Source organism: Heterodontus francisci, chromosome 6 (assembly GCF_036365525.1).
Source record: "Heterodontus francisci isolate sHetFra1 chromosome 6, sHetFra1.hap1, whole genome shotgun sequence".
Classification (NCBI taxonomy): Eukaryota; Metazoa; Chordata; class Chondrichthyes; order Heterodontiformes; family Heterodontidae; genus Heterodontus; species Heterodontus francisci.
The window spans coordinates 26,998,777-27,142,955 of NC_090376.1; the positions used below are offsets into that span (position 1 = coordinate 26,998,777).

The 144,179-nt window shown below is 42.6% G+C and overlaps 1 protein-coding gene across 2 annotated transcripts; it reads left to right on the plus strand.

Moving 5' to 3' along the window:
• Positions 1–5,039: 5,039 nt before the first annotated feature.
• Positions 5,040–118,038, plus strand: rab6a (RAB6A, member RAS oncogene family). 2 transcript variants are annotated; one of them, XM_068033373.1, is made up of 8 exons: positions 5,040–5,373; positions 58,041–58,099; positions 72,550–72,603; positions 81,099–81,204; positions 98,375–98,486; positions 103,911–104,004; positions 114,486–114,552; positions 115,765–118,038. In XM_068033373.1, the coding sequence occupies exons 1-8, from the start codon at positions 5,304–5,306 to the stop codon at positions 115,827–115,829; spliced, it is 627 nt and encodes a 208-aa protein (XP_067889474.1). In that variant the 5' UTR covers positions 5,040–5,303; the 3' UTR covers positions 115,830–118,038. The 2 variants fall into 2 exon arrangements, with proteins under 2 accessions (XP_067889474.1, XP_067889475.1); XM_068033374.1 differs by lacking the exon at positions 81,099–81,204 and adding an exon at positions 81,295–81,400.
• The last annotated feature ends 26,141 nt before the right edge of the window (positions 118,039–144,179 follow it).

The following is a 144,179-nucleotide window of genomic DNA, read 5'->3' on the forward strand; positions in this document are numbered from 1 at the left end:
TCATTCGCTGTGAAGCAGCTTGGGACATCTTGAGGAAAATAAAGGCACTCTATAAATGCAAGATCTTTCTTTCTAAAGCCTGTATATCGTACTTGTGTCTTATTATTGAGAGTTAGCCCATCAGTTTCTGAGATTCCGTACGTTTAGTTATAATGTTACAGCTGTTCCTTGTATTTGTTACATGTTTCTTTATTTTCCTTTTGTTAGTCTATTAACTGATCTTTGTCTCTGGTTTCCTATGTTTTACAAATTACAAAGAGCCATTGATAGATTAAGGGAATAGGCAAAACTGTGGCAGATGGATTTCAGCGCAGGTAAGTGTGAGATTATTCAAAAAACAATAGATCTGAGTATTTTTAAATGGTGATAAGCTAGGAGCCATGGAGGTCCAGAAAGAGCAGGGGTCCAGGTACACAGATCACTAAAAGGTTGTAATCAGGTAAAAAAAATGAATCAAAAAGGCTAATGGAATGTTAGTCTTTGTAACTACAGGGCTAGAATATAAGGGGAGGAAGTTTTGCTACAACTGCCCTGGTTAGACCACATCTGGAGTGGTGCGTACAATTCTGGGCAACTCACATTAGAAAGGAGATTCACCAGAATGTTACCAGGGTTCCAAAGATTAGATTATTTGTGTAGAATCATAGATTATCATGAGAGACTCATAATACCAGGTTTATAGGCCCTTGAATATAGAAGATTAAGGAGTGGTTTTATAGAATCATAGAATCTTACAGCACAGAAGGAGATCATTTGGCCTATTGTGTCTGTGCCAGCTCTTTGAAAGAGCTATCCAATCTAGTCCCACACACCAGCTTTTTCCCAATAATCCTGCAAATTAGTCCTCTTCAAGTACATATCCAATTGCTTCTGAAAGTTCCTACGGAATCTGATTCCACTACCCTTTTGGGTAGCGCATTCCAGATCTTAACACCTCTCTGCATGAAGAAATTTCTCTACTAGTTCTTTTGCCAATTAATTTAAATATATTTGTCTTCTGGTTATCAACCCACTTGCCAGAGGAGACAGTTTTTCCCTACTTGCTCTATCAAAGCCCCTCATAATTTTGAAGGCTTCTTCTATTCTATTCTTAGATTGCTCTAAGGAGAACAATCCCAGTTTCTCCAATCTCTTCATGCAACTGAAATCCCTCATTCCTAGTATCTATCTGGTAAACCTGTTCTGTAGTCTCTCCAATACCCAAAATTGTACACAATGTTCCAGCTGAGGCCTAACCAATGAGTTGTAAAGGCTTAGCATGACTTCCTTATTTTTGTATTCAATGTCCCTATTAAAAAAAAACAACTAACCCATTTGCTTTCTCAACCTGCCATCTTCAAAGATTTGTGAGTATGAACCCCCCCCCCCCCCACCCCCCCCAGGACCTTTTGCTCTTGCACCCCCTTAAAATAGTACCATTTAGATTGTACCGCCTCTCCATGTAGATCCTTCCAAAATTCAACAGTTCACTCTTGCGCACATTAAATATCATCTGCCATGTCTCTGCCCATTTCACTAGTTTATGTCCTCTTGAAGTCTGTTACTATTATTCTCAATATTTACTATGTTACCAAGTTTTGTATCATCTGAAAACTTCAAAATTATACTCAAGCAACCCATCCTTTAATTTTTTGTGTGGTGTGTGGCTGATTCATTTAAGTGCACAGACCCTTCAAAAATTTTTCCGCGGCCTGCATGCGTGATAACTTAAAGGGGCCAACTTGTGTGTGGCCTGCATGGGAAATTTTGGGCCGCACAGCTTAGAGGGAATCTTGTACTCAAGTCTGTGTCATTTATATATAACGAGAAAACAATGGTCCTAATACTGACCCCTGGGTGATCCCAATGCATATTTCTTTCCAGTCAGAAAAATATCCATTCACCATATTTAAGGAAGGATATACTTGCCTTGGAGGCCTTACAGCAAAGGTTCACAAGATTGGTTCCTGGGATGATCGGGTTGTCCCATGATGAGAGGCTGAGTAAATTGGGCCTATACTGTCTGGAGTTTAGAAGAATGAGAGGTGATCTCATTGAAACATACAAGATTCTGAAAATGGGGGCACAGCCGCGATCATTTAGGACTGAGATAAGGAGAAATCTCTTCACTTAAAAGGTTGTGAATCTTTGGAATTGTCTACCCCAGAGGGTTGTGGATGCTCAATAGTTGAGTATATTCAAGCCTGAGATTGACAGATTTTTGATCTCTCAGGGAATCAAGGGATATGAGGAGCAGACAGGAAAGTGGAGTTGAGGTAGAAGATCAGCCATAATCGTATTGAATGGTGAAGCAGGCTTGAGGGGCCAAATGGTCTATTCCTGCTCCTATTTCTTACGTTCTATGTTCTTTCTTCTTACTTTCTTATTCTCTGCTTTTTATTCCTTAGACAATTATGTGATCAAGCTACCAATCATTCCTTTAATGCCATGTGCTTATATTTTCTGAACAAGTCTGTTATGTGGTATTTTATCCAATGCCTTTTGAAAGTTATTTACAACATTTACAAGCACTTAAGTGACGTTTTTAGGATTTTGAAAGGAATTGATAAGGTCGAAAATACAGAAACATCGAAAATTTACAGCACAAAAGGAGACATTCAGCGCATCATGCCTCTGCTGCATGAAAAATAGCTATATAGCCTAATCCCATTTTCAAACTATTGTTTGGTAGTCCTTTAAGTTACAGCACTTCAAGTGCTTATCCCACTTTTTGTTTTACATGCGATGAGGGTTTCTGCATCTATTACCCTTTCAGGCAGTGGGCTCCGGATCCCCATCTCCCTCTGGGTAAAACAATTTCTCCTCAACTTCCCTCTAATTCTTCTGCCAATTCCTTTAAATCTATCCCCCCAGTTATTGACGTCTCTGCTAAGGGAAGGAACTCGGCCAGCCCAGGAAACAAAGGAAAGTAGGACCCTGTGGGGAGGAGGTTATCTGGTGACGTGACATATCTCAAAGACAGCTAGTAAAATTAAGCCTGCTTTATCAGCATGAGCATTTATCCCAAGACTTGTGAATAATAGTGCTCGGTGTTTGTGTGCACCTCAGTCCAAATGAGTGTTTTAACAGTTAAATTACAGTCAATTCCAGTAACTATCACCCAGCACCCCATGATTATCTCAACTGATGTTGATCCAGCTCCTTCACACTGTCATTTGGTAGCCCCTCATCTTTTTTCCACTGGTTGGGGTGTCTAGGGCAAGAAGATATAACTTTAATGAAAGCAAAATACTGCAGATGCTGGAAATCTGAAATAAAAACAGAAAATGCTGGAAATACTCAGCAGGTCTGGCAGCATCTGTGGAGAGAGAAACAGTTAACATTTCAGGTTGATGACCTTTCATCAGAATTGACAAAGGTTAGACATGTAATATTAATATTCATTATGAGCCCACCGAACCCCACGGCTACCTCGAATATACTTCTACACACCCTGCCTCCTGTAAAGACTCCATTCCATTCCACCAATTTCTCTATCTCTGACGCATCTGCTCTGATGATGCAACCGAGTTGCATCTACATCTAGTCTCCTCTACATTTGAGAGACCAAATTCAGACTGGGCGACCGCTTTGCAGAACACCTCTGCTCAGTCCGAAAGCATGACCTGAGCTTCCGGTCGCTTGTCATTTCAACACCCCCCCCTCTGCTCTCATGTCCACATCTCTGTCCTGGGCTTGCTGCAGTGTTCCAGTGAACATCAGCGCAAGCTCGCGGAACAGCACCTTATTTACTAATTAGGCACGCTACAGCCTACTGAACTGAACATTGAACTCAATAATTTTAGCACATGACTGGCCCTTTTTTATTTTTGTTTTTTAAAAATGTCTTAATTTTTAATTTTTATTTTATTTTGTTTTATTTTACCATTTGCCTGCCCACTGGTTTTTACATGTTTGTGCTTTTGTTGTTCGTTATTCTGTCATTTAACATCCTCTCTGCACTAATGCTTTGTCGTTCACCACAACATTAGCACACTTTCTTTGACTTTGTTTAATGATCTTGTTTAATGACCTCCTTGTCAGTTAATCTCTCTGGCCCTCTGTCCTATCAACATCTTTATTCTCTTTAACCCCCCCCCCCCCCTTTATTTGCTTAAAACATTTCTAACCTTTGCCAATTCTGATGAAAGGTCACTGCTTCTCTCTCTACAGACGCTGCTAAATTTGCTGAGTATTTCCAGCAATCACAATATTTTGCTTTTGTAGATAGAGAGAAACTGTTCCCGTTGGTGGAAGGTTCGAGAACGAGAGGACATTGATTTAAGGTGATTGCAAAAGAACCAACAGCAACCCGAGGAAAAACTTTTATACATAGTGTATTAGGATCTGGAATGCAGTACCTGAGGGTGTGGTGGAGGTAGATGCAATTGTGGCTTTCAAAAGGAAATCGGATAAATGCCTGGAGAAAATATTTGTAGTGCTCGGGAAAAGGGAGGGGGCTGGCTAAATTGCTCTTGCAAAGAGCTGGCAGGGTTATGATGAACTAAATGGTCTCCTTCTGTGGTTCTATGTCCTCTGATATAGAATATATTCTCTGAACTTGCTCATGAACAGTACACATTCCCTCTGGGTTCTTAGATTTCATTTTGTTCTTTTCTCCTTTTTTGTTTCTATTTTGTTGAACTTGTTCTACTTCATTCTAACTGATATCAAAGATAATGTATTTTAAAATCTGTTCTCTCTGAAACAAAAAGACGAATAGGTTTGAAAGCCGAAGCAGATGTAAAGAAAAACACTAAAACAAAAATGTCTTATCAGGTTAAATGTTGCAACGCCCAACCTTCACTCCAAAGAACAGGGCAAAGATCCCTGCGTGACAGGTGTCGTCACCCCGTGGGTGGGATGGTAACGTGGCGCTGTGCGTGTGCGCAGGTCACTTGCGGATCAACCAAACGCGACTTTATGTCGGGCCCGCCTCTCCCTCGCCGCTGATTGGGTAGATGATCCCATGACGTCACGCACGTCGCCCGGCTCCTCATTCGTTGATTAGCCAATCCGATTGTCAATCAGGTTCCCCCTTTCTCTCCACGGGAACAGGAAGTCTTTTCCGGTTATCAGGTTAGGTTGTCGAGCGGCGGTTAGGATAGTACCGTGGAGAGACAAGCAAATTTTTTGTTGTTGTGTTGCTCTGAGTGACGGTGCCCAGTGGATAATAATTGAGTGTGTATATATACATAGCCGATAGAATCATTCCGAGTTAATCCTATAACTGTGTTATATTTAAAACAAATTACATTCCGGCGGTGCGCGTGAGGGGAAAAAAGACAATTTTTTTTTATTTTCAATTCTGTTTCGTCCGCGCGATGACTTCGGGAGGCGATTTCGGGAATCCGCTGAGGAAATTCAAGCTGGTTTTCCTGGGCGAACAGAGCGGTGAGTAGCGCCGGGTTTTAATGTATTGGTTGTAACGGGCGATCTCCCCCCCCCCCCCCCCCCCTCGCTCCATTCCGGTGACAGATCGAAGGCTGCATTGAAGTTTCTTCCCCCCCCCCCCCCATTTCCCCATCTCTCCTCTTCCCCCATTCCATCCCCACCCACTCTTTGGACACACCTTCGACCTGAGGCCCTGGGGGAATGAGGATGGAGAGAGATAGCGAAGAAAAGCAAGAGCATATTTTAATAAATAGTGTTGAACCTTTTGAGAAAAAAAAGACACAAAAGGCTCGATTGCACAAATCATGCCCGCAGTTTTTTAACCATTCAATTTTTTTGCGGTTGCGTCCATGATAGGTTTTAGACTTGCACAATTGTGTATCCGACGCTTTGCTGTGAGATTTATGTTCGAAGTTTTTTAAACTTTTCCTTCGGTAAGGATATCAATGTGGCGGTTGTTAAATGCCAATATTTAATCAACTTGTCTTTCGCAGATATTTCAGTGTTAAAACCCACTCCGATTCATCCGCGTTTCGCTGCTGTGTGTAGCTGTGCACCAATTTACTGTTGACTAATCAATCCTGTTTACACAATAAGGGCGTTTTAAAAAATGTGCTTATTTGAGTCAATCATAATTGCCCAAAATCAAGATGTAGATTTTGGTATCATCTTTGTGCAACTGATTATACTGTAGTGGGTGAAAAATGCTAGAGGAGATTTTTCATCTTCCAGAACTATAACTGAAGTGATTGAAATCTGGCCTACTAAGTGTAGCGTTATCTTGAGATCCAAACAACCGCACCTTGAATTTTTTTGCCTAACAGCTAAAATAAGTAATCTCATCACTTTCCTGTAAATGATATTGAACCGACTGATTCGTACAAACATTTAACTCTGAGACAAATTTTAATTAAATCATTACAATCAGATTAAGCACAGATAATTTGCATTTTTAGCAGCGCATGTAACGGGCAAAGCTTGAACTGATGAGTGCACATCTTCATTGCGATGCTCGATTATGCAGCAACGTAACCCCCATATTTAATCGGCAGATTAACTAGGAAGTAAATATTGCGTTTGATATGAAACCTCAATATATCGTTTTCCGAAATATGATTTGCTGCTCGTAAAACATTATAGAATTTTATTTCGATAAAGCTGATATGGAAATAGCTTATTGATTTGCGACCAGAGATCGCCACGTTTTAATTTTGATTAAAGGGTATCCTGGGTTTTATGTGTTAACGATGCAGACATATGTTGCCGTCAGATGAAGTTGAGGAAGAACAATTGTACAATTAAGGCACGGCCTTTTTCATAAATCACCTCTCCGACGGTTATTCAGTCCAAGAGTCGTCATGAATGTTTAGTTATAAAATCTTTATATATTTTGGTTGAAATCTGCTTTTTTATTAGACTTTCTGTGTCGCGTGTAGCGATCCTATTGTAAAATGTTGACCATTAAAGTCTTAAATTGTGTTGTAGAAGAATAATGAAAGTCAAATGTTCACTCGTTACTGTGATTTAAAAGAACCCAGATAACTAGAATCTGGGCGTGGTGAGTCAGTCTCCATCATACACCGCACAGAATACAGTAGCGCAGGTCGATATTTTATTGTTTCTAGATACTAAAACGAACCACAACATTGTGCACTAATGTGCCATTGATTTTGTGTACTCTATCAGACTGTTGTGTTTCATATTTGTGTGAAGCTTTTAAAACTAAAAAAAAAGGTTTTCATGCACGTTAACACTTTGCAATAATTGTGCAGTTTGGACAATTTGTGGAAATAGCCCTGTTTAATCAATTACAATAACTGCTCTACATTAGTTTTCTCATACTGTAAGAAATGCTGGGAATTCCAGACAATTGGATTAACCTGCCATTTTGGATAAATGGTATTTGAGTAAGGAGCTTACTGCTGTAATCTTTTCTGAATTTTTACACTCTACAAAATTGTAAAATCATCTGTGAAGGGTAAGGGGGAAAGCCGACATGTAGTCAAGGCCTCTCTGCTACATAACCATTTGTCATATCATCTTGAGCTGGCATACTTGTCTGATGGGAGCTTCACTTGATTTGTGTTAAAATTTACTGCTTTTTTTTTCAGTTTAGTTTGCTATATACGCACAATATCAAAACAACTATTGGTATGGAGCAATAGATTGACACAGAACAGTCATTTCTTGCATGCAATTACAAGCTGCACAATCTCAGTTAACTACGTGTTTCAATGAGCCAATAAAAAATTAATACATTTTTATATTGAAGCCATTTTGTGCATATCCGTGCACTGTTGCTTTTTGCCTGAACAAATAATCACCAAGCCAAAGATCATTCTTATCCAAAGTTCAGAATTTGAAGATCGTCAAATGATGCCCCACGCAAGTTCAATAAACGTTACCCCTCTATCAGATGAATGTGGGAGAAAAAGCAAAATATTTTGGTTATTCACCATTACTTCATTGTGAATAAGCCAAAGACCATGTCAGCATCATTAATTTCATCGAACACAACCCATTACTTGGCCCAATGCACTTGAACAAGTACTCCATGCAGCACACAGCTTAGTTCTAGTTGCAGGAAAAGGCAACTCCCAACCTTGCTATAGTACAGACTCTGTTTTGCGAGCTTCTGTTTCTATGGGCCACGTATGTACCATGGAGCCCCAAGAGACACATTTAAAGTTTAAATGAATGTTCACAGATCTCAGGCAACTGATTAGGATTTATTTGCCTCTGAAGCAGCAAATGCTCAGCAGCCGTTCAAACCTTTCTTCTTTCTTTCTTTGGCCTCCTTATCTCGAGAGACAATGGGTAAGCGCCTGGAGGTGGTCAGTGGTGTATGGAGCAGCGCCTGGAGTGGCTATAAAGGCCAATTCTAGAGTGACAGGCTCTTCCACAGGTGCTGCAGAACAATTTGTTTGTCGGGGCTGTTACACAGTTGGCTCTTCTCTTGCGCTTCTGTCTTTTTTTCCTGCTAACTGCTAAGTCTCTTTGACTCGCCACACCTGAGCCCTGCCTTTATGGCTGCCCGCCAGCTCTGGGAACGCTGGCAACTGACTCCCACGACTTGTGATCAATGTCACAGGACTTCATGTCGCGTTTGCAGACATCTTTAAAGAGGAGACATGGACGGCCGGTGGGTCTGATAGTGGCGAGCTCGCTGTACAATGTGTCTTTGGGGATCCTGCCATCTTCCATGCGGCTCACATGGCCAAGCCATCTCAAGCGCCGCTGACTCAGTAGTGTGTATAAGCTGGGGATGTTGGCCACCTCGAGGACTTCTGTGTTGGAGATACGGTCCTGCCACCTGATGCCAAGTATTCTCCGGAGGCAGCGAAGATGGAATGAATTGAGACGTCGCTCTTGGCTGACATACGTTTTCCAGGCCTCGCTGCCATAGAGCAAGGTACTGAGGACACAGGCTTGATACACTCGGACTTTTGTGTTCCGTGTCAGTGCGCCATTTTCCCACACTCTCTTGGCCAGTCTGGACATAGCAGTGGAAGCCTTTCCCATGCGCTTGTTGATTTCTGCATCTAGAGACAGGTTACTGGTGATAGTTGAGCCTAGGTAGGTGAACTCTTGAACCACTTCCAGAGCGTGGTCGCCAATATTGATGGAGCATTTCTGACGTCCTGTCCCATGATTGTTTTCTTGAGGCTGATGGTTAGGCCAAATTTGTTGCAGGCAGCCGCAAACCTGTCCATGAGACTCTGCAGATACTCTTCAGTGTGAGATGTTAAAGCAGCATCGTCAGCAAAGAGAAGTTCCCTGATGAGGACTTTCCGTACTTTGGACTTCGCTCTTAGAACGGGCAAGGTTGAACGACCTGCCCCCTGATCTTGTGTGGAGGAAAATTCCTTCTTCTGAAGACTTGAACGCATGTGAGAGCAGCAGGGAGAAAAAAATCCCAAAAAGTGCGGGTGCGAGAACACAGCCCTGTTTCACACCACTCAGGATAGGAAAGGGGTCTGATGAGGTGCTGCTATGTTGAATTGTGCCTTTCATATTGTCATGGAATGAGCTGTTCAAACCTCGAGGCCCATAATAACACCACCAACCAACAAATATACATGCAAATAGGATTAAGTTAGCTGGGATTTGGTGGGCTACATTGGCAGAGCTTGGGGCCTGGAATTTGGATACTTCTGGTATGGACCTCCAAACAGCAAGCATAGTGAAGCACCTGTTAGACACATTCTAATTCAAACCAATTATATTTGGGCTTCATCTAGAACTGGAGAACTTGCAAGCCAGTTCTGAACAAATCCTTTGCACCAAGCTACATTGCAAAAGGAGAAAGCATATCTGCAGCAGTGACTGATCCATGGCTGAGCAAGGCAGAATCCTAACCAAAAGAACTATATATAAGCAGGACCCCTTTTTCCTCAATTCCATAAGTCAACAACAATCGGTTTCTGTTCTTAAACTACATTATTCCTGGTAAAAGTACAGCCATGCTCTGAAACTAATCTTCCAGATATACTCTTTGTGTTAGACCATGTGATCAAAATGTGTAGTGACATTACAATACATGTACACTTGCCAAATTTGAAAAGAAATAAGCATATAGCCAAAGAAAAGGTCATCCTTATTTGGTCAAGTGTGACCTCTGCAATAATTTACATTAATGTTGTTTCTTGAGCCTTGCAGCAATGCATAGACTTGAACGATGCCGGAAGAGAGGTTGCTTGGTGCAGCTTTCTTTGTCAATCTGGCTGAATGGAAAACACTTTTTTAAAGTGATATCTTCAATCAGCGTTGATCAATATTGGGATTTAAACTATTATTTCACAATTGAATCTGAACCTCTTTGGAGCTGCTGTATCAATTTTTTAACTTAAACTAGAATAAAGTCTAGTATTGCCTGACTCTGCACATAAACTTGAAATGAGTTCTATTTTTGGACACACAAGATCATCTTGAAATATTAGCAGAACTGTGATCTGCTCAGTTACTTAAAGTAGTGATTTCAAATATGTGATTTGTTTGATGCTGCTAAACTCAACCCAGTAACACCATTGGTTAGTTATGAAACCTTTTTTAAAATTTTAATTGACAGTATTGAAGAATGGCAAGATGTAGGCTTGTCTGAAGCTTTGAATTTTCTCTTTGTAGAGACTGAATTAATGGTTGTGACATTCCCTGAAAAGAATAATTCACAGGACTGCTTGCAGGAAACTAGCTCGATTATTGTCTTGGTCAAGACTTTGACACTGGTTACTTGACAATCCTCTTGGATAAACAATTTCGCAATGGAGTTAGCAAAATGCTAACAAGTCTTTGCAGATGCTGACCTACTGACTGTGTATCTCCAGTATTTTCTATTTTTGTTTTAGATTTTCAACATTTGCAAATTTTGTTTGGGTGATTTGTCTGACATGTATAAAAAGCAATTTTTGGGCTTGCTTTTGCAATGGGATATATCAACTGATTTTTTTTTTTGATGCATACATGTGCAATATTTCAGTCACCTTGGAAGATTATGAATCATATAGCAATTGGATTATTTTAGTTTCATCCTAACATTGTATTTGCTCTCTTAGATTTAATGCTGAGGTGTACAGATGATTACTTGCTAAACAATGTTTGGATCTCCCATGGACTTGGTCTTTACCATTATTGCCAGCATGTTTTTTCTTTGTCTTTTTGTGTTTTTGTCAATCATTTAAATGCCAATTTAGTAAGACATCTGTTCGCATTTCTAGCTGTCTCTGGTTGCATACTTGGTGATAAAGATCTTTTGGATGTTGCAGTCTTTGATTAGCCTTATACAATAACATCAAACTTTGGAATTCCTCCAAAGGACTGGAGTGTGGTGAATGATACCTCATTGGGGAAAAAAAGGAAGGGATAAACCAAATAAGAACAGATCATTTAGTGTCACTTATGTTACGAAAATGTTTCCATTTTTCTTAATTTTTTTGAGGACTTGTGTTAAAACTGAAGATTCCATGGATATGTGTTTTTTTTTTTTTACAAAGTTCATTGACAGGGCAAGATGCTGTTTGGAGGCCACTTGTGATTTGGGCTCAACAGAACCCTTGCTGATCTGGGAATAAAAAATGGTTACAGAGAAGCCACATGTCAAAGGTTATGGAGGTCAGGAGATTGACTCACTGTTTGGGGTTTGAACATTGTTTTCAGTTTTAGTTGTGGTATAAGCTATTTGAAGACAGTTGGTGTTTTCCTGCCAAGGAGAAAATAAATCACCCAGCTCACCACCCTCTCTACCTTTTTGAAGAAATCCTGCCAAGATGCAGTGTGGGGGGAAAAAAGTCCCTGGTGCCGTATAGCTCCTGGGAAGCTAGAAAAACTCCAGCGATTCAAGTGTGTGCTGGTAGAAAAATCTTGATGCCACATTTCTCCTAGAAAGCCTACTAGAATAATTCTCGAAATCTCCAGAACGATCAGCTTCTGAAACAAACTCATTAACCTGTCTCTGTATGTCCGGATGCCAGACCAAAAAGGGACAACTGACTTCCTTCCATATCATTCTTTTTTCATCAAGAATTACCAAGTATTTGACCAAAGTAGTTTTTTTGTTTCTTTTTGTAACAGATCTCTGCAGAGTGAATTTCTGTATTTTTTCCAATGCATGTGTGTGTAATTGGGGAATTTAAAAAAAGGGAACTTTCCTATTTTAATGTGTGTTAATGCTTTGCTTCGTTACTGGTTAAGTCTTGTTTTATAATCTGATAATTTTGTTTATTAAAGAAACCTGGTTGGTGTATTTTATTCTGGGATTAAAAATTAGCGTATATGATTGGCTGTATCTGTAACCGGGTAAACATTTAAATAGATGTTGTGACATTTGGAGAAGTGGAACTAGAAAGGACAGTACACTCCTCCCGCCGTGGTCGTAACACTTGGATGATGAGAAAACTGCTAGAAACAATGAAACAGTAGCTAGTGAACTCTTTAAAGCTGTGAGCTAAATAGGGGCAGTTAACATAGATTGGTCATGCTTGACTAATTCAGTTGAATTTTTCAAGGGAATTAACAAGTGCATAGACAAAGGGAATTCTGAGTGTGGTATACCTGGACTTGAGTGTCACAAGAGACTTGTTTTTATCAATGCCAGTGGTATTAAGGCAAAGAGATAGGTGAAAAGAACGGGGTAAATCTTGAATTGGTAGGATATAGTTGTGTTGTGGCCCAGGGATCCAAAATATGCTTGCTATACAGAAATAGAAACTTGGCAAACGTGAATGCAGGACATACAGAATGTGCATTGGTTAGGGAGCGGACTGATAATTGAAAAAATATAGCTTGACATGGATAAGTGTGTAGTACATTTTGAGGAAAATTCTTTTGGGCCTCCTTATCTTGAGAGACAATGGATATGCGCCTGGAGGTGGTCAGTGGTTTGTGAAGCAGCGCCTGGAGTGGCTATAAAGGCCAATTCTAGAGTGACAGGCTTTTCCACAGGTGCTGCAGAAAAATTTGTTTGTCGGGGCTGTTGCACAGTTGGCTCTCCCCTTGCGCCTCTGTCTTTTTTCCTGCCAACTACTAAGTCTCTTTGACTCGCCACACCTGAGCCCCGTCTTTATGGCTGCCCGCCAGCTCTGGCGAACGCTGGCAACTGACTCTCACGACTTGTGATCAATGTCACAGGATTTCATGTCGCGTTTGCAGACGTCTTTATAGCGGAGACATGGACGGCCGGTGGGTCTGATACCAGTGGCGAGCTCGCTGTACAATGTGTCTTTGGGGATCCTGCCATCTTCCATGCGGCTCACATGGCCAAGCCATCTCAAGCGCCGCTGACTCAGTAGTGTGTACAAGCTGGGGATGTTGGCCGCCTCGAGGACTTCTGTGTTGGAGATACGGTCCTGCCTCCTGATGGAAATATACATAGTAGAAGTATATCCTAAATGTAACATTGTCAATGGAGCAGAGAAACAGATTTGAGTGTGGGTGGGAAAGCCATACAATACAATGGCAAATAGTTTTGGGTTCTATGTCTAGGAACATTGAATATAAAAGTAAGGAGATAGAGTACGCACAAAACATTGTTTAGGCCACAGTTGGAGTACTGTGTATAGTTTTGGGAACTCCATTGTAAAAAGGATAATGGAGCCATGGAAAAGGTACAGCTCAGATTCACTAGCATGATACTAATGAGGAGAATATAGTTATGATTTAAGCCTTGTAAAAACTGGGTTATATTTAGTGGATCAGAGGCCATGAAGGGGGATCTGAGTTTGAAAGGGCCTTGGGATGAATGGGAAGACATTCCATTGGTCTGTGATTTGGTATTGAAGGGGCATAAGCATATAATTAGTATTAGAAGCATTAAGGGGAGATTAGAAGAAATGTTTTTGTATAAAGGCTTGTTAGAGTGTGGAATACATTACCACAAATGGTTGTTGAAGCAGAATTGATTGTAATATTTGAGTGAGCTGGATAAATCCAAAGGAAAATGCACGAGGAAAGAACAGTGGAATGGGATTAGATAAGATATCTCCAGTGCAGAGACAGGATACATTCTGTATGAAAATTTCTGCTTATATGAATTTCACCCATAACCTGGTGTTTGAACACTGAAATTTGAATATATGATCTTTAGACAGATGTTATCAATAATTTGAAATTCCTGTGATTCACAATAGACATTGAGTACATTGTGAAATTGGAACAAGAAAAAATATTAGTTTTATTACATTACTGGAGCTTCCCTGGGAAGAACCCTAATCATAGAAATCATTGAAATTTACAGCACGGAATGAAGCCATTTGGCCCATCATGTCTATGGTGGTTGACAAGTAGCCATCCAGCCTAATCCCACTTTCCAGCTCTTGGTCTGTAGCCTTGTAGGATACGGCACTTCACGTGCATATTTAGTAGATTTATGCCTCTACTACCATTTCAGGCAGAGATTCCAGATCCCCCTCAACCCTCTGGGTGAAAAAAAATTCCCCTAAACCTCCTACTTATCCTAAATCTATGCTCCCTGGTTATGGATCCCTCAAACAAGGGGAATAAGGTTTTCTTATCCACTCAGTCTAGACCCCTCATAATTTTATACACCTCAATTAGGTTCCCCCCTCCGCTGCCTCTTCCAAAGAAAACAACTCTAGCCTATCCAATCTTTCCTCCTAACTAAAATTCTCCAGTATTAGCAACATCCTCATAAATCATCTCTGTGCCCTCTAATGCAATCACATCTTTCCTATAGTCTGGTGATCAGAACTGCATGCAGTATTCCAGCTGTGGCCTGACTAGTGTTTTTTCAGCTCCAGCATAACCTTCCAGCTCTTGTATTTTATGCCTCAGCTAATAAAGGCAAGTATCCTGTATGCCTTCTTGACCATCTTATCTACCTGCCCAGCCACCTTTAGGGACCTGTGGACATGCACTCCTAGGTCCTTCTGTTCCTCTACACGTCATAGTATCTACCATTTATTATGTATTTCCTTGCCTGGTTAGCATTACCTCACGCTTCTCTGGATTGAACTCCATTTGCCCACTTGACTAATCTATTGATCTCTTCCTGCAGTCTACAGCTTTCTTTTTCATTATCAACCACATGGCCAATTTTTATATCATCTGCAAACTTCTTAATCATACCCCCTACATTCAAATTGAAATCATTGATATATACCACAAAAAGCAAGGGACCTAGTACTGAGCCCTGCAGAACCCCACTGGAAATAGCCTTCCAGTTACAAAAACACTCATCCACCATGATTACCCTTTGTTTCTTGCCTCTGAGCCAATTTTGGATCCAACGTGCCACTTTGCCTTGGATCTCATGGGTTTTTCTTTCATGACCAGGTTGCCAAATGGGACCTTATCAAAAGCCTGGCTAAAATCCATATGGACTATATCGAATGCCTTACCCTCATCAACCGTCCTTGTTAACTCCTCAAAAAATTCAATCATGTTAGTCAGACATAAGTTTCCCTTAGCAAATCTGGGCTGTATTTGATTAATCCCTGTCTTTCTAAATAAAGAGTTATCCTGTCAGAATTTTTTCCAAAATTTCCCTACCATTGAGGTCAGGCTGACCAACCTGTAACTGCTTGGTCTAACCCTTTTTCCCTTTTTAAACAATGGTACAATGTTAGCAGTCCTCTGGCACAACACCTGTAGCCAGACGGGATTGGAAAATGTTAGTCAGAGCCTAAGCTATTTCTTGTTTTGTTTCCCTTAACAGTCTAGGATGCATTTTATCCGGGCCTGGGGATTTATCCACTTTCAAAGATGTTAAACCACTTTATGCTTCCTTTCTTTTTTCTCTCTTTCATCTAATATGTCACACATCTCCTTAATTGCGATGTCTGTATCGTCTATTTCTTCTGTGGAAATAGACACAAAGATTCATTAAGAACCATACCAACGTTTTCCATCTCCACCCACAGGTTACTTCATGGTCCCTAATAGGCTGCACACTCTCTTAACTATTCTCTTGCTTTATTTATTTATTTATGTATGTATGTATGTATAAAAAATCTTTTGGGTTTTCCTTGTTTTTGCTTGCCTATATTTTTTCATGTCCTCTCTTTGCTTAATTTCCTTTTTAATTTCACCCCTACTTTTTGTACTCTAGGTTTCTGCAATATTGAGCCCTTGGTGTCTGTCATAAGCTTCCTTTTTCTTTATCCTCTCCTTTAAGCCCCTTGATATCAGTGGGCTTTGGATTTGTTAGTCCCTCCCTTTTTCTTTAAGGGAACATATGTGCTCTGAACCTTCACTGTCTCTTCCTTGAGTGCCTCCCACTGATCTGGAACTGATTTACCTTCAGATAGCTGTTTCCAGTCCACTTAAGGTAAATCAACTTAAAATTAGCTTTTCCACATTTGAGAACTTTTATTCCTAGTGTCTTTGTCTTTTTTTCCATAACGACCCTAAATCAAACTGGATTATGATCACTTCCACCAAAGTGCTTCCCAACTGATACCCCTTCCACCTGCTTCATTCCCTGAAAGTAAGTCTAGAAACGCCCCATGTCCTCTTCTGCTTGCTACGTACTGGCTAAAAAAAAAATTCTTACGGCATTTTAAGAATTTTGCTCCCTCTGTGCCTTTCATACTAATTCTATCGAGTTTTATATTGGGGTATTTGAACTCGTATGGTCCTATAGATTTTACACTTCTGAGATTTGCCTACACGTTTCCTTTTCTATCTCCCTCTGACTGATTACCCCTTTTTTGTTCTTCAGTTCAACCCATCTGACATAATTTGATGATTCTACCATACCATCCCTCCTCGCAGGCAAAATTGTTCCTTAAATCAATATTGCGACCCCTCCTTTTTTTTAATCCTTCTCTATCTCGTTTGAAAAAGCCTTTAACCAGAAATGTTGAGCTGCCATTCCTGTCCTCCTTTCAGCCATGTCTCCGTAATAGCTATAATATCATACTCCCATGTGTCAATCTGTGCTCTCAGCTCGTCTGCCTTATTCCCTAGACTTCTGGCATCGAAGTATATACCATTTAGCACTGCCAAACACTCTCGTATTTTCTAGCCTTTTCTCTGTCTTCCAAACATGCTTTCTAATTTTCTGCCTTCCAGTAGTTGAGGGTTGCTAGATACTGCCTCAAGGAATATTTTTTTCCCAGTGCCTTGGATGCCTTGATTTTATTTGAGGTTTTTAACCTTTTCTTGCTTGTATGAACCTTTTCTTTCCCCCCCCCCCCCCCCCCCCAAATCTGCCAACACCGATGAAGGGCTGCAATCAGAAATATAGTTGACGTTGTAACTCTTGAATTGTTGAATGTGCCCAGTTCCTTGTACTCTGGCACTTTGGTTCCCAAATCTGTAATGCAGATGAGGTAAATTTTAAGTTAACTGCAGTATTTAATTGTGGAAGCAGTTATTAATTGGAGAATGATAAATTTAGAAAGGAGTTCTGCTACACATCCAGTCCTGAATGGTGGTGGACAATTAAGCTAACCGGAACAGGAGGATCCACAAACATCCCCATCCTCAATAATGGGGGAACCCAGCATGAGAGTGCAAAAGACAAAGCTGAAGCACGGCAACCATCTTCAGTGGATGATCCATCTCTGCTCCCTTCTCATGTCCCCAGCATCACAGTTTCTAGTCTTCAGCCAGTTCTATTCACTACACTACACATGATATCAAGAAACAGCTGAGCACATTGGATACAGCAAAGGTTTATGGGCCCTGACAACATCTGCTTGTTGTGCTGAAGACATGTGCTGCAGAACTAGCCATGTCACTACTACAGCTGCAACACTGGCATCAACCCCACAATGTGGAAAATTGCCCAGTTATGTCCTGTCCACAAAAAGCAAGACAGATCCAATTCAGCCAATTACTGCTACATCAGTCTGCTCTCCATCATTAGCAATGTGATGGGAGGTGTCGTTGACAGTGCTGTCAAGTGGCACTTACTCAGCAACAACCTGCTCACTGATACTCAGTTTGGGTTCTGCTAGGACCATTTGACTCCAGCCTTCATTAAAGCCTTGATACAAACATGGACAAAAAAACTGAATTCCAGGGATGAGGTGTGAATGACTGACCTTGATATCAAGGCAGCATTTGACCCAGTGTAGCATCAAGGAACCCTGATAAAACTGAAGTCACTGTGAATCAGAAGGAAAATTCTCCTGGCTAGAGTCAAAGATGGTTCTGGTTGTTGGAGGCCAATCATGTCAGCCCCAGGACATAGCTACAGGAGCTCTTTTTTTAGGGATTACCATCGATGAATCCTCTACCATCAACACCCTGGGGTGGGGGGTGGGTGGTGGTTACCATTGACCAGAAATTTAACTGAACCAGCCACATAAATAATGTGACTACAAGAACAGGTCAGAGGCTGGGAATTCTGCAGCAAATGACGCACACTTGAATCTGTAAAGCCTGTCCACCATCTAAAGGCTCAAGTCAGGAGTGTGATGGCAGATTCCTGATGAATACATGCCTGGATGACTGCAACTCTAACAGCACTCAAGACGTTTGACACCATCCAGGACAAAGTGGCTCTCTTGTTTTCCTCCCCCTTCCACCTCATCCACCACTGTAAACATTCACTCCCTTTAACCACTGGCACACAGTGGCAACAGTGTGTACCATCTATAAGATGCACTGTAGTAACTTGCCTAAACTCCTTCGACAGCACCTTCCAAACTTGTGGCCTCTACCACCTGAAGAACAAGGGCAGTTAGCTCATGAGAGCACCACCATCTGCAAGTTCCTTCCAAATCGATCACCATCCTGATCGGAAATATATCATTGTTCCTTCATTGTCATTGGGTCAAAATCCAGGAACTCCCTCCCTAACAGCACTGTGGGCATACCTATGTCACATGGACTATAGTGGTTCAAGAAGGCAGCTCACCTCCACTTCCCCAAGGGCAATTAGGGATGGGCAATAAATGTTGGCCTTGACAGCAATGCCCATGATGAATTAAAAAAAAAATGAAATGCCAGTATTTTAAATTAATAAGTGTAAAGTTAGGTTGCAAGTCTATTTCCTGCAAATATGCAAGGAACTTTATGGATTTGTGACATGAAGTCACATCTAATCTCCACAAAAAAACTTGACTTTGCATCAAATCATATTCAGCAAAATAATTGCTTATGTCCAGTCACTTAAGTAGGCAAATGTAGATGAATTTAATATTTTTGGCGCTGTTGATTGAAGGATTAATGTTGGGTAGGAGACCAGGAGAGTTCCCAGAGATCTTTTTATGTCCACTTAAAACAAGCAGAGCCAGTCTCTCTTTCATGTCTCATTTTAATGATGGCTCTTCTGACAATGTAGCGTTGTTTTACTAAACTCTAGCATCAGATTAGTTATGTGCTGTAGTTGTTCTGGCTCTCGTAACAGTCCTAACAATAAGCCAAGCTGTCACTGATTTGATCGGGTATTTGAGCTGATTTGTTTTACATGCCTAGACTGGCTTTTAAATGATGGAGGGTATGTGGAGAGAGTGAACTGGAGCATAAATAAACTGGAGTAGAAATGAAAATGTTTTTATTTTTTGTCTTGTACAATATTGTTGTGGAATTGGAATTATTTAAAAACTTCAATTTTGTCCCTAAACATCAGTAAATGTAATTTCTTAATTTTTTTGTGATCAAGTAGGATTTTAAAATTTCTTAAAGTATTTGAAATATCTCGGGTGATTTCTATTTTAACAGGAGAGTTCTGGAGAGACTTGAGCAATTTTGTCTTCACACTGCAAAAATTTCCTGACAATACCTTGTTCTGCCGAATTGTTGAATCTATTTAAAACCAACATGGTATTTAAAATTATTTAAACTTCTAGCATGTTCATAGGATTCAGTGCTCAAACTCTAGGTGACTGAAATACACCAATCTGAAATGATGTTGCAATCGTCCGTCTAGTGTTAAACTTTTGATGAGATTGTAAGACAGTATGGTGCAAGAGGTTAATTTGTTTCCTGAACCTCTTATAAAATTACAGTTATAACTGCTAAGGCTACACAAGGTAAAGCGTATCACCATAGTATTACTCTCTTTGAACTCTCTCATAGCATTTAACTCACTTGGTCTTTTTAAAGTATATATAATGTGGCCTCACCACCTTCTCAGGGCAACTAAGGATACCAACCATAACCATATTCCAATAACAAAAGCAGGCTATTTTTAAATAACAGGTTTAAACCTTACCATGCTGTTTTCTTTCTTTACCCCACTAGCTGCATGCAGACTTGTGTAGCACCCCAGTCCATAATTGAAACGTCTCCAAGCTTTCCAGACAAATTACTTCTGGAGCCTGGTGACTGTTATGTAGTGGCAGTCATTCTGTGTCTTTAACATCCTGCCCAGCAGCAGTAAGAAGTAGGTTAGTAATATTTCATGTTGGAGGTAATAGAGTTAGCCAGAATACTGGGAGAATTCCATGCTTCTGCCTTTTGAATATTGCCCATAGAACCTTTAATGTCCAATTGAGCATGCAGGTGAGATCTTTGTTTAATGTCTCCTTTAAAGGAGGGCACCTCTGGCATATAATTTCACTTGTCTGGCAAAGAAAAAAAATAAAGACAGATAATATGTCTCCCATTTATCTGGGACAAATGTGAGCATCAACAAAGAGTTATCTCATACCCAACCAGTCCTTACATTTTTTTGATGGTTAATAAGCATACTTGAAAATTATTTGAACTTGTGGAGAAATGCACTTGGGTGCCTTAAAGACCTGATTAGTATTATGAATCTGAATGGGAAGGTTCAAATGGGTGCAAGGAGAGGGTTGATTGTAAGAACCCTGCTTATTCACAGGCATGTTGGCATGTCGCACAGCCTTTTAAACCTCCTTAGTAAGTTGGCTATAATTGTTTTATTCTTCGGTGGTTTACTTTTGTAAAATTATTTGCAGTTCAGTCTGAGCTTCCTTGTAGCTCAGCACAAACGCTGAAAATGTTGCAGAATACCAAATATAGTATTCTACAAAAAATTGAACATAGCGAATTTAGTTTTTAAGTGTTAATTCCATGAGTAGTTCAGATGTTTGAAGTTGATAAACTCAGTTTTGTTCTGTTTTGACCTCATTCAAATACCTCCAAGGAAGTGTTGTGTTGTAATTCATTTATCTTCCTTTGCATCTAATATCTGAAAGTACTTTTACTGTCTCCCGTTACCCTCTGACCGGCACTGGGGAGCCGTGGCCTATAAAGAGAAAGTTTGCTGCTGAAGGGACTACATGAGCAGGAGTGACTACGGTTGTGCTTTTGCATGGTGTAGTGTCAGGATGTTTGTATGAAATCATGTTTTAAAAAAAGACAGTGCATTTATATAGCACCTTGCATAGCTGTGGGACCACGCAAAGTGTTTCATAGCCAATGAAGTATGCAATGTATACAATGAGTGACCTCTACGATCTGCCATGCTGGAAGCAAGTGATCATACATTTTTTGTTGAATTTATACGGGGTCTCTTTCCTTTTTTAATGTTCTGTTTTAAGTAGGGTCCAGAAAAAAAACACACAGTATATTGTTTCAAGTCTTTGGGCTATTTTTAAAGAGCAACTAAAGACCTATATAGCAAGACCTATTGTAGATCTTGCTCTGTTACTGTTTGTTATTTCTAGGTGAGTAATGCTTATGGAGCAAGCTTTTAATTAGCATGCTGTACTTTTTATTGAAATATACTGCAAGTCCTGATGGGGTGTTTTTGTTAGCCCTTTATGTTCTCATTACTTCCAGTGGTAAGTTATCTAAAACTGCATAATTTAACAAGTATTTGTAGTTAGAAAAAATTTGGAAAAAATGGACTATAATGTTAAATAAAAACAAGAAATGCTGGAAACACTCAACAGGTCTGGCAGCATCTGTGGAGAGAGAAGCAGAGTTAACGTTTCAGGTCAGTGATCCTTCTACAGATCTGGCAAATATTAGAAATATAAAAGGTTATAAGCAAGTAAAGTTGGGGTGGGGCAAGAAATAACAAAGGAGAAGGTGTAGATAGGACAAGGTCACAGAATAGCTGACCAGAAGGTCATGGAGCAAAGATATGTTAATGGTGTGTTGAAAGACACCGCATTAGTACAGAAAGGGGTGTTAATGGACTGAAAATTGAACAGCAGCAAGTACAAACATGAAAAAAACAGTGGGTAAGCAAACTGAACAAACTAAGATGAAATAAAATAAACACAAAAAAAAAATTTAAAGAGGAAAAGGAAAAAATAATAACTAAAAGTAAAATGGGGGGTCCGTCATGCTCTGAAATTATTGAACTCAATGTTCAGTCCGGCAGGCTGTTGTGTGCCTAATTGGTAAATGAGATGCTGTTCCTCGAGCTTGCGTTGATGTTCACTGGAACACTGCAGCAATCCCAAACTATAATGTTAATTGTTTTTAGAAAATGTGTGTACCTTGAGATACATCAGGATACAAACCCAAGCATGAAGAAGCAAATTTGCTGCTATTTGATTTGCTATTGTAATATTTCAAAGAAGCAATTAATATTCAACATTAATTGTCTGTTAGCCTGCGCTGGCTTTTTGAAAGAGCTACCTGTGAAGTCTGTCTAATCTGGTCTTTCCCCATAGCCCTAATGTTCCAGCAGAATATTTCTTCAAAGTACAGAGTTCTGAGTTGCTTATCTTGCTCTCTTAAAAATGTAAAAGTAATGTATCCCTTAAATTGGCATTTTTGTCTTTCAATCTCCATTTCTTTCAAGTCCAGTGGGTGCAAATGAGATGCACAGCTGTCTATGCCATTCATTGTCAAATCTGGCATGTCCACTTCCAAATTTACTGGGACATGCGCTCTCCTGCCAAAGCTACTATTCTAAGATTATCCTAAGGGCATAGATAACCCCAGGCTCCTTTTGTATGCTACCAATGTTAGGCTGACTGACCTGTAGTTTCCTAGTTTATCTCTCTCCCCTTTCACAGAATAATACAGTGCAGAAGAGGCCCTTCGGCCCATCGAGTCTGCACCGATGCAGTAAAGACACCTGACCTGTCTACCTAATCCCATTTGCCAGCACTTGGCCCATAACCTTGAATGTTATGATGTGCCAAGTGCTCATCCAAATACCAACTGCCCATTAAACCCTTCTCTCTTGCCTCTAATGACAAGTGCGAGCAGTTCAGGAATTTCTTCTTCTCCCAAGTTAGAGACAGTTCATTCATCTACCTCTACTGCTTTCTCATCTTTCCCTTGCCCACCAAGCCAAATCTTTACTGAAAACAAAAAATGTTGGAAATACTCAGCAGGTCTGGCAGCATCTGTGGAGAGTGAAGCAGAGTTAACGTTTCAGGTCAGTGACCCTTCATCAGTTCTGGCAAATACTAGAGTTGTAAAAGGTTTTAAGCAAGTAAAGCGGGGGTGGGGCAAGAGGTAACAAAAGAGAAGGTGTTGATTGGACAAGGTCACGGAGAATAACTGACCAGAAGGTCATGGAGCAAAGGCAAACAACATGTTAATGGTGTGCTGAAAGACAATGTGTTAGTACAGAAGAGGGTGTTAATGGACAGAAAACTGAACAGCCTGGTCCCAAGCACAAACAATGAAAAAAACAGTGGGTAAGCACAGTAGAAACAAACTAAACAAGCTAAAATAAAATAAACACACACAAAAGAAAAATAAATAACTAAAAATAAAAAGGGGGGCCCCGTCATGCGCTGAAATTATTGAACTCAATGTTCAGTCCGGCAGGCTGTAGCGTGCCTAATCGGTAAATGAGGTGCTGTTCCTCGAGCTTGCATTGATGTTCACTGGAATACTGCAGCAATCCAAGGACAGAGATGTGGGCATGAGAGCAGGGGGGAGTGTTGCAAGGGCCTGCAACCAGAAGCTCGGGTTCATGCTTACGGACTGAGCGGAGATGTTCCGCAAAGCGGTCACCCAGTCTGCGCTTGGTCTCCCCAATGTAAAGGAGACCACACTGTGAGCAGCGAATACAGGATACTAAATTGAAAGTACAAGTAAATCGCTGCTTCACCTGAAAGGAGTGTCTGGGGCCTGGGATAGTGAGGAGTGAGGAGGTAAATGGGCAGGTATTACACCACCTGCGATTGCAGGGGAAGGTGCTATAGGAAGGGGATGCGGTGGTGGGGGTAATGGAGTGGACCAGGGTGTTGCGGAGGGAACGATCCCTTCGGAATGCTGACACGGGAGGGGAAGATGCGTTTGGTATTGGCATCATGCTGGAGGTGGCGGAAATGGCGGAGGATGATCCTTTGGATGTGGAGGCTGGTGGGGTGGAAAGTGAGGGCAAGGGAAACCCTCTCGCGGTTCTGGGGGGTGAGGGTAGAGGTGCAGGAAATGGGCTGGACTTGGTTGAGGGCCCTGTCAACCACAGTGGGGGGGAATCCTCTGTTGAGGAAAAAGGAAGACATATCCGAAGCGCTATCATGGAAGGTAGCATCATCAGAGCAGAAGCGTCGGAGACCAAGAAACTGGGAGAATGAAATGGAGTCCTTACAGGAGGCAGGGTGTGAAGAAGTGTAGTGAAGGTAGCTGTGGGAGTCGGTGGGCTTATAATGAATATTAGTAGATAGCCTATCCCCAGAGATGGAGATAGAGAAGTCGAGGAAGGGAAGTGTCGGAGATGGACCATGTAAAGGTGAGAGAAGGGTGGAAATTAGAAGCAAAGTTGATAAAGTTTTCCAGTTCTGGGCGAGAGCAGGAAACTGCACCGATAAGGTCATCAATGTACAGGAAAGAGAGTTGGGGGAGGGGGCCTGAGTAGGACTGGAACAAGGAATATTCAACATATCCCACAAAAAGACTGGCATAACTCGGACCCGTGCGGGTACCCATAGCAACAGCTTTTACTTGAAGGAAGTGAGTGGAGTTGAAAAAGAAGTTGTTAAATGTGAGAACAAGTTCAACCAGGTGGAGGAGGGTGGTGTTGGATGGGGACTGGTTGGGCCTCTGTTCAAGGAAGAAGCGAAGAGCCCTCAGACCATCCTGGTGGGGGATGGAGGTGTAGAGAGATTGGACGTCCATAGTGAAGAGGAGGCAGTTAGGGCCAGGAAACTGGAAATTGTCAAAATGACGTAGGGCGTCAGAAGAGTCACGGATGTAGTTGGGAAGATACTGGACCAGGGGAGAAAAGATAGAGTCAAGATAGGAAGAAATAAGTTCAGTGGGGCAGGTACAAGCTCAAACAATGGGTCTGCCGGGCCAGTCCTGTTTGTGGATTTTGGGAAGGAGGTAGAAGCAGCTGTCTGGGGCTGCGGGACTGAGGTTGGCAGCTGTACAGGGAAGATCTCCAGAGGAGATGAGGTTGGTGACAGTCCTGTGGACAGTCGCTTGATGTTCGGTGGTGGGATCATGGTCTGGGGGAAGTAGGAAGAAGTGTCTGAGAGTTGGCGCTGAGCCTTTGCAAGGTACAGGTCAGTACACCAGACAACAACACCCCACCCTTGTCTGCAGGTTTGATGACAATGTCGGGGTTAGACCTGAGAGAACGGAGTGTGGCAAGTTCAGAGGGGGACAGGTTTGAATGAGTGAGGGGGGCAGAGAAATTGAGATGGCCAATGTCTCGCTGGCAGTTTTCAGTGAAAAGATCAAGAACAGGTAAGAGGCCAGAGAGAGGTGTCCAGTTAGAGGGAGAATGCTGGAGGCAGATGAATGGGTCCGCTGGTCGGGGGGAGGACTCCTGGCCAAAGAAGTGAGCTCGAAGGCGAAGGAAGAAGAGCTCAACGTCATGCCGAGCGCAAAGCCAAATCCTCTCTTTGTCCCATTCTCACCTTCACCTTGAAGTTTCTTCTCCCCGTGTCTATTCTTCTATTCTGTCCAAGCTCATCTTTATCATATGACATATCTCCTGTTCCCTCAAATCCATTCCACTAAATTCATAACCCATTTATCTTCCTGTTCTGTTGTTATATCCTATCCTGCACCAAGCCCTCCTGATCCTTCAACGCTGGCACATTGCTTAACATTTTGTTTAAAATTCTGAATCCTGCATTTAAATTTTTCCATGGCATTGCTATCTCTCTTAACCTCTTGCAGTCCTACACCCCTCCCTTTTTCCTTGGAACCCCTTAGCTGCTCTTGTATTAATGCTTAGCTTCGATATCTGCAGTGAACATTATGGATTCTCTTAAGCCACTGACATTCAGAATGCTTGCTTTTGTTTATCGATGTTGTGTAAATTCTTAGCACTGATGTTTGTGCAAGTGTGCAAACAAATGTTGGATTGGTTCAATTTCCAGAGAGTCAATGTGTTTGGAAAGAATGTTCAGACATATTCCTCTTACATCAAGAAGGATGTCTTGGAGTCTGGAAGAAAATCTGTTTCAGGCAACAGTTGTTGAAAGGAATGATGTAATGAGGGTGTACTGGTTAAATAACATTCTTTGTTAACTCGTTAGGCCTCATGATGAGTAATGAGATAGCTACTCCAGCTGCAGGGCTCTGTGTCTTGCGAGATGCTCATTCCTCAATATAACTAAAATATCAGGCTTTGCTCAGTAGGTGAGATCTTATGAATGGGGTTAGTACTGATGCAGTTGTCACTGCCTTGGCTTCAGTTGCAATTGGTATTGACTGACACGATGACCCAGCCCTTGCTACAGAACTCGCTCTTGGAAGTCTTCCTATTGCAAATACAACAGGATATGGTCAAATCGAGGAAATTTCTTGGAGGAAATGTCTGAAGGTCTTTAATATTTTCCGCTGTTTGATTTAATGCACAGTAACGCTTAACATTGATAGACAAAATAATAGTTGACACTGTAGAAATACCTTGTCTTTTATCTTGCAGCTTGACTCGGTGATGACAAGAATACTTTAGTGATGAGCAGACATGGGTAGGTTAGCGAGGAGGAGGAAGAATTTTTATCCACAGAAGACAGTGACCGTTGTACTTGGTCCTTCCCTAAAGTGTGATTTATGAAGACAAGGCAAAGTTTGGATGAATTTGTGTCTCTGGTTTCGCAGTGAACTCCTTTGAATTTTTTGGACTGGTTATATTTTTGAGTTGAAAGGTGAATTTTGCAGTAAATGTATTGCCTTATGATGTTCCTAATTGACCAGGAAAAGGTTGAGCTTGTTTGCCCCACAGTGTGCAGTGACTTTTATTTAACTTAGCCAGTTGTGTGTATACAATTGACCTTGTATGCTTAGCATTGCCTCTGCATCTGTAAGTTCATGCTGATGCAGATTTCTATGCATCAAATTGATTTGCATAATCAACTGACATTCTGGTCAGTTATTCTGTGACCATTAACACGCCGTTTGCCTTTGTTCCATGACCCTCTGGTCAGTTATTCTGTGACCCTCTGTCCTATCAGCACCTTTTCTTTTGTTATCTCTTGCCCCCTCCCCCCCCTGTATCTGAGATACAGATTCTCAAAATTGAGAGGTTTTAATGAGAGAGAGAACCTGTTCTACTCTTTGGTAAGATGGCATAAATTTATTATTTGAGGGGATGTGAGGGTTTTTGGCAAGGCTAGCATTTATTACCCATTTCTAGTTGCCCTGAGAAGATGGTGTAGGGAAGGCGTTCTGTTAGGAGCTCCAGGAGTTTGGCCTATGGGCAATGAAGGCAACAGCGATGTACGCCTAAAGCAAGATAGTGTGAGACTTGGAGATTGTGGTTTTCAAATGCACCTGCTGCCTTTGTCCTTAGAGGTGGTGAAGGTTGCGGGTTTGGGAGTAGCTGCCAAAGTTGGCATGTTGCAGTATATCATGCAGATAAAGTAGTACAAGTTGCAGCCACAGTGTGGTAGTGAGGGGGTGAGCTGCACATTTAGACTAGTGGATGAGGTGCCGATGAAGCTGACTGCTTTGTCCTGGATAGTGATGAGCAGCTTCAACCTTCAGCACTACAGCCACCAGTTAGAGCCCCCTGCTGTGTTCAGTGCACTCAGCTGTTTCTTAATGTCATGTGGAGTGAGGCGAATTGACTGAAGACTGACATCTGTGATGGTGGGGACCACCTGGAGGAGGCCATGAAGGATCATGCACTCGACACTTATGGCTGAAGATAGATTGCAGACTTTCATTGTATTTTGCAGTTATGCTGGGATCCACCATTGTTGAAAATGAGGATGTTCATTGTCTACCATCATTCTCAATGAGATATGGTAATGCTGTAGAATTTTAATCTTATCTGGTGTTGTAGGATTGCTTAGCTCTCTCTATGCCGCTTTCATGTTTAGCATGCATGCAATCTTCTGTAGCTGCTGCAGATTAGCACTCAGTTTTCATTCAAAGGAGGAAAGGACAGGAAAATGGAACTAAGTACTTAGTTCTTTGGAGCTAGCATAGATGAGATAGTCTGAATAGCTATATTCTTTGATTACCTTAAACGTTCACTCCATCCACCACTGGTGCACCATCCTGCAGGATGTGCCACCTACAAGATGCATTTCAGCTCGTCAAGGCTTCTCCAACAGCACCTCCCAAACGCACAACCTCTACCACCTGGAAGGACAAGGACAGCAGGCACATGGGTACATCACCATTCCTTCATCGCTGGGTCAAAATCCTGGAATTTCTTCCCTAACAGCCCTGTAGGAGTACTTTCACCACAAGGACTGCAGTGATTCAATAAGGTGGCTTACCAGCACCTCCTAAAAGGTAATTAGGAATGGGCAATAAATATTGGCCGTGCTGGTGACACCCACAACCTGTGACTGAATTAAAAAGGAAGGCTAGTTTTGTATTGGCTTACATTACAAAAAGAACACCCCATCAGCTTTCCAAGCTAGGCTTCAGAACTAGTAATAGCAGGTTTGTTTCTACTTAGTTTTGTTTAGTGTAATAGTGTTTATCCTTTCTCTTTAAGTTAAAGCGTCATTTTGAATGCTATTGAATTATTGAACAAAGTCTGTTGAAAAGTGAGATGGTGGATCAAGTGATCTCACCAAAGCCTTTGACCTCGTCAGCAGACGTGGTCTCTTCAGACTACTAGAAAAGATCGGATGTCCACCAAAGCTACTAAGTATCATCACCTCATTCCATGACAATATGAAAGGCACAATTCAACATGGTGGCTCCTCATCAGAGCCCTTTCCTATCCTGAGTGGTGTGAAACAGGGCTGTGTTCTCGCACCCACACTTTTTGGGATTTTCTTCTCCCTGCTGCTTTCACATGCGTTCAAATCCTCTGAAGAAGGAATTTTCCTCCACACAAGATCAGGGGGCAGGTTGTTCAACCTTGCCCGTCTAAGAGCGAAGTCCAAAGTACGGAAAGTCCTCATCAGAGAACTCCTCTTTGCTGACGATGCTGCTTTAACATCTCACACTGAAGAATGCCTGCAGAGTCTCATCGACAGGTTTGCGTCTGCCTGCAATGAATTTGGCCTAACCATCAGCCTCAAGAAAACGAACATCATGGGGCAGGATGTCAGAAATGCTCCATCCATCAATATTGGCGACCACGCTCTGGAAGTGGTTCAAGAGTTCACCTACCTAGGCTCAACTATCACCAGTAACCTGTCTCTAGATGCAGAAATCAACAAGCGCATGGGTAAGGCTTCCACTGCTATGTCCAGACTGGCCAAGAGAGTGTGGGAAAATGGCGCACTGACACGGAACACAAAAGTCCGAGTGTATCAGGCCTGTGTCCTCAGTACCTTGCTCTACGGCAGCGAGGCCTGGACAACGTATGCCAGCCAAGAGCGACGTCTCAATTCATTCCATCTTCGCTGCCTTCGGAGAATACTTGGCATCAGGTGGCAGGACTATATCTCCAACACAGAAGTCCTTGAAGCGGCCAACACCCCCAGCTTATACACACTACTGAGTCAGCGGCGCTTGAGATGGCTTGGCCATGTGAGCCGCATGGAAGATGGCAGGATCCCCAAAGACACATTGTACAGCGAGCTCGCCACTGGTATCAGACCCACCGGCCGCCCATGTCTCCGTTATAAAGACGTCTGCAAACGCGACATGAAATCGTGTGACATTGATCACAAGTCGTGGGAGTCAGTTGCCAGCATTCGCCAGAGCTGGCGGGCAGCCATAAAGACAGGGCTAAATTGTGGCGAGTCGAAGAGACTTAGTAGTTGGCAGGAAAAAAGACAGAGGCGCAAGGGGAGAGCCAACTGTGCAACAGCCCCAACAAACAAATTTCTCTGCAGCACCTGTGGAAGAGCCTGTCACTCCAGAATTGGCCTTTATAGCCACTCCAGGCGCTGCTTCACAAACCACTGACCACCTCCAGGCGCGTATCCATTGTCTCTCGAGATAAGGAGGCCCAAAAGAATAGTGTTTATCCTTTCTCTTTAAGTTAAAGCGTCATTTTGAATGCTATTGAATTATTGAACAAAGTCTGTTGAAAAGTGAGATGGTGGATCAAGTGCACAAATATTATGAACATCTACAAAGCTTAATCCTGTAAAAGCTCTTGGTCCTGAGGCTCAGATTTACATCCAAGGAAATAATTTGTTCCTGGTTCGTCTTTAGGTTGTTCTTCTCCGCTGATGTCAGGCCTCTTGTGTAGACAAAGTACCTGCGAATAATCATGCAAAAGCTTAGATCAACTGTGGTGAAGATGATTATGTTGGGATATGAGTTTCAGCAATTGCAATCTGGCTTTGGACAAATTGGTCAACTTGTAACAATCTTTCTTTCTGTCTGTCTGAGTGTTTTAACTGACCAGTTTTAGTGCTTTAATTAGGCCTCCATGTTCATTTCGGAAACTTCAGCTGCACATAGTTATTTCTCACTGTAGATACTGAATTCTGACCCCTGACTGATAGCCTTGAACTTTTTCTTCGTAAGATTAAATTGCTGAACCAGTTTCTGAAGCATGTTTTAGACTGAGAGTATATGATTTGCTTATTAGCATCCCAAGTCTGTGCTCCCTGCAAATATCCAGATTAAATGCAGGAAATGCTTTTCCTTTCTTTTTACAGCTATATCCTGTTGCACCTTTTACAGATAAGATTTCAGAATTGGGTGAATGCTAAATGTCACCTTGAATCTGTTTTTTGTGGGCGATGGCAGTGTTGGGGGAGGTGAGAAAGGACTGTTGCAGCTAATAAAAGGTAAAAACTATTTGCAAAAAAAAATTTGATCTTCATTCTGACCAATAGTCAAGCTATCACCAGTTGATATAACTAATGTAACAAAGGAACAAGCAATGTCATTCAGCTGCTTAAACTTCAGGACAGTTGCCTCAGTGTTTCATAACTGAATCTAATCTTTTGAATGCCTTCTAAAGCATTAGCAAAACATATAACAGCTTGCTTCTAAAACTGTGCAGGATATTCAAATTGAGTTTCAAGGTCTATTGGCTCATTGTATGGTGCAGTCCATTCAGTGGATTGAAACTGTTATGTCTGAACTATTTTTTCTTGTCGAGGCCTAGCAACCTATCACTGCTCCTGCTTTTTCAGCCTTAAAGATGGAATACTGTAGGCTTTTGGTTGATCCATTTTTGTTATTAGACTGTTGGTGTTATGTTTTCGTGGAGCTTAACTGGTTTTACCATATGGGTATAAGCAGCGATCTACTTGACAGCATGAATGAAAACCGACAAATATTGAGTAGTTTCTCATTTTGTGGAAACCGAATGGATGCTAGGATTTGAATTTTATAGCATTGAACTGCCAAATGATTTGATTCTTTTAACAAGTATTAGCCTTTGCCCAATGGTAGTACTCTTGTCTGAGACAGGTGGTGATTTTATTCATTCATGGGATGCGTGCATCACTGGTAAGGCCAACATTTATTGCCCATCCCTAATTGCTCTTGAGAAGGTGGTGATAGTTGAGTGGCTTGCTCAGCAATTTCAAAGGGCAATGAAGAGTCAACCACATAGGCTAGATCTGGTAAGGATTCAGATTTCCTTTCTTCAAAGACGTTAGTGAACCAGATGGGTTTTTATGACAATCTGGTAGTTTCATGATCACAATTACTGGTACTATCTTCCAGATTTACTTAGTTGATTTTAAATTCCCCAGCTGCTATGGTGGAATTTGAACTCCTGTCTCTGAATTACTAGCCCAGGCCTCTGGGTTACTAGTCTAGTAACATAACCACTATGCTACCTTACCTTATTAGTCATATGCATTATTGAGGGAGTACTGCACTTGCCTTTGGATGAAATGTTTAACCAAGACTTCGTCTACATGTTGGCACTATACAAAGAAGAGCAGGGAAGTTTTTCTGATGTCTTGACCAATATTTAGAAAACCAAAGTACCACGAAAATAGTTTATTTATTGCACTGTTGTTTATGGGGCCTCTTTTTTTCATGTGTGCAAATGGGCTGCATATTTGCTTACAGTAGTGACTACATTTCACAGAATTGTTACGGCACAGTTACCTTTTATAAAGCTCTGGTTAGCCCTCAACTGGAGTATTGCATCCAGTCCTGGTCATTGCACTTCAGGAAGGATGTGAGGGTCCTTGAGAGGGTGCAGAGGAGATTTACCAGAATGGTTCCAGAGATGGAGGATTTTAGTTACAAGGTTAGGTTGGAAAAACTGGGTTTGTTCTCAGAGCAAAGGAGATTGAGGGAAGATTTAATAGAGGTATACAAGATTATGACAGGCTTAGGTAAGTTAGACAAGGAAAAACTGTTCCCATTAACAAATAGTACTCTGACCAGGGGACACAGATTGAAAGTGTTGGGAAAAAGATGCAAGGGGAATATGAGGAAGCACGTTTTTACGTTGTGGTTGGTAATGACATGGAATTCGCTGCCCAACATGGGTGTTGGAAGCAATAAATGACTTTAAGAGAAAGTTGGATGGCCATGCGAGAGAAATAGACTTGCAGGGCTATGGGGATCGAGCCGGGGAGTGGGACTGACTGCATAGCTCCGTGGAGAGCCAGCATGGACTCAATGGGCTGAATGGCCGCTTGTGCCGTTAATATGACTGACACAGAAGGAGGCCATTCAGCCTATCATGTCTGCTCTGGCTGTCGATAGGAGCAATTTACCTAGTGCCACTCCCCCACCATCTCCCTGTAGCCCTGCACATTCTTCCTTTTCAGATACCAATCCAATTTCCTCTTGAATGCCTCAATTGAACCTGCCTGCACCACATTTGCAGGCAGTGCATTCCAGGTCCTAACCACTCACTGTGTGAAAAAATTTTCCCGCATGTCGCCATTGCTTCTTTTGACAATTACCTTTAAATGTGTGCCCTCTTGTTCTCGATCCCTGCACCAGTGGGAACAGTTTCTCTCTCTCTCTCTCTCTCTACTCTTTCCAGACCCCTTATGATTTTGAATGCCTCAATCAAATCTCCTCGCAACCTTCTCTTCAAGGAAAGCAGTCCTGACTTCTCCAGTCTATCCATGTAACTGAAGTTCCTCATCCTCTGAGGTTTTCTCATAAATCTTTTCTGCACACGCTAATGCAGTCAGAGGTGCCCAGAACTGTATTTAATACTCCCAGTTGAGGCCGAAGCAGTGTTCTATACAAGTTCAACATAACTTCCTTGCTTTTGTACTCTATGCCCCTATTAATAAAGCCTAGGATTCTGTATGCTTTATTAACTGCGCTCTCAACCTGTCCTGCCACCTTCAGTGATTTATGCACATATACACTCGGGTCCCTCTGCTCCTGCATCCCCTTTAGAATTGTGCCCTTTATTTTCTAGTGTGTCTCTGCATTCTTCCAACGAAAATGAATTACTTCATACTTCTCTGCACTAAATTTCATCTGCCACTTGGCTGCTCATTCCACCAACCTGCCTGCCCTTTTGAAGTTCTACACTATCCTCACAGTTTACAATGCTTCCAAATTTCGTATCAGTCGCAGATTTTGAAATTGTGCCCTGTAGACAAAGGTCCAGGTCATTAATATATATCAGGAAAAGCAAGGGTCCTTACATCCACTCCTGGAGAACTTCGCTACAAACCTTCCTCCTGTCCAAAAAACATCCATTAACCACTGCTCTGTTTCCTGTCACTCAACCAATTTCGTATCCATGTTGCTACTGTCCCTTTGCTTGCAAGTCTGTTGTATGGCACTTTATGAAATGCTTTTTGGAAGTCCATGTACACCACCTCAACCCCCCTCTGTTACCTCATCAAAAACCTCCATGATTTGCCCTTAACAAATCTGTGCTGGCTTTCAAAATTAATATGGAGTATTTTGGGGCCTCCTGAGGGTGTGAAATGCACTGTATAAATTAATGAGTCAAAAATGTAATTAGTCAAGTGTACCCTTTATTTTTTGTAAATGAATGACCCTGATATTTAGTAATCTACATTAAAGTTAACTCAGGAAAAAATTTGTTAACACTGTACACTGTATCCAAGGCCTTTGCCTCCATAAAACCTAAAGATTAATTTGTGGGGTTTTGCAGAGCTATTACTATAATCAGCTGTTAACATCAGCTGGAAGTTTTGAGAGATTTTAGTCGACTAATGTTTTGCTGTTTTATGCAAAAAAAAAACTTTTGTATCAATGGAAAATTGAGGACAAAAACCTCCGAGGAAACTATTTGTAGGAAAAGCCAGAGTCGAGGAGGCTGATGGCTTCTAACAGCAAATACTGTCATGCCTTGTGAATGTCTAGTCTAGTTCCTTTTTTTAAAAAGGTATTCTGGGCAGCATTGACTGCTTGTCTTGTAGAATCTTTTCAGATGTTGTTTTTGACCATTGATGGCTCTGGAAAGCATCATAAATGCAACCTTTTGGCTCTTGTAAGGCACAGGCCACCAATCTTTTCTAAAATTAGCATTGGTGTCGTATGTGTAAATGAGCTGCTTCATTTTCTTGCAGATTGTAGCTTTTTATCTATTATGTTTAAGTACGAGGGGTTTAACATCCTCACTTTACCAAACTGCATGATGGGCAGAAAAAATATTCAAAATACAGTTGAAGCAATTTCATGGATTCAGCTTCTTGTTAATAGCCGTTTGCTGACTGCCAATTTTTGATTGGAAGCCTGTTGAAATTGATTTGTAATTTTTGTGCCTTTTTGCACCCTGAAAGCTCTTGGGTGTTCAGTTGCAATTTGTTACTATTTTATGAATTTGAAATTTGTTAATTGAACAAAAGTGTGTTTGAATTACAATTTGATACCAAAGTGTGACCAAATGCATGCTAGATGGTGCATATGCTTATTGCACTCGCCAATTTCAGGATTGTTGCATGTACCAAGCCTGTGTCCGAAGTGCACTCCTCTGCAGGCGCAAACCTTGGACAACATATGCTAAGCAGGAGAAAAAGCTGAACAGTTTCCACCTTCGCTGTATCAGACATATCCTTGACATCTCTTGGGACAAGATCACCAACTTGCAGATCCTGGTGCATACTAATTCCGTCAACCTACACTCGTTATTAAGCCAACGATGTGTGTGATGGTTCGGCCATGTTCATTGGATGGATGACAGCCGCATACCCAAAGACCTTCTGTATGATGAACTGGTCGCTGCGTCACAACATGCTGGGCCTCCATACCTCTGCTACAAGGACGCCTGCGGGTAAGGTATGATGATGATGGCGGACATCGCCACGCACTGCTGGGAGACAGCTGCCAATAGCTAAAACCTCTGGAGGCTGCTGTTCGGAGTGGTATCTGAAGAAACGAGGAGAAATGGAAAGGTCAGCTGGCTGAGAAGAGGGCCCAGAGAAAACAGAGAGGCCTGTGAATCCTGCACCTTTTCGTCCCACTGCCTTCATCTGCAACAATTACTGCAGAGACTGTCATGCCAGAGTGGGGCCCTGAGCCACACCAGACGATGTTTTAATACAGAGCTGACCACTAAAGCAAAACCATCGTCTCACGAGTCGCAAGGTAGCCAGGCGTGTGTTGGGTCATGTTGGTGAAGTTCAAGTCATTATTCAAGGTTTAATTAAAGTTTGTTAAAATAAGTAAATGTCAAGGTTGGAGAAAGTATCAATTGGTTTTGCCAAAACTAGATTGCTAACATTATTATTGCTAATGTTATTGCTGATGAATTTCAGACCAAAACAGTGTTCATTCAGAATTTGCCTCGTAATTTGATTGTATTTTGTGACTTCAATTCTGCAGAAAGCTGTTGGTTCAAAACCATATTCTATTCCTGCCATTTATATAAGGTACGTATAGACCACTAGTATTGCTGTATTTGCTCAGAATTATTAAGATATATACTCACTTCTGGCAATCTCCTGGAGGGCTCACAGGTCAACAAACTAAAATTATTTTGTTCAGGCCATTGGGCTGCGAGCATAAGTTTAAATCTCAACCTTATTACTTTTTTTCCCCCAAATTAAGAGCAGGAGTAGGCCACTCGGCCCCTCGCCTGCTCCACCATTCAATAAGATCAGGGCTGATCTGATTGTATTCTACTCAAATGGGTATGTTGAGTATTTTCTCTCCACATCTAGAAAGAAACCTGTGGTTGCCCCAAAGGGGTGGTGCTCAGTCCTTAAGGCTGCCCACTTAAACCCGCCACTAATTTTGTTGTTTGACTCCAATATTGAACCTTATGTTTTGATTGGCACAGTGAGTTATTTTGAATTTCTTGAACCCAAGTAAATGAAATGCCAGATTATCCACACAGGTATTCTGGCACCAACTAGACTGATTGGTCAGCAGTAGGCTGTGGAAGAAAAATGCATTAGAAAATACAGCCCAGCATGTAATAGAGACATAATGTAGGAGGGCATTTATTTGCTGGCCAGTGGTAATTGGATGTCACTAGGAAGAAAACCGATCTACCATTTGGATGTGTTGTTTAGAGGCAATAAATGTTGCTGATGTAAATTGTTCAGGATGTATATTACAGACTGTGTTTGAAATATTCATTATAAAAAGCCCTTGGGAGTACAGGTACCTACTTAGCAAAAATGAAAGGCATTGTTTTGACTTTTAATTTTCCCCTCGCAGTATTTCATTCTAAAAGGGATTATGCTTAATTTAGGAATTTAGATTTTTAGTCTGGCAGCGAGACCATTTTTTAAAAAAACCAGGTATGTTTTCTGCCTAGAAATTGGAGATAAAATATTGCACTGTTGGAGGAGGGATTGATAGTTCATTTCGTTTCACCTGCAACTCTTGGAATTTCTTCAAAAGTTCTTGCCACAGCACTGAAACTGGCCTAATCAGTCACAAGTGACTTTCTATGTGACTTTGACCAAGCTCCACTATCCCCCTGAGAGGTTTTGCTAAACTAGAGAGAAACTGTTTCCACTGGCAGGTGGGTCAGTAACCAGGGAGCACAGATTAAAGGTGATTGGCTAAAGAACCAGAGGGATGATGAGAATTTTCTTCTGAGATGATCTGGAATGCACTGCCTGCAAAATTGGCGGAAGCAGATTCAGTAACTTTTAAAAGGGAATAAAGAGCAAGGGAATTGGTCTAATTGTATAGCTCTGACAAAGTGCCAGTACAGGCAGGTGAGCTGATGGCTTCCTTCAGTCCTGCATAATTCTATGATTCTCGACCTATCAGCAGTCTTTGTGGTTGCCCACAACATCCTCCTCCAACATTTCTCCTCCATTGGCCAACTGAGTAGGACGGCCCTCATGTTGTTCCATGCTTATTTGTCCAGTCATAGAGAATCTCCTGCAATGACTTCTCAACACTCCCCCAGCGTTAACTCCTTCGCTGTTCTATTCTTCATCCCCTCCTATTTTTCCTCTACTTGCTGCCCCTTGGTGACGTAATGCAAAAACACAGTGTCAAGTTCCACATGTATGTGCATGAGTCTCAGCTTTATAATCTCTCTCAATTTGTCTGTATTGTCAGGCTTCTAATTTGACATCTGGTACTGGAAGAGCAGCAATTTCCTCCCAAGTAGACATGGGGAAGACTGTGAAACCATTGTTTTCAGCCCTAGCCACCAATTCCATTTTCCCTTCTTTACCAATGTCTCAAGCTGAACCAGACTATTGGCAGGTTCGGTGTCCTATGTAACCTAGTGCTGAGCTTCTGATCCCATATCTGCATCACCAAGACTGCCTGCTTCTACATCCTTAATAACAACCATCTCTGCTCCTGCCTCAGCCCTTCTGCTCAAAACCTCATCATAGGAACATAGGAATATAGGAACAGGAGTAGGCCTTTCAACCCGTTGAGCCTGCTCTGCCATTCAATTAGATCATGGCTGATCATCTACCTCAACAACACTTTCTGTCCCCATACCCCTTCATGTCATTAGTATCCGGAAATCTATCTATATTTCTGTCTTGAACATGCTCAATGATTGAGCTTCCACAGCCCTCTGGGGTGGAGAATTCCAAGATTCACCACTGAGTGAAGAAATTCCTCCTCATCTCAGTCTTAAATGGCCTTCCCTTGGTTCTAGATTCACCAGCCAGGGGAAACATCCTATCCACATGCACTCTGTCATGCCCTGTAAGAATTTTGTAAGTTTCGATGAGATAATCTCTCATTGAAACTCCTAGAGAATCGAGGCCCAGTTTCCTCAATCATGCTCATAAGACAATCCTGCCATCCTAGGGATTAGTCTGGTGAACCTTCGTTGCACTCCCTCTATCCTTCTTTAGATGAGGAGACCAAAACTAAACATACTCCAGGTCCGGTCGCACTAAGGCTCTATACATTTGAAGCAAGACTACTTTACTGCTATACTCAAAACCCCTTGTGATGGAGGCCATCATACCATTTGCTGTCTTAATTGCTTGCTGCACCTGCATGCTAGATTTTAGTGACTCGAACCAGAACACCCGGGTCCCTTTTAGGACCAAAACACTTTCCAACCTCTCACCATTTACTCTGTCCTTCTGTTTTTGTTTTCTACCAAAGTGGATAACTTCACACTTCACGTTATATTCCATTTGCCATGTTCGTGCCCATTCACATAGCCTTTCCAAATCCCCTTGAAGCCTCCTTGCATCCTCCTCACAACTTACATTCCCACCTAGTTTTGTGTCATCCGCAAATTTGGAAGTATTATAATTGGTCCCACATCCAAATCATTGATATAAATTGTGAATAGTTGTGGCCCAAGCGCTAATCCTTGCGGTACCCCACTAGTAACAGCCTGCTAACCTGAGAATGACCCATTTATTCCTACTCTGTTTTCTGTCCGTTAACCAATTCTAGTTATATTACCAGTATATTACCCCCAATTCCATGTGCTCTAATTTTGTTTTCTAATCTCCTGTGTGGGACTTTATCAAAAGTATTCTGAAAACCCAAATACACCACATCCATTGGTTCTCCTTTATCTTGCTACAAGTAACATCCTCAAAAAACTCCGACAGGTTTGTCACGCATGATTTTCCTTTCATAAATCCATGTTGAGTGCTCAATCCTACCATTATTTTCTTTGTATCTAGTTCTCACATCGTTTATAACATTCTCTCTATTACTGACATCAAACTAGCAGGTCTGTAGATCCCCATTTTTTTTCTCTCCTTCCTTTCTTAAATAGTGGGGTTACATTTGCTACATTTGTTACATCATGCTTTTGTTACCTTTAGATTTGACTATTCCAGTGCACTCCTCGCTGGCCTCCCATCTTTTATCTTCGATGAAGTGGAGCTTATTTATCCAAAACTGCTGCCTCTACCCTAACATGCAGCAAATCCCGTTAACACATGTTCATGCTCACTCTCGCACTCTCGTGCACTTTCTCGCTCCTTCTCCCACTTGTGCTCTCCCTTGCCCCCACCTTTTTTGCTCCCTCCCTCTTTTGCACTTTTTTGGTCTCTTAGATGCTCCTTTTAAAATTTACCTCCAAGTAATCTCTTGGTAGTGTTTCCTGATGTCTCCTTGCTTGGTTTAGTGTCAATTTTTGTCTGATGACTCTTTGCATTGCACTCAACAACTTGCATTTGTAGATGACTCGTGGAAATACAGATAAAGGAGTGTGGGAAGGAAATAGAATCCATTCCATGTAAAAACTGCTGGAAGTGCCTATCATTTTACATTTGAATGCAGTTTTCCTTCATTAACATAAAACCCAGGATAATGGCCTTATTGCATTCTCGGTTTCTGCAGTATCTCACAGGAGTTTGAAAAAGTAGTTGTCTATAATTTGAAATCTAATAAGGTAAATGGATGCTTGCACATTTCATCGTGATTGGAATTGATTGATTTTTATATTGCAGAGCACTTTTTTTGTCTTTGTGGACTGCAGTACCATTTGTCTTTTTTTTCTTGCAATAGACTGCTTTCAATATACATTAAACATTTATGAAGTTCTCCTTTCAGACTGCTGGCCTTTTTATTTGTGCATTTGTATGCAATAGTCACAATATGGTACTGTAAAGGGTGAACAGTCTTTACTGAAAGCACTATCAGGAGTAGAAATGTTGAATAAGTATACATTTTTCTGGTGTTGCGCTATGGAGTGCTTTCGTAATGTCTATGCTGAGTTCCATTTGGCTCTGTTCCACATTCTGTTTATGAATGGCATCTATGAGAAGATGCTGTGATGACTGGTTAATGCTTGATTTTTTTTGGAAGGGTTGGAGTGGGGTAGTAAATGGATAAATGCATTTGATACAAATTAGTGTATAGATCAACTTTCAAGAACTGCAAAGCATCTTGTTTGTTCATAGGATCCACATAAATTTTTGATATTGTGGAATGAATTCCAAATAGAAGTGCCTGATCCAGGCAACACATTTCAAGGTGGTTAATTTCTTCCTGTCCATTATTATTATATTATTCACCTAAGCATACTGTACCTTGCTTCTCTTTGTTCTCTCCCAGCACCCCCTCCCTGAAGAGTTTTTAAAATTGATTGATTCTTAAATGTACCACGTTAAAATGAATCATAAGTCTAATTTTCTGTAATTTGTATGGTTACTTAACACTGCTTCATTTTAAGGTGTTTTCTTTCTTTTCCCCTTGGATCTTGCCAGGTTCCTTACATTGAAACTTGCTGCTAAGAGGTGCACAAGAGCAACCTGGGGTAACAGCTAATTGTTCCATTTTCTCTGTTGGGTAATGCCAGTACTCCACTAGGTACTTTACAGTTGGGATTGCTTTTTAGTATGTGAAAGATTCAACATGAAACTTGTGACTTACTACTCATAGGTACAATGCACTGGGATAGCTAATTTGCTAGGCCTCCTTTTTTTGTATATTACGTGATTGCAGTAAGTTGTCCCATACTCGGATGCTAAATGATATCTATTACTAACTATCTGATCTGATTTCAGGTGTGATGTTCTAGGTTGTGAGGAGACGACTATCTTGTGAAATATTTGGAGGATAGAAAAATAACTCTGATCTTTACTTTCAGACTGAATTGGTTTGTGAATAGCACATGGTACAAAATTATATCAATTATATGAAGGTTATAAAAATTTGTGTGGAACTAAGGTTTCCTTGTAGAATCAGCAGGGCAAAATATTAACGCAGCACTAACACTTTGACTAGCATTACGAAAATAGTTCAATTTTTTGTTAAATTTTGAGGACTTGTTTTTTATTTGGGAAAACTGAAAAGGATTCCATGGATTTTTTTTTTTCCGCTGGGGGTCATTGAAAGGACTGAGAGGTCTTGTTTGCAAGCAGTAACTGGAAGTCACCTGTCTTCAGATAAATACCCGACTGGGGACTTTATTGACTTGGAGAAGATGTTTACAGAGAAGTGACAGGTCAAGATTTATAGGGTTCAGGAAGTTTGACTCTTGAGATTATTTGTGATTTTGCTTTGGACAGTCAGTTGGAGTTTTAAAAATCAACCTGAAGGTCAAAACCCCAGCTCAGCCTGTTCCATCTGTTTGAAAAGCCTACCAGTTTCTCCATCTCTTTGAGAAGCTCTTAGAAGTGAGTGTAAGGAATAGAGTAATTGATGCATTCCTCCTGAAAGGCCTGCCAGAAACCCCGGTTGTCGCATTTCTCATGAGACGCTAGAAAAACCTGCTGGATAAATCCTCTACGCCGCCTGAACGAATTGCTCCAGGAAAGGATCCCAGTGATTGCCGTCTATGTGCGTTTGAGACGCTAAGCCAAAAAAAGGACATTTGCCATCTTTCCATATTTTTTTCTTCAAGAATTATTAACTATTTGGCCAAAGTAATCTTTTTTTTTGTAATAGAGCTCTAAAGAGAGCCTATTTTTTTCCCCGGTTAACTGGTTGTGTGTGTGTGAGGGGCTAAGGTAAAAAGGAATGTTCATATTTCAATCTGTGTTGATGCTTTGCTTCGTTACTGGTTAAGTTTTGTCTTATAATAAACTGACAATGTTGTTTCTTATTTTAAAAAAAAACATAGTTGGTGTATTTTATACTGGGATAAGGAGTAGAGTCTATGATTGACTGTATTGGTAATTGGGTAAATATTTAAAGATATGTTGTGACCTGTGGAGAAGTAGAAGCAGAAAAGTCTGCACTCCTCCCACCTTGGTCATAACACTAGCACTTTAAAGATCAATCAGGATTCAATTGCGTTAAAACATCTTAATATTGACTAAATTGGATAAACCAGTATGGGTTACAAGCATTTGGTCTTGATTCCTGACCTCCACACTTGTTACAGCACTGTTCTACAATAAACATGTTGTATGAAATGAGAACAAATTGCTTTGCAGCAGAACATTTAATCAATCTAATGAGGACTGGACAATTTAAGTAATCAAGTGCTAGTTTGAGATCTGTAGTACACTAATTTTACTGCTAAATCTGCCTGACTACAACGCACTTGTTTTCCCAGGATTCTATAACCTTGAATAAGCTACACCACCACTTACTATAAATTTCTTTTTATAACAATATGACCAGCGACTGCCAGTTTTCATGAATTTTGGAGGTGCTCCTACCCTTCAAATCGTAGTTACTTCCGGGTAGGGATGTGCAAGAGGAATTGGAGTGGACTGAGAGATCTCCAGTTGTGTACTAATTTGTAGCACAGAAGCATAACTAACAGTTAAACCTTTCTGTTGCTGAGATAACCACTATGAGACATGACATTGTGACCATCATCGTGAGCCCTGCATGGTGTGTTGCCTCCCTGGTGCCAGAGTGAAGGTGCATCATAATCTGCAGGGGAAAGGGAGTGAGCCAGAATTTGAGATACAAGTCAGTACCAAGGACATAGAGAGAGCAAGTGTTGTCCTATGGTCAGGTTTTCAGGAGCTAGGGAGAAAGTTAAAGAATAGGACCTTGAGAGTAGTAATTTCTGGATTACTCCCAGTATCACTTGCTGGCGGGAGTAGAAATGGGAAGATAGGGAGGATCATGCGTGGCTTGAGGCATGGTACAAGAGTGAGGGCTTCAGATTCTTGGGTCATTGAGACCAGTTCTAGGGCAGGAGGCACCTCATCAGGATTGGGACCAATGACCTTTGCAAGTGGTTCACTAGTAGGTTTGGGGAGATTTTAAACTAAATTGGCAGGGGGATGGGACCAGCATATAGAAGTAGAAAAGGGGAATAAGGTTCATAAAGGAGTGAATGTGTTGGGTAGTACTAGAGAAGGACGTAGTACAATACAGGGCCACTCAGCTCCTGACCTCATTACAGCCTTGGTTCAAACATGGACAAAAGAGCTGAACTCCAGAGGTGAGGGGAGAGTGACTGCCCTTGACATCAAGGCAGCATTTGACCAAGTATGGCATCAAGGAGCCCTAGCAAAACTGGAGTCAATGGGAATTGGGGGGGAAAACTTTCCGCTGGTCGGAGTCATACCTAGCACAAAGGAAGATGGTTGTGACTGTTGGAGGTCAATCATCTGAATTCCAGGACATCACTGCAGGAGTTCCTTAGGGTAGTGTCATAGGCCCAACTATCTTCAACTGCTTCATCAATGACTTTCTTCAGTCATAAGGTCAGAAGTGGGGATGTTCGCTGATGATTGCACAATGTTCACCATTCACGACTCCTCAGGTACTGAAGCAGTCCATGCAGAAATGCAGCAAGATCTGGACAGTATCCAGGCTTGGGCTGATAAGTGGCAAGTAACGTTCGTGCCAGACAATGACCATCTGCAACAAGAGAGAATTTAACCATCTCCCCTTGACATTCAATGGCATTACGATTGCTGAATCCCCCACTATCAGCATCCTAGGGCTACCATTGACCAGAAACTGAACTGGCGTAGCCATATATATATATACTGTGGCTACAAGACCAGGTCAGAGGCTAGGAATCCTGTGGCGAGTAACTCACCTGACTTCCCAAAGGTCTGTCCACCATCTACAAGGCACAAGTCAGGAGTGTGATGGAATACTCTCCACTTGCCTGGATGAGTGCAGCTCCAAAACTCTCAAGAAGCTCTCCACCATTCAGGACAAAGTAGCCCACTTGATTGGCACCCTATCCACAAACATTCACTCCCAAAACCACTGACGCACAGTGGCAGTAGTGTGTAACATCTACAAGATGCACTGCAGCAACGCACCAAGGCTCCTTAGACAGCACCTTCCAAACCTGCGACCTCTGCCACCTAGAAGGACCAGGGCAGCAGATGCATGGGGAGCACCACTACCTTCATGTTCCCCTCCAAGCCACAAACCATCTTGGCTTGGAACTATATTGCCATTCCTTCACTGACGCTGAGTCAAAATCCTGGAACTCCCTTCCTAATGGCACTTTAGGTGTACCTACCCCACATGGACTGCAGCTCACCACCATCTCCTTAAGGGCAATTAGGGATGGGCAATGAATGCTGGCCTAGCCAGCGTCGCCAACATCCCATGAATGAATAAAACAAATTAGCTAGGAGGATAATGAAAAGGACCAAGAGGATGCAAAGGCAGGCTTAGAATGCATGAGTGTAAACACACAAAGTGTGGTGAATAAGATTGGTGAGCTAGAAGTGCAAATAACCATGTGGGAATATGATATAGTGGCAATAATGGAAACATGGCTTAAAAATGGTGAGGGCTGGGTGCTTAATATTCAAGGATATAAAGTGTTCAGAAAAGATCGGGAAGGAAAAAAAGGGAGGTGGGGCTGCAGTTTAGGGAAGACATTGTAGCTTTGCAAAGAGAGGATGTTCTTGAAGGGGCAAAGACAATCCATTTGGTTAGAATTGAGATGCAAAAAGGGGATGATTATGCTGCTGGGGGTATTCTAAAGGCTTCCAGAGAGATAGAGGAGCAAATCTGTAGGGACATCTGATGTGCAAAAACAAGAGTAGTGATATTGGGTGACTTTAACATTATTCCATTTGATATTTGGGTAATTAGAGTAAAGGGTAAGGTGGGGGAAGAATTTCTGAAATGTGTTTGAGAACTTCCTTGACCAGTATGTTCATGGTCCAACTAGGAATGAGGCATTGCTGGATCTGGTGCTGGGGAATGAGGAGTGCCAAGTATCTGTGGGGGAACGCTTAGCAAAGAATGGTCATTGTATCATCAGGTTTAGAAGAGTAAGAAATGATCTAAAGTAGAACTTATAAATTGCAAGAGGGCTAACTTCAATGGGAAGAGACAGAATCTAGCCGGGGTAAAATGAAACCAAAGGTTGACAGAATAAACTGTAACGGAGCTCTGGGTGATCTTTAAGGAGGAGATATTTCAGATACAGGCGAGGTACATTCCAACAAGGGAAAAAGGTCAGGGAGCCAAAGCCAGGCCTCCGTGGACAACGAGGGCGTTAGAATATGCTAAAACAAAAAAAAAGGTGTATGATGCATGTCAGTTGAATGCTTCAAGTGAGAGCCAGGCCAAATACAATAAGTTGAGAGTGCAAGTGAAGAGTAAAATAAGACTGGCAAAGAGAGAATATGAGAATATGATGGCAGTTAACAAAAGGGAGCCCAAAAATCATCATCTGCATGTAAATAGTAAGCAGGCAGTAAGAGCTTAGGTGGGTCCTGTTGGAGACCAAGAGGGTGATATATGCTTAGAAGCACAGGGCAGGGCTACAATATTTAATTAGTTTCTGTGTTTACTAAGGAAGAGGATGCTGACAAAATATCAGTAGAAGTGGAGATGGTAGAGGTAATGGATGAGGTGAAAATTGATAGACAGGATGTACTGGAAAGGCTGACTATGCTTAGTGGATAAATTGTATGGTCTGGATGATTTGCATCCCAGGTTGCTAAAGGAAGTGGGACAGGCGATAGTGGAAGGGGTGCCATAATCCTCCAACCGTCCCTCGATAAGGGAGTGGTGCCAGAGCACTGGAGAGTTGCAAATTTGACTCTAGGCCTGCTTGGGTCAGGATAAAAACCTCAACGAAACCCGACAGAACCACATTGGACCTGGCCCGAGTCCCTCCATTTTTTCCTGCGCCCGACCCGTCCACCGGAATGTTCACTTTACCTAGAATCCGATTCTTTTTAAACAACCTTTCAAGCCCAATTAATACTGTGTGTGTCCAACCTGAGCCGAGCCCGAAAGCCAGACCCAGAAGTGTGACCCTGACCCGAACCCGACACGTCGTCTGGTCCCATTGGGTTCGGGTCGGGTAGCAGGCCTTTAGATGTGATGCCCTTATTCAAGAAAGGGTGCAAAGACATTCCTAGTAACTACAGGCTAATCAGTTTAACATCTGTGGTGGTTAAGGTTTTAGAAGTAATCAGAAAAAAATCAACAGACACTGGAGAGGTTTGAGTTAATTGGAGAGTGCCAGCACAGGTTTCTAAAAGACAAATCATGCTTGACTGATGCGATTTTTTTTGTTGTTGTTTGAAGTGACAGAAGTTTAATGAAGGGAAAGCAAAAAATGTTGTCTATATGGATTTTTAAGAAAGACTTTGACAAAGTATCACATCAAAGGCTGGTTAACAAAATTGAGGCTCATGGAATAGGAGGGTCAGTGTCAGCTTGGATAAAAAATTGGCTTAAGGACAGAAAATAGCGAGTTGTAGTAAATGGTTGTTTTTCAGACATTAGGATGGTGGATTAGTGGTGTTCCCCAAGGTTCAGTGCTACGACCACTGCTTTTTTTGTTATATTTAAATGACTTGGGTATTGGAATAGAAACTTAGAGGAATGATGGACAGTGAGGATGATGCCAATTGACTGCAACTGGACATAGGCTAGCAAAATGAGCAGGGACAAGTGGCAGATGGAATTTAATACAGAGAAATGTGAGGTGATGCATTTTGGCAAAAGGGATAAGGAGAGGCAATATAGACTAAATGGTACAGTTCTAAAGAGTGTACTGGGACAGAGGGAACTGGGGGTGCATGTGCATAGATTTTTGAAGGTGGCAGGACATATTGAGAGGGTAGTTAGCAAAGCATATGGGATCTTTGCTTCATAAATAGGGGCATTGAATACAAAAGGAGGTAAGTTATACTGAACCTTTCTAAAGGTCTGTTTTGGCCCTAATCAGAGTACTGCGTCCAGTTCTGGTCACTACGCTTCAGGAAGGATGTGAGGGTGCTTGAGAGGGAGCAAAGTAGATTTACCAGAATGGTTCCGGGGATGAGGGATTTTAGCTACAAGGTTAGATTGGAGAAGCTAGGGCTTTCCTTGGAGCAAAGGGCACTGAGGGGAGATTTGCAAGTATACAAAATTCTGACAGGTTTGCATAGAGTAAACAAAGAAAAGCTATTCTCATTAGTTAATGGTACAAGGAGTAAGTGATGCAAATTTAAGGTTTTGTGCTAGAGATACAGGAGGGATGTGAGGAGGAGTATTTTTTACACTATAAGTGGTAAAGATCTGGAACCCGCTGCCTACAAGGCTGACGGAAGCAGAGGTGATGAATGATTTAAAAAGGATATTGGATGGGCACTTGAGGGAAATAAACTTGCAGGGCTACAGGGAATGGGACTGACTGGATTGCTCTACAGTGAGCCAGCATAGACTCTGGGCTGACTGGCTGCCTTCTGTGCTGTATGACTCTGACATGGATGGATTGAAGTAACATCTAAAAGTCCAGCAAAAGTTGCAAATCTAAGACCTCTGCAAACATGTTATCAGACTGCTGTTTAAACAAACCAACACCAGTGCTTTCATTGTCACAAAAAACAGGGTTTCTCAAGGTGTCAGAAAATGTTCACAACTGCCACTTGCATTAATTTGGTCGTCACCGTTTTGAGTCTGATTCAGAAGTTAGTCCTTCACATATCTTCCTGACATAGAAGGAAGTCTGGACAAGCTGCACTAATTACGCTCATGTTGTCAGATCTGCTGTGCAGTGTAAAATAACTGGGGACTATTGCATGTCTGTATCGTGTCTATAGTAGTGAGCAGACATAAAGTAGATGGATTGGCAATTTTATCTTTCAAGTACAAGGTTAAGTTACAAATTTTAAAAAGCATGGGCCAAGGTAATTTTGCTTTCATCCTTTAAACTGCCCTGCATGCAATTTTAATAATTTTAGATATCTTCTTAAAATTAAAGCAGCTTTTTTTTTCCGCCTCTGCAACATTGTCCATCCTTGCAAAAGTCTTAGTTGGTGCTGCCTTCATTTGGGCACTCCCCCCCCCAAACAGTAAGCTTTCCTGCCTCAGTCATTCACAAACCTTAACTCATCTAAGTGCTGCAGTCCATACCCTCTCCTGGATAAAATGCTGCCTTCTTTCCATTCCAAGCTGTACAAGTTCTGTGTTCTCAGCAAGTTGACTTGAGTGTTTTATGATTGCTTTAAGAGAGATGTCCCTTTAAGATTTCTGTGCTAATGAGCTAAGTACCAGGATATAGTCATGTGACTATAAACCAGAGTCACCCTGCAACTGTAACACCTAGATGAAGGTTCTGTAAATAGTTCGTTCTGTACTATAATAAACCTGTTTGAGATCTTCATAACTGGACTCCATGCATCTCATTTATGTTGCATCAGACAACATAAAGAACATTTCAAGGTGGCAGTTGTGGTGAAAAGACAAAGACCACGGGTAAAACAGCTTTGAAAATGATCCTTCCTGCAGCTAAAAGAGAGCTTGCTCAAAAGAAATACTGGCCCAAAAAGTGGAAAGAAGAAAGGACTTGCCCCCAGCTGTAGAAGACTGAGCAGAATGACAGGCTGCAAGTAAATTCCTGTGATTGGGTGAGTCATTGTGCCAATGGTCGAGGCATACTGGATTTAAAAAAAAAAGAAGCTTTGAAGTGCTTAAAAGTTGACTTTCCCCCCCCACCCCCCCAAAGACTCCATATTTTTTTTTAAGAAGGGGAAAACCCGATTTCTCTCCCAGGCTGATTGAGGTCGGCGCCATTACCGAAGGCATTCAGTAGCAAAAAGCGTGGGAAAACCCTGAACACTGTAGAGTCTCCATTCACGCAGCCAAAGTTTAAAAAAAAATCTCATATTAAACCACTCGATTGTGAAGAACATAAACTCTATCAAAAAAAAAGCAATTGAACATCTGTGTAAACAGCCAAGCTTAAGTGTTGCAAACAAGGTAAACAAAGAACACTATCAAACACCTGTTACCCTCCATCCAAGCAGCTAGTCGAAATGAGTTTCTTAAAGAGGAAACAATGCAGAGTCATAGAACAAGTCTTAAAGCAAGTTTTAAATAAAAGGACAGCAGAAAGATGGATACCAAATTTCCCAGCATGAACTGGAAGGCCATTGACACCCAATCAGAGTTCAAATTTTTAAAACAAAATGCAGTTATGCTTCACAGACCAAGTGATTACAGCACCAGAGATGCATGCTCTTTAAAAAAAAAAACTGTTAGCATTGGAAATAAGGGGTTATACAGAATCAATACCTCTGGCTTATCAGAAGAGGACGAGAAAGACCCCACAAAGATATGGAAAGTGCGAGATGATCAGCTCCAATTATTTAGAATTCACCGCCTAGAATTGATGTCCTACAGGCAACAGCCGCAAGAATCGTTAGATTAATTTATCAGTAGATGCTGTAGTAAGGGCAATGAATGTGATTTTTCAGAAACTGAGCTGTTAGAATAACTAATGGAGCTGGTGATTGTCTCAGCACCCATTGAAGCATTTCAGAAAGACCTCTTGGGGGTGGGGGGGGGGGGGGCGGAAACTGAAGGTCACAGCATTGATACGCTGCTCGAAGATGGCAGGAAATATGAAGCCATTGTAGCTGGACAACAGCATCTGCAAGCACTAGTTGGAGCCAATCGTATCTGCATGATAACCAGGTCAAAAAGAGCAAGCACGCTGTGTGATAAGTGTGGTTGGTCCCACTGACCTGCATTTCGTCACCTATGCAAGGCGTGCGGTATAAAAGGACACTGGGCCCGTCTGTGCAAGAAATTTGGCTCCAAAAATGCAGCCAGAAGTTACAGTAGGACACAAACAAACAGAAGACAGGCACAGCAACAGGACAACAGCAGCAAGGAGAATGCCAGAGACCTGCGTAAACGCAAGCCGATACATGAAGCCCACAGCGAAACAGACGTGCGAAGACTCAAAGTGGAGTGATTCTCAGCCAGAAGATGAGCAGGCATTTTACATTGTGAACCTGACACTGTGTTGATAAAGTCAAACAACTGGAAGCTTTTGCTACCATTAACATCATGTGCCCAAAGAAAGTAGGCAAACACATTCCGGGTTAAGATTGATACCGGAGCCAGTGCAAATATCCTGCCAATCCGAATCCTGAAGCATACCTACCGGAGTCATTGGAAATTAACGATACAACCAACAACTGCAAAGTTATCTGCATACAATGGGTCACCCATCCTCATACGAACAAGGCAGTGCAGCTATGGCAAGTCAGCATGGAAACCGCAAATATTTTACCTGGTATACACAAGCGGACCAGCAGTGGCAGGACTACCAGCATGTAAGGACCTCAACATCGTGACTATTCACGAGGTCACGAAGGTACCCATTACAGCAGAAATGACTAAGGGTACTCGCATTGAGTCAGTCCATTGCTCCAACAAAATTACCTGGACAGGTTCGACGCCATAGGAGATTTCAAAGGCGATTCTGTACTGTACCTCAGAGGATGCAATTCTGTCAATTGACTCTGCCAGAAAGTGCAGCAAGTGCATACAAGAAAAGCTTAACGTGAGTTAGATGACATGGAGTGCAATGACATTATCCGTCGGGTGCATCATCTCACAGACTGGTGCAGCTCAATTATGTGCGTATGGAAGGATGGAGTAATTGGGGTATGTCTAGATCCGAGGCACCTAAACCTCTTCCTAAAGAGATGGCCCCACAAGATTCTGACAGAGGAATTGAATCCCAAGTTCACAGGAGCCAAATTCTTTAAGTTGGATGCTAAGCATGGATATTAGTCGGTACACTTAGCTAAGGAGTCCTCAAGAAGTCACCACCCTCAGGACACATCTGGAAGATATCATTTCCAGAGACTACCCTTTGGTTTCTCTGTCAATTAAAAATCTGTTCAGCATATGGACAGAATTATGGAAAATGTGCCTGGATGTAAAGGCCTGATCAGGTCGGGAAAAAGAACCCGACCAAACCACAGCCCGACCTGGCCCGAGTCCTTCCGATTTTGCCCCAAGCCCGGTCCCGACTTGACCCGACTCAAGCCCGACACGACCATCCCTTTACTTACCGAAGCTGCAGTGCATGCGTAATGACGTCACAGTGACTTCACTTGCTCACTGCGCAGACTCAGTTTCGTCCCGGACTCACAGCTCAGGTAAGTTTTTCTTTTTTTTTCCACTTGCCGTTTGTGTCCGACCCGACCTGACCCGAACCCGACGCATGTCGGGTCTCATCGGGTTCGGGTCGGGTAGCAGGCCTTTACCAGGATGTATATGCATTGCCGACGCTATTGAGGTAATGGGCAAAACCAAAGAAGAGCATGATCGAAATCTTAATTCACTGATGGCAGTAGCTCGTTGCGAAGGGCTTGTTTTTAACAGCAACAAGTGCCAAGTGAATATAAGTCAGATCAATTTCTTTGGCTTCGTCTATTCAGGCTGCGGAATCTGTCCTGACCCAGGCAAAGTTGAAGATGTAAGGCATATGCCTACCCCACAAGACAAGGAAGATCTGCAGAGATATCTTTGGTTTTTCAACTTCTTGGCACCATACATTCCAAACTTTTCTGACAAAGCATCATCACTTAGAGTGCTCTTAAAGAAAGATGTACCATTTGTATGGCAGGAGGACCATAAGCGTATGTTTGAGCGTCTCAAACAAGCATTGTCAGCAGAAACCTGTACCCTGCAGCACTACGATCCAAGGAAGAAGACGATCCTGGAAGTTGATGCCTCATAGGGCTAGGAGCGTGCATCCTGCAGGATGGCAAACCAATTGCATTCGGGTCCAAATGTTTATCCTCAGCACAATCCAGTTACTCAAACATAGAGCTTGAAACACTTGCTCTGATGTTTGGGATCACAAGGTTCCACACCTACCTATTCGGTAAGCAGTTCACGGTAGAAACCAACCACAAACCACTGGAGATGATCTGGCGCAAACTATTGACAAGTGGACCACCTCGACTACAGTGACAGTGAAAGTACAGGTGTACGACTTCGTCTGCTACGAGCTGGGTACCAAAATGTTTTTGTACCAAAATGGTCACCTCTGATATGCTGAGCAGATTGCCAAACCTGAGCAAGAATTAAGAAGTTCCACTGGATCTACAAGTAGACAGCATGGACATTGAGGTGGAATATGTGCACAAAATCGATTTTATTACATTTTGGTCAGCACAAATGTGATCAGCTACAGTCGGAAAAGGCAATGACCCACAACTGAAGGCACTGTGGAGAGTCATCATAGAAAGTTGGCCAGACATGGCAAAAGAGGTGCCAGAAACCCTCAGGTGCTTTTGGCCTTATAGAGATGAACTCAGTATCTCAAGAGGCTCACCTTCGAGAAAACAAGTGATTGTGCCCAAAGCTGTCCAACAGGACATCTTGTCACAACTTAAACCAAGGCCATATGGGCATAGAGCGAGCAAGGCGACTGGCAGGAGACACTGTTTATTGGCCAGGGATCAATAATGACATCAAAAGCTTAGTGAGGATGTGTGAGGCACGCCAGAGCCACCAGCCACAACAATGCAAAGAACCTCTACACCCTTGAGATTCCAAAATCGCCACTTCAAGTGCAGTCGATGCAGACACGTTGAATGCCATATTCAGTCTATTCGGTGCACCGGAAGAAATATTTCTGACAATGGGCCACAGTATATGAGCAAACCTTTCAGGAATATATGCACCAAATGGGGCATAAACCATGTGATGTCCTCACCATATTACCCTAGATCTAATTGTCATGCTGAGCAAATGGTTCGCACAGTCAAATCACTTATACTGAAGTGTAGGACAACAGAACAAGATTTTTGTGTTGCCATGCTCCACCTCAGAACTGCACCTATGGATATGGGCTTACCATCACCAGCAGAGATCATGCTTGGCAGACAAGTGCGAAAGATTCTGCCAAGCCACCATCTGTCCAAGTTCTCAGAGATGCAGGAGACACTGCTCAAAAAACGGGAGAAGGAAGATGGTGCATGACCAACACGCAGGGGTGGAACTAGAGGCCTGCTACTCGACCCGAACCCGATGGGACCCAACAACTTGTGTTGGGTTCGGGTCGGGCCCATCTTCCAGGGCCGGCTTTTGGGCTCGGGTCGGGTTGGGCCGAGTCCAAATAGAGTCGGGTTGGGTCGAGCCGGACACACACGGTAAGTGCTTTGCTGGTAAGTATTAAAAATAAAAAAACTTACCTGACCTGGGAGTCCGGGGCGAAACTGAGTGTGCGCAGTGAACGAGTGACGTCACTGATGTTTCGCGCATGCGTTGCAGCTTCTTGCAGGTTCGATGTCAGGAAGGTAAGTAAACGGATGGTCGGGTCGGGCCGAGTAGTGGCGGGTTTGGATCGGGCTCAGGGCAAAATTGGAGGGGCTCTGGCCCGCTGTGGTTTGGTCGGGTTCGGGTCAGGTTCCTTTTCCCGACCTAAAGCAGGCCTCTAGGTGGAACTACCTCAGCTAAACGTAGGACAAAAGGTCAAGGTTATACACCCCACAATGAGAACATGGTTAACCGCAGAGGCATCCAAAGTATGCAGTGAGTCTAGGTCCAACGCCATTACAACATCCTAGCGGAGTGGTGTTGAGAAGGAACCAAAACTAAGTAAGAGAGGTGTGTAGTACTCCAATTGCACCCAGTGGACTCGAAAGAACACACTTCAATGATTGAAGGTGTGACGGAACAACAGGACAACAACCAATACACTGACGACGTGCCTGCAAACCAAAAACAGCCAAGGGTGAAATCCACATCCCCAGAAGGTTACACCATAACCAGATCTGGAAGAGTTGTCAAACCATATATGGACTCTTAAGCTTCTATACTTGTATTTTATAATCTATATCCCGTATAACTAATTTTGATATCTAGTTTTATGTTTTTACTTGTCGTATACGACTTATCTTTGGAAAGAAAGGGGATGTTTTATGATTGCCTTTAAGAGTGATGTCCCTTTTAAGATCTCAGAATGCTAATGAGCTAAGTAGTCATTTGACTACAAGCCAGAGTCACTCTGCAATTAACGTGTAGCGGAAGGTTCTGTAAATAGTTTGCTCTGTACTGTATACAATAGCTTAGCTGTTAATGAATCTGTTTGTGATCTTCATAAATGGGCTCCACGCATCTCATTTATGTTGCAACACATTACCCAGAGTTCTCATCCTTATCAGATCTATTTGGCTTAGTCCCACGCAACCTATATAACTCCTTATGTCCATTATACACCCAATCTGGGGTTGCTCTTCCTTGAAACATTGGCTGTTCCTCCTGCTTGCTATACCTTTGCTTCAGCCTAACTCTCATTCCTTTTTCCATTTTTCATTTATTTTCATTCTCTCCATGCCCCCCGCCCCTCCTGTCCCCAACCTGCTGTGCTATGACTGTATATAGATTCACAAAACCCATCAGGCCTATGGCAGCTATCTACTTCTACTCGCTTTCACTTTTCCTCATACTATTTAAAAATGTTATTTGAATGTTTACAATTATGATTTCTACAGTGGTCTTAAATTAATACACTTTGTCAACTAGTGGCAGTAGCTATTGCCTAACCACCTTATCAAAACCTCACCTAACCTTGAGCACCTCAGAGATCACTTAATCTTTATGCTAATGAAAAGAGTGCCAATTTCTCTAGTTTTCATAGCTAAATCCTCATTCCTTATATCACCTTGGGGAATCTCTTATGCACCCTCTTCATGACCTTCACATTCTTCCTAAACTATGGTACTCAAAATTGGACTCTATTCTGACTGCGGCCTAATAAAAAGACCGACCTCGGGACATCCCAAAATACTTTTTCTGCTGTAGTCACTTGTAATGTGGGAAACATAGTGGCAAATTTGTGCATTGCAAGATCCCACAAACAACCATGAAATATGGCCAGATCATTTGTTATAGGTGCTGGTTGAGGGCTCCAGGAAAATTCCCTAGCTTTTGATGTAGTACCATGAGATCTTTTATGTCCACCCAAGAGGGCAGATGGGGCCTCTGTTTAATGTCTCATCTAAAAACAACACCTCTGACCGTGCAGGATTCCCTCTGTTCTGCATGCAAGTGTCAGCCTAGATTATGTTTAATCCTTTGGAGCAGGGCTTCAACCTCAAGTCAGAAGGTTGTGGTTTTGAGCACTACCATTGACTCAAGCCTGACACCTAATGCTTCTATTCAATGATCCAATTGATCTTGGTTGTTTTTTGGATCAGGTCTTTTATGTTCCTAAGAATTAGGCACTGTTATTCAGTGCTTTCTGGAAGATTTGAACTGGTAATACACAATGATGAATATGCTGTTGACCGCATGTAATTTTAATGAGCAAGTTGCTAATATGTGCATGTTTTTGAAGTGACAGTAGTGATAAATTAATGGGTTAAATCATGGTAAAAGATAAAAATAAGTTTGTTTAGGTTAGAACTTAACTGTTTTAACAAGTTAATTTTGACTTTTTGAAATGTTAGGCCGTTTTTGGGAGGGGACAAGGGAAAAGAAGGACAGATTTCTGGGTACTTGGGGAATTAAGGGAAATGGAAATAGTGCAGGAAGGTGGAGTTGAGATAAAGATCAGCCTTGTTCTTGTTGAAGAACAGGCTCGAAGGGCCAAATAGCTCCAGCTTCTGTTTCTTATATTCTTATGATTAAATCCAAGCTATATTTGCTGCTTTCTTTTATTTCCACCTGCCTGTGTTTTCCAAATATCTAAGCATTCTATTTCATACTGACTACATGTGACATAGGATGGGAGCCACTATCAATGTTTTTGATGGTATGGCAGAAAACTGGTTTGAATTAATGAATTGCTGACTGAGGAAGCTGATTGTGAATGCTTGCCAAGTATAGAATTTTACTATAGATTTTATGTACTTTGTTTTTCCCCACCTTAAGTTTGCTTCACATGTAGATAAACACAATGCAGATATTTATACTAGAAATTAACACTGTACTTTGAATTTTTATATATTCCAATGTATTCCTATTGGATGAGTAATTTTTCACAAGCGTGCATTCTTTGATTACAGTTTAAGGCATGAGGGCTGCCCGTCGTTCACTTAATTCCTAGCTCCCCATTAAATAGCGATCACTTGCATGCTAATGCATTCCAACAACCTATTCAACTAAAATGACTGTTCCATCGTGTCGGGGTGGCAACGCCACCTTGGAGCTTACCCACCACTGACTAAATCTGGAACCAATGTCATGACTTCTGATTTCTGGGAGCGTCTAATACAATTCCCGTTTCCCCCCCCCCCCCCCCCCACGCCTCTCTCTCTGCACCAAACCGCCTCGCTAAATTCTGCCCAGTGTCTCTGCAGAGATATAGTTAGGTTAAGTGAGTGGGCAAAAATTTGGCAGATGGGGTATAATGTGGGGAAAGTGTGAGGTTGTCCACTTTGGATGTGTCGCCATTTCCCTCTTTTGCCAGCTGGAGACTCCCAGTCCCTGGCTACCTCACTGTACAGACAACCAGTGAGGCGCCCAAAGCTTTGATTCAAGGATGCTCGCAAACATGATGCGAAGGACCCAAATGTCAAATGTCGACTGTCGCACCTGGGAGTCTCCAGCTGGCAAAAGAGGGAAATGGCGACACATCCTATGGACTGGTGTGCACTACTACGACAACCAGTTGCAACAGCAGCTTGACAACAGGCGCCAGCATCAAAAACAACTCCTCACAGCACCTTCACGTACAGAACCTGCCTCAAGGATTGTCCTTTACAGCCACCCGTAAATAATGAAAATTATTCTTTATAATTTTGAATGTTAATTTTGAAACCCTTTCTCCACTTAGTAACCAGTTAAATGTTATTGGAAGATGGTTAAAAAAAATCGATAGCAAAGAAGGATTCTGAACTGTTAGAATTGCAAAGGTTCGTTCCAAATGCTGTTGTCACCACTTTCCCAGCCAATAAAAATTGCTACATTTTGATTACTTTTGTACTTGATTTTGATATAACAATTAGGAAAAAATAAGTGACCTGCTAACTTAAATGCCAATCAGACCACCTAACTGTGCTCAAAATACTCTGAATTCCTGCCTATAGCATGCAGCTGCATTCAGTTGCTTTGACTTACAGTAACAGCCACAGGAGGTAGTGGCAGTGGTGAGAAGCGTCCTGGTTTTCTTCACAATTTAGACTCAAATTAGTCACATTTTTGCCCAAGCACATTCCATGTTGTACTTTTATAGCCAGCAAAACAGATTTTCATCCTGGGAGCTTGGGTTCAATATGGTACCAGGTCACAGGTGAAGATAATGTTGCAGCCCTTGATTCCCCAGCTAGTATCTTGGTAAACGTGCTCCAGTTGCTTTTAAAATCACTGAACAGCAACTAGTATACAGTTTTCATGTGTAGTTGGTTGTGGCTTAACACATGTTTAATGAGACACAATTGGATGTTCAGAGCAGAATCTGATGGTTGCTACCTTGCCCCATGGCCTGCGTTTCTAGCAACCCATAATTTTGAAAGCAATGTGGGGGGATGATATTTCAGCTGAGTACTAAACCTTTCTAACTTTCTCATCTGTGAGCGATAAAATGGGACATAGATTCTGTTCCAAAGTTTTAAACATGTTGACTAAGTTCAGAAGGTAGGACTAGATAAAATAACTTGAGGCATAGTCGTCATTACATACAATCCATTTAACATTTTGTATCAATTCAATATTTGAAAGGGATAGAAGAATAAAAATATTTTGAGTTACACACATTTCCAGTTGGGGATTACTGCTTAGTCGAAGAGAGTTCGTTCTAAAAATATACTTTTTGATTCAAGTGAACAAATAGAAGTTGCAAGGTTTATTTTTAAGGAACAAGAAATAAAAACTGAATATTTAAATTGGGATTGTTTTAATTTTGTTAGTTTATTGACTTTGTCTTGGGTTTCCAGTATACACAAATAAAGCAAGAGGACTCCATTTCAACACACTCTAAATATTTTTGCTGCTGCATTGAACATTCACTTTGAGGATCCATTGCCAAGAATATATAGGTTAAGGAATTATTTGTGTTTCTATTTTGTGCCTTTATGTTCAGTTCCAATGATCCAAGAAATTGGGGGCAACTTGTAAATTTTGTGCTTTTTGTTTTTCAGTGGGGAAGACTTCATTGATAACTAGGTTCATGTATGACAGCTTTGACAACACTTACCAGGTAAAAGTTTAATTGTTAGTGCTTTCATTCCAGCTTTCATAAAATATGTCTTAGCTTTTTGATGCTTAAATGATTTTGTTCCCCTCAGGCAAAACTATTTCTGCCATAAACTGCTGACACAAGACTGACTAAAGAAATATGAAGGAATAAGCTCACTGAGGTTTCTGCAGTTTTAAAATGCCTTTCATTTTACCCTGATTTGGAGGGAATGAAACTTTTTTTTGACCCCACACCTGTACTTCCTTTTTTGGGTCGCTTACAAAGTTGCTTTGTAGTCTTGCTTAAATTGGCAAGAGAGGAGGAAGTAGTACTTTTGGGCAAGTTGAAAATATTAGTGCTATCTGTTAACAGTTCTTGACTGACATGAACTTCCAGCCTCCCTTCTGCTACCCCCAGAGAAAAATGGTTTTAGCTATTTAAACCATAAGTTTATTCAGTGAAATACACTTTCCCAAAAAGTTGACTGTCAACCATCCAAAACTCTCAATCGTCAATCCCATTTAATAGTCTGTTACAGGCAGATTGAGATTCTTTGGATTCAAAATTGCTAAAATATGTGTAGAAATATACAAATGCATTATGCAGGTATGTACAACCACCATCCTTCCTGCCTTCCCCAGCCCAAAGAGACACAAGAAACAATTTAAATAGTCAAACCAAGTGGACCAGATGCAGTAAATGGCCTCTATTGTCTGTTGAACCTTTTTGCATTAAATAGCTTCCAAATTTGAAACATAATTGCAATATTCAATTTTAGAAACTAGCCCCTTGTGAAACATTTACAGGCCATAGTGCAAATACAGCCAGCTAGAAAGATGAAATAAGACTCCAATGTGGGCATATGGGCCGGAATTTTACAGTGGGCGCATGGGAGCCAGACTCCGAAATAAATGTTGGTGACAAACCCGCTTCCGTCTAGCCCGGAGATCCGTCCCGTATTTTGCAGATCCCTGGGCTTTAATTGTCCCGAGGCGGGATTTCCACCCACTTGAGGGAGGAGGTCCCGCCTCTGTGAGCTGCCGGCAATCAGCGGGCCGGCATCTCTTAGTCTCAGCAGCGCCACTGGGAGCGGTGGCCGCTGCTGGGACTGCAGCCCAGTCGACGCCATGGATCCGAGAGAGTGGGTAAGTTTGGGTTGCCTCACCAGGGGGATCAGTCATGCCCTGGTGAGGCCAGGGTGGTCGTTTGCGGGGAGAGGGGCGTCTTGGATCCCGGGGGTGGGTTGGGAGGTGGGGGCGGCCCTCAATCAAGCACCCTGTGCCCGACTACCATGCCCCCCCCCCCCCCCCCCCCGGGGCGAGGGAAGGCCGGCAGCTATTGCCTGGCGGCCTTTCACGTCCCCAACACGCCCGCTTGCCACGGGTAAAATACCCGTGGAGGTGGGCGAGGGCCCTTAAGTGGCCACTTAAGGGTCATGATTGGCCTCGGGCCGGTGGGCGGGCCATTTCCCACCCCCCTGCCTGACCTCCATAAACCTGTCCATAGGCGGAATTGGGGCGGGTAGGCCTCCCAGAGCCTGCCGCTTAATTTTATGCCGCCCCCACGCCACCATCCGACCCGCTGGGGTGGCGTAGAATTCCAGCCCGGTCTGTTCAAATCTTTAGGCGAAGGTTGTTGTCTCTGTTTGAATGGGGAAACCATCGGTTCGCTGCTCCCCTTTTGTCAGTCCTAAAGATCCACATCGCAGATAAATTTCCTCTCTTGCTGGTAAGTGAATTTTGGCGACTGTGGGTTATCATGTGGGAATGATTCGACCTCTCCTGTCATCTCCGAGAAACTCGTTTATGTCCTGCTCACTAAATGAGATATTCAACAGAGCATATTTCATCTTCCTGATGTTGATTGCAGCCAGAGTCAAGTAACCAAACCTCCCAATACCCAAGGAATCTTCCAGTCTTTCTTGAGCCAAACTCAGTCTCTTGTATGTCAAAAGCAAAATACTGCAGATGCTGGAAATCTGAAATTAAAAATAGAAAATGCTGGAGGTACTCCAGGTCAGGCAGCATCTGTGGAGAGAGAAACAGTTAATGTTTCAGGTCAATGACCTTTCATCTCATTACTATAAAAGCAAAATATTGCAGATGCTGGAAATCTGAAATTAATAATAGAAAATCTTGGGAATACTCAGCAGCTCTGGCAGCGTCTGTGGAGAGAGAAGCAGAATTAACGTTTCAGATTGTTAACTCTGTTTCTCTCTCGACGGAGGCTGCCTGACCTGAGTGTTTCCAGTATATTTTCTCTCGTATTTGTTGGCAATAATCTTCATTACTTTTAGACAGTAATTTCTCTCAGAAACCCGTGTGTCCAGGATTTGTAGCAATATAGTAACAACATATAGTTGGTCATTTATTCTTTAGGAAAGCTTCATTAATAATCTCAAGCAGCTATGGAGTTGGCGCATATTCACCAAACAACTCAAACAGGAGCAACTGTAGTACTTTTTGATAAGTACATAAAAAGGAAGAGAGTAGCTAAAGTAGACGTTGGTCCCTTAGAGACAGAGACAGGAGAATTCATCATGGGGAATGAGGAAATGGCAGAGGCATTGAACAAATATTTTGTGTCTGTCTTCAGTAGAAGATGCAAGTTCCATACCAGAATAACCTAGGGGCTAAAAAGAGTGAGGAAATTAAGGAAATTGATAGAGGAAAACGCATTGGAGAAACTTGAGGGACTAAAATTTGACTAGTCCCCAGGACCAGATGGCCTGTTTCCTAGGGTTCTAAAAGAGATAGCTGCAGAGATGGTGGATGTACAAGCTATAATTTTCCAGAATTCCTTAGATTCAGGAATGGTCCCATCAGATTGGAAGTTGGCCAATGTTACATTGCTTTTCAAGAAAGGAGGTAGAGAGAAAACTGGGAACTACAGGCCAGTTAGCCTAACATTGGGCATTGGGAAGATGCTGGAAACTATTAAAGAAGTCTTAACAATGCACTTGGAAAGCATAGTATGATTAGAACAAGTCAGCACGGAGCATGGTTTTATTAAAGGGAAGTCCTGTCTGACAAGTTTATTAAGAGTAATTTTGAGGTGTAGCTAGTAGGGTAGATAAAGGGGAACCAGTAGATGTAGTATACCTGGATTTCCAAAAGGCATTCGATAAGGTGCCACATAAAAGATTAATAGGCAAGATAAGGGCTCATGGAGTTGAGGGTAAAATATTAGCATGGATAAAGGATTGGTTAACAGACAGGAAGCAGAGAGTGGGCATAAATGGGGCATTTTCAAGGCAGGCAGTAAATAATGGAGTGTCGCAAGGATCAGTGCTGGGGACTCTGCTATTTATGCTCTATTAATGACTTGGATGAAGGGACAGAGCAATGTATCTAAGTTTGCTGATGATACAAAGGTAGGTGGAAAGGTAAGCTGCAGGGAGGACATAGAGAGGCTGCAAGGAGATATAGACAGGTTAAGTGAGTGGGCAACAAGATGGCAAATGGAGTATAATGTAGGGAAGTGTGAAGTTGGTCACTTTGGTCGTAAAAATAGAAAAGCAGAATATTTTTTCAAAGGTGTGAAACTGGTAAATTTCAATGTTCAGAGAGACTTGGGTGTACTCGTACATGGAATGCACAAAGTTAACATGCAAGTGCAGCAGGCTATTAGGAAGGCAAATGGCATGTTGACCCTTATTGCAAGGGAATTGGAGTACAGGAATGAAGAAGTCTTACTAAAATTGTACAGGGCTTTGGTGATATCATACCTGGAATACTGTGTGCAGTTTTGGTCTCCACATTTAAGAAAGGATATACTTGCACAGGAGGCGGTGCTGCAAAGATTGACTAAATTGGTCCTTGGGATGAGGGAGTTGTCCTATAATAGGCTGAGTAAATTGTGTCTATATTCTCTGGCGTTTAGAAGGATGAGAGGCAATCTCATCGCGACATACAAGATTCTGAAAGGGCTCGATAGGGTAGAAGCTGAGAGATTATTTCCACTGGTCGGGAAATCTAGAACGCGGGGGCACAGTCTCGGGATAAGGGGCTGATCATTTAGGACTGAGATGAAGAGAGATTACTTCACTCAAAAGGTTGTGAATCTTTGGAATTGTCTACCCCAGAGGGTTCTGGATGCTCCATCGTTAAATACATTTAAGGCTGGGATAGATAGATTTTTGGTCTCGCAGGAAATCAAGGGATAATGGGGAGCAGGCAGGAAAGTCGAATTGAAGCCCAAGATTAGCCATGATTGTATTTAATGGTGGAACAGTCGTGATGGGCCTTCTGGTCATCTACTCCTTTTTTTGTGTTCTGGTGTTCTTGATTTTATGTCATCATAGTCAGTAGGGGCAAAGTCATAGTTTGTGGACTATCTTAATGGTGGGATATCTATAAAGCCCATATTGAACAGCTAGCAGTTTCAGTTGTGGCATCCACTGCTGCCAGTTTTCCCCTTCCGACCTGTCTGTTTAACATTTGAGGTTGCCTATGCCCACCCAGGCTTCACCCTATTAGTGCCCACACCAAGGGGCATAAAACCCCACCATCCAGATGTCACTGGTACCAATCACACGTGCATCAAAGATATCACCAGCCAACTTGCTCATATCTTTTTTCACTAAATCCATTGCTTTTTTTTTGGTCCTGGTCCGTTGACCGTTCGTTCATTCATTAGTGTCATCTCCATCCCAGAAGGTTTACTGCCATGATTCTCCTGCCTCTGTCCTGTACTGCACTTGCATGTCCTGCATAGGTCAACTGCATCCAGTCCATTCCATCAGTCATCTGTTTTCTCCTCCTCTTCCCCCTCCTATATTTTCCATCGATCTTTCCTTCCAATAATTGTCTCTGTCTACCTTCTGCTCTAATGATGTGATCAAAATATTGTATCCTTCTCTCTTTGATGTTATACACTAATTTCCCCTCTCCTCCAGCCATTTTCAGTACTTCCACATTAGTCTTTGTCTGTGTAGGATATGCGGAATTTCCTTATATGCCCACATCTCAAATGCATTCAGCTTATCTATAGTCTCTTTCTTTGTTGTCCATGTCTTCAAGGCATATAACATAGATGACAAAATTTAGCACCTCAGTATTCTTTTCCTAAGATTCAGGCTTAGTTTTTTGATAACATGTCCTTCATTTTGCCAAAGCTGGTCTTGGCTGTCTCAACTCTGCTTCAGATCTCACAAACACATCTTCCATTGTCTGTGATAATCTGCCCAAGGTATGTGAGCGCTTGTTTCAGGACTTTTCATTTCCCTCAAATTTTCATTTCCAGGGTTAAGTCTCTGCTTCTCACCATTGTCTTGGTCTTCGCATTCATTTTTAATCTACTCCTTGCATTGACTTTGTTCACAATTTCCTGTAGTGCCTCTTCTGACTCTGCAATCAGTGTAGTGTCATCTGCGTACCTCCAAGTTGTTGATGTTCAACCCGCCGATGTTGCTTGGTAGATCTTCTATGGCCAGAATTTTTCGCTTATCGGTAGCCCCGGGGCCGATCCGCCCAAAGCGGATCAGGCCCCCGATTCCGCTCCGCGTTGCCTGGCTGCCGGCGTCATGCGCTGATCAGCTAATCAACAGGTCCGCTGTGTAATCCTGAAAAGAAATGGCGTGCGTGGGCGGGAACTTCAGCATCATTGGGGGTGGGGCCACATATGCAGAAGGCTGATTGTAAGCCCTACATAAAGAATTACTGATTTGAAACAGAGCACTGAGTTCCCCATTTGATGTAAAGGAAGATACAACTGTGTTAAAGTCTGGAGATTTCAAAGGCTCCATTCATTGAAACCAAGAAAGACTGGGAGACAAAAATATTGCTGTTAGAGGTGATGGAGGGCAGAAGCAATCGCGTTGCCCCCCCGATTTTCTGACTATTCACTGCAGGTCCTCCTCCAGGCCGTTGAAGAGAGGAGAGACATTCTGTTCAGCTCAGATGGGAGAAGGAGACCCTCTGAAGTGACCAAGAGGGCCTGGCTATAGGTTGTAGAGGAGGTCAGCAGCCGAGGTGTTGTGAGGCGTACATGGATACAGTGCCGCAAGCGCCTCAATGACCTGCTTCGCTCTGCCTGGGTAAGGGACATTCCTCATTCATCTAATCGGTTATGTGCCAAGGGAGGTTTTTTGTGTACCCGTGATGCATTGTGGAAGCCCTGTATGATCAATGCCTGGCTGCTGCCTTGAAATGGGACGCATGATGGGCAAGTCTGAGATGAACGCTGATGCTGTGGTGTTAATGTTGCACCCAACACTGTCACAGCAGTGAAATGCAACACCAACCCTTTGGGTGACAGTCATATGCCATCGACTATCTGTAAAATAAGTATCTTTGTTTATTCAGGAAAAGAGGGCACACAATGCCTGGGAGAGGTCACGTACTGGTGGCGGCATAGCCACCCAGGCATTCCTAACCAGGATGGAGGAGGATGTCTTAACTATAGCAGGGGAGGAAGGAGGACACACCGTGGCAGATGGCAAGGCCGGTGTACCTGACCATGAGAATGAGTGTTCCAGAATGTGGAGTAGCACTTCATGGTGGGGAGTGGGTGGGGGGGTCGGTGGTGAGGCTGCACTAGTGTGCCAATGATTCGGTGAATGTCAAATGCACTGAATGTTGCTCTCAGTTGTAACATCACCCAGATGTAACCATGCTGGAGGCACAAACTTGTGCTTAACTCTGGATTGATGATGAAACTGATCACAATGCTTTTCCCAACAGGTGAAATCCAGCATGTGCCAGGAAGCGTTACCGTTGCCTGACCATCCACCTCTGAGGTGGAGGAGGGCGCCTCAGAGGGTGCATTGTCATATCATCGCGACGCACCAAGTACCACAGCAGATACTGACACTTCAGTTGGGATGACTGTGTCTGGGGATTCAATGTCACATACTGGCGTGAGCACAGCACAGTTGCCGGGCCAGATATCAGAGGCAGAATCGGCTGATGCATCACACACTCGGAGGAGAGTGGGATGCCGTGCCAGTGCAGAGCCGCAAGCTGATGACGTGCCTCTGAGATCATCCTTTCGTTGGGCGATGTTGCAGGTGCAGAATGCGGTCCATGGAAATCTGGCGGAGTTGCCTGAGACGTTGCGCGCTATGACTCATACTCTGGAGACATACATCCAGATTATGAGTTCAGCAAACTCACAGGCATTTGAACACCTGGCTTCCTCCATTGATAGACTGGCGGCTGCATTGGAGGGACCAGTTCTTCATGCAATTCGGGACCTCATAGCGACTGTGGCCTCCCTGGACCAGAGCATCAGAGAGCATAATCTGATGCAACTGCGCCAGGTTGAGGACACTCAGCGCTCTGATGTCACCATTGAGGACCACCAGAGCCTCACGAGGACACGGGCAGCAGATCGCATATGGCAGCTCCTGTCACGGCGCTTCTGATGCATCCTGCAGCTCCTTGCTCCCTCCGCCAGGGACATGTGAACCACTAAATCCCGGGGTGCTAGTGGGTGCTCATGATATTTGTCATGAGAACCCTGAGATGCCAGGGCCTTCACGGCCGCGAGCATGCAGGGGACTTCCTCCCAAGTCATCAAAAGCAGGGTGGCAACAAGATTAGCCACCTGCCTCTGGTAAGTCTGGTGGCGAGGGATCATGCACACGCATGAGCAGGCGTAAACAGATTAAGAAAACACTTTAATTTCACTACTGGTGCACTGGGTGACTTGAAGTACATTTATTTGATTTGTAAAACAATAGTGTTTGATTAAATTCAAGATTTTGTCATTGGACATGTCATTCCTGAAGTTAGATATTACATTGTTAGTCAACTCAAGTTGTCTCAAATGTGAGGCCACACACTTGGGTTGCGTCCCTCATGATGTGATGGATTGGTTATTCGCTTTGTCTCACCCCCTAAAGGTTAGAGATTTTGCACTGTCAGATCCTCACAATGATTAATGTCATAAAGCAGATTGAAATGTGTGAAGATTTATATCATTTCAACTGAAAAGCGTTCCTAATAGAGATTTCCTTGTTTCTCTAGCAGTTGGAGCCAAGTTACATTCAGCTTCCTCTCCATGATCATTAGACTGATGCCCATCTTCCTCATTGGAAATGTCGTCATCATCTGATGACACATCGCGCTGACATTGATCATCCTCTAGGGCATCTCCATGTTCAATCGCCAGGTTATGCAAGGCACAGCAGACAACAATGATTCTGGAAACCCTCGATGGTGCGTACTGCAGTGATCCACCAGAGCAGTCAAGACACCTAAATCTCATCTTTAGGAGGCCTATAGTTTGCTCGATTGTCACTCTGGTGGCCGCATGGCTCCCGTTGTATCGTTCCTCCGCCTCACCCCTTGGGTTCCTCACTGGTGTCATGAGCCATGTCTTCAGAGGATAACCCCTGTCGCCAAGTATCCATCTCTCCATTTTGTGTGTAGGACTGCAAATTGCAGGCACCTGTGTGTTGTGGAGAATGAAAGAATCATGACAACTACCAGGGTAATGTGCACACACCTGCATGATTTGCTTCCAATGATCACAGAGGAGCTGATCGTTCATTGAATGGAATCCCTTGCGGTTCATGAATGCCCCCGACTGTCCAGCTGGTGCTCTTAAGGGCCACATGAGTACAGTCTATCATGCCCTGTACCATTGGGAAGCCGAATATAATCCTGAAGCCTCTGGCTCTCTCAGCCTGACTGGTGTTGTCCGTCTTGAACATGATGAAATGGTCAGCATGTTGAAACAATACATCAGTCACAACCTTTATGCAATGGTGCGCTGCTGATTGTGAGACACCGCGCAAGTCTGCAGCTGAGGCTTGGAAGGAGCCAGACGCATAGAAGTTAAGAGCTACTGTGACCTTTAGAGCGACTGGCATTGGATGGCCACCGAGACAGTTTGATGCAACATCCACTGACAGCATCTCAGAGATGTGACAGTCCCCCGTGACAGCTGCAGTCGTCTTCTGCACTGGCATTCTGACAGCTGCAGGTAGTTCAGACACGTTCGGTATGCCCTTATTACTGGGTAGGTACGTCTCCTGACATTTGGTCGCTCCCGGGCGACCCTGCGAACTACTCTCCCTCCAACAGCACAAGGATGCACTGATGCAGCTTGCTGTATGTTCCCCTGACCATTTGTACTTCTGTCACTCATTGAATCACTGTCCTCCTCATCTGATGATCCATCTCCAGAGTGATCAATTCCCATTGTTGAAGAACAGAACAAATTCTTTGACCACAGGTAATAGCTTGCAGCTTTTGTGACTGGCCCACTTCAGGTATTTCCTTCAGGCAATAACTAATATTACATGGGTCCCTATCAGCAGTGCATGACATTCAGATTAAACCTTCTGCACAACCTGCAAGTTACAACCCTTGTTAGGACACACAAATAACATCAGCATGAATAAAGTTCAATAAATTCATTTTTACCTCCAACTCCCTCATGAATCAATGCCTGCCACCCTTTTGAACCTACCGGGTTCCCGCCATGCCCCATGACCCGATTAACGGCCGTAAAATCAGATACATAGCGTAAAATCTGTCAATTGGATTCTGAATTACCTTAAGTACTTCTCAATTGATGTTAGTCGGGCGGCGAGCGCAAACTCGATCGTGCCCGACTTCCCACGCTGGTTAAATTGCGTCAGCGCGTAATGACGCCGTGGACCCGGCCCGACGTCTTCGCGCGCCATTTTTCCCTCCGGGACCCCGACGGGACCCGATTCTTAATGGTAAAATTCCGGCCTAGGTCTCTGAAGATAGTTTCATTGACTCTACTTTATTACAATTTATTTATTTATTTTAAAAATCATTGATGCAATTAAGTATAACTTGTAATATATCCACTTGAACTGTGAAACACCTAGCAATACAATTAGAATTGGTTGGTCTTTAGAGAGCATTTTGAATAGTGTGATACTAGGGAGAAATGCTTGTGGGTATGTTTTTGGCAATGGTATCAATTTGAGATGATTTAAGCATATCACAACATGAAATCACATTAATTTGTGTAATTTTTGCTAAAGTGCATGATCAACCCTGCACCAATAAGCCTTTTCTAACAGGCGAGTACTTGTATGCAGATTTTACGCGGTTTTCAAAATTTGACTTGCAATTTTGTATGTACGGTGGTTGAGCTCAATAGAGGAGAGTTATTGACAGAAAAAAAAACTTCTGGCATTTTCAGTGGAAGTGCACTATGATGTAATGAATTCTTTCACCAGCATAGTTTTATTTTCAAACATTTTTTTCTTGTCCCACACATGCATCTCCCAAAGGTATATGCTCTTGCAGAGATTTGGCTTGTGCTAGGAGCCCTCTACTGCATTGCCTAGCTGGTCTTTATTCTTGGTTAGTATCAGCAGGCAGTTTAATTGAGGACATCTCCACAATGCCCAATTTTGTCAACCATATCTACCCATGTGTTTTGTAACTGAGGCCACTTGTAGTGCTGTGATCAGCTAACTCACTATGGACCTGGAATTGAAATTAACAACTTGTCTATATGGCTTGTTCTTGTACCATCTCCCTATATAAAAAAAAAGTACATCCTGCATTGCAATTTTTTTTCCCCCTCTGGCTTTCTTTCCACTTGCATAAGATCAGTATCCTTTTTATTTTTACCTCCTCATCCCAGTTTTACATGTTCACAGCTCTCTAAGTGAACATTATAATCCATCTAGCTTGTGTCACGTCACTATAGTGTTTTTGTTGCAAAGTGATGGAAGTAATCTTATTTTTTTTTTAAAAATTGTACCATACTGCAGTGAAACTGATTGCTGCTTTTCTTTAGCTGTTAGTGACAGCTTGCATTGAGCTCTGAACTACTGGCAATTTTCTTGTTCAACAGTATTGCTCATTCAACTACATGCTATAATATGGTAAGAAAGCCTTGCATTTATTTAACATCTTGTGTCTCAAGCCTCAGGTGTTTCATATTAATTACTTTGGGTTGTTACATTTGCCTGAATTGTTTGTTTTCACATGGCAAGAATCCCCATTAAGATGCAGAACAAATGGATTTTTTGATGTTGGTTGAGAGTGGAGCCAGCAGAACTTCCTGTTCTTTGAATAGTGCAGTGACATAATATCCATCTGAAATGTTAAGAATGATTGTGAATGTTTCCTGATTGGCTACCTGCTATGCAGTATAAACTATTAAACCCGAAACCATTAGATTCAGACTTTCTGTATGCAAGCTGGTGTAATGCTGTGACTAGTCAAGAGTAATTGATAAGTGGCAGCTGCTTTATAGAACTGGTGGCTTACAACACACATTGTGTCTCTCGAACCTAATGGGCTCAGCGAGCTATTGCTTGGGTTTCGAATTTGTGAATGTGACTGTAATCTGTGGGAACATGATTAGAAAAGGGTTCTCTCTTGGAGGTACAGTAAATTTTATTTAAAATGGACCACTTTTTCATTCTTAGGCTGTGGGTGATGCTGGTAAGACAGCATTTTTTTTTTACTCATCCCTAGTTGCTCTGAGGACATCAACAGTCAACCACATCATAAGGCCCGACTGGGTAGAGGAGCCAGGTTTCCTTCCTGAAAAGGCATTAGTGAATAGTGGGGTTTGCCATGGAATTTAAATGCTCAACCTGTATTACTAGTTCAGTACCCTCCCCCTACATTATTTGAGTAAGCACTGTTAGAGAAAAATTTCTTTCCAGAAAGGAGTTTAAAAAAAAAAATTATCTTTTACTTTCAGCATTCCTCATATTCAATGCTTCAACAAACAGCTTGATCCTAAATTATTCAATCTTGCGATTGAGTTCAGACATTAATATTGTAAAGGCCAACTTTCACAGCTTAATACCCTGATTATTGGTTGAAGTTTTGTTCATGGTTGAATTGGTTATTGAGTGTATTAATGTTTGTCTCATTCTGATCATCAGATTTTTCATTTTGGTACTTGCATATTGTAACTGCTGTCGGTTTATCTTGGCTTGCCAAAAAAGTCACAACTTGCTGAAATTTAATTGTTTACTTGAAAAAGAAAGTGGACTGGATACTGGAAATAAAATGCACTATCCCTAATGTCTGACAGTTTTTTTCTACTGCTTCCTGAAAATGCTCAAAACCTTGACATTACTAAGATTTCGCATAGCCTGCTATTTCAGCCCTCCCAAAGGACCCCTATTTGGTCACTGGCCGTAGCATGTTGTCGGAAAGGGATGAACTAGTTTATTTCGAAATGAGTGTTCAAGAACAGTAAAGAGAATGGTGCAGGACTAAAAAGGCTGAGATAGGGGACCATATTTGATTGCCATAATCCATTGGCCATGATTAGTAACATTTGCTTTTAGTGTTTAATAATTTTAATTTCACATGTGCTTTTTAGCATGGATTTTTTTGGAGGACTAAAAAGGCAAGTAAATGCATTTTCTGCTAATAGAAAAACCACCATATGTAACACAATAATTGTGTTTCATTCGTGTATTATAAAAGTAAGTTTGATGAATTGTGGCAGCTTATCTTGTTTTTTTATTGCCTTGTACTATAGTCATTGATTTACCCAGAGCCGCCACATGTCCATTTGTAGTTTCAACTTTCAAAGCAGAAGTGGAAATACCTGTGCATCAAAAAACTTTCAAGTTTAGACGAGCATTAGGGAAACAAAGGGTTAAGCAATCGTCTCATGAAGTTTCAGCTGAAGTTAAGGTAGCACCCTGGTCAGTAACAAATGTAACTTTGAACTGTTTGTTCAGATGTCTGAGCGAAAATATGAATGCTTCATTTGCTTAGCTTTTACTGAGGCTATCCCTCTTTGCTCCTCTCGATGTATCTGTAGTCTTTCATGCAGTTGACCACACTATCCTCCTCTAATTCCTCTCCACCTTCATCTTGCTGGGTGGACTGTGGTTCCATTATTATCTATCTAATCATAGCCAAAAGAATCGCCAGCAATAGTTTCTCATCCAACTTGCACATAGTTGCCTCTGGTATCCCCCAAGGATATATCCTTGCTACCCCCTTGGTGACATCATCCGAAAACACACCAGTTTCCCTCTGCACGCCGACAACACACAGCTCTACCTCACCACCACCTCGCTCAACCCCTCCATTATCTATGATTTGTCAGACTGCTTGTCCGACATCCAGTACTGGATGAGCAGAAATTGCGCCTCATTAAATATTGGGAAGACTTGAAGCTATTGTCTTCAGTCCTCATCGCAAACTCCATCCCTCTCCCTGGCAACTGTCTCTGGCTGGACCAGACTGTTGACAACCCTGGTATCATATTTGACCCTGAGATGAGTTTTCAACCACATCCTCATCATTACCAAGACCACCTGTTTCCACTTCCGTAACGTTGTCTGATTCCATCCCTACCTCATCTGTTGCTGAAACCTTCATCTATGCTTTTGTTACCTCTAAACTTGATTATTCTAATACACTCCTGGCCAGCCTCCCACATTCTACACTCCATAAACTTGAGGTCATCCCAAACTCTGCTGCGCATGTCCTAACTCACACCAAGCACAGCTCTGTGCTCGCTGACCCACATTGGCTCCTGGTTAAGTAACACCTTGATTTTTAAAAATTCTGATTCTTGTTTTCAAATCCCTCCATGGCCTTAACCCTCCCTATGTCTGTAGACTTCTCCAGCTCCACAACCCTTCGAAATACCTGTGCTCTAATTCTGGTGTCTTGAGCATCCCTGATATTAATCGCTTCAGCAACAGTGGCTGTGCTTTCAGCTGTCTGGCCTCTGAGGTCTGGAGTTCCCTCCCTAAACACCGCTGTCACTCTAGCTTGCTTTCCTTCTTTAAGATGCTCCTTAAGACCTACTTCTTTGACCAACTTTTGTTCATCTGCCCTAATATCTCATTATGTGGTTCAGTGTCATATTTTGGTTTATATTGCCCCTGTGAAGTGTCTTGGGACGTTTCCTTACATTAAAGGAACAATACAAATACAAGTTGTATATTTCACTTCCAATTTATCTGTTTAGTGTGGCTTAAAAATGTAAATTAGAAGGATTAGCAATGTGAGGTGCCATTTACTTTAATAGACGTTGCTTAAATTGCATATCTAAATACTTATTTAACGTGCAGACTCGGTATATAATTCCAGCCATCTTAGAGTATTGTCATCATGTAGATCATCAAACAATTTAGTATTGTGATTCAATGATTTGGGGCATGTTCTGAAGGAATGCCTGTCATCACAAAAGCTCTCTAGATAAAGATTTGAGGCACATTGTCCCTGTTTATGTTGAGTACAATTGAGAAGTACCCAACTATGAAGGCCTTGTAAATCTTGGTAGATGGTCTGTAGAGTGAGAGATGATGTGGTGATTTATTATAGCATCTGCTGGTTACTTTACGCCAACAAGTTGGTGAGTAAAGTTCAAGGAATCAGGAAAGGTTATAATCATGTAGAAGATTATATTGGGTGTCTTCAGAGTGTTAAATCATCAAAAGATATTACAAGCCATTGCGATTTTGTTATTCATAGCCTCTGTATTTTGCTGGAAATAAATCAATTTTTTATTCCTTCCCCCTCACCCCTATCCCACAGGCGACCATTGGAATAGACTTTTTGTCAAAAACTATGTATTTGGAAGATCGAACAGTAAGTAACTTAAAAGCATTATATTTGTTCAAATTTGAAGACTTAATTTTGAAAATTGGTTCAGTATTCTGATCCAGTATTCACGAGAATGAAGACGCTGGTTAAAATAGCATTTCCAAATTCTATCCATGTACTTATTAAGATATTGGGGATAGTAGTGCTGGAGGAATAACCAGAGGTTATAGGAGTTAACCTTTTTCTCATCTCTATGAAGTGTGTTGATGTCTCAAGATGATTGTCCTATCTTTATTGAATCCTGTTTTAAAAACTGACAATTAATTTCAGCTGTATTATAACACTGTTTTGGAGTCCAGTTTTTCTTTCCAGTTGCTATTGCATTTGGAATCTTTTGTCCCCGGTGAAGAGTGTAGTAACCAAGAACTGCTGGAAACTGCCATCACTGCAGTTTCTGCTAAAGGGTAAAATACACTCTGGGGAGAGGCTTTGTACCAAGCTTTTCAACTGTGTTCAGCATTCAGGTGTGGTAATGTTCTTGATTCCCTTTCATTTCAATGGCAGGCACCATACAGACCCATTGGGTGCATTCAGAATAGGTCTTTGAGCCAGGAGTCCTGCCATGCCAGGCCTCTTGAGAGGGGAGCCTGTTTTTACACTGCAATAAATGAGCATATCTCTTTGTAAGAGTTAATTTTATAAACTATTTCTGGATTTGTTGGCAAGAGAGAGGAGTGCATTTTCCTGCCTCTGTGATATCTTTAAAAAAATTGCAAATTAGATGTTCCCTTGTACAGATTGGTTTTGCTGTTATCCACTTGTGGTATATGGGTAATTTATACAAAAGTCTTTGTCATCTGGGTCACTGGGCCTTAAGAAATTCACATTTTTGCATTGTTAATTTTAGTCCGATCCTCCTTCCATTGAATATTTTCAACTAAACTGCATCATCACCTATGACCTGTCAACTATTGTCTTTAGACAGAAAGGTTTTCCATGTTAAAAGTAAAATGTAAAGTAAATGTAAAATTAAAAGACTTGCAGGTCGATAGGTAAGTTGGCCATTATAAATTGCCCCTAGTGTAGGTAGGTGGTAGGAATATGGGATTAGTGTAGGATTAGTATAAATGGGTGGTTGATGGTCGGCACAGACTCGGTGGGCCGAAGGGCCTGTTTCAGTGCTGTATCTCTAAACTGTATTGTATGTATTTTATAAATTTCTAGTATTTAGTTGTGTAAACGTATTTAAGAAGTTTTAACAGTTTCTGATTTTACATCGTTTGCATTTTGTTCTTGGTGTCCATCTCATGGTTTGTTTAGTATCTTGATCTTAATCCTTCAGTTTATTGAGATCAGCAAATGTGATATTTTCTCTTCTGATATCTACACCACCTGACTTTTAAAATTGTGAAAATTGTTCAATCTCGAAGTGTTACGATGCTTAGCAGCAGGATAATTTTAGCAATGTCCAGGTTCTATTCCAGATGCAAAGTGAGCTTGAGTTTGCATTCTTTTAAGAAGTACAGCATCACGTCAGAAAAAGATGCAGAACCTAGCAACATTTTATGTTGTCTCTTGTGGCCTGGCAGAAGGTGTCTCTGTCCTAGACTTACACAATTTCAGTACAAGTCTCCTTAAATCTCATGGACTTCTTTATCATCAAGAGTGAGATGATTAGTTCAGTTACTTTCTCCTCCTAGACTTCATGTTTCTTTTTATTCATTCATGGGGTGTGGGTGTTGCTGGCTAGGCCAGCATTTATTGTCCATCCCTAATGGCCCATGAGAAGGTGGTGGTGAGCTGCCTTCTTGAATGCTGCAGTCCTTTGGGTGTAGGTACACCTACAGTGCTGTTAGGAAGGGAGTTCCAGGATTTTGACCGAGCGACAGTGAAGAACGGTGATCTAGTTCCAAGTCAGGATGGTGTGTGGCCTGGAGGGGAATTTGCAAGAGGCGGTGTTCCCACGCATCTGCTGCCCTTGTCCCTCTAGGTGGTAGAGGTCATGGGTTTGGAAGGTGCTGTCGAAGGAACCTTGGTGAGTTGCTGCAGTGCATCTTGTAGATGGTGCACACTGCAGCCACTATGCAGCGGTGGAGGGAGTGAATGTTGGAAGTGGTGGATGGGGTGCCAGTCAAGCAGGCTGCTTTGCCCTGATGGTGTTGAGCTTCTTGAGTTTTGTTGGAGCCGAACCATCCAGTCAAGTGGAGAATATTCCATCACACTCCTGACTTGTGCTTTGTAGATGGTGGACAGGCTTTGGGAATCAGGAGGTGAGTTACTCACTGGAGAATTCCCAGCCTCTGACCTGCTTTATATTGCTGCTCCAACAATCACAACCATCTTCCTTTGTGCTAGGTATGACTCCAACCAGCGAAGAAAATTTTCCCCCGATTCCTTGCTAGGGCTCCTTGAAGCCATACTCAGTCAAATGCTGCCTTGATGTCAAGGGCAGTCACACTCTCTTCACCTCTGGAATTCAGCTCTTTTGTTCATTTTTGGACCAAGGCCAAGATGTAATGAGGTCAGGAGTTGAGTGGCCCTGGTGGAACCCAAACTGAGCGTCACTGGGCAGGGTATTCCTGGGCAAGTGCGACTTGATAGCACTGTCGACAATCCCTTTCGTCACTTTACTGATGATGGAGAGTGGACTGATAGGGCAGTAATTGGCCCGGTTTGATTTGTCCTGCTTTTTGCGTACTGGACATACTTGGGCACTTTTCCACATTGCCGGGTAGATGCCAGTTTTGTAGCTATACTGGAACAGCTGGGTGCGGCGAGTTCTGGAGCACATGTCTTTATTACTATTGCCGGAATGTTGTCAGGACCCATAGCCTTTGTAGTATCCATGTCTTTAGCAGTTTCTTGGTATCACATGGAGTGAATTGGATTGGCTGAAGACTGGCATCTGAGATGCTGGGGACTTCAATAAGAGACTGAGATGGATCATCAGCTCGGCACTTCTGGCTGAAGATTGTTGCAAATGCTTCATCCTCATCTCCCACTTCATTGTGGATGGGGATATTTGTGGAGCCTCCTCCTCCTCCTGTCAGTTGTTCAATTGTCCACCACCATTCACAACTGGATGTGGCAGGACTGCAGAACTTCGATCCGATTTGTGGGTTGTGGGATTGTGAGCCCTGACTATCACATGCTGCTTACGCTGTTTGCATACAAGTAGTCTTGTGTTGTGAAGACGGGACTTCATCTCTACAAGGACTGTGCGGTTACTCCTACCAATACTGTCATGGACAGATGCATCTGTGACAGGCAAATTGGTGAAGCGGAGGTCAAGTAGGTTTTTCCCTCTTGGTTCCGTTACCACCTGGTGCAGACCCAGTCTAGCAGCTTTGTCCTATAAGACTCAGGCAGCTTTGTCAGTAGTGATGCTACGGATCCACTCTCGGTGATGGCTATCAAAGTCACCCACCCAGAGTACATTCTTTTCCCTTGCTACCCTTAGCACGTCTTCCACTTGGTGTCCAACATGGAGTAGTACTGATTCATCAGCCGAGGAGGAACGGTTGGTGGTAATCAGCAGGAGGGTTTCTTGCTCATGTTTGACATGATGTCATGAGACTTCCTGGGGTCCGGAATCAATGTTAAGGACTCCCAGGGCATCTCTCTCCCAACTGTATATCATTGTGCTGCCACCTCTGGTAGGTTTGTCCTGCTGGTGGGACAGGACATACCCAGGGATGATAGTGGTGTCTGGGACATTGTCTGCAAGGTATGATTCCGTGAGTCAGGCTGTTGCTTGACTAGTCTGTGAGACAGCTCTCCCAATTTTGGTAGAAGCCCCCAGATGTTAGTAAGGAGGACTTTGCAGTATCGACAGGGCTGGGTTTGCCCTTGTCGTTTCCAATGCCTAGATCGATTCGGATGGTTGGTCCAGTTTCATTTCCTTTTCTTGTGCTTCTTAGCGGTTTAATGCAACTGACTGGCTTGCTGCCGATTTCAGAGGGCATTTAAGAGTCAACCACATTGCTGTAGGTCTGGAGTCACATGTAGGCCTTGTTTAGTCCTGAACCCATTAAAGCCTGGCTACCCGAACCCAAGTAGACCCGACTACATGTGTTGGATTCAGGTTGAGTCGAAATTCCAAGTCTAGCATTCAGGGTGTGGTCGGGCTGGACACTGCTTCCGGGAAGTCACGGGATCAGGCTTACCCATGGAACAGCCTGTTGCCGGAACAGCTGAGGAATATTCGTGTCGGGCTGGGCACGAAACAAAATTTAAGGGCCCGTGTTGGGATTTAATTTTATACGTGAGCCAGGCTTTAGAACCTGTCTATCTAGCTTCTCTCTGATTTTACCCATCCATTTTTCCCATGCCCTCTCCAAGCTCACCTTATCTTTTGAGACTTATCTACTACTCTTTTCACACCATTCCCACTAAACTGCTGACTGCTCGTACTTTGTGACATTTCAGATTATTTCCTCTCATCGGGTACTGTGCCCCTTCCTTCCAAAACTGCTGCCATCACCCATTCTTATCAAAACCACACCTCAATGTCTCATTTCTAGCTAACTACAGAGCCATTTCCAATCCTTAGTTTGTGCCTATATTTCTTGCAACTTCATGTTCGAACCTCCAACCAGATTTCTGCCCTTGCTATAGCACTGACACGACCCTATACAAAGCCATAAGTGTCATTCTCTGTGACTGGCCATGCTGCCTTATCCCAACTTGACCTCTGCAGCCTTTAACATGGTCAGCCAAACCATCCTCGCCCAACCCTTCTCTTGTCCAGCTCGGTAAGACGTCCCATGCTTGGTTCCACTTTTATCTATCTGATCATAGCTAGAGCATCTCCAGTAATGGCTTCTCCTCATACCTCTGCACTTTTACCTCTGGGGTCCCCCCAGCCCCACTACCTTTCCTCTTCTACATGCTGCCCTTGGTGTCACTCTTGGGGTCAGCTTCCAAACAAGTGCAGAATAGATCTGCTATACGTCTCCACTACCTCCAACAGTTCCTCTACTGTCTGCCAGACTGTTTGTTTTCCAACATCCAGTCTTAAATTATCTAGTTTCCTTCAGCTGAACATTGGAAAGATCAAAGTCATTGTCTTTGGCCACTGCCACAAACTCCCCACCATTGCCATCGATTTCCAAATCCTTTTCTTATCCACCATCTCCAGCTGAACCAGACATTTTGTAACCTCAGTGGCCTAAGCAATCCCACCCTGAGCTGACACTTATTTTTTCCCCATTGCAATCATATTATTCATCAATTTTTACCTTCATAGCTTTTCCCACTTCTGTCCCTACCTTGGCCTATCTGCAACTGAATCCTTCATTTTTTTTTTGTCACCTCTGGTCTTGACCATTCTAATGCTCATTGCTGGCCTCCATCCTCCAGTTTAACATGATCATACCCTTGTTGGAATCCTTTTATGACCTTGCCCTTCCCTATCTCTAACCTCCTTCAGTCTTGGAACCACTGCTGAACTCTCCAATCCTCTTTCCAGCTCCACCATTGGTGGCCTCATCTTCAGCTGCCGAGGTTCTGGAATTCTCTACTTGACCCTTTCTGTTTCCTGCTTCTTTTAGGCCTGCTGAAAACCCACCTTTTTAACTGAGCTTTTGAACAAATTATCTGTCCCTTTGGCTCAGTATATAGTTTTTGATTATGCCTTTGTGAAGCAATTTGTCTTTTCTAAATAATAAAAGGCTGTGTATAAATGCAGATTCTTGGGTTGCTCGTGTGGAAAATCTCATCTGTGGACTTCTGTAGCTGCTTCCATTGTTGGCAGCAGCACGTAACCAGCATCGAAATCGTTTGTCTTCAGTTGATTTGTAGACAGTCTTGCCGTTCCCTTCAGTGTAGTTATTGATTTCACCTGAAGTAATTCCCTTGAGTTTGATATTAATAACACTGATCTATAATAGGAGGAGCTGGCTTTGACCAACAAGCCACCTCACCAGCAGAACTCCCTAGTGCAAGAGCCAGTCATGGCCTGGAACAACACCTATTCCCATCTTTTATAAAATGTTTTCCATGCCATCTTCAGCAGCGTATCTTTTTTGTATATGGAACCCTTCATGCAAATGACTAATTTAGGCACCCTTTTCAGTTCTGGGATATCTTTTGTTTTGGCTCCAGTAGCTAATACTCGTGACACTTCACTGAAATAAGTGGTTTCTTCTCAGAGAGGATAGTTATTCCCTCAGAGACTGAGAGCAAACTCTCTTCAGAAAGAGGAGACTGCAGCATTCCTCTTGATCCAGATGTTTTAATGACTAATAGCATATCCGCACAGCTGGACTAGGATTTGCCAGATACCCTTCAGTACCTTACCTAGGGGATCATTATTGTGTAAGCCTAAATAGTCAATATTGACTATTCAACTATAGGAGTTATCACAGCTGAGAAGGATTCCTTTCTGACTACATAAGAATACTTCCAGGAGTAACTGGACTGAAATGGAGGCAGCCACCTTGCTCAGTTTCCTTGCTAACCTAAGAATACTGAATTCAGTTGTAATGTTACTGCACCACCCTAGTTAAGATTGCCTGATCCTGAGCTCATGATGCTTATTTTATAAGCCTTAATTTGCAGTGCATGTGAACATTTGAACTTTGGCAGCAGACTCGCTGTGTCATGCTTACCACTTCGATAGAGCACAGCTGCCACTTTTGGGTCATTGCATCCGTTGCTTGTCTCAGGAAATGGTAGTGCAGGCATATTTCATTTTTGTTTTACTGACTTTAGCTTTATGTTTAGAACCATGTAATCATTCTTGCTTGGGTTAATGCATTGCTAAATAGATTGCATCTCCTTGCATCATTCCTTCATCATAAGTAAAAGCTCATTCTCCTTGCGGTGAGTTTCTTTCTGTCTCCATGCCAGCTCCCTGGAAGACTTGCATGCTTTCTGCATGTACTTCTTGACATTTTGGAGCTACTGTGCTGAAGTTTATTTCTACTTGGTCATTCAATGAACGGGGAAAAGCTTGAGAATGTCTACTCCAGCTGCTGTCTTCATTATTCTTGGGCTGAATTTCTAGGTGGAGATTGAACAACTTTCAGTTCACCACTTTTTATTCTATCTGAACTTGTAAATGTTCGTAAGCAACACTAAAATGTAGAGTTCTTTATGGCCTCCAAAGATGATAATTTGTGGGTATTTATGGGAATTTTGAAAGCAAGGAAGGAAATAGCTGAGTAGTGATATAATACTTTTACATGAAGTATAAAGCTGGGAATGTTTAAATTGGGCGATTTAACCATAGTGGATTTTCATTTTTGGAGTTGGGGTGAGGAAAGAAAGTTAAATAAAGTTAAAATTTTACTTGGATTTTTTAAAAAAAGTGGGCAAATGAAGAATTGATGCTCAGAATTTTCTCTAAAGTGGTGTTTCACATGCTGTAAGGTCCTGATGGAGTAACTATTTCTGAAACTATATTTCACTGTCACAGTGTGAAAACTAGAAATTTGAAAAGCTAAAAAAAATTAATTGATCAATATCTAAAGCACTAGATAGTTCTTTTCTTTTGGGCCTCCTTATCTCGAGAGACAATGGAAAAGAAAGAAAAAGAAGATAGTACTGTACTTTTGGTGATAGTGTCAATATAGGTCACTGGATTTTGAGTTGTACTGTTCATAATATGCAATCCAGGAATTGTAAGTCACTTGCCAAAAAGTATTTTGCAGTTAGATTTAGATGCACAAAACCTATCACAATTGGAAACTGCATAGATCTTTCTTGTTCTGTACCTTTTTTCTGCAAATGTTGCTGTATTTATGCACAGTAGAAACATTTGCACATATTGATGTATATGGACAAATTTGTGCTTTCCTACTGTCACTAGTGGATGTTAATGCTGAGCTATCGGTCTATAGTACTACTGGGAATAGAAATTACATCACAAGGTGATGCTGCATTGTATTATGGTAACTTGAAATTCAAAGAATTTTGAAATGCCTGATGATTAACCTATGCACTGCAAAATTGCCTTTTGATGATTAACAACGATTCCTGTTTGAACAATCTAGAAAGTTGTGCTAGAACTATTCGAAACCCAGATTATTCTGGATGGGGAAAATTTGAACACTTATGGGAAGACTGGTTTGTTTTATTATCTTTATACACTATTATAAAGCTGCTTTTATATAGCTACCAGTGGAGTGTTCACACCATCAGCTGTCAAAGTGTGACCCTCACATAGCTGACAGTACTTGTTAATTCCAACATCCAGGAATGTCCAGTTGTGCTTGACCCATATTTCAACACTTCGTGGTGCATCCAACTCATTGACACAAATATAAAAGGCATCTTACATTGGTACGGATTATATTATTTGCAGATGACAAAACTATGGAATGGAGGTGATTCTAAACTTTGCCCAGCCCTTGATATGTGACACTATACCATCTTGCTAGATATGAGTTTAACACTTATTTCACACAATGATTTTACAGTCGCTGGCCGTTGCATTTTTAGTCCCTGGATTAGTTTTTTCCACTTTTTCCTTTACTTTGTGTGTTTTGGTGCTTGCCATTGGTTTTGTTCTCTTGACTTTTTTTCCCATCCTACAGATACGGCTTCAGCTCTGGGATACTGCAGGCCAAGAGCGTTTCCGTAGCCTTATTCCCAGTTACATCCGTGATTCAGCCGCAGCTGTAGTAGTTTACGATATCACAAGTAGGTATATGAAGTTTTGATGTTCAAAAGGGAACAGCCCTTGATTTTCTTACTCCTCCCTTTTCTTGCTGTTGTTTGCCTGATGACTAGGTGCGGTTGCAGTTATGGGACACAGCAGGTCAGGAGCGGTTCAGGAGCTTGATTCCTAGCTACATTCGTGACTCTACTGTTGCAGTTGTTGTCTATGATATTACAAGTGAGTGGGGCCTTTTGCTATTCTAACATTGGCTTCTAATTGGCATGTGCATCCCCTGTTGTCACTTGCATTATTGCATAACCTCCTCAATAGGCCTGTGAAGAAAACCTGGTTGTGTTTCTGGTGACCATGGTTATTTGTTTTATCTTGGATTAAACCCATTAATACTTGAATGTTGGGAAAGTGTTTTTAAAATTTTTTAGTTGGTGTGTAGTACCAACTTTTTAAACTGTTTGTATTGTTCGAATGTTCACGTTATTTAAAAGAAAAACTTTTCAGTTCTGCAAGCTGTGTCTGAGTACTTTAGAAGTTAAAAATTCTCCAGTCAGCCCTATCAAGCTCTAGCTTTATATACATTTTAAAAAAGTTATCGGGATACGGGCATCACTAGCAAGGCTGACTTGAACTACTATCGTCCATACGCTGTTTGGTAGGATGTTTCAGGACTATGACCCAGTGACAATGAAGGAATGGCAATATATGCCCAGGTCAGGATGGTGTTCAATGCACCTGCCTCCTTTCCTTATCCTTCAAGTAGTGGAGGTCACGAGTTTGGGAGGGACTGTTGAAGAAGCCTTGGAAAGTTGCTGCAGTGCATCCCATTGATAGTTTACATTGTCGTTGTGGTGTCCCAGTGGTGAAGAGAATGGATATTTAAGGTAGTGGATAGACTACCCATCAATTGTCCTGTGTATGATGTCAAGCTTCTTGAGTGTTGCAGCTGCACCCATCTAGGCAATCGGAGAGTAGTCCCTCACACACAACATTTGAACATTTGTTAGACAGCTACAACAGTGGCATCTACCCAGCAATGTGGGAAAATTGCCCAGGTATGTCCTGTACACAAAAATCAGGACAGGTCCATCCCAGCTAATTACTGCCCCATCAGTTTACTCTCATTCATCGGTGAAGTGATGGAAGGTATTGTCGACAGTGCTATCAAGCGGCGCTTGCTTAGCAATAACTGAGGCTCAGTTTGGGTTCTGCCAAGGCCACTCAGCCCCTAAACTTATTACAGTCTTGGTTCAAGCATGGACAAGAGAATGAAACCGGACGGACCACCTGGCATCGACCTAGGCACCGGATATGACCACGGCAGACCCAGCCCTGTTGACCCTGCAAAGTCGTCCTTACTAACATCTGGGGGTTTGTGCCAAAGTTGGGAGGGTTGTCTCAGACTAGTCAAGCAACAGCCTGACATAGTTATACTCGTCGAATCGTACCTTACAGACAATGTCCCAGACACCGCCATCGCCATCCCTGGGTCTGTCCTGTCCAACCGGCAGGACAGACTCAGTGGCACAGTGGTATACGGTCGGAAGGGAGTTGCTTTGGTAGCCCTCAACATAGACTCCAGACCCCATGGCGTCTCATGGCATCAGGTCAAACATGGGCAAGGAAACCTCCTGCTGATTACCACCTACCGCCCTCCTTCAGCTGATGAATCTGTACTCCTCCATGTTGAACATCACTTGGAGAAGGCATTGAGGGTGGCAAGGGAACAGAATGTACTCTGGGTGGGGGACTTCAATGTCCATCACCAAGAGTGGCTTGGTAGCACCACTACTGACTGAGCTGGCCGAGTCCTAAAGGACATAGCTGCTAGACTGGGTATGCAACAGGTGGTGAAGGAACCAACAAGAGGGAAAAACATACTTGACCTCGTCCTCACCAATCTGCCTGCCGCAGCAGCAGAATAGTATTCAACCACAATCTGTAAGCTCATGGCACGGCATATCCCCTACTCTACCATTACCATCAAGCTGGGAGACCAACCCTGGTTCGATGAAGAGTGCAGGATGGCATGCCAGAGCAGCACCAAATGAGGTGTCAACCTGGTGAAGCTACAACACAGGACTACCTGTGTGTCAAACTGCATAAGTAGCACGCGATACTGAGCTAAGCGATCCCATAAGAAATGGATCAGATCTAAGCTCTGCAGTCCTGCTACGTCCAGCTGTGAATGGTGGTGGACAATTAAACAACTAGCTGGATGAGGTGGCTCCACAAATATCCCCATCCTCAAATGATGGGGGATCCCAGCACATCAGTGCGAAAGATAAGGCTGAAGCATTTGCAACAATCTTCAGCCTGAAGTGCTGAGTTGATGATCCATCTCGGCCTCCTGCTGAAGTCCTCAGCATCACAGATACCAGACTTCAGCCAATTCGATTCACTCCGCATGATATCAAGAATTGACTGACGGCACTGGATACTGCAAGGCTATGGGCAATATTCCGGCAATAGTACTGAAGTCCTGTGCTCCAGAACTTGCCTTGCCCCTAACCAAGCTGTTACATTACAGCTGCAACACTGGCATCTTCCTGGCAATGTGGAACATTGCCCAGGTATGTCCTGTACACAAAAAGCAGGACAAGTCCAACCTGGCCAATTACCGCCCCATCAGTCTATTCTCAATCTCATCAGTAAATCAGTAAAAGTGATGGAAGGTGTCATCAACTGTGCTGTCGAGTGGCACTTGCTTAACAGTAATCTGCACAGTGACTTTCAGTTTTGGTTCTGCCAGGGCCACTCAGCTCCTGACCTCATTACAGCCTTGGTTCAAACATGGACAAAACAGCTGAAGGTGAGGTGAGAGTGACTGCCCTTGACATCAAGGCAGCATTTGACCGAGTATGGCATCAACGAACCCTAGCAAAACTGGAGTCAATGGGAATCGGGGAAAACTCTCTGTGGTTGAAGTCATACCTAGCACAAAGGAAGATGATTGTGTTTGTTGGGGGTCAATCATCTGAGCTCCAGGACATCACTGCAGGAGTTCCTCTGGGTAGTATCCTAGGCCCAACCATCTTCAGCTGCTTCATCAATGACCTTCCTTAAATCATAAGGTCAGAAGTGGGGATGTTTGGTAATTGCACGATGTTCAGCACCATTTGCGACTCCTCAGATACTGAAGCAGTCAGTGTAGAAATGCAGCAAAACCTGGACAATATCGAGGCTTGGGCTGAGAAGTGGCAAGTAACATTTGTGCCACACAAGTGCCAGGCAGTGACCATCTCCAACAAGAGGGAATCTAACCATCTCCCCTTGACACATAATGGCAATATCATTGCTGAATCCCCCACTATCAACCTTATGGGGGTTACCATTGACCAGAAACTGAACTGGAGTAGCCATATAAATACCGTGTCTACAAGAGCACGTCAGAGGCTAGGAATCCGGCGGCGAGTAACTCACCTCCTGACTCCCCAAAGCCGGTCCACCTTCTACAAGGCCCAAGTCAGAAGTGTGATGGAATACTCTCCACTTGCCTGGATGGGTGAAGCTCCAACAACACTCGAGAAGCTCGCCACCATCCAGGACAAAGTAGTCCGCTTGATTGGCACTCCCTCCACCACCGACGCACAGTGGCAGCAATGTGTACCATCTACAAGATGCGCTGCAGCACAGCACCTTCCAAACCTGCCACCTCTACCACCTAGAAGGACAAGGGCAGCAAATGCATGTGAATAGCACCACCTGCAAGTTCCCCTCCAAACCACACACCATCCTGACTTGGAACTATATCATTGTTTCTTCACAGCCACTGGGTTAAAATCTTGGAACTGCAGGACATTCTTCTGGGGGAGGGTGAATAGTCAGATGTGGTCCATATTGGTACCAATGACATAGGTAGGAAGGGGGATGAGGTCCTGAAAGATTTTAGGAAACTAGGAAGGAGACTCAAAAGCAGTAATCTCTGGAATACTTCCAGTCCCACCTGCAAGTGAGCATAGGAATAGGAGAATGGAGCGATGAACACATGGCTGGTGAATTGGTATAGGAGGGAGGACATCAGATTTCAAAGACATTAGGACCAGTTCTGGGGCAGGTGGGACAGGTTGCATGTTAGCAGGACTGAGATGAATATCCTTGCAGGGGGATTTGCTAATGCTGTTGGAGAGGGTTTAAACTAAATTGTTAGGGGGATGGGAACCTGAGAGGGAGCTCATTGGAGGGAAGCAAAACTGGTTAACTTGTCAGGGGTGTGGGAACCGGAAGCAAGCATCAGAGAGGAATACCAAGGTGCATCGAATACTGGGAAGATAGATAGCACGAGAGTAGGGAATAGTACGTTTTTAGATGGGGTCAGAGTAAGGGAGAAAGTAATGAAGTCTGAATCAGGGTTAATGTGCATGTATGTGAATGCACGGAGTGTGGTGAATAAGACTGGTGAGGTACAGGCGCAGATTGCCGTGTGGAAATATGATGTGGCTATAACCTGGCTCAAAGAAGGGCACGACTGGGTGTTAAATATTCCTGGATACAAGGTGTTCAGGAAAGATCGGAAAGGGAAAAAGGGGGAGGGGTGGCAGTATTGATTAAGGAGAGCATTGCAGTGTTGGAGAAAAAGGATGTCCCAGAGGGGTTGAGGACAGAATCAATTTGGCTAGAGCTAAGGAACAAAAAAGGTGCAGTTATTTTGCTCGGTGTTGTCTATAGGCCACCAGCTAATGGGAAGGACGTGGAGGAACAAATTTGCAAGGAAATTACAGAGGGGTGCAAAAATGATGGGGTAGTTATAATGGGGGACTTTAATTATCCAAACATAGACTGGGATAATAGTGTCAAGGGTAGTGAAGGGCAAGAGTGCTTAGAGTGTGTTCAGGAAAATTTTCTCCAGCAGTCTGGTGCTAGTCCAACAAGAAAGGAGGCCCTGCTAGACCTGCTTCTTGGGAATGAGGTGGACCAAGTGGATCAAGGATCAGTAGGAGAGCATTTAGGGGATAGTGATCATTGTATCATAAGGTTTAGGCTGACTATGGATAAGGACAAAGAGCAATCCAGGGTAAGAATAATTAACTGGGGGAAGGCCAACATCAATGGGGTAAGAATGGAGCTGGGGCGAATAAATTGTAGTTAAAAGCTGGCAGGAAAACTGGTGGATGAACAATGGGCTACTTTCAAAGAAGAGATAGTTCGGGCACAGTCGAGGTATGTTCCCTCAAAGGGGAAAAGTAGGGCAAACAAGTCCAGAGCTCCCTGGATGACAAAAGAGGTAGAGATTAAGATAAAGAAGAAAAAATGTGCTTATGACAGATGCCAGGTAGAAAATACTATTGAGAACCAGGCAGAATGTAGATGGTCCAGACAGGAAGTGAAAAAGCAAATAAGCGAAGCAAAGAGAGAGCATGAGAAGAGACTGGCAGCTAGTATTAAAGGAAATCCCAAAGTTTTCTATAGGCATATAAATAGTAAAAGGGTGGTAAAAGGAGTCATAGAGTTATACAGCACAGAAACAGGCCCTTCGGCCCATCGTGTCTGTGCCGACCATCAAGCACCTAACTATTCTAATTCCATTTTCCAGCACTTGGCCTGTAGTCTTGTATGCTATGGCGTTTCAAGTGCTCATCTAAATACTACTTAAATGTTGTGAGGGTTCCTGCCTCTACCACCTCCCCAGGCAGTGCGTTCCAGACTCCAACCACCCTTTGGTAAAAGAAATTGTTCTCAAATCCCCTCTAAACCTCCTGCCCCCTTACCTTAAATCTGTGCCCCCTGGTTATTGACCCCTCGGCTAAGGGAAAAAGTTTCTTCCTATCTAACCTATCAATGCCCCTCAATTTTCTACACCTCAATCAGGTCCCCCCCCTCAGCCTTCTCTGCTCTAAGGAAAACAACCCTAGCCTTTTCAGTCTCTCTTCTTAGATGAAATGCTCCATCCCAGGCAACATCCTGGTGAATCTCCTGCACCCACTCCAGTGCAATCACATCCTTCCTATAGTGTGGTGCCCAGAACTGTACACAGTACTCCAGCTGTGGCCTAACTAGCGTTTTATACAGCTCCATCATAACCTCCCTCCTCTTATATTCTGTGCCTCGGCTAATAAAGGCAAGTATCCCATTTACCTTCCTAACCACCTTATCTACCTGTGCTGCTGCCTTCAGTGATCTATGGACAAGTACACCAAGATCCCTCTGACACTCTGTACTTCCTAGGGTCCTACCATCCATTGTATATTTCCTTGCCTTGTTTGTCCTCCAAAAATGCATCCCCTCTCACTTCTCAGGATTAAATTCCATTTGCCACTGCTCTGCCCATCTTACCAGTCCATCTATATCGACCTGTAATCTAAGGCTTTTCTCCTCACTATTTACGACACCACCAATTTTCGTGTCATCTGCGAAATTACTGATCATATCTCCTGTATTCACGTCTAAATCATTAATGTACACTACAAACAGCAAGAGTCCCAGCACATGGTGGGAGAGAGAGGGACAGAGGTAGAGTAACAGAGAGGTAGGGAGAGATAGAAACGGAGAGAGAACAGAGAGATAGTGAGGGATAGAGACAGATGGAGAGAGATAGAAAGTGCCAGGAGACCCTGAGACACTTTAGAAGCAGGGGGACGGGGAGACAGGCTGTGTGGAGACCCTGGGATAACGTTATAGATAGAGGAGTGGGTCGATTAGAGATCAGAAAGGGGATTTACACATGGAGGCAGAGGGCATAGCTGAGGAGTTAAATGAATACTTTGCATCTGTCTTTACCAAAGAAAAAGATGCCACCCAAGCAATGTTGAAAGAAGAGGTAAGTCAGTCACTAGAGGGGTTTAGAATTGATAAAGAGGAAGTATTAGATAGGCTGTCTGTACTTAAAGTGGATAAAGCACCAGGGCTGGATGAGATGCATCCCAGGATACAGAGGGAAGTGAGGGTGGAAATTGCAGAGGCACTGGCCATAATTTTTCAGTCTTGCTTAGACTTGGTTGGTGCCAGAGGACTGGAGAATTGCAACTGTTACACCCTTGTTCAAAAAAGGGAGTAAAGATAAACCCAGCAACTACGGGCTAGTCAGTTTAACTTCGGTGGTGTGAAAACTTCTAGACAAAATGACTAGTCACATGTACGAATGCGAGTTAATTAAGGAAAGCCAGCATGGATTTCTTAAGGGAAAATCATGTTTAACTAACTTGCTGGAGTTTTTTGAGGAGGTACCAGAGTGGCTTGGTGAGCACAATGCTGTTTATGTGGTGTACATGAACTTTCAAAAGGCATTTCATGCAGTGTCACACGACAGACTTGTGAGCAAACTTGTAGCTCATGGAATAAAAGGGACAGTAGCTACATGGATACAAAAATGGCTGAGTGACAGGAAACAAAGAGTAGTGGTTAACGGATGATTTTCGGGCTGGAGGAAGGTTTGTAGTGGAGTTCCTCTGGGATCAGTGTTGGGACCCTTGCCTTTCCTGATATCTGTCAATGACTTCGACCTTCGTGTACAGGGTACAATTTCAAAGTTTGCAGATGATACAAAACTTGGAAGCATTGTGAACTGTGAGGAGGATAATGTGGAACTGCAAAAGGACATAGACAAGTTGGTGGAATGGGCAGACAGGTGGCAGATGAAGTTCAATGCAGAGAAACGTGAGGTGATTAATTTTGGTAGGAAGAACATGGAGAGACAATATAGAATAAAGGGTACAATTCTAAAGGGGGTGCAGGAGCAGAGGAACCTAAGTCATTAAGGGTGGCAGGACAGGTTGAGAAAGCAGTTAAAGCATGCTGTATCCTGGGCTTTATTAATGGAGGCATAGAGTACGAGAGCAAGGAAATTATGTTGAATTTGTATAAGACACTAGTTCGGCCTCAGCTGGTGTATTGCGTCCGATTCTGGGTGCCGCACTTGAGGAAACACGTGAGGGCATTGGAGAGAGTACAGAAGAGATTCATGAGAATGGTTCCAGGGATGAGGAATTTCAGTTATGAAGATAGACTGGCGAAGTTAGGACTGTTGTCCTTGGAGAAGAGAAGGCTGAAAGCTGATTTGATAGAAGTATTCAAAATCATGAGAGATCTGGACGGAGTAGATAGAGAAAAACTATTCCCACACGCGAAAGGATCAAGAACGAGAGGGCACAGATTTAAAGTATTTGGTAAGAGAAACAGAAGTGATATGAGGAAAAACTTTTTCATGCAGCAAGTGGTTAAGGTCTGGAATGCACTGCCTGAGAAAGTGGTGGAGGCTGGTTCAATTGAAGCATTCAAAAGGGAATTAGACAGTTATATGAAAAGGAAGAATGTGCAATGCTATGGGGAGAAGGCAGGGGAATGGGACTGAGGGAGTTGCTCTTTCAGAGAGCCAGTGCGGACACAATGGGCCGAATGGTCTCCTTCTGCACTGTAACAATTCTGCGATTCCCTACAGCACTATGGGTGTACCTACCCCACATGGACTGCAGCAGTTCAAGAAGGCAGCTCACCACCACCTTCTCAAGGGCAATTCGGGATGGGCAATAAATGCTGGCCTAGCCAGTGTTTCAGGGAATCGAGAGATGAGCTACTCTACATATAATACACAACCTCTGAGCAGCTTTAGTAACCACGGCATTTACCAGGCTGTTCCAGTCCAGTTTCTAGTCAACCCTCAGGATGTAGATGGTGGGGGATTCAGCAATGAAAATGGAATTGAACGTCAAGGAGAAGTGATTAGACTCTTGTTGGAGATGGTTATTGACCGGCATTTGTACGGTGTGAAAGTTAGTTGCTGCTTATCAGCCCAAGCCTGAATGTTGTCCTGCTCTTACTCATGTGGACATAGACTGCTTCGTGTTCTGAAGAATTTGAAAATAGAACTGAACACCATGCAGTCATCAGCAAACAGCCCACTTCTTTCCTTATGAAGGGTGGTCATTGATGAAGCAACTGAAGATAGTTGGGCCTAAGGTCCTGCCCTGAGGAATTCTTCCAGCAATGTCCTGGGGCTGAGATGATAGAACTCAAACAACCAGAGCCACCTTCCTTTGCTAAGTGTAACTCGAACCTCTGGGGAGTTTTTTCCCCTGATTCCCAGTGACCTGAGCTTTACTAGGGTTCCTTGGTGCCGCACTCAATCAAATGTCCAGGGCAGTCACATATCTCCAAGAATTCAGTGTGTTTGGACCAAGTAATAACTTGTTTATCATATTAGCTGTACTTTGTTCAATGCTGACCACAGGATATCTGTATCTTGCCCTGATTACTTTTCAACAGACATGGAGGTACCTATTTCCTTGTTCCACTTTTTTTTTCCATACAAAGGCAGTCTGTTGATACATCCTCCTATATAATTGTAACAAACATGAGCCGATGTTAGGTTCTCATAAGATGTACAGACAGACTTTACTCAACTTTAGCTTGAGATTCAGAATGTCAACATTAACAGGTCGTACTGGAACAGGACAAGGCCATTCAGCTTCTCAAGTCTGTTCGGCCATTCTGAGATCTGCTGCTCTGCACCCTAACTTTGATCCATTTGTCTTATCTAATGAAAATCTGTTGATCTAGGTCTTGCGAATTTCAGTCGAGTCAGCATCCACAGCCTTTTGAGGAGAGACCACTCCTGGTCATTGGCATGCCCATCTATGTCTGTGCGTTGAAGGATTGTAATGTTGCTATGCTTAATTCATTGCCATTTTTTTGCAATGAACTAGCAATTTTGTTGCATCAAAATCTCATGGTGCACCATTTTATGCAAGTATGGGCTTTTGTTACTTTTGATTTAAATTTTATTCTCAAGGAATTGTTATCAGAGACCTTTTGAACCCATCATTTCGGTGCAATTGTGTTTACACTGCAAATGATTAATTTGGAAGCCTTAGTTGTGATACAGGTGGCAGGACTGTATCTCCAACACAGAAGTCCTCGAGGCGGCCAACGTCCCCAGCTTATACACACTGCTGAGTCAGCGGCGCTTGAGATGGTTTGGCCATGTGAGCCGCATGGAAGATGGCAGGATCCCCAAAGATACATTGTACAGCAAGCTCGCCACTGGTATCAGACCGACCGGCCGTCCATGTCTCCGCTTCAAAGATGTCTGCAAACGCGACATGAAGTCCTGTGACATTGATCACAAGTCGTGGGAGTCAGTTGCCAGCGTTCGCCAGAGCTGGCGGGTAGTCATTAAAGCGGGGCTAAAGTGTGGCAAGTCGAAGAGACTTAGCAGTTGGCAGGAAAAAAGACACAAGCGCAAGGGGAGAGCCAACTGTGTAACAGCCCCGACAAACACATTTTTCTGCAGCACCTGTGGAAGAGCCTGTCACTCTAGAATTGGCCTTTATAGCCACTCCAGGCGCTGCTCCACAAACCACTGACCACCTGCAGGCGCTTACCCATTGTCTCCCGAGACCAGGAGGCCAAAGAAGAATTATGGTACAGTACAGTGAGCTGGATGTAGTACCCCATTTGCTGACTCAAATGAGTATATTTTACTCTTGTTGCTGATGAGTGCCAAGAGTGCACAGATATCAGTGACTGAAGGAAAATATACCTAAAGATAGCTAATTATTCTGTTCTTTTTTTGTTAAAGCATTGGGCTTTCCATTATCTTGGGTCATTGTGCTGAATCTTTGTTGCTGCATCCTGGTTTTTCTATTTCTTGGGGGTGTGCAGAGCAATAGGCATCTTTGTAGATGGGATAAAAGGATTTTGAAAGCCCTTTGGAGTTCTTGAGTCCATCTGCAGAGCATGGAACATCTTGCATGCTTTTACTAAGCCTCACTATCTAATGCAGAACCCAGGATGGCCTGAAAATGTAGGTTCTAAGTCCCATTTGCTAATAATTGTACTATTTTGGTGTAGTTTTATTTGTCTACATAAGTTGAATGAGGAAGAAGGAAATTCTAGGAAGAATATTTATAATTAAGATTGCTCCAATTTATGTTAGCTTGAAGAGAATTTCATTTTTTGAACTGTCAGTATTCTTGAGAGCATAGAAATGCTGAAGAAAACATTTTTTTTGGCTAAACTAATTTGGTGCTGTCGCAAATGGTGCAAATTCCATAGGAAACAGTGCAGGTTGTGACTGCAGGCTATTGTGAGTTATCTGACCTAGGCGGTTAATGTAACCAGAGGAGAATACATATTTTATAGATTTTTAGCATGGTTTCTCTCTTCTGGGGCAACAATCAAGTCAGTTTCAAGTTGTGATTGCTATTTCCTTTGGAGCCCCTTGGAATGCAGGAGATCGCTCCCTATTGTCAGCGGAGCGGCCTGGCAGGGGCACAAACAGCTATGTGATTATCTCCACCTTGATGAGAAAAAATAAATTAGAATTTTTAGGCCATAAAATTAGCGTTCCACCTTTTTCATTCTTATGTGGAGGTTAACCTTGTTAAACCTGCTTGACCTTATTAAAGCAGTTCTCTTTTTCTATTTATTCAACGTATGGAAGATGCTGACTTTTACTCGCATGCTTTTTCATGGTTACCAGAACCCCTCCAGTATCTCTTCCAAGTGACAATTTTTCGTGAATGGGCCTAGATGGTGTTGGATTGGCAGGTTACATGAAGGTGGGTTGGAACATTACAGCAGAACCTGTTTCTCATCTCTCCTAAATGTCCATACACATGCGCTTTTCCTGCAGGATCACTGGATAGAAATTGGAAGCTTGAAGCCCCTTTTTCTCACCCCCACCTCTTCCAGACCACCATCCTGCATCTGTGCTGAAAACAATTGTAACACCCCAAACATGGTCCCTGCTCTGATGATTGGTAGCTCCCTTGCTTGATAGATTGGAAAATGAAATTGGCAACCTGGTGTTATGTGATGCTTCTAGATGGAGCAGTGGATGCAGATTTTTGAATGGGGCAGTATCCTCATAATTTCCTGCAGGATGAATTCACAGTCTCACTTATGCATGTGGATCTAGACTTGGGAGAGGTGGAAATAGCTGCAATTGTGGTAACGGTTACCTACGGAGGCTTTGCAATTTTTACACTTGACTGCAGATTTGGGGGTTAAGATGTGGTATGTCCATTGTGAGAACTTTTTTTCTATTTTGAAGATGTTGTATTGTCATTGATTACTCCCAAATCCAGTATAGCACACTCTGATGGGTAATACAACTCCTACTCCAACTTGCCTTAAAACCAGCCTGGCGTACCCCCATTGCACCAGTATGAACAATGTCGTAGATGCTCATACTGCCAATTTTGTGCTGAATTGTGAGCAATACACAAATTAGTGAGTTAAGGCTACACATTCATTTTGTGTAGAATTTTGGATTTTAGAAGTAGCGGATCCCTATCAATCCAAGGTTGCACTTGAACAAAGGAACCAGAGGTGACTCACTCAGTTCTCCATGTGAATGACCAAGTGGGATGGAATTATTTACACTGTCAACATGAAACACAACCATTTTCATTTAAGGCCTGGAGCCATGCAAAGTGTGAATTCTGCATGTTGCCTCAAATAGATGTGTTGCCATTGTACGTAGCATGTGTGCATGTAAATGTTGCTTTCAAAATTGAACTTGATCAGAGTAAATGTACTGTACTAAGACCGGGAGGAAATGGTCCTGTAGTATATTACCAATTCATTGGAATTACTGCCATATTATTTTTAAAGGAGCTCTCCAGGTAAGGTTCAACAATGACTATCCCTAGAACAAGTTCAATGAGAAAATATGCATGCTAACTTTCTCTCCTTTTGAATCAAAACATTCCCTTTCTTAAATCTTATGGTGTTGTGCACCATCTCTGTAAGGACCAAAATAGCCTGGGGTAACTCATTGCTGCCAACATCACTCCCTTCTTGCCCTGTGAAAATTTCCAAAATAGCTAGGTTTTGTTAGGATCTCAGAGCATTGCAGTTGAAATGAGGACCGTATGATGTAGAAAACCATATGCATGATACTTTGTGGTGCAGTATACTTGGGCTATATTCTGCTGATTTAAACTTGTCACATTTCTGGTTAGGTTGGTGATAAAGACCAACGTTCTTAAAGCTACATATGGAAACTGGAGGTTTGCTCACCTAGCTTCATCTCCCAGCATTCATGCTCCACTAGAAGCAAAAATTAATCATGGGGCTGGAAACAGACTAAAAAAATCTGATTTCTCCACACAAATTTGGAATTGCCATGAGGATGGTAGACCAGTCTACAGGTTAACTGCATTGTGTATAACTTTTAAAAGTGAGATCAAAAATCTTGCCCTGCAAATTCTTAAGCTTAAAGCTATTATTGCGAATTATCCTGGTATATTACTTTTTAAAAATGCAAGTGCCCAAAAAATGCCTTTTTAAGTAAGGTATTAAAAATGGGTACATTCATTGTTGTTAGCATAGTATCTTTATAAGTGTTTCAACAGATAATTAGATTTGAATTCTGCTTGGGACTGTCTTTTAACCCTGTTCCAATTAGTATTCTTCCTCATTTGTTTTGATCTGACTCAATATCAATATCAATCTCCATATACAATCATGTGCTGTCTTCCATACCTTTAAGAAATTAATGCCCATATTTTCCCGAATTTGGTCAGTTTATTTTTCTTTTTCTGGAGAGAAGAACTGGGGATGTGGGTATTGATTTTTTTTTAATTCTATTGCCTATTTGCTTTTGTAATTCCAAGTTTTGTAAGAGAGGTGCTTGATGGCCGGCATAGACACAATGGGCCGAAGGGCCTGTTTCTGTGCTGTATAACTCTATTTTGAGTTTTCAATAAATTTTACTGAATTTCAAAAGTTACCAATGTAACGTTAACTGGATTTTATATTTTTGTGCTTCTGTTTGTCCAGCATGGGGTAGTTAGGTTTTAGTTGAAACATTGATGCTAAGCCGAGTTGCAAGATCTGCATTTAACATTGTGATCAATACCTGTCATATCATGTGACTTTCATAAATGTGTAGCCTTGTTTGCTGAAAAGCTGTCCTGATGAAAGTATCCAAGCTTAATTCTTCCAGATGTCTCATCATGGAAAGGCTTCTGGGTCTTCCAGAATTTTGTAACACTCCAGTTCTGATTACAAGATTGCTTGACTGAGCTCTTCAGTGATCTGGCAACACTTGACAAATCAAATACCTTCAACTTTGGGTTTAAGAAAGTTTCATCCTACAAGTCAAGTGTATCAGATGAGGTGGTAAGTGAGGAAATGCCTTGTTGCTGCTTCTACCTCCATCTCTTACACCCCAGCAATGATTTATTACTGACCTCACTGTTACAACCTCTAGTTTCTACTTCATACTGTAAAGTAGGGATGTAAAGTAGGACTCCAGAAATAGGTTTTCAAAGTTGTAATATTACCTCAGGTGCTGTAGCATTGCTTGCACCATAAAAGTTGTGAATTGTCAGACCTGGGCAGAGTTACTGATTGGGTTAATACAGAAGTTGATGCTTCACCTCTCCTGTTTCTAATTTACATTAACTACCTGCCTGTTGACATCATTTGGTCTATTAATTTGGAAATGACACTAACATTTAGAGAGCAGTAGGGACAGATTTTCTGTACAATTAGGCTGGCAAATTAAGCCCAATACTGACAAAGTATTGTATATTGCATGTCTGATGAAAGTATGCAAAGGGTAGAATAGAGTTGGTATAGGTAAACATAGAGGGGGATCTGGGTGAAATAGTTATTTTCAAAACAGACTAATTGGCAAAGTGTTTTTAAAAAAAAAAATGTCAGTGTAGGAAAATATGTCAATAGAAATGAGGCTAAGTCTTCATATGGTGCTCATCAGAATAGAGAAATTTGATGTCTGACACCAGAGAGACGGCAGGTAAGGTGTGCCTGCTTCACAGTATGTAAAATATCAAATGTGTTGAAACCAGAGTATTACTTTCAATGTAAATCAGTTAGCAGGGCCAAAGACCATAAATTGGTGAAAAGTAATTTAAAAGCCGTATTACACTATCTTCAAAGGGTGACAGGTGTTTGAAGTCTGACATATATAGGGTGGGAGATCCTGGACTGGAGAGAAATAATCTTTTGTCACCCCTTGACTGTGCTTAGCTTGGGTGTGGGATTGAGTTCATTGATTTGCCTTTATCTTGGCAAATGCACAAATTATTACTGATGGAGGCACTTTTATCTGGCACTGGCAACTCGCTGGCCCAATCCTTTTCACTTAAAATTGCTTTAAGTTTTCTTCACTTGAAATCATTGGGTTGGGGTTTTAACTGCTTCAAATTCTTACATTGAAAGGAAATAGTGATGAATGTAGGACACCAAACTGTTGTGTTGAGAGTGCACAATGTAGATTGTTTGAGTTCTTTTAGAAACGAAGCTTTACTTATGCCCATTATTAAGCAGGGATGAGAAAATCTGACCCCTTAGAATGCTATTAATAGAATTTTATAGAACAGACAGGCTATTTGGCTGGCTCACTGTAGAAGCCATCCACATAGTCCCTTTTCCATGCCCCCTCTCATTTTTCTTTATATAATTTCAAATGTTTATTCTTGTCCCCTTTAAAACCTGTAATAGATTTTGCCCCCAGCGTTATTTTCGTAGGGTATTCTTTATACTGAAGCTGTATGGGGCGGGAGGGGTGGTGGGGAGACATTTTTTGTAACCTTCCCCTTGGTGGTGATAAATCTATCCCCACAGAGTAGAGATTCACTGACCAGTGGAAATAGCTCTTATTTATATCGTAACACACCATGATTTTGAACATCGTCAGATCACTTCTTGACCTTGAAAAATATCATCTGACAGTGCTGGATAAACTATGTCTTAACGGGTCGATACCCCAACTATTTTCCCTTATGGTATAATGAGCAGCATACTGTTTTGTATGTGGAAATTGAAATGCAATCAAAGGAGGAGAATGAAGGTGAGTGATTTAACATTTTGCTAAGTTTAGTTTTCATTGGAGAAAGGATTCAAAATATATAATTACAAAGGAGATGGAAACTAGAAGCATGTTTTCAATAATTCGTGACTTTTTAAAAATAAATATTTCTAGCGGGGCTGGAGGTAGTTCTGGGGTTTGTGAATAGGATTGAATTCTGTTCCTTGAGGGTGTCAGTTTAGTAAGACCATTTGGAAGATGTCTCTGCCTAACAGTGTGACCTAAAATGGAACTTTGTTTTTCACACCTGCCAGCTACATCTGTCTGCTTTGCCTAGTGACCAGTCCAAATGGATTGCACTGCTACTGAAACATATTTAATTGAAAGTATTGCCATAGAGGAGTGCAATGAAGGTTCACCAGACTGATCCCTGGGATGGTGGGATTATCCTATGAAGAGAGATTGAGGAGACCAGGCCGATATTCTCTAGAGTTAGGTGATCTCATTGAAGCATACAAAATTCTTACAGGGCTCGACAGGGCAGATGCAGGAAGGATGTTTCCCCTGGCTGGGGTGTTCTATAACCAGGGGACACAGTCTCAGATTACGAAGTAGGCCATTTAGGACTGAGATGAGGAGGAATTTCTTCACTCAGAGGGTGGTGAATCTTTGGAGTTCTCTACCCCAGAGGGCTGTGGAGACTCAGTCTTTTGAGTATATTCTCAAGACAGAGATCAGTAGATTTCTAGATATTAAAATATCAAGGGATATGGGGGTAATGCAGAAAAATGGGGTTGAGGCAGATCATCAGCCATGATCTGATTGAATGGCAGAGCATGCTCAAAGGGCCGAATGGCCTAGTCCTGTTCCTATTTCCTATGTTCCTATCCACTGTCCTATTTAGAGTGTCTTCTGGGCCCGTCCATTTTTCTTGCAAGGAGATGTTTATTCCATTTATTTGTGGTTTATGTTTGGTGAAGGTCAGTTTGCATCTCCTGCAAAGTGAAACATTTATGTTGCTTTGACAGTGTTTTGAAGGGATTCTACAATATGTATTGCTATTACTGTTTAATTTTATATTCATTTCTCCTCTATTCTCCTATGTTAGCAACAGTTTATTGGTGTAGCAGTTTAACGCATCAATTGTTCATGTAACAATGTGCAAGTTCGCGCCAGTAATTCTTCATGCAAGTTGCTTGTTGACATTTGGTCTCTTTCCCTAGCTACTTTCCACAGAAAGGAATATCTGGGATTTTTCTAGGCCACTTCAGTTGATTACGATGGTCAGGTGCAACAGATAGCAATGTTAAAGAATAGGAAAGAGGAATTAATTATAGTCACTAGTTTGAATGTCTTTTAATAAGTTTTCTGCTTTGTATGTCTACGTTTGGATGCCTTTAAGAAAAAAAACAACTTTTTATGTGTTTATACTATTTGGGTCAACTTACATCTAACACATTCTTTTTTTTTAAAAACAAAAGATGTAAATTCCTTCCAACAAACCACAAAATGGATCGATGATGTCCGAACAGAGAGGGGAAGTGATGTTATCATTATGCTAGTGGGAAATAAGACAGACCTTGCAGATAAAAGGTAAGATCTTTTTTGCTAAATTCAGTAATGCCAGTTGCAAAATCTCCATTGCTAGGAAGTGATCATTCATCTTTCACATATCCCACACTTAAAAGTTTTCATCAACTTTTTGTACTTCTTTGTGTGAAAATTATTCTGGTAATTACCCATAAGTGTTTAAACCCAAGCAGCCTTCATCTTTATGCTTGATTGGTGACCTATTGGTCTGCGTACCTCTTGTAAGTGGCAGATTCTCTAATTTGTTTACAGACCTATAGTTACACAATAAATTCATATCATTTCGCAGATGTTAATTTCAAAATACTGGATCACTTGATGTTTACCCTATTAGTTTCTGAATCTTATTTCTATATCCTTTCAACCCCCTTCATTTCATCCACCTATCCAGTCTAATATTGAATGTTGATATAGGCTGGAAATTCCTCATAGCCTTTCTACTCCATCAGCTCCAGAAGTATAGTGGAAACCCTGCACACACATTAAATTGCGTTTCTGTCTAACCTCCAGCAAAGTAACTGTGAGCAGTTACGTGGAGCAGCTCTGAGGAGCTTCCTAGCCTTAGTTTCTGCTTCAACCACTAAGTCTGAAAGTGTATTCCGTAGCCTTTCTACTACAAACAAATTTCTTCTATGCTTTTGTTGTAAACCTCCTGTATCTATAGCCACTCAATTACTGGAAACTGTCTACTACCTAGTATCCAATTCTTTCATAATTTTAAATTCAGTCATATTGCCCCATAATCTACATTTTGCTAACCATTATTTAAGTCAGTCTTTATAGTTTCTCCTGTTAATCTGTTAATTGTGTATCAATTGTTTAATTATATGCAGGTAGAGGGTGTTAATTGGGGTCTGTCTTGACCACTTATAAGCAGACATTTACTAAGATTAGTAGAGGGTTTTGAATGAGGAGTTATTTGTTTGTAATCCTTTTACTGTGCACAATAAATGGGAAACCGAGGAAAGACAGGTTCCAGCATCATTCTTCCACAACAAGCTTTCCGGAATTTAACATCGACCAGGCACCATCCTCCTATTGAATCTTTCTTTCACCCGCTTTAAAGCTTCAGTGTCCTTCCTATAATGGGGAGTCCATTACTGCACATCATACTCTGATAATATTAAGGTTTTATATGGGATCATCATTACCTCTTGGCTTTTATATGCCTCTTCAAAAATTACCCAAAGTTCCACATACTTCAGGGATACTAGAATTTTTAAGCATATTTGGACTGTGAACATTAATCCTCATTCAAATTATCAATGGAGGGCAACTTATACTGGCTGATCGGCTCAAGAGTCCAAATTTTGGCTGTCGTCAAAGATGTTGACTTGGCAGTAGGGGTGACGGCCAAGTTGGAGCTTTTGATGTGAATGATTGTGCTGGGGTATTCGGGTACATGAATATTAACTACAAACCCTGATTTCTGTGACTGGGGTGAAGGGAGGAGTTATAGTATCTGGGGGCAGTGTTAGCAATCAATCATTTTGAAATTATCTGACTGAGTGTCTGGTCACTAAGTCAAAGTAAGAATACAATTCTAAACATGATCTCTTAACAATGAATTGAATGTTTATTAGGTTACGACCTGGTGAGAAAGGGGTCTAGGGGTTCCCTCTCAGCCTTTGCATGGTTGAAACATAACTGGGTTTAATTTTTAAAAACACCGTGTTTTTAGTTCCCCCTCTGAATCCTTGTTCACTGCTTTCCAATTGTAAGTTAAATAAATCAATCAGATAGGTTTTCTTAGATTTAAACAAGAAAGGTGAAAGTTTATTAACCTTAAACTCTAATTCGGTTAACGACTATAAGTACGCAACATGACCATGCCAGCATGCATACGCAATAAACACACACGCAGAAAAAGTAGAAGGAATAAAGGGGGAAAGTTTGAGACAATAGCTGGGTTGTAATTACAGTCCTTTGAGTTTGATGTGGAGTCTTTTGTTGCTGGTAAGTCCTCCACGCAAGATCAGGTGGCAGGTTGTTCAACCTTGCCCGTCTAAGAGCGAAGATCAAAGTACGGAAAGTCCTCATCAGGGAACTTCTCTTTGCTGATGATGCTGCATTAACATCTCACACTGAAGAGTGTCTGCAGAATCTCATCGACAGGTTTGCGGCTGCCTGCAACGAATTTGGCCTAACCATCAGCCTCAAGAAAACGAACATCATGGGACTGGACGTCAGAAATGCTCCATCCATCAATATCGGCGACCACGCTCTGGAAGTGGTTCAAGAGTTCACCTACCTAGGCTCAACTATCACCAATAATCTGTCTCTAGATGCAGAAATCAACAAACGCATGGGAAAGGCTTCCACTGCTATGTCCAGACTGGCCAAGAGAGTGTGGGAAAATGGCGCACTGACACGGAACACAAAAGTCCGAGTGTATCAAGCCTGTGTCCTCAGTACCTTGCTCTATGGCAGCGAGACCTGGACAACGTATGTCAGCCAAGAGCGACGTCTCAATTCATTCCATCTTCACTGCTTCCGGAGAATCCTTGGCATCAGGTGGCAGGACCGTATCTCCAACACAGAAGTCCTCGAGGCGGCCAACATCCCCAGCTTATACACCCTACTGAGTCAGCTGCGCTTGAGATGGCTTGGCCATGTGAGTCGCATGGAAGGTGGCAGGATCCCCAAGGACACATTATACAGCGAGCTCGCCACTGGTATCCGACCCACCGGCCGTCCATGTCTCTTCTTTAAAGACGTCTGCAAACGCGACATGAAGTCCTGTGACATTGATCACAAGTCGTGGGAGTCAGTTGCCAGCGTTTGCCAGAGCTGGCGGGCAGCCATAAAGGCGGGGCTAAAGTGTGGCGAGTCGAAGAGACTTGGCAGTTGGCAGGAAAAAAGATAGAAGCACAAGGGGAGAGCCAACTGCGACATAGCCCTGACAACCAATTTTATCTGCAGCACCTGTGGAAGAGTCTGTCACTCTAGTATAGGCCTTTATAGCCACTCCAGGCGCTGCTGCACAAACCACTGACCACCTGCAGGCGCTTACGCATTGTCTCCCGAGACAAGGAGGCCAAAGAAGAAGAAGAACAAGTCTTGCCATTCGTTGGCGCCTAGTGCACGCTTTAACTTGTTTGGATGTAGGAGTCTTTTCTCTCTTGAGGTTTAAGTGACTTCACTGGGTCCGAAGTGAGAAAGCGAGAGAGAGCCAGCCAGGAGAGAGGCTATCTTGTTCCAGGTTCAGTTTCAATCTGCAGTCTGTCTTCAAACTGTCCTGTGTGTAGTTCAAAAAAGACTGGTTAGTCATGTGACCAGCTGGTTTAACCACTCCTGTGCTTGTGGATTCTCCATCTTGGCAGACACTGGAATGTGAGCTTTCTTACATCTTCAGTGTCTGGTGATCAAAATCCATTTGGGTTAATTGGACCAGGGAGTAGTTGCTTTGTCTCTCCAAGCACTGTCTGTTGGTATGCAAATGTCTGGTGATCTCTTTAAACAAGTCATTTCTTCACTCCGGCAACAGTTTTAAATTAATGTTCGTATGATGAAATTAATATGCCTCATTCTTGGCAGCTGGGGGTCTTCATGATGCCATGAAGCCTTTTTTGAGTAACTTTGACTAATTCAGCCAATGTTTTCATTTTTTGTGGAACTAAAACTTTGGACCATTGCATTACTCTGTTGATCACATCATAATCTGTTGATTACATCATAATGTAAATTAGCCCATAGCACTGGCTATCTTAAGCATGTTTCTTGAAATTATGTAAATATTTTTCTGATGAAGTCAATGTGTGTTCCTAAAGTTCATTTTGAGATAGCTGCATGAGGATTCTACAATTAAATTCTAATTCGGCACTTGGTGTGTTGCTTTCTTGACTCCTTCCAGACCCACCATGCAACTGTATCACTGCCTCCAATCCCATTTCCAGTTAACCCTTGCATCATGATAGTTTCAGTCAAAGTAACAAATTGCCATTGGCCAGAGCTTTAATGTCTTGCCTTGTCCTCCTTAACTCTACTGCTTTCAACATTGTTAACCATTTCAGTCTATTCTATTGCCTTCCTAATGCATCACCTCTCTTGTGGGTCCATTTAATGTCCTAATACAATTACTAGAAAGAAAAACTGATGACGTTGTTAGTTATACTTGCGACTGCTACCTTTAACTCTTTTGCTGAATTTTATAATTATAATTTTATAATGACTAGCAATGGTCAGCACTAAGATTTGTTGGAGCAATTTTGAAATTGTACATTTTTCCTAAAAGATGCAATATAATCTGAAAAAAAAATTCACAATTGCTGCCGCAGCACTTAGTACTTTGAAAATCATGAGTTGCTGTTGCATTGGTGGTCACCAAGCAGTATGGCATTTTAAAAGCTTGCTATGATCTGAAACCTCAAGATGCCTGTTGATGTGTATGCAAAGTACCTTTTGAAATGGTTTTATACAATTTAATGCAACTTTCTACAAACAGAATTCCACCACCATTAGAAGTTAATGACTGAAGTCCAGACGACCCCTTTTGGAGCTCACATTTTCTTGTGACTGCATCCGTAAATGTTAGTTGTATACGTAAAAATATGCCTTTTAACAGCTTATGCTATTAGTTACCTCTACATTAGAAAAATAAAATACTGCTTACAATTCTGTAGTACATTTAACCTGCAGGAAGCTGTCTCAATTATTTAACATTAAAGAGAAAATGAATAGCATTAAGTACTAGAAGGATACGTCAATAAGTCATGCATGGGTACTCAACTAATCTTTAACCTTTTATAACAGTATTGTCATTTATAAAATTATTCCATAAGTGTAACAATTTATTCAGTTCTTTACTGTGCTGCAGACTAAAATTGATGAAGGATGTATAGTCCTTGTCTGAAAATATCCTTGGAGAATTGCCTACTCATCCTTTTGTCTTGTAACATTGGCAGAAAAGCATCTAGTCACCTAATTTAAGATATAGGATCCATTACTGTTCTAACATCATACACCTGCATATTGTCAATTCTAGAAAAATTAGACTTACCCCTTTGTTAAAGATCTTTTGTTCAAAGAACCATTCACTTTTATGTGGAGATTTCTTGTTTTTGGTCAGAAACTTGTTAACTTCTGCCATTTGCATAAAATTGTATACAGTGATATTCTCAATAGCATATACTGTCAGCTGAAATTCTATAATTTTGACTTTTAGCAGAAATAAGACATGCATTGCTTTTTTAATGCTGCTTTCTATGTGTCTGATCATTTACTTTGAAGCTATAATATAAGGTTGCAGTGGTCTATAATTGGAAAAGTTTGTCTTTTGTTTGGGGCATCACTTGACAACAGGCTTTACATACAGGTCCCTGATACCTAAAGTTCATGTACAATATTTGATTTCTCTCATTTTCTCTTGCCCATTTCCACCCCTTAATTTGCTTTAAAATTCATTGTAAATTGTTTAATCTGCTGCAGGCAAGTTGCAATTGAGGAAGGGGAAAGAAAAGCCAAAGAACTGAATGTCATGTTTATTGAAACTAGTGCTAAAGCTGGCTACAATGTAAAACAGGTGAGTGAGCAATAAGAGTATGCTGCAGGATTTGCTTGTTTCTGTGGCTACAGTAGAAAACAAAAGCAGCTTTTATATTGGTGGAGTGTTTGGGTCAGGGGTTCCTGAAGTGTGGTTTTCATGCAGCCAGAGGCAACTCCCATTGTGAGTCTACAATTCGCTAAAGATAGCATCCAGAAAAAGCAGTTCTTCATTCATCTTTCTTGATTCTAGCCGTAACAAATTTGACAAGTGGGGATTTTTACCAACTGTGCAAGATCAACGCTTTGGGACCTGGCATTGCGGAACACCTGTTGACTCGAATATAAAAGCAGCTGAAGACTGGTGACTGTTTCATACAATCATCAGATCACATTAATTATTAGATTTATGCAAAAAGCATTTTGAGGTCCCCACCCACTTCTGTACAACAAACCAGGGGAAATCCTGTTTTTGTACTTCAGCTAGTACTTCCTGGTGAATATTTCATGCACAAGCAACAATGAAGATCCAGATGGAGTTTTTCATTTTGCTGCACTGCAGAATTTTTTAAAATTTATATCTGTCAAATGTAGCCCATACACCAAGCAAAGACTGCAGTGTTGAAATATATGTGTGCTTTGTTTTAAAGTTTGTGTTTCTGTTCTGTGTCTTGCCACCTGTCCAGGCAAATAACAACAGAGGATGGTGAACAGAAAGCCAAAGACCTGAATGTTCTGTTTATTGAAACCATTGCAAAGATAGGCTACAATGTCAAGCAGGTAGAACTTGCTGTATTCGTGGTGTGCCTTTTGTAATGGTGTTTGGTCATCTTGCCTTCTGCCAAATTGTTCATGGTTCAACGTGAAGAAATAAAAACTTTGTGCTTATTTTGTTATTTTTGGACTTAAATCCTAACTACATGGTGGTTGAGACAGGTGTCCAGTGCTCTTTCTGGAAACCTGCTAGAATTTCAGGGACTTGCATAATTTACTGAGATTGCTATTTAATGAATTTGCTTAAAACACAAATTATCCTCAGGTATTTTGGCCCCAAACACTGCTGACCTGTTTCAGATTGGATGCTTTTATAACTCTTTCAGAATTTCACTTTTGGATATTTGTTTAAATGTTTGACAGTCAATCATTTTGTAACATATTTTCAATAAATTGCAGTTTCTTTGCTTTAAGCACCAAATTTCAGGACGGCACCTCGTATGTTACACTTGATGCTTGTTCTCTGAACTTTGGCTTTACAATTCTAAATCAATTAAACAAGCCTACAATTAATGAAAATTCTACTTTTTTGATCCTATCTTGTTTTATCGGACTAATGCATTAAAACCTCTAACTCCCAAGAGTTATTTGTAGAATCTGCCTTTCCTTTAAGTTGCACTTTTTTCTTCCATAGTACAGTATTTGCAGTTTTATTAGATTGTAGTTCGTTGCTTCTGGCCAGAGCCACCATATGACAAATCCATTTCTACTGGGGAATTCTTAGTGCTCAGTTATTTTCTTGCACTATGACATGCTGTCTGTTTACTTGTGTGCTGCTAAATCAAGAGAAGGGTACTAATTTTCTGTGCTGCAGAAATTTTAGGATGGATCTTGGGTAAACAAAGCAAGTTCAGGTTATGCTATATAATTTTTTTAAAGTTGTTTTTGTTGAAACATTGTGTGGCATTCACTGTTGCTATTGCTTTTCATACTGGGGTTTTGATAGTGTAAGAAGCCAAAGCTGAACTGGTCTGGTTACTTCACATAAATTGGAAATGTTTTAAAGTTTTCACTGGTTTTGATGATTTTTGCCTGATGTTTAACCAAGCTAAAATGAGGATCTTTCAGTGTAAGTGCAGCAAGGGAAAAGAACACCTAGTTGGATGTGCAAAAATTTGAAGACCATATCCCTAATGTTGTTCCTTTTCCTCCTTGTGTGCTTTTTTTTTGCCTTCCGACAATGGGTGAGAGGGAGGGAGGTTACTATTTGATTTGTGAAGTTTGAATTTCGCAGAATGAAGACTGTGGTACAAATCCTTTGGCAAGCTGAAGGTTCCACAATTTGTCTCTGCCTTGCACACAGACTTGCATTGTACTAACTCTATTAGGATGTGGAGATTTAAATCCTGGTGCAAAAGGACTGAAAATTGAAATGGGGAAATTACACCTGTTTTTTTTTTGGATCAATTAGCAGCTGTATTGAACCCAAGAGGCTAGTTCGATAGAATTCTGTTTCTATCTTTTGACTAATCACTTGACAAAATGGCTACTAGAGAGTGGGTTACTGCTGTGTTGGCCCTTTTCTTCCCTCAGGACAGTCTGGCAGAAGCTATAGTTCATCATGTAGTTGTAGATGTTTACCTGATATTTCTTTTATGTGGAGCATAACTGACTGGATCAGCCTTTTCCTTGTGTATTTTTTAAAGGAACCCATGCAGTTGATTCTCAAATATGCTTTCCGAGTAGTTTTTTCAGAAGTGCATTAATTGAATATATTAATCAATTAATATGGTCATTTTGGATTTAAATTGATATTTTGTAAAGAGAATTTTCCTTTATTGTATGAATTTAAAGCTATGGTGGAAGTGAGTAATTTTTATAGCTATATTTGCATTGTTTTGAATGAAGTGCTTCAGCACAGACTAGTGTACAATGCAATTAAATTATACATGTAAATCTGGCATATTCAAACAGTTTGGATAAATTAAAAACCTGAGTGCTAACATTTGAAATAGAAACAATGCTGGAACTGCACAGTAAATTGATCATTGAAAGAGAAAGATGGATTAATATTTGGATGTGATCAATTGTTTTCTCAGATTCTGATCGGTCTGCTGTATGCTTTCTCTTTTTAATTTCAGTTTGGACAAATGGTGTTCAGGTAGTTCATTTACTCAAAGGTTCTTGCTTCCAGTAAATATAATTTTTACTTGCATTTAAGTCGATCTGAATTGAGAGATTTCTGAAGAGGTTTACAATTTTGACACTGACACTTTGTTTCAAATAGTGCAGTGACATTTGGCAGTCACCATAAGTAAATTTGAAGTGCTGCTGCAACTTTCAAAATATAAACATACTGTACTAAATTGAAGGTAATTATAATACAACTGCTTAGGGGCACTATAGCATAAATATGTAAAATTTATACTTCTGTATCACTGAATCTTTTATGCACGAATGATGAAATCTGTCTTTTGGAAGGAAAAGTTCAAGGTGGTATTATAGCATTTGCAGGAACTGGGTCCAGGATACTTTTGCATTAGGTTGCTGGTCTGCCTTGGGTCAGCATTTGATTATTTCTTAGTCTACAACAATTATATGTTTGCTTTATAATACTTGACTCTTCGGATCTCTCTAGTTTCTCTGAGCCAACTATCAGCAGACCTTGAGTTTACGAGGTAGAATGTGCTTCATTGTGGATCAAAATTTTCACTACACAACGCTGCATGTGTTCTCTACTTCTGGACAACACAAATTTAATGCTGCCATTATTAGACAGCAGAATTCAGAATCGGCCCTACATACTAGGATGGGAGTTGATGGCACCAAGTATTCCACGGTCTCTGCCATTCGGGATAGAGTGAAGATTTAGAATGTGCAGAAATTTGGAGAGTGGACATAATTGAAACACTTTCTAGCATATAATTCAAAGTGCATATTGTGTGATTGGTTCTTAAGCTTTTCAAAGGATAGGGCCAAAGCAAATTTATGAGGATTTGGACTTTACTTGGCACCCGAGTGAAGTGCATAAACAATGCAGCATGTCACAGTGGATGGCCTTACCGATGACCAGGTCCAGCCTTAAAAATAGTTGTTCGACAGAAAGTGGATTTGAATTATCTTCAAGTAGACAAAAATAGGACAACCTTTCAAAACTGAGGGTTGCTAAATCAGGTCAACAGAATGATTAGCTTTTAACAGTTTGTTGATCTCCTGGAATGGGAAGTCTTTCTATATCTTCTATCAGTTTCTTACACCCAGGGTCAAAGAGTAATGTTAGCCATTTTGGTGATCTGTTCCTGACCAAGAAAACTTGCTTTCTTTGAGCTACTTCATTGTGAGCATTGCAGCACCCTTCTAGTTCCCATACGGACAGGTACGGAAGCAATACAGAATTTACTGCAGATCATTTTGTAACGAGATTCAAGCTTACAAGTAGTCTTGTTGTAGAGTGCCAACTCTTTAAGTGTGGTTACTCAGAAACACATCTCAAACCTTCAGAACCAATGTTTACTTAAACAGGACAGTACACACATTTGGAAGGCTGTATCTCTGTCCCTCCAGTTTCTGGTCTGTCTTTTGAAAGAATTGTGTCCAAGAGTCTGATTCAATCATCTGCCCTGATAGGAAATTCAATTCAGTGTCCAGCAGTGCCCAAGTTTTAGGAAACGTGGTGGGTATGTTGAGGCCATTTGACAGTTAGTGTTGCCTTTGGATTGCAATTTTGCATTAAACATGCCTAAGCCTATTTCATTTAAACCCTTGACTTTGTAATCTAAATTTCTTGCATTTAAGATCGTGCTTTGATCTTCTTTGAACCAATAAGGTCAATGATCTGTATGGGGCACTTGGTTAGAGTCCTAAAACCATATTTCAATGTTGACATGGTACCCACATTTTATCTACAACTCCATACCTCTGCACATTTAAGGAAATTATCATTTTTTGTATAAAGTGTTGGTGTTCAGAAAGGAACAAGACCACGTTCTTAATTCCATGTAATTAGTTTTGATAGGAAAAGGAATTTACTAAACCCATTACTAAGCAGCCAAGAGTGAATTAGGTTTTAATGCATCTCTTTATGCAGTCATTAGTCAAGAGCCAGCAGAGGATAAAAATAGCTATGTTACTGTCATCTGTATGAGGAGGGGTTTTTCTCAGTGCTCATCTACTTTGAGTAACAAGTGATTTTGTTAATTTTCAGTGTCTAATGAATCAAGGCAGATGCTTTGTGGCTGTGCTCAAGTTATCCTCACCATTTAGACCATTAGAGTTGCCCCCTTCAGTTTTGCATTATGCTTTGGTAGCAAGTGTGCTAAAGACTGAACCCTAAGGCTGGCGATATTCCTTCATATTAGAGTTCAGTGCCTCAGTCAGTGTTTTATGCTTCAGTATTGGTTCCATCCACTGCATGTTGAAATAGTCTGCTAAATGTAGATGTTTTCCTCAACTTGTATAGCAAGTATCTTGTTGATGAATACCCCTGCGTATAGCCAATCATTTTGTTCTATTTAAAAATATATATCCTCTAGTTATTTTGTTTGTTTTCTCTTGATCAGGAAAATTCAAGCTTCCTTCACTTTGAGTCAGTTTGATTTCTGCAAGTAAAGCTAGCTGTATACAATCTTATGCGTATGGTTAAAGGGTCAAACTGTTCAACAGTTGAGTGGGGAGTATGGTAGTCTCTGCAGCTGTTGCTTGAGTTTTAGTCATAGAGTTATACACCACAGAAACAGGCCCTTCAGCCCATCATGTCCGTGCCAGCCATCAAGCACTTATCTATTCTAAACCCCTTTTCCAGACTTGGCCCACAACCTTGTATGCTATGGCTTTTAAAGTGCTCATCTAAATACCACTTAAATGTTGTGAGGGTTCCTGCCTCTACCACCCCTTCAGGCAGTGTGTTCCAGATTCCAACCACCCTCTGGGTGAAAAAAATCTTTCCTCATCCCCTCTAAACCTCCTGCCCCTTAGCTTAAATCTGTGCCCTCTGCTAAGGGAAAAAGTTTCTTCCTGTCTATGCCCCTCAAAATTTTGTATACCTCAATCAGGTCCCCCTCCGCCTTCTCTGCTCCAAGGAAATCAACCTTAGCCTATCCCAGTCTCTCTTCATAGCTGAAATGCTCCAGCCCAGGCAACATCCTGGTGAATCTCCTCTGCACCCTCTCCAGTGCAATCACATCCTTCCTATAGTGCGGTGACCAGAACTGTACACAGTACTCCAGCTGTGGCCTAACTAGCGTTTTATACAGCTCCATCATAACCTCCCTGCTCTTATAGTCTATGCCTCAGCTAATCGAGGCAAGTATCCCATATGCCTTCCTAAGTACCTTATCTACCTGTGCTGCTGCCTTCAGTGATCTATGGACAAATACACCAAGGCCACTCTGACCCTCTGTACCTCCTAGGGTCCTACTGTCCATTGTATATTCCCTTGCCTTGTTAGTCCTCCCAAACTGCATCACCTCACACTTCTCAGGATTAAATTCCATTTGCCACTGCTCCACCCATCTCTATCGAGCTGTAATCTAAGGCTTTCCTCCTCACTATTTACGACACCACCAATTTTCATGTCATCTGTGAACTTACAGATCATACCTCCTATATTCATGTCTAAAACATTAATGTACACTACAAACAGCAAGGGTCCCAGCACCGATCCCTGCGGTGCACCACTGGTCACAGGCTTCCAATTGCAAAACAACCCTCGACCATCGCCCTCTGCCTCCTGCCACTAAGCCAATTTTGGATCCAATTTTCCAAATTGCCCTGGATCACATGGGCTGTTCCCGGCTTGACCAATCTCCCATGCGGGACCTTATCAAAAGCCTTACTGAAGTCCATGTAGACTACATCAATTGCTTTACCCTCATCTTACGCACCTAGTCACCACCTTGAAAAATTCAATCTAGTTAGACATAATCTCCCCCTGGCAAAGCCGTGCTGACTATCCTTGAGTAATCCCTGCCTCTCAAAGTGGAGATTAATCCTGTCCCTCAGAATTTTTTCTAGTAGTTTCCCTACCACTGATGTTAGACTCATTGGCCTGTAATTACCTGGTTTATCCCTACTACCCTTCTTGAATAATGGTACCACATTCGCTGTCCTCTAGTCCTCTGGCATCTCTCCTGTGGCCAGAGAGGATTTGAAAATTTGTGTCTGAGCCCCTGTAATCTCCTCCCTTGCCTCACATAACAGCCTGGGATACATCTCATCTGGGCCTGGGGATTTATCCACTTTTAAGCCCGCGAAAACCGCTAATGCCTCCTCCCTTTCAATGCTAATTTGTTCCAGTATATCACAATCCTCCTCCCTAATCTCTACACCTACATCTTCCTTCTCCATAGTGAACACAGATGAAAAGTAATAATTTAAAACCTTACCTACATCCTCCGGCTCCACACACACATTGCCACTTTGGTCCCTAATGGGCCTTGCTCTTGCTCTGGTTATCCTTTTGCCCTAAGTATACTTATAAAACGCCATGGGATTTTCGTTTATCTTGCCCGCCAGTGTTTTTTCATGCCCCCTCTTAGCTCTCCTAATTACTTTTTAAAGTACCCCCCTACACTTGCTATACTCCCCTAGGGCCTCCGCTGTTTTCAGCCCTCTGAATCTGTCATAAGCCTCCTTTTGTTTTCTTATCCAATCCTCTATATCCCTTGACATCCAGGGTTCTCTGGACTTGTTGGTCCTACCCTTCAGCTTTTCAGGAACATGTTGGCTCTGAACTCTCACTATTTCCTTTTTGAATGACTCCCACTGGTCTGATGTAGACTTTCCTCAAGTAACTGCTCCCAGTCCACTTTGGCCAGATCCTGTTTTATCATATTGAAATCGGCCTTCCCTCAATTCAGTACCTTTATTTCCAGTCCATCTTTGTCCTTTTTCTATAATTGCCTTAAATCTTAGAGAGTTATGGTCACTATCCCTGAAATGCTCCCCCACTGACAGTTCTACCACTTGTCCGGCTTCATTCCCTAAGATTAGGTCCAGTACTGCCCCTTCTCTTGTAGGACCTCCTACGTGCTGGTTCAAAAAGCTCTCCTGGATGCACTTTAAGAATTCCGCCCCCCCCCCTCTTAAGCCTTTTGCACTAAGACCTATTATTTTTACACCTCTCTGAGATTTGCCTATATATCTGCTCCTCTATCTCTCTCCCTGTTTGGAGGCCTGTAGTAACCCTATCAGAAAAGTGATTGCCCCCTTTTAGTTTTTAAGTTCTACCCATATGCCCCCATTTGAGGAACCTTCTAAGGTATCATCCATCCTTACTGCAGTAATTGACTCCTTGATCGATAGTACAATGCCACCTCCTCTTTTACACCACCATCAGTCTCCCCCCCCCCCCCCCCCCCCCCCCTGCCCGAAACCCCGGTCAGACCTAAAGATTGTGTACCCTGGAATATTGAGCTGCCAGTCCTGCCCTTCCCTCAACCATGTCTCTGTGATAGCAATAATATCATATTCCCTTGTTGTTAATCAACGCCCTCAATTGATCTGCCTTACTTGTAAGACCCTTGTGTTATAATAGATGCAGTCCAGCCTTGCATTATTCGCTTGTGCCTTAACAGGTCTATATTTACTCTGTCTTCCAGGCTGACATAATTTCTCTTCTATATTTGGCTTCACCCCCTACAGTACCCTCCACTCTGTATCCCATCCCCCTGCCAAATTAGTTTGAACCCTCCTCCCACAAACAGCACCAGCAAACCTCCCTGAAAGGATTTTGCTCCCATTCAGGAGCTACCTGTATGACTTATACAGGTCCCACCGTTGCCAGATACAGACCTTATGATCCAGGCAACTAAAGCCCTCCCTCCTGCACCATCTCTTCAGCCATGCATTCATCTGCTCTATCCTCCTATTCCTATACTCACTGGCACGTGGCACCGGGGATAATCCAGAGATTACAACCCTTTGAGGTCCTGCTTTTTAATCTGTTTCCTAAATTCTTGTTGCAGGACCTCATCCCTCTTTCTACCTATGTTGTTGGTACCAATGTGAACCACGACTTCTGACTGTTCACCCTCCCCCTTCAGAATGTCCTGCAGCCGGGAGTCTTGTTTACAGCCACAGAAAAGCCTGTCTGTGCCCCTCCGATAGAAACCCCTAACACTATAGCGCTCTCTCTCCTTTTCCTCCCCTCCTGTGCAGCTGAGCTACCCGTGGTGTCACAGATTTTGCTCTTGCTGCATTCGCCTGCGAAGCTATCTCCCCCACAGTATCCACAGTGGAAAATCTGTTAAAGGGGGAGATGGACGCAGGGGACTCCTGCACTACCTGCCTAGTTCTTCTACTCTGCCTGGCAGTCACCCATTCCCTTTCTGCCTGAGCATTCTTTACCTGCGGTGTGACCACCTCCCTGTACGTGCCATCCACGATGATCTCAGCCTCGCGGATGCTCCACGGTGTCCCCAGCCACCACCCCAGATCCAAAATGCGGAATTTGAGTAGCTGCAGCTGGAGACACTTCCTGCACACATGTTTGCCCTGGACACTGGAAGTGTTGCTGACTTCCCACATTGCACAGGAGGAGCACTCAACGCTGCCGAGCTGCTCTGTCATGACTTGCCCTTAATTTACTCCCTTAAATTACTCAAAAATTAGAGATTATTTAATCTAGGGACCTTGATTCCTAAAAAAAAACTAAAGATGTACAAAATATTGTAGACCTTGCCCTACTCTCAATAAGCTTTATTACCACTAGTAAACTTTACTAATACTAATAAAACCTTACAATTACTGATGTTACCTGAGTTTTGAAAGATAAATGAGTAAGATAACAAAATAGCAAAATACCCACCAACCAATGACTTACCTGTTTCCCTGTGATGCCACTTTTTATTTTTTCTCCGCATGATGCACTCTCAGACTGAGCCCACCCCAGCTAGCTGTTTTGAAGCCCTCGGACCGCTCTCCCCTCGCGCTGTTTTGAAGCCCTCGGACCGCTCTCCCCTCGCGCTGTTTTGAAGCCCTCGGACCGCTCTCCCCTCGCGCTGTTTTGAAGCCCTGAAGTTTGTTGGCTTTGCTCATCTTGAGTCAAAGAGTGTATCATTTGGATGAATCCTGGTCTTGTCACTTACATATACTTTGCAAAATCAGACATAAATAATGCTGTTCTATTAATTTAAAATTAAGTTGCTGAAGTAATTTAATATCTTTGGTCAGAGTCATTTGGTCAGGCGGCCTGCTTGCCTCACCTAAGTTATGAAGCATAAAACTGGTCAGCTGGAGAATTTCCTGAGTAGTTTTACTCATTAATTATAAAATATTCCAATATTTGTGAGTTAGACTTAGATTTATGTATGGAGGTATACTTGGATGCGCAATTTTTTGCTAAGAAATTTGTTTGCCTATCGATGCCTTTAAAAGCAGTTGAGAAACGGTAAGATTAATAAAACCTGTAACTTGGGTATTTTTTGCATTGTGCTTTTAAAGGGAAGTACTGATCGTTACTAGGAAACTGTCATGTGGCAGACAGACCATTCTCAATGGGCTGTTACTGCATTTTTTAAATTTTGGAATAGTATTCATGATATGGGAGTTGCCGAAAATTATCCTAGTTGCTGAATTTACCTTTTGTGGCTTGCTGAACTCTGGAGTTTTAGTTGTGAATCTTCATATTTTCTCAAAGGTGCAGAAAAGATTACATTCAAAGTGCTGAATGGCCTACTCTGTTTCTATGTTCTTCCTAATGATGTCTAAGCTTTTCACCCTAATTTTTAATTTATCTACAGCTTTCTATAAGCTAAAATCAAATAAAATCAAAAGTCAATTTTTATATATATGTGTCCCTTTCCTCAGCTTTTTCGACGTGTAGCTGCTGCTTTGCCTGGAATGGAAAGCACACAGGATAAGAGCAGAGAAGACAGTATCCTTTTCATGGCTTATACTAGTAAAATTTTCCTTGGTTTTCTAATTGAATGTTATCTGTTCAATGTAACAAAATTGTAGTTTCTTGTTCAACTTGGGCAAAAGCTAGGCATTTTTGGCAGAGCATTTGTCTTGTTCTACTTTTATAAGTTTGAATATTGCAGTATTAGATATGTTTGAATTCCTTATGTTCTCGAGATAATGCTGGAATTTCCATGCAGGGAAAATGGAGTTTACATCATATTTAGCAAGTCATATACATTGAAAGAAATTCAGTAGTAATCTTTAGCTGGGCATGAGTGATGAAAAGAGGTTCAGAAGGAACCAACTAATTAGTCCGCAAGGAATTGAAAACTGGCAGAGTATTAACTACAAGGCAGCTGCGTATTAACTCAGTACACTAAAATTTGATGTAATTTACAAATGAGAATTGGTAAAGGTGACCAGCATGTTGTGTTGCATAGCAGAACGGAAAACAGTGAATAGTAACTCTTACAGGTCACCAGGGCAGTGAATGAGGATATAAAACTCTGCCACAAAACACTACTTAATACAGGTAAAATTAATTATGTGGAATTAGATTGAGGCGCAACAAACTGATTTTTTAAAATGCAAGGTGGGTAGCCTGCACTCATCAGCTTAATAAAGGAATGACTTTGTTGCCTTTAGTACTGCATTTTCCAATCTTTATTCACAAATTTTAAATTGGGGATCAATTGAGATACTTAAGGTGGAAGATATTTATTAAAAGCAACAAGGCAGGATGAAAAAGTTTAGATATTAATCAGAAGGGAGCAGTGGATCTCCAGTGATAGCTGGAGATTGCCAGGAAATAGACACTATAGTGGAGTGAAGAGAGGGTTAAGGAGTAATGAAATGGAAGTTGAACAGTGGGATTTGATGTAGACAGCAGGCTTGTGCCAAATATGGCGTCTGTTGGCTTCTTAAATAGTTTTTAGCACTGATGCAGGTTCTCAGATTTGAATTTTCTTTGACAAAACAGTGTCACTTCAATGCTTGGCATTAAAAAAAGGCACTTGCTTTGCGAGTACATTTCGCTGGGGGGTGCTGGGGGGCAGCAAGTGTTCAAACAGGATTTAATTTAGTTTTCTTATCTGGTAATTAGTTATAAAGGCTTTATGTTTAAAGAGGAAAAGCTTAGAAATAGGTAGAGTATGATGAACATTTCCTTAACACAGTTGACTTCCAGTGATTGATATAAAACTGGAAAAAGCCCAAGAGCAACCAGTCAGTGAGGGAGGCTGCTCTTGCTAATATCAGCTCTACAGGCCACTGCTTATTTGTCATTACCATCCACCACAGTGTGAATATTGGCTAGTAATCTTACCCTGTTGGTAAAGTATTGCAATTCATCATTGCTGGCTGTCTTGTAATTGATCTATTAGCTTCACTAGCACAAACGTGGAGAAAATGTCAGTGTCTTCATTGGAAATAAATACAAAAAATGTAATTGCCAAAACTCAACTTCCATCAGTTTACTTTTAATCAGAAGACACATTTTGTTCTTTGCGTTGTATAATATTGCACTTTTAATGATGGAACTCTGTAACTGTTTAGCGTAAAGGACAGTTTATGCAGATAACATCTGAATGCTGAGTGGCTTTATGACAGTGATTACATTATCTGAACAATGAGACACCAGTGAATTAGACCTTTTTAATTGCTTTAAAGTTGATGGGTTTCTCATTGTGATCTGTTGACAAAAACTAAATTTCTCAAGGGTGCAAAGAGAACTAAAAAAAAATTAGTTTACATCAAACATCACTTGCAACTTCACAAAAACCTGTTAGTTTTAACAGAAGTTCCAGTATGAGATATAATACCCAAATCATGTGCATGATTTATCTATAATGCCATTTTTAAAAAAAAGTTCCTTTTCAGCACCTTCTGAGCCCAATATATTTATATGGTTCTTTCAAATTGTTTAGTTGTGTACTAAGATGGTGATGGCCACTCAGATGTGCATTTTCAAATAATTATGCACTATTTCCAGCTAACGGAATTTGCATTTGAATGGGTAGAAAATGATCAAGAACAAATCTTTGTACTGTGGAGGGTGGGAAGTTCTCTTTGCTTACTTGCATGCATTAAAAAAAAATGTCATCTAGCATACAGAGATCACTTCAATTGTGCATTCGAAGGAAGGAAAGCTTTCACTTGCAGGACTTGTAAAATTATGCATATTTTATGCCTTTTTGTTCTAGGGCTTCCATATTGGTTAGGAGTTTATAATTCTGTGTAGTTTGACTAACCTACCCAGAATAAATATGACTTAGCATTTTTATTTAACTGGATTGTTTATCTCCCCACTTCTTAATTTATTTCTGTACTCCAGTTTTTGAGTGTGACCAATTGATTTTTTTTTTGTCATGTTAGGTTTTACTCCATAGAACGCAATAGCTTTATTTACTTGTGTTCTTTCTAAATATCAAGTATGTTTAGACTAACTGGTTGTGGGGTGGAGAAACTGTTTCCACTTAATGCTGTACACCACTTATTCTGTATTTCCTATTGGAGAAAGTAAAAACATATGGAACTGTGTCATGCCCTCAGTTAGGATTTTTGCATCCTTTAAGTGCCTACACCCCATGCGTTGTTAAAGTAGGGCTGCAGGTATAGATGGTTTCACTGTTGCTTAGAATCATAATTCTGCCTTACTTTTGGTGTGGCATTCACAGGCATAGAGATTTCCTGGTCTTCATGAAACTTGACCCTGTCTATCGAACTTCAAGATTTTGCCTGGAAATGGCTACTCCTCCCTTCCCTGCACCCCCTCTTCTCTCCCCCTCCCCCACCCACCCCCCCCTGGCTGCATGCCAGAGCTGTAATGTATTGCAGTTTTTTGCTTATCCATTGTTGGGTTACTAATTTTTTCATAATTTTGCTACTGAAATACTGTAAGATGGTGTGGCTTGGGTTCTTTTTTTGTGTTTTTTGACATTTGTGTGTTTTATGCAAAAACATTTTTCTTGGGAGTATGAGAAAATAACACTAAATGGATTTGCCATGCAATTTTTTTCACCAAAATATTTAAACTATTCAAGCTCAACTGGGGAAGTTCTTTGACCAAACAGGAGCATGCTGATTTTTATCAGAACTTCTTTATACACTGACAAAACTAACAAGCTTGTGAACACTGTTTCGAGAGCACCTTTTTTTTCCTCTAAGTATGATTTGAAAATTCTTTCACAAACTGAGCTCTCAAGGCTTCTGTGGTGCAGTAGTGTGCAGTTTCAGTAGTACTGGTTTTTTAACAGAAAATGGCTTACTTGGCTTGACTGTTGTACCCATGCAACTGTATATTCATTACTCTTTTGCGTATGTCTTGTTACTATGATAACCCTTGAAGTTATTAAAAAAAAGGAAAATTTTGTCCTGGACTATCACTAGTACCTCAGTTCTGTTTGATAATGTAAAAAAAACCCAAAGCCTGAACAAAATAAACACCTGCCTATTCAAATTACTTAACTGGTGTGTTTTTTTTGCCTTCCAGTGTTCTAAACTGTGGACTTGAAAGTGGTTTTATGGTTATCATTTTTGAGATTTTGTTCGTTAGTAGCTGTGCATATCGCTGAGGGTTGGCGGTGTGGGGAAGTGGGAGTTGAGAGGAAGGGGACGAGTGATGAAAAATGAGCATACATTTTAAGCGGATCATAAAACTGAGGCGCGACATTAGCAATGTGCTCGGCACATTTCTGCATATTTATGAAGCTCAATTTAGAAATATTCCAAGTCTGAACTTTGACCTTTTTCACAAAAGTGAGAACTAAGGTATTTGGTTTACTGATAAAACTTCCATTCAGCTTCAAACTGCCATGGAGGCCATTCGTTTTACCATGTTTCTCACAGTCGTGGTGCATGACTTATGATTTAGTTAGCCACATAGAAAGAGAAGTAGGCCATTTGAGTCTGCTTATGCCATTTTGTTGGTTATGGAATCTCTTCTATCTTTTTATCTGAATCCATGTCTCTTCAAATACCTGAACACCCTTCCTTCTCCAGTCCCTATTTATGTTCCAATTAAGCACCAATTGATTCTGCGTTATGCTTTTTGGGCAGTACGTTCTACATTTTCTCAGTCCATTTGTGTGTTTTTTTTTTAAACCAGCTTCATTCTATTTCCAAGCTTTTATCCCCTTTATGTTCACATGTTCTGAATTTCTCCACTAAAAAGCAAAATAATTGTTTCTGTTCCCTATCTCTCCATCATGTAGCAAGTCAAGATGTGGGGTTAGATGAGGTACTTTTTACTTAATAGTGAGTTATGTCTCAGTAGTGACATATTTGCACATCCATTCAGTGTTGTGAGAAAATACCCATTTCACTGGAATGGAATTGACATGAGTTTGATTAACATGTTCACTGTCGCTGTTAAAGGCTTCATGAAATGCAGAGCGCCTCTGGATCCTGACTTCAGCCCAGCCAAATAACATTTATCGACCAATGTCTACATGAACCAACTTTTTACTGAGCTTCAGGTGAAGCTTATGGAAAATATTGGTATACATCGCATGTTAACAAACTTTATTTGTAACATCAAGGTTAAACAGTAAAAATTTAAATGTTGAAGGGTCACTGACCTGAAACGTTAACTCTGCTTCTTTCTCCACAAATGCTGCCAGACCTGCTGAGTATTTTCAGCATTTGTTTTCATTTCAGATTTTCAGCATCTGCAGTATTTTGCTTTTATTAAAAAATTTAAATGTCTTTGATTTACAACTGTCACAGAATTAAACATATATGTTCAAAATTTAAAGTATTCTGCCTGGACGATTGTGGAATAGAAGTCTGCAGAATTTCTGTAGTGAGTTTGACTTTCTAATACAGCTGACGTACTTAGTAGTAAATAATCTTTGTTAAAATACCCTACTTTGACATCATTCTGTTCTTTTTGATACTTCCAGTTATTGGAAATTGTCTGATCCATTGGGTTATGGCTAATTATGTCAAACTTGCATTAATAGCATGAGAAAATACATTTGACGCAAGTCCTTGCGCAGTAATAATTCAAAACAAATAAATGCCATAGAAGCACTAAATATTTTGGCCCTTTTGGGAATTTTATCTGCCCCTTATCCTAGAGTGGGACAAGAAGAGAGACAGATATCCAACAGAACTGTCAGTTCACAGTCATGGACTTGCTTTGGGTTGCAATACTCAACGGAAGGTCCTCATCAGGGAACTCCTCTTTGCTGACGATGCTGTAGTAACATCCCACACTGAAGAGTGTCTGCAGAGACTCGTCAACAGGATTGCGGTTGCCGGCAGTGAATTTGGCCTAACCATCAGCCTCAAAACGAACATCATGGGACAGGATGTCAGAAATGCTCCATCCATCAATATCGGCGACCACATTCTGGAAGTGGTTCAAGAGTTCACCTACCTAGGCTCAACTATCACCAGTAACCTGTTTCTCGATGCAGAAATCTACAAGCGCATGGGAAAGGCGTCTGCTGCTATGTCAAGACTGGCCAAGAAGGTGTGGGAAAATGGCGCACTGACACGGAACACAAAAGTCCGAGTTTATCAAGCCTGTGTCCTCGGTACCTTGCTCTACGGCAGCGAGGCCTGGGCAACGTATGTCAGCCAAGAGCGACGTCTCAATTCATTCCATCTTCGCTGCCTCTGGAGAATCCTTGGCATCAGGTGGCAGGACCGTATCTCCAACGCAGAAGTCTTCGTGGCGGCCAACATCCCCAACATATACACCCTACTGAGCCAGCGGCGCTTGAGATGGCTTGGCCATGTGAGCCGCATGGAAGATGGCTGGATCCCCAAGGACATATTGTACAGCGAGCTCGTCATTGGTATCAGACGCACCGGCCGTCCATGTCTCCGTTTTAAAGACGTCTGCAAACGCGACATGAAGTCCTGTGACATTGACCACAAGTCGTGGGAGTCAGTTTCCAGTGATCGCCAGAGCTGGCGGACAGCCATAAAGGCGGGGCTAAAGTGTGGCGAGTCGAAGAGACTTAGCAGTTGGCAGAAAAAAAGACAGAACCGCAAGGAGAGAGCCAACTGTGTAACAACCCCGACAACCAATTTTATCTGCAGCGCCGGTGGAAGAGTCTATCACTCTAGAATTGGCCTTTATAGCTACTCCAGGCATTGCTTCACAAACCACTGACTACCTCCAGGCGCTTACCCATTGTGTCTCGAGACAAGGAGGCCAAAGAAGAAGAAGACTCAACATTCTTGATTTAAAAATTGACAACAAAACAACAGTTGTGAAAATTAAAAATGAGCAATTTGAGACTAATTATTACACTAATCATACATACATGTGTCCACGACTGAAGTGTACCAGCCCCATAAATCATCAGTTTCATAAAATGTTCTCTGTCCCTTTGAAAATGAATATGGGTATAGTGGTACAAGGAAATGCTTGAAGTACCATCAGCATCTATAAAGACAACAGAAGAGTTGACCGAAACCTGAAGTATTAATCCATGTTTTCTGTTCCTTTTTCTTCCCCCAGCATTTTTGCAGTTCTTTTTGTTTTTTTATTCTTTCACAGGATGTGGGCATTGCTGGCTAGACCAGCATTTATTGCCCATCCCTAAATGCCCTTCAGAAGGTGATGGTGAGCCACCGCCTTGAACCGCTGGAGTCCATGTGGTATAGGTACACCTACAATGCTGTTAGGAAGGGAGTTCCAGGATTTTGACCCAGCGACAGTGTAGGAATGATGATATCGTTCCGAGTCAGGATGGTGTGTGGCTTGGAGGGGAACTTGCAGGTGGTGTTCCATGCATCTGCTGCCCTTGTCCTTCTAGGTGGTAGAGGTCACGGATTTGGAAAGTGCTGTGGAAGGAGCCTTGGTGAGTTGCTGCAGTGCATCTTGTAGATGGTACACACTGCTGCCACTGTGCATCGGTAGTGGAGGGAGTGAACGTTGAAGGTGGTGGATGGGGTGCCAATCAAAGCTGCTCTGTCCTGGATGGTGTTGAGCTTCTTGAGTGTTGTCAGAGCTGCACTCTTCCAGGCAAATGGAGAGGCCTGTTCCTGTGCTGTAATTATCTTTGTTCTTTGTTAGTATTCCATCACACTCTTCACTTGTAGATGGTGGACAGGCACTGGGGAGTCAGGAGGTGAGTTACTTGCTGCAGAATTCCTAGCCTCTGACCTGCTCTTGTAGCCACAGCACAATTCAGTTTCTGATCAATGGTAACCCCTGAATGTGGATAGTGGGGATTCAGTAATGGTAATGCCATTGGATGTCAAGAGGAGATGGTTGGATTCTCGCTTGTTGGAGATGGTCATTGCCTGGTACTTGTGTGGCACGCATGTAACTTGCCACTTACCAGTCCAAGCCTGAATGTTGTGCAGGTCTGGTGCATTTGGGCACGGACTGCTTCAGTATCTGAGGAGTCGCAAATGATGCTGAATGTTGCGCAATCATCAGCTAACATCCCCACTTCTGACCTTATAATGGAGGGAAGGTCAATGGTGAAGCAGCTGAAGATGGTTGGGCCTAGGATACTACCCTGAGGAACTCCTTCAGTGATGTCCTGGGACTGAGATGATTGACCTCCAACAACCACAACCATCTTAGTTTGTGCTAGCTATGACTCCAACCAGTGGAGAGTTTCCCCCCTGATTCGCATTGACTTTAGTTTTGCTAGGACTCCTTGGTGCCATACTCGGTCAAATGCTGCCTTGATGTCAAGGACAATCACTCACCTCACTTCTTGAGTTTAACTTCTTTGTCCATGTTTGGACAAAAATGTAATGTCAGGAGCTGAGTGGCCCTGGCAGAACCTAAACTGAGTGTCAGTGAGCAGGTTATTGCTGAGCAAGTGCCGCTTGATAGCACTGTTGGCAACGCCTTCCATCACTTTGATAATTGAGAGTAGACTGGGGTGGTAATTGGCCAGGTTGGATTTGTCCTTTTTCTGTTCAGGACAATTTTCCACATTGTCGGGTAGATGCCAGTGTTGCTAGGGGCGCAGTCAGTTCTGGAGCACAAGTTTTCGCTACTGTTGCCAGCATGTTGTCGGGGACAATAGCCTTTGCAGTATCCAGTGCCTTCAGCTGTTGCTTGATATCATGTGGAGTGAATTGAATTGGCTGAAGATTGGCATCTGTAATGCTGGGGACCTCAGGCGGAGGCAGAGATGGATCATCCACTTGATGCTTATGGCTGAAGGTAGTTGCAAATGTTTCAGCCTTGTCTTTTGCAGTGATGTGCTGGGCTCCCCCATTGTTGAGGATGGGGCATTTATGGACCTCCTCCTGTTAATTGGTCCATCACCATTCACAACTGGATGTGGCAGGAGTGCAGAGCTTTGATCTGATCTGTTGGTTGTGGGATCGCTTCGCTCTGTCTCTCTTGAGATATGAAGTATTGGGATATAGCCCCATACCCATATTTCTACCCCGAAGAAATTAAGAAATAGACAAAGTTATACATTTTCTTCAAAACAACTATTTGCCTAAATAAGTGGGAGCAAATTACAACAGTTTAAGGGAAATCTTGAAATTAGAACCATAGAAAAGTTACGGCACAGAAGGAAGCAATTCAGCCCATTGTGTCTGTGCCAGCTGAAAAAACACCCAGTCTAATCCCACCTTGCAGCACTTGGTCCGTAGCCTTTCAGGTTACAGCACTTCAGGTGCATGTCTAGGCACCTTTTTAAATGAGTTGAGGGTTTCTGCCTCCACCACCAATCTGGGCATTGAATTCCAGATACCCACCACCCTCTGGGTGAAAAAGTTTTCCCCTCATGTCCCCTCTAATCCTTCTACCAACCACCTTAAATCTGTGCCCTCTGGTCATTGACCTCTCTGCTAGGGGAAACGGGTCCTTCCTGTCTATCTAGGCCCCTCATAATTTTGTACACCTCAATTAAGTCACCTCTCAGCCTCTTCTGTTCTCAGGAAAACAATCCTAGCTGATCCAATCTTTCCTCATAGCTGCAACTTTCAAGCCCTGTAAATTCCTCTGTCCAGAGCAATTATGTCCTTCCTGTAATGTGGTGACCAGAACTGTACGCAATGCTCCAGCTCTGGCCTAACCAGCATTACATCCTTGCTTTTGTATTCTATACTTCGGCCAATAAAGGAAAGCATTCCATATGCCTTCTTCACTTTATCTACTTGTACAGTCACCTTCAGGGACCTGTGGACATGCACTCCAAGGTCTCTCACTTCTACCTCTCTCAAAATCCTCTCATTCCTTGTGTATTCCTTGCTTTGTTTGCCCTCCCCAAATGTATTACCTCATACTTCTCCGGATTAAATTCCATTTGTCACTTTTCCGCCACTCAACCAAACCATTGATATCATTCTGGAGTCTACAGCTGTCCTCTTCACTATCAACAACACAGCCAATTTTTGTGCCATCTGCAAATTTCCCAATCATGCTTCCCACATTTAAGTCCAAATCATTAATATATACCACAAACAGCAAGGGACCCAATACTCAGCCCTGTGGAATGCCACTGGAAACCGCTTTCCATTCGTAAAAACATCTGTCGACCACTACCCTTTGTTTCTTGTCACTGAGCCAATTCTGAATCCAACCTGCCACATTCCCCTGTATCCCATGGGCTTTTATTTTTCTGACCAGTCTGCTATGTGGGACCTTGTCAAATGCCTTACTAAAATCCATGTAGACCACATCCATTGCATTACCCTCATCAATCCTCCTTGTTACTGCCTCAGAAAATTCAGTTAGTAAGACATGACCTTCCGTTAACAAATCCATACTGACTATCCCCTGATTAATCCGTGCCTTTCTAAGTGGCAGTTTATCCTATCTCTCAGAATTGATTCTAATAATTTGTCCACCACCAAGGTCAGTCTGACTGGCCTATAATTATTTGGCCTATACCTCGCACCCTGTTTAAACAATGATGCAATGTTCGCAGACTTCCAATCCTCTGGTACCTCACCTGTATCTAGTGAGGATTTGAAGATGTTCCTCAGAGCATCTGCTATTTTCTCCCTGGCTTCCTTTAACAGCTTGGATATTTCTGCAGTTGAATCTCAGCGGGTTATGCCTCATTATGTGCACCAACACTATATCCATAGGTATGGGGAAGAGGAGCAAAAGGAAGCAAAGTAAGCAGTTTTATATTTTTCCTGACTTTATATCAAATGAATGTAGCCTAAATTAAACCCTGAAATTATTCTAAATCAATATTCTAGCAAAAAATTGCCATAATTAAAGGGGTAATTTTGGGATGAGCTGAAGTAATACTCTCCAAACTCTAGAGTTTCTATTTTACAGCTGGGGGCATTGTGGATCAATTTATATAATTAACCCCTGCCAATGGTATTTTTATGCTTGGAAGTAATGTATAATGCCAATGGAAAGGGCTAGTAGAGGCATCTGAGCTTGCAGTTAAGTATAGACCAGATTCCTTGTTTTTAGGAAAAGGAATTGAATCATGTACCAAACCTGGCACTTATGAACTTAACTCCAAGCACTGAAACATAGAATTTTATGGGATTAAAAATAGTCTGTTTGGCCCTGTGTATCTGTGTATTCTCCTCCTTGTTAAAGCAATCCAAAACTAATCCTACTGCCCTACCCCCTATAACCCAGCAACTTCCTCTATTTATGTTGTTCTACTCTTCCTGCAAAAGATGCAGTGATTTCTGCCTCAGTTACGCCCTCTGGTGAAGCATTCTTGCTCAAACAACTCTGTATGGAAACTACTCCTAGGTATACTCTCAACAATTTGAAGTTGGTAATTTCTCATCACTGACTCCAACCAGGGAAAACTACTTCACAGTAAAAGCTTTATTGATTTTGAAAAACTCATTAAATCTGTTGGTTTACTCAGTTCTGGTGTAAATAATCCCAATGTCTCAAATCTCTCTCCTTACCTAGAGTTTTCCATTCTTAGTATGAGGGCTTTAGGGAGGGAATGAAGCCGAGGCAGCTGAGTTATGGCTGCCAATGGTGGGCAGATGCAAAAAAGCCAGAGCCAGAAGAAAGGAAAATTTGCAGAAGGGGCGCTGTGGAACTGGAGGCAGTGAAGGAGATAGAGAGCGATGACTCATTTAAAACCTCACTTACATCCTCTGGCTCCACACACAGATTGCCACTTTGTTCCCTAATGGGCCCTACTCTTTCTCTGGATATCTTCATGCCCTAAAGATACTTATAAAACGCCTTGGGATTTTCCTTTATCTTACCTGCCAGTGTTTTTTCATGCCCCCTCTTGGCTCTCCTAATTACTTTAAGTGCCCCGCTACACTTTCCATACTCCTCTTGGGCCTCCACAGTTTTCAGCCCTCTGAATCTGCCATAAGCCTTTTTTTCCCTTATCCAATCCTCTATATCCCTGGACATCCACGGTTCCCTGGACTTGTTGGTCCTACCCTTCACCTTTACGGGAACATGTCGGCCCTGAACTCGCTATTTCCTTTTTGAATGACTCCCACAGGTCTGATGTAGACTTTCCTACAAGTAGATGCTCCCTGTCCACTTTGGCCAGATCCTGTTTTATCATATTGAAATTGGCCTTCCCCCAATTCAGTACCTTTATTTCCAGTCCAACTTTGCCCTTTTCCATAACTACCTTAAATTTTAGAGTTATGGTCACTATCCCTGAAATGCTCCAGCAACTTCCCCACCACAGATGTCAGGCTAACTGGTCTGTAATTTCCTTGGTTCCCCCTTTCACCCTTCTTAAAAAGTGGAGTGACATGTGCAACTTTCCAATCCAGAGGGGGACCACTCTTGAATCTAGGGAACTCTGAAAGACTAGAGTTAGGGCATCTACAATGTGCACCCCTACTTCCTTTAACACCCTCGGATGGAAACCATCAGGTCCTGGGGATTTCTCACGCTTTAGTTCCATTAATTTCTTTGTTACTGATGTTTTACTTACGTTAATTGTATTGAGTCCCTTTCCCCTATCAGCTATTAATTTTTTCGGGACTTCTGGCCAGTTATCCTCCTTTTCAACTGTAAATACTGAGGCAAAGTAATTGTTCAACACGTCTGCCATTTCCCCATTATCAATGACGATATCTCCAGTTTCAGCTTTTAGTGGGCCTACATTGCTCTTGACCACCCACTTTCCCTTTATGTAACTATAAAATGTCTTATTGATTTTGATGTGCCTTGCAAGTTTCCTTTCATAATCCCTTTTAGTAGCTCTTATAAACTGCTTTGTGACCCTTTGCTGGTCTTGTATCTATCCCATTCGGCCGGATCTGTGCTGCGTTTTGCATTTTTGTAAGCCCTTTTTGTTTTATGCTATCCCTAATCTCTTTTGTCCATGGCTGTTTTTTCTGTGAAGTGGAGATTTTTCCTCTCTGGTAAATACTCACTCTGTATTTCGTTAAATGCTTCTTTAAATATTCTCCACTGTTCTTCAGTTGTTTGACCCATTAACAGATCTATCCAGTTTACTGTGGACAGTCTCTGTCTCATCCCGTTAAAGTTAGCCTTACCCAAGTCTAAAATTCTAGTAGCTGATTCGTGCTTTTCACTTTCAAATGCTACCTTGAATTCGATCATGTTGTGATCACTATTTGATAAATGTTCACGCACAGTTAGGCTACTAATTAAATTTGGCTCATTACTCATAACTAAATCTAATATTGCCTATCCCCTTGTTACATCTAGGACATATTGCTGTAGGAATCTATCCCGAACACGTTCCAGAAATTCACTACCTTTCTGAAAGTGTTAGTCTGCCTCTCCCAATCTATGTATAAGTTAAAATCCCCCATTAATACTACTCAGCCTTTGTTGCACACTTGCCTAATTTGTGCATTGATACAATCTAACACCTCAGAACTGCTACCAGGGGGTCTATACACAACACCTATTACAGTTTTAGATCCTTTTCTGTTCCTTAGTTCCACCCATAAGGTCTCTATTGGATGCTTTCCCCTCATTATATCCTCCCTCACCAATGAGGTGATATTTCTAATCAGTAAGGCTACTCCACCTCCTGTGCCATTTTCCCTGTCCCTCCTGTAAACTTTACGACCAGGTATATTTAGTTCCCAGTCCCGACCATCCTGCAGCCGCGTCTCTGCAATGGCCACCACATCATAATCTTCCATTTGAATTTGCGCCTGCAGCTCATCTAGTTTATTCCTTGCACTCCGTGCATTTGTATATAGAACTCTTAGTTGGGCTATACCCCCTAACCTGTCTCTCAGCACTGATGCTTTATTCGCCTGTTTATTATTTCTCTCTTCTGGTTTAACCAGTATACTACTTGCAGTTTTGCCATCACCTGCAGTTCCTGAAGTAGGGTTCCTGACTGTTTGTTTCTTTCTTTATTCTCTGCCCTGTTAACTTGTTTTTGAAACTGTATTGACTTCCCCAAAGGCCCCTTTCTTCCACCCCCCCCCCCCCCCCCCCATTTACTAGTTTAAAGTCCTTGTGATAAGGGGCTGATCATTTAGGACTGAGATAAGAAATTACTTCACTCAAAGGGTTGTGAATCTTTGGAATTCTCTACCCCAGTGGGTCGTGGATGCTCCATCATTGAATACATTTAAGGCTGGGATAGACCAATTTCTGGTCTCTCAGGGAATCAAGGGATATGGCGAGCAGGCAGGAAAGTGGAGTTGAATCCTAAGATCAGCCATGATCGTTTTGAATGGCTGAGTAGGCTCGATGGGCCATATGGTCTACTCCTGCTCCTATTTCTTGTGTTCTTGTGCTAGGTAAGTTAGCTAGCATTTACTGGGGTTTAGTGCCAGGCCACCAAAGTGTTATGTCAGCCATCTGCTCAGCCAAAAGTCATCAAGTTTATGTAAAGCTTGGGAAACGAGGGGGAGTTACACTCAGTAAGACATGCTGGCTGATGCATAAGCCAGCATATAAAAAGTTTATATCTAGGAGGTGGGCTGCAATGTATTCAACACAAAATAAACTTCGGTTGGCATAGCTCCTTGAAAACATAGTTCCGATTGGTAAGTTACCCCATTGTGGAATAGAGTACAATGTCCTCTTACTGCTATAAGCAATTTTTCTACTTTGGTAAACTTGAAGTCTGTAACAGTTTAAATTGATTTCAATATATATTTGTGCTTGATTTGAAAAGCTTGAATCCAAATTATATTTGGAGTCATAGCATATCGTATCATTTGGCTAACAGTTTGGAATGGTTGGAAAATGTGACATCCTTATTCAAGAAAGGGTGTAAGGACAATCCTAGCAACAACAGGCCAGTTAGTTTAACATCAGTGGTGGGTAAGGTTTTCGAAACAATAATTGGCAAAAAAATCAACAGGCACCTGGAGAGGCTTATGTTCGTTAAAGATAGCCAGCACATATTTGTAAAAGGCCAGTTCCGAAACGTTAACTCTGCTTCTCTCTCCACAGATGCTGCCAGACCTGCTGAGTATTTCCAGCATTTCTTGTTTTTATTTGTAAAAGGCAGATCATGCTTGACTAATTGAATTTTTTGATGAAAGGAGTATGGTTGATATTGTCTCTATGGATTTTAAGAAAGTGTTTGACAAAGTACCACATAAAAGGCTGATTAATAAAATTGAGGCTCATGGAATAGGAGGGTCAGTATCCAATTGGATAAAAAATTGACTCAAGGACAGAATACAGCAAGTCGTGATAAATGGTTGTTTTTCAGACTGGATGATGGTAGACCCCCAAGGGTCAGTGAGAGAACCACTGCTGTTTTTACTATATATAAATGACTTGAGCCTTGGAATACAGAGTAAAACTTCAAAATTTGCTGATGATACCTGATACAAAACGTAGAGGAGTTGCAAACAGTGAGTATGATGTGCACCACCTGCAACAGGATATAGATAGGCTCGCAGACCAGTGATAGATGGAATTTAGTACAGATAAGTGTGAGGTGATGCATTTTGGTGGAAGGGATAGGGTGAGGCAATATAGACTTAATGGCGCAGTTCTAAAGAGTGTGCAGGAATGGAGGGACCTAGGCATGCATGTGCCATCAATCTTTGAAGGTGGCAGGCTATATTGGGAGAGTGGTTAGCAAAGCATTATGAGATCTTGGATTTCATAAATAGAGGCATAGAGGACAAAAGCAGGGAAGTTATGCTGAACCTTTCTAAAGCTCTGGGTAGGCCCCAACTAGAGTATTGCATCCAGTTCTGGACACCACACTTCAGGAAAAATGAGGGTCCTGGAGACAGTGTAGAGGAGATTATCAGAATGGTTCCAGGGATGGAGGATTTTAGTTTCAAGGTTAGGTTTGAAAAGCTGGGGTTGTTCTCCCTGGAGCAAAAGAGATTGAGGGGAGATTTGATAGAGGTGTATAAGATAATGACAGGCTTAGATAAGGGAAAACTGTTCCCATTAATAGTACAAGGACTAGGTGATACTGATTGAAGGTTTTGGGGAATGTGAGGAAAAACTTTTATACGCAGCAAGTGGTAATGACCTGGAATTTGCTGCCCATGAGGGTGGTGTGGAGGCAATGATTTAGAAAGGAAACCGGATAGGCACTTGAAGGAAATAAACTTGAAGGCTACAGAGATTGAGCGAGGGTTTGGGACTGACTGGATTGTTCCACAGAGAGCCTGTATGGAATCGATGGGCCAAATAGTCTCCTATGACATAAATGACTCTATGACTCTAAGAGTACAGAATTTGTGACAAATGCTGAAGACAATGGCTTTGGTCTTCCCAAGGTTCAGGTGGAAAAGATTGTGCCTCATCCAAGTTTGGATGTTTACAATACAGAGGCAGTGGAGAGGTTGGGTGACGTGAAATTTTGCTGTGTATCAGGTTACATGTGGAAGCTGAGCCCACTCTAGATGATGGCAGCATGTAGATGACAAAGAGGGGGCAAGGTTAGATCCTTGTAGGGTGGGCCAGGATGGATGGAGACATTGGTAATAAGAATGTGGTATGGATAAGAAGCCATTGCCACAGATCCTCTGGTTATGATTGGATCCACTGTTACCTAACCAAACAATTGTTGTCCCACTCAGCTTGACAATGGTGGAAAGGTGTTGGGTCAAGGTGATGTCAACCATGTCAAAAGCTACAGAAAGATCAAGGAGAGATGATGCAACATTTTGGCTTGGTCATAGAATTGTGTAAGACTTTGGTTAAGGTTGCATATGAATGGTAGATGCCTGATTGCTGTGCTGTCTTTGAATTTCTCTAAGGATGGGTACAACTTTGGGAGGTAACAGCACATTCAAGGACTTTGGAATGGAAAACAAGGTGAAGATGGTGTGATAGTTTGCAAAGAGAGGGGTTGAGGGTGTGTTTTTCTAAGGGGATTATGATGGCAGTATTTGAAAGCGAAGGGATAGTACCTGCGGAGAAGATCCATTTACAAGCTCAGCTAGCATGGGGGTCAGGAAGGACAGTATTCTAGTGATGCCAGGTCAAGGGATCAAGAGGCGGGTTTTGAAGCTCAGAGATGGCTTGGGAGAAATGGAAGAGAAAGTAGAGGCATAGTTTTGAAGTGGAGAAATTTGGTTTGGTGAACAAGGAAAGGAGGACGTAGCAGAGGCAGCTAAATAGATGGTTCTTGGTGATATGTCCATGAGGACCACACTTGTTAGCGGTAAGCGTGGAAGAGTCAGCAGCAAGAGGATTGTTGGGAGTGGAAAAAAGAAGCTGGGTTATCTTTGCTGTCCAGGATAACATGAGTAGTGGGTGGGTTTGGCAGGGGCAGTGAGGAACCTGATGTAGTTCGGCTAGATCTGATGATGGATAGCTAAGCCAGTTGTGTGTTAGATATGCTCAAGTCAGTGCCCCATAGATTTGAAAGAGCTAAAGTGAGGGGGTGGTGTGGGATCATACCAGGGAAATGACTGGGGTGGGAGATGGTGAAGGTCCTATTGGGGCAAAAGCATAAAGGTGACCATGAGAGAGTGATTCAGCAAATTGATGAAAGGATAATTGGATAATTTTTTATTTGTTCATGGGATGTGGGTGTCACTGGCTAGGTCAGCATTTATCACCCATCACTAATTGCCCTTGAGAAGGTGGTGGTGAACTGCCTCCTTGAACCGCTGCAGTCCTTGGGGTGTAGGTACACTCACAGTGCTATTGAGGAGGGAGTTCCAGGATTTTGATACAGCGACAGTGATGGAATGGCAATATAGTTCCAAGTCAGGAGGGTTTGTGGCTTGGGAGCTTGTAGATGATGGTGTTCGCATGCATCTGCTACCCTTGTCCTTCTAGGTGGTAGAGGTTGTGGGTTTGGAAAGTGCTGTCGAAGGAGGCTTTGTGAGTTGTTGCGGGGCATCTTGTAAATGGTACATGCTGCTGCCACTGTGCGCTGGTGGTGGAGGGAGTGAATATTTAAGGTGGTGAATGGGATGCTGATCAAGTGGGCTGCTTGTCCTGGATGATGTCGACCTTCTTGAGTGCTGTTGGAGCCACACTCATCCGGGCAAGTGGAAAGCCTTCTACCACACTCCTGACGTGCCTTATAGATGGTCGACAGGCTTTGGGGAGTGAGGAGGTGGGTTACTCGATGCAGGATTCCCAGCCTCTGACCTGCTTTTGTAACCACAGTATTCATGTAGCTGCTCCAGTCCAGTTTCTGGTCAGTGGTAACCCTCAGGATGTTGATAGTGGGGGTTTCAGCGATGGTAATACTGTTGAATGTCAAGGGGAGATGGTTAGATTCTCTCTTGTTGGAGATTGTCATCGCCTGGCACTTGTGTCGCAAAGGTGTTACTTGCCACTTATCAGCCCGAGCCTGAATGTTGTCCAGGTCTTGCTGCATATGGACACAGACTGCTTCGGTATCTGACAAGTCGCGAATGGTACTGAACATCGTACAATCATCAGCGAACATCCCCACTTCTGACTTTATGATGGGAAGGTCATTGCAGCTGCTGAAGATGTTTGAGCCTAGGACACTACCCGGAGGAACTCCTGCAGTAATGTCCTTGGGCTGAGATGATTGGCCTCCAACAATCACAAGTATCATCTTTTGTGCTCGGTATGACTCCGGTGTTTTGGAGTCTATGGTTGATGATGCGCACCACTCCAGCTTCCTACCTGACGCTATTGATGCTCTTCCAGAGGTGGTAGTTTACTGCTTACAGTGGCCAGGAATTCGTAAATTTAATGGAAGATCAGGAATTTCCACCTCCAACATACAGCACAATCCATCCTCCACATCAGCATCAGGTAGAAGACAAGCATGGAGGGGATTCTTCATTTGATAAAGGCGAAATTGCAAACGTCCTTGTTGCTGTGAGATGGGGTTGGTAGGCTGCCTTGGATAGTGATTGTACAATTTGAGTGGCTTGTTAGGCAACAGTCAAATGTAGGGTGTGGACTACAGTCGCGTGTAGCCCAAACTGGGGGTCAGGTTCTCTTCCCCAGTGATCCAGGTTAATGGTGCGAGCAGGCCACTTTCCAGGTTTATTAAATTCAGTTTTGCAACCTATCATTGTGGAATTTGACCTGCTGACTCTGCGTTGTTAGTCCAGTCCCATAATCCACGTACTATTGCATCCCACATAAAGGATGCCAGTGTGAATTAGGGGAAGGAGTGGAGAAGGATTGTCAGCGTCATCTGTGGGGGTGGGTGGGAGGTGAGGGTTGGCGGAAGAAAAGCGTTGGCATGTACTGAGGGATGGAAACAAACTTTATTCAGAGGGAAGGGAAAAGATTAGCTGCCATGTGGCAGTTGACTTAAAGGCTTTTCTTCAATAAAGACAAGTACATTTCTGCATCTCCCTCTGTGACTGCGTCTTCATTTCAGAATTTATCCTTTTTGTCTTTGAATTTTCTCCCATGTACTGATGCTCTCTAGGTCAGGTGACTTCAATTGCAGACAATGCAATGTTCTGAATGTTACCTACCAGTAAAGTCTATAAACAGCTTTAAATTATAATCAAATGCACCATGAAGCATTGTTATAATTAATTAACTTTGTTGCAAAGTTTTAACATTGGGTGTTTTTACAGTAGTACTTCTAAAAATGGATTTTGGGGAAGAGGGGGGCTGGTGGTGAATTCGTGTCTGAGACACATTGCTACATCTGTGTCCAATAACTCCAGTGGCAGAATTGTAAACTTGATGGGGGCTAAATTGGACTGCCACCCCCCCCCCAACCACACCCCACCCTCACCAAAAGGTGCAGAGATGGTAATGTCAGGTTAACCTATGTCCATTAATTGCAATGCAGACAGCATGCCAACTTTGTTACCTGCTTATTTGAATGATCTGTGTTCAGCCAACACCAACCTCGCTGTTCAGCTAAAGAACAGCGAGGTTGGTGTTGGCTGAACAGTGAGATCATTCTTTGGCTGAATGTGTCAGGGGGTTTATATCGCGATTGACTATCACCATTTAAAGCTAGCCTGCAACTCGTAAAAGGGAGGTGAATTATGGTTGGAGCAGGTGCTGAGATTCATGGTTGAAGAAAATCCAACCTGAGAATGTAAGGAACAGCACAACTGGGAAGAGGGCGGGCTCCAAGGTTTGCAGGTGTTGCACTGGAGGTTTTGGTGGAAGATGTGGAAAGGAGGCACAATCCCCTATATCCTCAGAAGGGGAGGAGGCCCTCTAGACTCATGGCCAAAAGGCAGTGGGAACAGATAGCTATGGAGGTCGATGCCAGGAGTCAAGCCCCGTGCATCAGGATACAGTGCCACAAGAAATTTAATGAACTTGACACAAGTGGTCATCAGTGAATGCATCTACAAATGCATATCCCACCACTGTACCAGTATCCTCAGCCACTGCTCAAATCACCACACTCCCATCACTCACCTAACAACATCCTCTATGGAGCAGGCTTCATGTGCTTCACCTCACCTTCATGCTTATCACTGCTACAAGCCTCACACCTGCATTTCAGAGGTGGCGCACACTGCCAGCTATTCAACCATAACAGCTACATCACCCAAACTCATTGCAGGGCGTGCACTGGCACACTTCCTCCTCTTGCAGGACAAGGTGACACACAGACGGAGGAAGTAGGAGCTAACTGGAGGGGGACAGAGGCACCTGCATATCTTAACCCCTATGAAGGAGAGGGTGCTGGCCTTCATTGGGACTGCCATTGCTAAAGTGATGGGGTTGAACCATCAAAGATGACAGGATTGTCATACCTAATCCTCTTCCTCACATTCCACTTCTTCCTCATGTCACACTCTCGTCTGATTTACAAGCTGCAGATGGTGTACACATGTACCTCTTACTTTCCCTCCCTCCCTGCACCACAGTCTTACTCTTGCACCTTTTTGCTTTCAGATACCTAAGAACTGTAACCTGGCCAGCAGTGGAGGAACAGCAAGAAGAGAGAGATGATGAAGACACAGCAGTCACTTGATTTCACATTCTCAGCTACCAGCTCAGATACTGACACTGTGCATATCAGGTTAGATTGCATGTCATCAGGCAAGACTTGCCTGCAGCCAGGGTAGGGGGCAAGGATAGTGCAGGTGCTAGCCTGCTGGAGGATGAGGACATACATGGGTTCAGCTGCAGAGGAGTTAGATGAAAACTTTGGAGCAGCCTACAATGTGGATGCGTAGGCAAAGCAAAAAGCTTGGTGCATTGGGAGGTCTGTCAGCCTGCGGGTCAATGTCAAGGAGCATGGGGGGAGTCCACCACCAACTTGGCACGGGTTGGAGCACATCCTTTCCAGTGTGGAAGTGGTGGCTAACTCCATTGGAACACTTGTGGACCCAACCATGATCCAATGTCTCTGGCTGTGTAATAGCCCCATTGCAGCACAAACAGAAGCCACGCAATGTCTGAGTGCTACAGTAGAAGCTCAGACTGCTGTCATGCAAGGTCAGCTTACTGGCATGCAAGTTCAGACTGCTGCTACCATGGCTGTGGATTACAGTGTGCAAAGGGACTTGTTGGGTGTCACAGAAGTCCAGCAATCTGGCTACCAGCAGATTATGAGGATTGCTGGGGCATTCATGCTCTCACCACTGCAACTCTGCCAATGTCCTTACTGTTGCCTGTCAACCAGTCCAGACTGCTGCTGCCCATGTCGCAATGGTGCAGACCAAAATCAGACATTCTAGTCAGAGCTGCTCGAGGTTGTCCTTCAAAGCTATCTGCAGTCTCCTCCACTACAAGTCAGCAGCCTTCCACTAGGGTTGGAGCACTAGGACAGGCAAAGCACATGGAAGATAGATACTAAGGGAATGCACAATGTTGATTAGTTGATTTTTGTGTGCAGTATGGCATGACTTCATTTATAAATTTGGTTTGGAATGGTAATTTTGTGGTGGCTTTCATTTTTGCATTGTGCCAAGCGGACGCTGTGATTGTCAGTAAAATATGAGATTATTGGTGGTGAGGATTTGGGTTTGCAGTTACTCATATCACAGTCAGATGAGTTCTTCATGGACAACCCAGGCAGAAAGGAGCTGTCTAGGTTGCCTTCTCCTCTTCCTCCCCTTTCTCCTCCTTGTCCTCCGTATGTTCCTCAGCTGTTCACCGTATAGCAAGGTTGTGCAGCATGGAGCAGGCCACCACGAGTCTTGACACCCACTTTGCCGAGTACTTCAGGGCTCTGCCAGTGCAGCCCAGACAGAAAAGCGCTGTTTCAGCACGCCAATGTTCTGCTCTATCGACTTTCATGTGGCAACGTGGCTTTCATGCAGGGAGACGGTAGCGTAGTGGTAATGTCACTAAACTAGTAACCCTGAGCCTCAGGCTAATGCTCTGGGTATATGGGTTCAAATCCCTCCATGGCAGATGGTGGAATTTGAGTTCAATTTATAAAGCGAATTAAAAAGCTAGTCTAGTGGTGATCAAGAAACCATTGTCGATTGTTTTAAAAAAAAAAAAAAAAAATCCCATCTGGTTCATTAATGTCCTTTAGGGAAGGAAATCTGCAGTCCTTACCTGGTCTGGTCTACATGTGACTCCAGACCACAGCAATGTGGTTGAATTTAAATGCCCTCTGAAATGGCCCAGCAAGCCACTCAGTTGTATCAAACTGCTACAAAGTCTAAGAAAAGGAATGAAACCGGACGGACCACCCGTCACCGACCTAGGTACAGGAAGCGCCAATGACAAACCCAGCCCTGTTGACTCTGTAAAGTCGTCCTTACTAACATTTGGGGGCTTGTGCCAAAATTGGGAGAGCTGTCCCACAGACTAGTCAAGCAACAGCCTGACATAGTCATACTCACGGAATCATACCTTGCAGACAATGTCCCAGACACCATCATCACCATCCCTGGGTATGTCCTGACCCACCAGCAGGACAGATACTCCAGAGGTGGCAGCACAGTGGTATACAGTCGGGAGGGAGTTGCCCTGGGCGTCCCTGGGGAGAGACAGGTCTAAGTGATCCCACAACCAACAGATCAGATCAAAGCTCTGCAGTCCTGCCACATCCAATTGTGAATGGTGATGGACAATTAAACAATTGACGGGAGGAGCAAGGTCCACAAACACCCCATGCTCAACAATGGTGGAGCCCAGCACATCACTACAAAAGGCAAGGCTGAGGTATTTGCATCTGTCTTCAGCCAGAAGTGTCGAGTGGATGATCCATCTCTGCCTCCTCCTGAGGTCCCCAGCATCAGAGGCCAGTCTTCAGCCAATCCAATTCACTCCACGTGATATCAAGAAATGGCTGAAGGCACTGGATACTGTAAAGGCTATGGGCCCTGACAACATTCTGGCAATAGTACTGAGGATTTGTGCTTCAGAGCTAGCCGCGCCCCTAGCCAAGCTGTTCCAGTACAGCTGCAACACTGGCATCTACCTGACAATGTGTAAAATTGCCCTGGTATGTCCTATCCACAAAAAGCAGTGCGATAATTGGCGGGGTTGGATTTGTCCTGTCAGTCTACTCCTGATCATCAGCAAAGTGATGAAAGGGTCGTCGACAGTGCTACCAAGCAGCACTTGCTCTGCAATAACCTGCTCACTCACGCTCAGTTTGGCTTCCGCCAGGACCACTCAGCCCTGACCTCATTATAGCTTTTGTCCAAACATGGGCAAAAGAGCTCAACTGCAGAGGTGAGGGGAGAATTACTGCCCTTGACATCAGGGCAGCATTTGACCGTGTATGCCACCAAGGAGCCCCTCAAGCCTTCCCTGCCATTCAATAAGATCATGGCTTCGTGACTGGTCTGCCCCACACCTCAACTCCTGTTTCGTGCCAGCTCCTCAGCCCTCAACTCCCTGGTATTTCAAAAATCTATCTACCTCCTCTTTAAATACTTTCAGTGATCTAGCCTCCGCAACTTTCTGGGGTAGCGAATTCTCGACATTCACTACCCTCTAAGAGAAGAAATTCCTTTGCATTTCAGTTTTAAATGAGTGTCCCCTTATTCTGTAACTATGTCCCCTAGTTCGAGATTCCCCCACTAGCGGAAGCATCTTTTCAACATCTACCCTGTCAAGCCCCCTCAGAATCTTGCACATTTCAATAAGATCACCCCTCATTCTTCTGACTCTAATGAATAAAGGCCTAATCTGTTTAGCCGTTCTTGATAAGTCAACCCCTTCATCCCAGGAATCAGCCCAGTGAATCTCTTTTGAACTGCCTCCAATGCCAGTATATCCTTTCTTAAATACGGCATTACCATCGCTGAATACCCCACTATCAACATCCTGGGGGTCACCATTGATCAGAAACTGGACTGGACCAGCCATATAAATGATGTGGCTACAAGAGCTGGTCAGAGGATGGGAATTCTGCAATGAGTCACTTACCTTCTGACTCCCCAGTGCCTCCCCACCATCTACAAGGCACAAGTCAGGAGTGTGATGGAATATTCTTCACTTGCCTGGATGGGCGCAACTCCAACAACACTCATGAAGCTCGACACCATCCAGGACAAAGCAGCCTGCTTGATTGGCACCCCATCCACCACCTTCAACATTCACTCCCTCCACTACCGGCGCACACTGGCAACAGTATGTACCATCTACAAGATGCACTGCAGCAACTCACCAAGGCTACTTCGACAGCGAAGGGTCCTTCCAAACCCTCGACCTCTACCACCTAGAAGGACAAGGGCAGCAGATGCTGGGGAACGCCATCACCTGCAAGTTCCCCTCCAAGCCACACACCAGCCTGATTTGGAACTATATTGCCGTTCCTTCACTGTTGCTGGGTCAACAACCTGGAACCCTAACAGCACTGTTCAAGAAGGCATCTCACTAACAACTTTTCAACAACAATTAGGAATGGGCAATAAAAGCTGGCACAGCCAGCGACGCCCACCTCCCCCGAATGAATAAAAAATAATTATATGCCTGCTGAGCACGTGTGCAAGGGCTGCACACTGGAATCATCAGCCATGTCATCAGGGGATAGCCCTTCTTGCCGAGTAGCCACCCTTTGCTTTCTTGTGATGACTCAAATGCAGGTGGCACAGCAGAATGCTGCCAGGATATTGGCATTAACCTGCCATGGGGAAACCTGCAATCCTTGCAAAGCCATGTGCTTGTTTCACCTGCTTGTCTTTGGCAAGAAAAATTGAAATGTAGTTAGCTCTCTTTTGAATAGAGAGCCTCAGTCACCTCCCGCATGCAACAATGGGTGGCAAACTTTGAGATGTTGTAAATATCTCCAGTTCCACCCTGGAAGGAACTGGACACACAAACGTTAATCACCACGCTTACCTTCACAGCCACTGGAAATGTGGTCCTAGCCCTGTTCTGAGGTTGCAGTTGTGGCTGCAGCAGGTGGCAGATTTCAGTGAGGGCATCCTTACTGAAGCACAGATGTTTCACACACTGTTCCTTGCTGAGGTTCAGGTAGGAGATTTGCGCCCTGAATGCCCTGGAAGGATAGAATATCTTGCTGAGAGCCCTCCCCATACCCCTCGAATGGGGCAAGCAAGCCCATAATAATTCTCAGGGACTCAGGAGCCACTAGATCCCTTTTACTGGGAAAAGGCCTGGCCTTTCCCCCAGAGAGTGCAGTGAACAGCAGAATGGTGCTGAATGGTATTGGAGGGCAGTGTATGTCTGTACCTTTACACCAGGTGTACTTGGAGTGTGACCTAGTTTTGGGACCGGTGACCATAGGGATTGTCCCTACTTTGCATGTGAACAGGGTTGACCTGCTCCGAGGTAATGACCTGGTGGGGGTGAAGGTGGTAGCTTCCCCAGAAGTGGAAGGGGGCCCACAGGAGGTCAGAGAGACAGGGCAGTGGCAGGAGACAGTCCCCTGCAGTTTCCCTGAATGTATAGTGAATCAGGCCATGATCAAACCTCCACCAGAGGAGACTGAATTGGCACTGCAGGCAGATGACCATGAGATATGTCTGAGGCTTTCTTTGGAAAGTTAGAAGACCCATGGAATGAGTTAAATGGATCTTCCCTAGCTGAGGCTCAGCGAGCCGACCGAGAGAGAGTTAGCACAGGCTGCCCAGTCTGAAATTGAAACAGAGGGAGTCCCTGATTGCTACTATTTAAAGAATGAGGTACTGATGAGGAAGTGGAGTTCTCCTCACAGACCTGAGAGCAAGGAGTGGACAGTAGTTCACCAGTTAGTGGTGACGCAGAGGTAGCAGAGAGAAATATTAAGAATGGCCGATTACAGTGGCTGTACATAGAAACATAGAAAATAGGAGCAGGCGTAGTCCATTCGGCCCTTTGAGCCTGCTCCGCCATTCATTATGATCATGGCTGATCATCTAACTCAGTAACCTGTTCCTGCTTTCGCCCCATATCCTTTGATCCCTTTAAACCCAAGAGCTATATCGAACGCCTTTTTGAAAACATACATGTTATAGGAAAAACCAAAGCCCACATAAGATAGCGGTTTGACTGGCCAAAACGCCACAAAGATGTGGTGGAGTACTTGTAGGTGTTGTCACATGTGCCAGGTTGAGGGGAAACCCCACCCTACAGTAAAATCTGCATGCCTAAGTCCTGTATCAGTGTTTGGAGGACCCTCCAACAGAGGGTCTGTAAGGGAGTCCTGCTGAGAACAAAAAGGGCCAGACAGGCACAAGGCTGGCAAAAGGTTAGAAAGGAAACTGGAAAAAGGGACTAAGAGGGCAGGTTAAGGGAAGTCTGGGAGGGATCCCGGATGAAACCCCCTATTGTCCAGTCAGTCAACCCCGAAATGTTCGAAAAATTAGACCCCACATCCTCCTGTGTAAATGCAGACTCTAGAAGCACCCCATCAGAGTTGCTAACAGCATTTACAGGAACCTGCAGAGACAAAGTCTTCAAGATGGCAGAGAAACTGTGATGGTGATGCCTCACCTAGTTGAAGTGCTTCAGGAGAGTGCAGTAGAATCTGGGCAAATATCTGCAAACAGGAGTGTCCCAGAGGACAAAGGGAAGATTAGCAAAGAATCCACCCCCAGTCAAGAAAAGGGGAACCAACCATCCCCTAAGGTGAAAAGCCCTTGCATGACTCATCAAAGCACTGAAAGATAATTCAGAGTGGTTCCATACACTGCTGCCACCCCTGAGTAGAACTCCTGCCTAGAGCTAATTAAATCTAACCCTCCCCCCTGCAAACCTCAACAGGAACAAAGACACCCTAGGTAGTCCTGGAAATGTGCAAACTGAAAAACTTCCCCAAAAACCACATGTTTTCTGGTTTTGAACTGCTCACAGGATAGCAGATTGCAACTGAATGTGGAACAAGAGCCTCTCTCCTGTCTGGCTCTCTTTCACTAATCTCCAGATCCACCGAAGTCACCTAAACCTCAAGAAAGAAAACCTCCTACATCGAAACGGGGCCCAATGCACGCTTTAAACCCTAACGAAATGGCAAGACTTAGCAGTAACCAAAGACTACCTAGCTCTTAGGACCGTAAATAGCAACCCAGCTATTGCCTCAAACCTTTCCCCTTCATTCTTTCTACTTTTTCTGTCTCTATCTGCGTGTGTGTTTATCGCTTATGCATGCTAGTGTGATCGCGTCGTGTATTTGTAGTCGTTCACCGAATTAGAGTTTAAGATTAATAAACGTCCACCTTTCTTGTTTAAATCTAAGAAAACCTGTCTGATTGCTTTACTATTGTAAGGCAAAGAAATCAGTGATCAAGGATTCACTGAAGGGGGAGCTAAAAACAGTGTTTTTAAAATTAAACACTATTAACACTTCGTTTGCACTGGAGTGCTGACTTAGGGCTGCATTAGAGTGCTAAAGTGAAAGTTTTGTGACTGAGGGAGTTCGGTGAGGAGGGAGCGAGGAGCTCCTTTCATTTCCTACCTGTCCTCAAAGAGCGTGAGGGGAGCTGAGAGTTTCCAAAGAGCACAGCTGACTGGTGAGTAAGTCCTGGTGGGTATTTTTCAAACTGGATTGCATTGTAAGTCATTGTTTTAGCAAGACTTAGTTGATTTATTTTTTTATTATAATAGTCTTCTAAAGTTTTAAATTTAAAGGGTTTAGTCATGGCAGGAGAGCTTGAAGCAGTGGTTTGCTCCTCTTGCTGCATGTGGGAATCCGGGAACATCTCCAGTCCCCGGGACCAGCATGTGTGCAGGAAGTGTGTCCAGCTGCAGCTCCTGCAAGTTCGGGTTTCAGAGCTGGAACGGCGGCTGGAAATATTGTGGAGCATCGTGGATAGCACGTTTAGAGAGGTGGTCACACCGCAGCTGAAGGGACTTGAGGAAGGAAGGGAATGGGTGACCACCAGGCAGTCCAAGAGAAACAGGCAGGTAGTTCAGGAGGCCCCTGGGGTCCTGCTTGCAAATCGGTATTCCGTTTTGGAGGCTGATGAGGCTGGTTCCTCCAGGGAGTGCGGACAGAGCCAAGCTTCTGGCACCACAAGCAGCCTGTCTGCACAGGAAGGGGGAAAGAGAGGAAGAGCAATAGTAATAGGGGATTCTATAGTCAGGGGAACAGATAGGCGCTACTGTAGCCGTTAACGTGACTCCAGGATGGTGTGTTGCCTCCCTGGTGCTAGGGTCCGGGATGTCACTGAACGGCTGCAGGGCATCCTGAAGGGGGAGGGTGATAAGGCAGAGGTCATGGTACATGTTGGTACCAATGACATAGGTAGAAAGAGGGATGAGGTCTTGCATCAAGAATTCAGGGAGTTAGGCAGTAGACTAAAAAGCAGGACCTCTCGGGTTGTAATCTCTGGATTACTCTCAGTGCCACGTGCTAGTGACTATAGAAATAGGAGAATAGCACAGATGAATGCGTGGCTTAAGAGTTGGTGCAGGAGGGAGGGTTTTAGATTCCTGGACCACTGGGACCGTTTCTGGGGAAGGTGGGACCGGTACAAGTGGGACGGTCTACATCTGAATCAGAGGGGGACTAACATCCTTGCTGGCGGGTTTGCTAGTGCTGTTGGGAGGAGTTGAAACTAATTTGGCAGGGGGAGGGGACGCAGAGTCCTAGCAGAATAGGGACACAGCTAAACACAAGAAAGCAAACAAGTCACAGGGAATACAGCAGAAGTAGGTTTCAAGGGAGTAAGACCAGGATGGATGGCCTCTAATGCCAGGAGTATTGCAGGTAAAGCGGATGAGTTATGGGCAAGGATTGACACGTGGAATTGTGATATAGTAGCCATCACGGAGACATGGTTGAGGCAGGGGCAGGATTGGCAGCTCAATATCCCGGGATGTAGAATCTTCAGGCGAGACAGAGGAGGGGGTAAAAGAGGAGGGGGCATTGCAATATTAGTTAAGGAGTCAGTTACTGCAGTAAGGACAAATGATATCTTGGAGGGGGCATCAAATGAGGCTTTATGGGTAGAGTTTAGGAATAAAAAAGGGACAGCTACATTGCTAGGTGTTTATTATAGACCCCCAGATAGTCAGCAGGAAATTGAGGAGCAAATATGTGCAATTCGCAGAGGCGTGTAAAAATAATAATAGGGTAATTATATTAGGTGATTTCAACTTTCCCAACATTAATTGGGATAGTCATCGTGTTAAGGGCTTAGATGGAGCGGAGTTCTTAAAATGTATACAGGAGAACTTTTTAGCTCAATATGTAGAGGGTCCAACAAGGGAGGGTGCAGTACTGGACCTAATTCTGGGGAATGAAGCCAGACAGGTGGTTGATGTGTTGGTGGGGGAGCATTTTGGTGATAGCGACCACAACATGGTACAATTTAAGCTTGTTATGGAGAAAGAAATAGACAAGTTGCAAAAAAAGATTTTGGTTTGGGGGAGAGCGAATTTTAGTAAAATAAGGCAGGATCTGGCCAAGGTAGACTGGAAAGAGTTACTTGTCGGGAAATCTACAGAAGAGCAGTGGGGGGCATTCAAAAAGGAAATGGGAGAGTACGGGCCCAACATGTTCCCTCTAGGGTAATAGGTAGGAGCAGCAAGCCCAGAGAACCATGGATGACTAGAAACATTCAGGGAAGGATGAGAAGGAAAAGAGAGGCTTTTAGCAAATACAAGGAGAGCAAATCAATGGAAGCATTAGTGGAGTACAGAAAGTGTAGGATGGAGCTTAAGAAAGCAATTAGGAGAGCAAAGAGGGGACGTGAGAAAGCTTTGGCTTGTAAAAGTAGGGAAAATCCCAAGATATTCTATAAGTATATCAATGGGAAGAGGATAACCAGGGAAAGAGTAGGACCCATTAGGAACCAAGGGGGAAATCTGTGGGTGGAGCCAGAGGACATTGGTGTTGAACGAATATTTCACATCTGTCTTCACCCAAGAGAATGAGGATGTAGATATGGAACTCAGAGAGAGAGAGAGACTGTGAGGTTCTTGAGCAAATTGTCATAGGGAGTGACAAGGCATTGGAGGTTTTGGCAGGCTTAAAAGTGGACAGA

Excerpts from the sequence above, each read along its gene's own strand:
- rab6a (XM_068033373.1), top strand. The coding sequence starts at position 5,304 with ATGACTTCGGGAGGCGATTTCGGGAATCCGCTGAGGAAATTCAAGCTG. Across the intron at positions 81,205-98,374 it reads AGTAGTTTACGATATCACAA|ATGTAAATTCCTTCCAACAA; the intron begins GTAGGTATATGA and ends TAAAAACAAAAG. Across the intron at positions 98,487-103,910 it reads ACAGACCTTGCAGATAAAAG|GCAAGTTGCAATTGAGGAAG; the intron begins GTAAGATCTTTT and ends AATCTGCTGCAG.